We start from the raw sequence: 144,179 nt of genomic DNA, 5'->3' as shown, positions 1-144,179 counted from the left end.
TCTGTCTCTGTGAATCGCAAATCCTCTTTACAGATACACACACACACACACACACACACACACACACACACACTCAAAAAACACACAGGGAAACAAGGTTTGCTCTCAGGGAAAATAAGACATCCAGCTGGATGATCTCTCTCTCTCTCTGTCTTTTTTTCTTCTTTTTTCTTTTTAATTAAAATTGTATTAAAAAAAACATTAGATATATAATTATATTTTAAATGTAAAAAACATTATTAAAACATTAGTCATTACAGCTGAGTCTAAAATAAATAAATAAATAAACATAATAGGATGTCATATCATATCATATCAAATAAAAATCATTTTACAAAACTATGCACAGCCTATATGTATGTATATATATATATATATATATATATATATATATATATATATATATATAATATATATATATATATATATATATATATATATATATATATATATATATATATATATATATATATATATATATATATATATACACACAGTACTGTATATATAATTAGATATATATTTCGGATGGATGGATGGATGGATGGATGGATGGATGGATGGATGGATGGATGGATGGATGGATGGACGGACGGACGGATGGACAGATGGATGGATGGATGGATGGATGGATGGATGGATGGATGGATGGATGAATTATTTCAGGATGATTTCACATGTGGGACCAACATGAGGCAGACAGACTAGGATTTGTGTAAATCAATATCATTCCCTCAATGGTAATCAATTTTTGCCTGTAGCTCAGCCTCAGAAAGAGGAAAACTAGCACGGATGTCTCACTCCGAACAAGTCTCCAAGGCAACCGGCATCACCATTTCTTTCCAGTCTGTAACACCTGACCACGACCCCTAGACATACAGCAATGACAAACAAACGGCCGATTCCAAACAGGCAATCACAAACAGATCAGCTGACGCTGGTTTTTCAGCCCCTGACTGAGCCTCCTTCACAGACCTCGGGCACAGTTTGCCCCGCATCCGTGCCCTTCACAAACCCTGCGCTGCTGCATCCCCCGCCGCTCGGCCAAACAGCCACCGGCTCTGACAGATGAGCATTTCACTGCCTGGCAGTGCCAATATGTGCCAGATAACCCACCCTTTTCTTCTGCAAATGTCAGGAACATGCACTAATTTCTAATGCTTTGCTGCCATTTCTCAAAAATCATGGAAAATGATTGGCCTTTTCCGCATGAAAGAGTTCAGTATACTATTTAGATGCACCCTAAAGTACTAGCTAAAGGGAAAAATAGTTCCTTTAATATTTTGTTCATAACACTGTATTTTTTTTTTTTTGTCACACTTTAGATTAGGGTCCAATTCTCACTGTTAACTAAGTATTAACTACAACGTTTGCCTCAAACTTATAATTACTGCTTACTAATTGTCAGGTAGTTGTCAAGAATTGGGAAGGATCAATGGATGTAGAACATGGTCATGCAGAATAAGGCATTAATATGTGCTTTATAAGTACTAATAAACAGCCAATATCCTAGTAATATGAAATGATAATAACTAGTTCATAGTGAGAATTGGACCCTAAATTAAAGTGTTACCTATTTTCTCATTTCAAAGCTTTTACACACTTATTTTCCTGGTAAATTTGTAATAAAACCACTAGTTAAACACCTTGTCATACTTTAAAATAGAGATTTTAATACTGTATGCCTGGATTTTACATTGTGCAAGTGGAAAGTCTTTTAGTGTGAGGTAGAAAATGCTCATGAAAAACTAAATGTAAATTAAATCGAAGTAAAAATGTTTTGGTGCTTTCGCTAACATTATGCAGCTTAGAAGATAGAAGATTAGATTATACTTTATTTCAATGGTCCACTTATGAAATTCTTCTAACTATAAGTAACTTTGCAACTACATGTCAACTAACTTTCATTAGTATTAGTAGACTGTTAAGGGTTCAGGTTAGTAGAATAAGTTGACATAGTTGCAAAGTTCCTTATAGTCAGTAGAATGTCTGTTGGCAGACCATCACAATAAATAGTCTATAGATAGTCTACCAATAATCTAATGAGAGTTAGTTGATATGCAGTTTCAAAGTTACTTACAGTTAGTAGAGTGTCTAAAGTGGACCATTGAAACAAAATTGTTACCGAAAATCACTAGCTGCAAATAGGGTTGCAAAGGGGCGGAAAATTTCTGGTAAATTTCCGGAAAGTTTCCGGTAAATTTCCATGGGAAGTTAAGCTGGGGAATTTTGGAAATATTCATTACCACGGCAACCGCTTGCGCATCCACTCTGAAAGTAACTGTACACATAAGAGACGGATAGATACATTATTTAAGGTTATTTCTATTCGTTAGAATATTGATATATGAACTTGTTGTCAAGTAAGCCCCGTTGTGAGCTTGTGTGTCTCTCTAAACTTTCAGTGTGCTGCACTGCTCTAGTTGACTTCTGCACCTTCCCCCCCAAAAATATCACGTTAATTTTGAAAACGTAATTCCTTTTGTGGATCCTCTTGGTCATTCTTCGTGTTTCTTTGACAAATATCAGTGTCTCAGTCTCACGCACGCTGCACGCTGAGTTAACCACGCCTACTTATTTACATGTCGCGGTATACACGGAATAAAAAAATCTGCTATGGTTGACATTTTCTTCCGCGGTTGAAACGATATATAGCTATCGTCATACTGCCCAGCCCTACTTATGTGGTAAATAAAGTTATGCTAGCTTATTTAGCATCTAACTTATCAGCTTGCTATCTACTAGATCAGGGTTCACCAATCTCGATCCTGGAGGGCCACTGTCCTGCAGAGTTTAGCTCCAACCAGCTCCAACACACCTGTTTGAAAGTTTCTAGTATGCCTAGTAAGACCTTGATTAGCTGGTTCAGGTGTGTTTAATTGGGGTTGGAGCTAAACTCTGCAGGACAGCGGCCCTCCAGGACCGAGATAAATTCCTGTTAATTCCCTTAAATTCCCATTAATTCCCATGGAAAGTTTCCATCTTTGAAAATTCCCAGAATTTTGCAACCCTAGCTGCAAAGTACAACATGATTCACAATGTTCACTTGCAACAGAGTCAGTCTGTGAGAATGTAAGAATGCTAATTATGGTTTACACCTTGCGCTACGATCCATTCACACACAAAAAGAAAAAAAAAAAAAAAATTGAAAGAATGATGTGGTTTCAGACATTGTTGGTGTTCATCACGCGTGTCGCTCAAGCAAATGAAACCTTCTTCTCCAGGGATAACATTATCCTGGCACACGCTCACTACATGATGATTTCTGTCAAACTTAATTGTCTTAAACACACGTGCTTTGAGCTTTCCAACCAAATTAAGCTCCCTCAGCTAATCTAATGTTTTGTGTGGAAAAACATTTCCTTTTAACTTGCAATATCACATTAGTACTTTGAAGAGGACCTGTTTTAAGCGGGTTTTTGACTGGCCTCTCCTACAGTTGTGCTAATGAGGTGTAAATGTGTGTTTAGTTGTGCCAAGGTCAGACAAACAGCCACCAGACCAGGAGACATCAGCCACAGCCAAGCTAATGAGGCAAACCGCCACGCCGTACGCAAAGACAGGGCGAGAGCAAGACCTGGATCATCCCAGAAAGGTTTCCGAGGCTTCTGCGCAGAGAGAAGCCCTTTGTCTTGTTATTGGCAGTGGGGTTGAGGGTCTGGAGCTCACAGGGGCATTTTGTCTCATTAAACGAGAGCAGGTTTATATACAGTGCATTAGCGCCCGCCCCCTTTTTCAGCGCCGCTGGTTCCGGAAGTATTTTCTCCATTCATTTTTCCCATAGGGATTTTTTAAAAGTCTTTGTTAAAGCGTTATAAGCCATGAACCAAAACAATCAGTACGAGGTGAATCACAGCACTACAAACTCATAAACGTTTTTGAAAATCGGAAAAAAAGACAAAAGTACAGGACTGTGTGCTGAAAGGCTCGAAAGAACTACAATCCCATGAAGCATTGCGAACAGCATAATCAATAAAATTATAGAGAAAGATAAAACTTAAATTTACAAATGATGATTTTATATAATATATACAAACATTTAAGTATTTTGAGAGCACAGAGAGATTGACTCGATTACACCATTCGCAGTGCTTCATGGGAGTGGGCGGAGCTAAAGAGCTATTTCGACTCTCTGATTGGTGTGATTTTCTGTACAGCATCATGGGTAATGTATTTTTTCACCTGGAAATCCGTTGTTAAACACGATTATTTTGAAAATAAGATGAAATAATGCGGATTGATGGGTCCAGCACAAGGAAATACTATGAATTAACAACCTTGTCGCTTAACGTTATCGTTTAAAATCAATTTCCCTATGGATTTTTTTACTTCCGGAACCCGACTTGTTGCACTCTATTGACGTTTATCGCAGATTATAAATGTCAATGAGATTCCTATGGTCGGCATAATATGAATAGGAAGCATTATTGTTTGATTTGCCTTGTCTGGATGAAAGGAAGGCCATATTGCTCCTTATGCTCTCACAAGCTGTCAAATACAGGGAGATTAAGTGATATTGAACAATACTTGCTAAATATTCTTTAAAATAGAGATAACAAATTTATTAAAAAAACAATTATAAATTAGGTTGACAATAACCATATGTAACAATAACAAAAACAAAAAAGTCCATACTTCACATCACATAGATTGCAAATGCTTCTCAGTCAAGTCAGTTTTGATTTTATCCTCCCTTTTACACACATGCTTGCACACGCAAAGGGCAGCAGTGTTTTCCATCTTTATCTCAACAATGATTTCCGAGCAGCGTCCTCAAATTAAATTTGATAGGATGAATATTTAACAGACACATGCCAGAGGGGACAGACAGACCAACACTGGCATGAGGGTTATCCACATCATGGAATGTGATTTGATAACAGAACATTTGAGCTAAGTTGTGTTCATGTTGGGAATCAAATTTAAATATATTTTGTTGGCAAGCAGCTTTCCACCAAAGTGACCCACAATAAATATTACAATAATTGTGTAAAGTTGAAGGAACGCTGTCAAATAATGTGGGGGCGCAGACAGAGACATGGCACTTGGGGTTTAGAAATGAGAAGTGATGTCCGCAGCTGTCAATCAAAGGGGCGTATGGTACAATACCGCATGAAATTAAAGGCCAGTACAGTCATCTTTATCTGTAGTCAAAGTTTCAACCTCCTTCCAAAAACTCTGCTTATTTTCCTGTCCACCACTGACAGCAAATCGTTACTAAAAGCATATAATGGCAAACTTTGCCTCTCTTAAATGCCAGTACAGTGCCATGTGCATTAATAATAGGAATGAGCTTCAAAGGTGCTGCCACACTGCTCTTGGTCGACAACTAATAAATATTGAAAAGGTTGCATGAGCTACAGAATGCTTAATTGTGGTCGTGTGAGAGAGAAAGCAGTGTGGATCCAGAGCACGTCATTGACAACAAACTGCATTGATGATCATTTGTCATTTACAGCTTATTTGATCATTTGACATCTACCCATCCTCATTGTCCTAATTTTCCTATGAGTTATTTCAAAATTGCTATTTTTCATAGAACAAATATGCATGATCAATGCAGTTTGCAATCACGCATCAATTGCAACATGCAACCAATCAATGCATCAATGCATTGCAACACGATCAACATGTGAGCAATGCACTGCAATTGCAATAAATGTATTTAATAAAAAATTCAATAAAATAAAACAAAATTGAAATAATGAAATTAATTGAAATAATTAAATAAATGAAATTAAATAATGAAATGAAATGAAATAAACATGATATTAATGTTTATAATTACTTAAGCAATATTATAATATATACTTTTTTTTTAAAGGTTGTTGTTTTCATGTAGCCTAAATGAGATTATCACTGGCTGTGAATTCATTCATTATATGTATATATATACTTTTATTTTTATCATACACACACACACACACACACACACACACACACACACACACACACACACAATTCATAACAATATATATATTGTTATGAATTGTAGGCATTGCATTTTATTACATTGCATTGATCATCCATATTTGTTGTATGGAAAATAGCAGCTTTGAAATAACTTCATGTTTATATATAGAAAGCCCTTGGTGCTAATGCAGCAACACTGCTATTATTTCTGGATCCTAAAAAATGACTTCTGAATCTCAGCACATATTCAGCAATTTGGCTCATAAATCAAATTCACCTGCTATATTCTGATGAGCTTCTAATAAGTCCACAAGGGGCCTAGTCACTTCCTTAAATTAATCTTTTAATGGACTTTCCACCTTCTAAATTGGCCGTCTTCCTGTTGGCAAGCGCACAGCGATTGCAGGGGTCATTTTTTCACGTCCTCCAGACAGATAAAATCAGCTGCAGGAGAAATGAGACAGCTCTTCCTGTTGCTCGTTTCCACACACACACACACACACACACACACACACACACACACACACACACACACACACACACACACACACACACACACACACACGCACACACACACACAGATGTGTTTGAAAAATTAGGCTGCTTTTCCAGGAAAGGAAAATGGAAGTCTTAATTTACAACCACCCGCTGTATCGGCGCTATGGAGAAATGCAACTCGCCACACACACAAGTCCCCCAAGGAGCTCTGCTGATTGGCACGCCGAATGAATTCAGTGACCTACAATAATGTGAAATTCATTTGCACAGGCAGAGCAGTTCCACATACTTCAGCTTTTCTCTCCCAGATCAAGATCTATTGAACCACTGGTCCATCTAATATACAAATCACATTTGACACACGGGCCACTGTGCCGAACAGCACCGATGATATAACAATCCAAACTGACATGAAAGAGAATATTCTCTCCCGTTTTCACAACCACCAAAAGCTATCATGCTGGATTGTATTTATATATGTAGATACATTATAATAATACTGGATCCTTTCAAATTCCACAAAAATAGACATATTGCTTCAAATTAAAACAAAATTAATCTATGCAAAGCTAAAACACTAAACAGATTTATGATGATGGGAACAATGTAACCGCTTAGTTTAGATAAACATTACAAATGACTTGCTACAAGTTTGTTTTGCGCAGGATCAGGTGCTCATCTATTGATTTCTAGCACAGATGGGGTCAACGGCGGAGCTCTTGAGCTAATGGATAAGCAGAGATGAAGGGAAATGCTCACCCTCAAATTGAACATGTAAACAGTGTGCAGGGCTCTCAGGAGTGGCCTTGACTTGACTTGTTGTTGTGCTTTCCTCTACTCCATCTTAAATCTCTCTCACTCCCGATAATGCACTTAAAGACAACATTTTCAAGGCCGCACCCACTCTCTCTCTCTCTTTAAAACTCATATTCGCCATCAAACTGAAACTTTGTACGATTGGATATCCTACAACTTTTGCTCTTCTATGTTCTATAAATGTTTTCACTTCCCTCCATAAAAAAGTTTGCCATCTGTTTTCACATTTCTTCAGGGTGATTGTATTTTTTAAGCGAGCACACATGAATGCCAACAATTATTTGTTATTCAGAGTTATATTAATATTACTTGATTAAAAAAAAGGCACATTTCTAGCAAATTGCTAAATAAGGACTACAACTACCACATGGTTGTAAGTTCCAGGAACAACAAGAACGAGATGGGCTACATCCGAATCAAATGCTCTCTTTTGAAGTTTGAAGTACTTTCTATGTAGTATGAAGTGTGTAGTATGAATGTAATCCAGACGCACTTCATTCGCCAAAAATCCTATCTCGTGGCCTAATGGGATAGTAAAGTGTCCATCATATGCTCACTTCAGAATCTTACCAGAAGAAGGCCAAAGATAAAAACTTATTTTGTCACATACTGTTTTTCACCTACTATATAGTAGGAAAGTATGCGATTTCGGATGCGGCCATGTTGGGAGATACGAGGGTCCGTGGCTCTATCATTGAAAAAAGCGTAACGGCTAACTTGGATGACATGTGTCTTGTTGCCATTTAATTTCGTTCAGAGCTGTGCGACAGTAAATCAATGGCTGAATCCGAAATCACCCCCTAAACCCTCAATCACTATTCCCTACGTTAGTCCACTAATACAGCTCACTTGAAGGACTGAGTGAAAACAAGTGAGTGAATTCAGACAGCCGTTGAGTGAACATTGGCCGTACATTCGTTATTGCGGTGCAATGTGGGATAGAACGACTGCACTCGATAATGTCCACTATGGTTTCGGACACCGCTACAAATTGCTGTGCCCTCAAATAACGCCCTATTTGAGGATATGGGGGCGATTTTGGATTCAGCCACTGCTTGCGGATACCATAGAAATTAATGAGAAGTACATTAAACTGAGTCATACCTGTCGCGGAAGACCCTCCTGATGACAAAACAGTAACAGAATCACACACCTTTTGTGCACTAATTGTGATAAGAGGTGAATCTTGGAACGCTCTCTCCATAGAAAGTAACAGATGCGGCCGCTGTCTGTATGAGCAATGTGTAACAGGCCCCTGTGTGGGGTAAATTCTCACTTCTCTCACCCTCTCGTTCACCACGGTCTTTCATCAAGCCCCTGTGCACTTGGAAGCAAATCGGCAGTGTGAGTGCATCATTCAGCTTGCACAGTTTAAGCATGGGGAGAGGTCAGCGAAAACCTGGGATTTGTGCAGTGAAAGGTTTATCTACGGGTCGGCAGGACATTTTGACACCACCGCAGGGAGATTATCATCTCCACCAGAACCCGAGCAGACGGTGAAATGACTCAGCCACTCTCGCCAGATCTGACCTTCTGGGAAGTTTTTTGCATTCACAATCCGTCCCACCCCATCCCGCACTCTCTCAGCGCATCTGCTCCCCTCCGCGTGCAACGCTCACAGGCGTCCCGATGCGAGCGAGAAAATTACGGCTATGTCATTTCTCCCACGCTGTCTTTCTTGCTACCCCCCTGTCGCATTAATTAGTGATGTAACAGTCTCTAAAAACACCAGCTTGCATGACAACATCCTGCATTCCCCCATTTTTCGAGGTCGTAAATAAAGCAAAGAATATTGGAGCATGTTTTACTAAAAAAGACTATTTTAGTTTTTCTACTTCAAAATTTCATTAAATGAACATTTAAATACATTTAACATATTATTGATCTGCCTAAATTAAGGTGGACGATGACGCAATTTTCTTCTAGAAACAAACTTTGTTGTATTATTTTCATGTTATCACCGTGAAGCTGCTTTGATACAATCTGTATTGTAAAAAGCGCTATAAAAATAAAGGTGACTTGACTTGCAGTTTCTTTGCAATGATATGTGAAATTTTGTGAAAATTTTAACAAGTAAATACACAATTTTTTTAGTGTAGTGCACAAGTCTTATATAATGCTTTTATATAGGACTTAAATTATAATTTAATAATAATTTTGATAGTCCACTTTGGCCATTCTAGTAACTGCAACTACACGTCAATTAACTCACATTTGAGTATTAGACTGTTAGGTGTAAAGGTTCGGGTTAGTAGAATAAGTTGACATGTAGTTGCAACGTTACTTATATTCAGTAGAATGTCTGTTGAGGAGCATCAAAATAAAGAGTTAGCAGATATTAATGGATAACTCTCGCCAAAATTGAACCTAGGCTCTTTTTGTTAATCTACCCGAGTCACCCGCCACTTTTACGATTGACCGCTTTTTTCGTTTTAGGTCAAAATGCCTTTTGAATGGGAGTGCATGGGGCACTTCTATGATAGCATCAAAATCGCTATTTTTAAAACACTAAAGGCCTGTTCACACCGGGACGAATTTCGCACGCGATATTCACCGACGTTTAACGCCTCGTGACTAAACAAAGGGCGCCAATGTGAGTGCACACCGACGCGAAAAACGCCACGCATAAAAGCGCCATTTTTTTTTTAAACGCCTCGGGTTCGTTTTTTCCAAAGCTTTCCATCTTTACTCTCCTCATGTTACGTTGCATTCGGAGATCGACTACTTTTGACTGACAAAAATCCAGCCACCGGAAATACTAATTCAATTCAATACTAATTCAATTTTGATGCTATCATAGAAGTGCCCCAAGCACTCCCATTCAAAAGGCATTTTGACCTAAAACGAAAATACGGTCAATCATAAAAGTGGCGTTCCTATTCCAATTATGCTTTTACACGAAAGTTTGACCCGGGTAGATTAACAAAAAGAGCCTAGGTAAAATTTTGACAAGAGTTACCCTATAAGGAGACAGTCTACTAATACTATAATGCCTGCTAGTTGACTTATAGTTGCAAAGCTACTTATAGTTAATAGCATGTCTAAAGTGGACCATCTAAATAAAGTATTATCTGGATTTGGACATGAATGTGAGTAAACGATGACAATGGTTTTATTTCTGGGCAAACGATTGCTTTAAAAGTCTGCAAGAACAGACATTTTACTTCCGTAATGTATTATTTCCATGTGAAACTATATAAATTGCCGAAAACCTAAGCTTATCTGAAACTACTTATCAAAAACTAACACTACCCTTTTTGCTGCCTTGCAAGCACTAACATTTCTTCTAGAAATGCAAATCTAGTTTTTTGACTGTCATTTTAATGTCCATTTTTAGCATCATAGTCAAAACGTACCATTTAATAGCACTGCAGCACAAATAGCGCCATAAAAGCAGCTGCTAATAATGAAACGCTTGTGTCGAAAAGGTGCTTGGTTGTATGTGAGTTATGCGTTTTTATAGCGTTACCTGTCAGCCAGCCATAACAGCAGCGCTCAGGGTGGAATTTAATTAGCCAGAAACGACAGCAAGGCAGAGAGACACTGAAGCCTCGCGCTAGCAACAGATTTTGATCTTTTATTTCTGCATCTGAAACCATAAAGCATCTTGGAGCTCTGACAGAAATGTCAAAACCTGGCACGATACGATATGCAAATAATGTGTGCATACGTCTCACCTATCTCATAACGTTTCTGTCTTATCTATTGTTGATCATCATTTACATGAAATATGTTTGGCGATGGCCTAAACAGACGATTTTTTCTCCTACTGTCATGCAAACAGAAAAATTCTCCTCACTGTCAGTTATTAAGCCTTTTTGTTGAGACATTCCCTCAGTGGAACTTAGCATAATTAGATGATCATGAATTCCCAGATCCAATCAGCACAAGTGTTTCCTGTTTCTTCAGCAATAATAACACGAGAGCTCACTAACAAGCTAAGTGCTAGCAGCCTGCTTGCTTCATTTTTATTACAGATTAAAGTTGGAATCGCTCAGGCTAAATCGCTGCATTGGTGGAGTGTGGATGTAACTGTGGCACAATCACGGCCTGAGTGATTATTTGTTTGCCCGCAAATTGGTCTCAATCACAGCATTGCTCCTTGCTAAAGGTTGAGTACACGTGCAACAATGATTTTCAAACGCGTTTTTATTCGGTGACCTTAATCATCCCCATTTTACAGAGTCGATTAAGTCATTTCACCCTTTAAAAAGCTAATAGATAGTGCCGTTGCTGATAGGTGCTGGTTAATGGTGCATTAACTCACTTCTCCCCCATAATTCTAAAGAAACAGGCAATTTATCTCTTTAAAAAAACATCTCTATATGACTTGTTCTGAATTCCTCTTCAGGGAACAGTTTTCTATATGCTTAAAATGTTGATATACCCTAATATATGCATTTAATATGTATATGTATTATATATAACATATATATTATATTATATATTACATAATCAGAGTAACTTTTTCAAATAAGTAACGCAAGTTTCTTAGTTTTCTTCTTTATAGTCGCCTGTCCCCGTGTTGAGAGAAATCGTGAGTAAGTGCAAAGAGGGTTTGTGCTGGGGCAAGCTGTTTGTAAATCTGGCCCTTAGTTTTCCCCAAAATGAATAAAAAAAAGTGACATTCAAACTCGGAATATAACTCTGCAATAATTAAATATGTTCAATTATGCAAATATGCTTTATGTATTTAATCTCACTTTATTAACCAATTGCTGTTGATCCAATTCAACCATTATACGCAAAAATGAACATCACATTTGTGTTTCTTTCTCTCTTTTTTATTGCTGAAGTAAGTATTGAACTTTCTTCTCCAGCGACCTATTCTTCCAGAATGGCAGCACAGCTGAAAGGTGCGCCCTCTACTGTACAGGAGTGCATTGGTATGAATTGGCATATTCATCTCACTTTTGCTGTAAAAGGACCTTTACATTTGTCAAAATAGAACTTATTTTTTGTTATTAACAAACAAGCAAGCCCAGTCCAGATGAGAAAAAGTAATGTAAAAGTAATATAACACGTTACTTTCCATAAAAAGTAAAGTAACACAATTAGTGTTATTTAGGGAGCAATGTAATATTGCGATGCATAAAATGGCAAATATTAATATACACAGTACGACAGCAATTATTCAGCATATCATTACATTTGAAATATATTTATTTAATTGTAAAATTCAATTTTGTTTTGTATACATTTTTAAATGAATGACAGCCATTATATATGGGGTAGCAATTCTCTTTGAGATCCTTTGCTTTCGAACGCACTTGAATCCTTTGCATTCCAGACAGGCAGAAAGAAGCGACTTCCACACCAAGAGACCTCGACCTCAACTGCATCCAATAATCGTGCAACTCCCACTGAGAGAACTGCTGAGACCATTTGTGGTGAGAAACATGCTTCCACACACAAACACGTGATATATAAAGTGCATTCATACACACACAACCTGCTTGGCAGAGTCTCAGTGCTTACACACTTAAGACTAGCACACACAAGAATGAGCCACTGGTAGGTCAAAAAGATATGGCAGCAGCCACAACATCATTTCTAACAGTGTGTGCATGTGCGTGCTTCGACTACAAACACTGGCGTTTTCCCTTCTACTGTAACTGTAATGATTGCTAATCCATTTAAGCCTTTTATCTTCGCAGCTCTTGTTGGAGTATATATGGAAGGACACGGCAAACAGTGAGCTAAAGCCCTATGAGAAGCGTGTTTAATTCAGAAAACTGTAGTGGTCAACCACTCATCCCTTGCGAAATACACAGATACACTTACTCTGTGTTAAAAATACACCGTGATATCAAGAAAGCCTTACATCTCTTGTGAGGTTTTTAATTGTGTAAAATAAGTACTTACCTGCTAAGGTGTGACAAGTTTCTTTCTTGTACTATATCAATGCAAAACGCCATGTGAATGACAAAAAGCCAAACAGAATGTGTTTGATGTTTATTAAACTAATTGTGGAGTGGGATTGTTAGACCAATACGCCTGTAAATGTGGAACTACTTTATTACATAATATAACTGTGGAAGGAGGGGGATTCGCCCCTCTCTTTTCGTGCTGTAAAGACTCAAGTCACTTTGCCTCGCTCGTAGCCCCCTCTTTGAGTCTGATCAATACAAGGCCACCGGCATCCATCAACAAATAACTATGCAAATAAAAATCAATGGCCCACCAACAGGAAATCTCTAGCTCTCCAATTAAAGCACAAGCTGGAACAAGGGCGATGCTGGAACGGTTGCTCTCAACTACATTAATACAGTGACAAGTCCTTTCTAGATAAGGGGCTACATTAAAGCACTTCTCTCCATGTAGGAAACAGAAACATAATGCTTATTAGAGGTCATGAATTCTTTATGAATTTGTAAATAACACCAACCGATTTCCTCCAAGAGTTACTGCCTGAGAACCACAATGATTCATGTTCGTCGATGTTTGACGCTAGACTGAAAAAAAAGGGTAAATGTGCAGTTGTTGAATCGTCACTAAAGTTTAGATGCCACTATATGACCATATGAACCACATTTAAAATACAATAAAATAAACACAAAATATTAACATATGCGATGGCAATTAATTAGCATGTCATTACATTTTAAATGTATTCATTTAATTGTAAAAAACATTTTTTTTTGTCATTTGTTTTATAAGAAATGTAATATTGTTATTGAAAAATAAATAAATAAATACATAAATAAATAAACAAACAAACAGTACTAGAGGTCACTTATTATGAGACGTTCTCTTTAAGATGTGTAATAAAATAAAATTAAATATTAACATATGCGATAGCAAGTAATTAGCATATCATTATATTTTAAATGTATTAATTTAATTGTAAAAAATATTTTTTGCAATTTTTTATAAGAAATGGATGGATGGATGGATGGATGGACGGACGGACGGACGGACGGATGGACGGACGGACGGACGGATGGATGGATGGATGGATGGACAAAACAAGCAAAACTAAACTAAACAAGGCTAAACTTTTTCTACTGGGTCTGAGGCGACATTGATTAATTGCTAATCTATCGTCAATAGACCTTCAGTTCTGGCCTGTTCTAGAAATCTTGGGTGTATATGTGGGGGGTAATACTAGATTCATGCAAAACATAAAAATGACTTTCTAAGCATTACTGGATTTCATTTGTTGCCTTAAGAACTACATAACAAGTGCCCACCAAGACCCCACCATCACGCCGCTCTGCCAAGGGTCCATTTCCACGTCAAAAGTATTCCAAACACTCGCACACACACTAAAAGCTTTCTCCACAGCAGGTTGCCAGCAGACATTCCGTGCGGTTTGATTAGTGAAGGCGCTGATGTGTTGTGGAGAGTCTGAGAGGGTGTGTGTGTGTGTGTGTGTGTGTGTGTGTGTGTTCCAGCTGCACAGGCGAGATGTGGATGTAATTGCTGTAAGTGTTGGGCAGCTGGTGTGGAGGAGGCGTCTGCGATCTGCTCTCCGACATCTCTCTCTCTCTCTCTCTCGCTTTCTTTTCCCTTCCTCGGTCTGCACTCTTTAACATTGCATCTCTAGCAAACAAACAGCTATTTTGGAGACACACAACCCTTGACAGCACACTTGCCAACTCACAAATGCATGTGCATTTTACTCTCCTCCATCCTGTTTTTTTTACTATCGAACCTCCTGAGATGTTGGCGGCTATGCTAATGAAACCCTGGAACACCTGCAAACTTGCTTGGCGTCGTAACAAACTGTTGTATGCCACAGATATAAGTCATAAGCTCACTTTGTCAGACATTTAAAGGAGGGCGCTCAGTTAGCCTCACACCTCAGAGGGTTCCTCGCAGGGCAGGAGGAGCCGAAGCCTTTCTCCTCTCTTCATTAATCATCATTAACACTGGGCGGCCCTGACTCTGCCTGCCACGCTACCACTTTTAGCATCTGGCCCAGAGATGGAGAAAGACACAAAGGGGTTAGTGAACAAAAAGATGAAGATGAAGAGAGAGTTGTGAGAAACAACTACAAGCCACAGATCATATAAACTCTTATAAACTCATTAAAGTCCACATGGTCACAGGCCATTTTATTTCCATAACTAAGCAATATCTGAGTGCTATCCTAAACGCCAGCATTCAGTTACTGCATTAACTAGCAAAATGTTGTTCCTGTAGCTCAAAGTGTAAAGCATGGCATTAGCAAACGACAAGGTCATGCTTTCGATTGAGTACATGAACTGATAAAACGTATACAGTGAATTCAGTGTGAATTGCTTTGGATGAAATGCGTAAATGTTGCCTAAAACCGAGGTTTTCAAAGCAGGGGCTCGCAAGGGAGTGCTAGGGGGTCCATGAAAAAGCTTGGAGAAAAAAAGAAATGTAACAAATCTAAAAAGAAATAAAAAATATCACAAAATGTAAATACATACATATATTTAAATAAAATATAAAAAATACAATTTATTTAAATAAAATACTTAAATGTTATTTAAATATTTTAAATAAATAAATACATATTTTAATTATTTTAATTAATAAATATAATTAAAATACACATTTTAAAAATGATTTACATAAATACATTTAATTAAAATATATAATGTATTTTAAAAAAAAAATAACAGCACAATGCTGGCAGAAAAAAATATAATATACAACATATAATACACAAACTTTATACACACATAATTTTCCACAATATGAATGGGGCCTTTACACATGAAAATATACAGCTAAAAATATCCAGGATGGGAGTCACACTATTTGAGGGTCTATTTGAAGAGTGAAATTTGAGGAATGAAAGCCCCGGGACTAAAACTCAGCTATTTAGCAATTTAGCCTAAATTTAGTCAGCTCAGCTATTTAGTCGTCTGTGCAGTCTAGGTGACATCAGCTGAAATGGAAAGTCGCTTCAGATACGGAGCGAGTCATTCCATTTTGATTACAGAATATGAAGACAAACATGTAATAAGTGTAGTTAGATGTTTTAAGAAAGTCAGGTTGTTTTGATTTCACATTGACTTTAATGCACAACCAGAGCAGTAGTGTAATTACTGCATTATAATGCATTTTGTCAGCGTTTCGGTTCTCAGGAGACTCTGTCCGTCAGCTGACTGGGCCCCGGGGACCCCCATCTGCAATGGAGCCATCATGTGAAAATAGGCCTCACATCTGTTCAGGCCAAACGGGGGCAAGTTTAAAGCAAGACAACCCACTTTTCACTCCTGTACACAAGCCCTTCCAACAACAACCCCCATGGAGAGCACAGAGAGAAAATAGAAACGCAGGTGCTGGCGAAAAAAAACTCTCAGAGAGGAAAACTCAAATTTTTAATGCCCATGCTTGAACAGAAGGGGTAAAGGGAGGGGCGGTACGTTGGCGAGAAATAAGTCATTTCATTATTTAATGGCATTGCACCGTTAAAAAGAACTCACTAAAATGATTGGTCAGCAGCATTTACAGTCCCACCTGTTCATCAACAAGCACGCAGAGGGTTTTAAAAAACAGCAGAGACATTGAATTATTTATCAAATGTCACAGGACCTCATTAAATCCTCAAAAGCTCACTGCTCACTCCATAATGCTGAGCCCTTTGACTCCTCTCAGAGATTAAATGTAGGAGAGCAGGACGGGTTCAAACCCACTGACTCACTCGCCGACCCCGATTAATCCTGCTCGGGATTTGCATTCAAGTCTGTAAATATAAATCAAGCGGTGTTTACATGCGCACATGACACTGCTTTTATTACGCCTAATCGCACCGAGTTCACTATAGGCTTTTGATAAAAGTTGGAATATGTAGAACAGGCAACTTCAGTCATTCTTGTGTAGCCCTAAAAATATATATTTGGACAATTAATCTACATTTATCAAACCAAGTCGCATCTGCAAACCAATGCTGCAAAATTGACAACCGCAAAAAAAAACAGCAAAATAAAATAAACAAATTGGTTTAAAAATAGAATAGAATAGAATAGAATAGAATAGAATAGAATAGAATAGAATAGAATAGAATAGAAAAATAAAAATAGGATAGAATAAATATAATAAAATACAGTAAATAAAATGAATAAAATCACAAAATATAATAGAATAAATAATAAAAAATCATATAAAATGAAATAAAAATAAATTATTAATAAATATATAAAAGATAAAAAGATAATTTATAAAAAAAAATAATAATAATAATAAAAAAACATGTTAAAACATAGCGTATATCTACTGTTTTATGTCATTTAAAACAAACTTGTGAAAAGTTTGGCTTGAAAAAGTATGCTTGTACTGTCTTTATTTAAAATAAATGCTTCATGGTTTGACATTGGTTATAGAATTACATTTGCACATTTTTAAGTGCAGCTTAAGTGTCCAAATACTGTTGGGGCCGTTTTATAGCAAGACATATTACATTAGCATAATTCTCTCACTGTCCAATAACCTCGAAGGTTCATTTTTAGTCGGTAATTACCAGCATTGCTCACAGGGGACAAAAGGGCACGTCTTTATATCCAGTAGTTTTATGTAATTTGCACTGTGGCTCGCCAATTCCCAGAATGCTCCACAAAGATGTGTTTCCGATATATTCCATGGCCAGTTTACTCAAGCTGCCCGAAGGCTCTTTTTTATTTTTTACCCACAACCCCCCCCCCCCCCACACACACACACACACACACACACACACACACACACACACACACACAGCATCTTTACAGTGCTCTTATTGTTTTACTGACAAATTCTAAAGCACACTATTAAAAATGAAACTGTTTAAAAATTATTTTATGAAGTAAATACTGTAAAGGCCTGGATGAGATATCCCTGTTAGCCGAGGAGAGCAGATGTTCCAAAACGCGGATAATTTCATTTGCTATCACTCAGCTGAGAGTGACCCAGGACCTCAGGACAGACTCCAAGCAAATTGCAACTAAATCCATTTTAGCCCAATTTTATACCATTTTGCCTCATGATATCAGTCATGTTTGTTGAATGTTCTGTAGTCCTGTGAGGCAAATCAGCGCTCAAACTCCACAAAACTGCCGACTGGAGTAACACTGAGCTTTTATCCGGATGTGGTGAGTGCCGGAATCAAGGCCAGCGGCCCCATGGCCTCGCAAGTTTACAAAGCTCAACACCCGTCTAATGAGAGAGCAGTCATCCCTTTGTGTCCCTACGGTTTTCAAAGCTTCTCATCCATCCTAGGCCTTCGTTTCCTTTCCTTTTTTTTCTAGGCCCTGAGACAGCGAAAGATTTAGAGGTGCGTGGAAATGAGATGGAAGCTCTTTCCCTTGTGTTCGTCCCCTTTTCAAAAATATGGGCTTTAAAGCAGTGGAGCGTATGAAACATGATCTATAATGGTGCTTGGGATCCTAAAAGCCAACAAAGGACTTCAACAATATCTGCTCTCAGATCGACAGAGGCTCAACCTTGTGGCGTTAACGGTCAGGTACGCGCACATTTGTCAAGATTTCATCATTAAATGCACGCTTAATCCCTCATGGCCGGCTGCAAGACTATTGACCAGAGCCACGTTAAAACGCGCTTCAGCGAGACCAACAAACAGAATAACAATGTGACTTCAAATGGATGCAATCACCTGTTTCTGAGAAATAAACTCGTTCAGCATGTCAAATAATCAACCAGGCAATAAAAAGAACAGCCTTGGGTATTTTGCAGCTCTACCTGTCACCTATACTAAATCGATTAGAGAAATGAAGTGATTTTTTACCTCGCGAGGCCTGAGGGGTGAGGAGGGGTCACACACTGGTCATCGCATGGTTAAATCACCAAGAAGCCATTCATAACCATTCAGAAAAAAACAACCACCGAGCAACATCCCTGCAAAATAACAGAAATGACATCCAACAACAACAAACACCTAGAAAACCTCTCACATGTCCTTCAGAAAGTGTAAAAAAAAAAAAAATTCTATAGTTCAAATTTATTAATTTAATAATTTATATACAATTAATCTGAAGTATAATATTTAATATACAATTTTCTAACACATTTAAGGTACAATTTATGTAAAAAAAATATATTTTATTAATTATTTATTGAGTTGAATTAAACACAGAAACTAGAATTTTTAAAGTTCATTGTAAATTCACAGTCAAATTCCATATGTATGTATTTATACAGGTATAAAGGAAGGAAGGAAGGAAGGAAGGAAGGAAGGAAGGAAGGAAGGAAGGAAGGAAGGAAGGAAGGAAGGAAGGAAGGAAGGAAGGAAGGAAGGAAGGAAGGAAGGAAGGAAGGAAGGAAGGAAGGAAGGAAGGAAGGAAGGAAGGAAGGAAGGAAGGAAGGAAGGAAGGAAGGAAGGAAGGAAAGGAAGGAAGGAAGGAAGGAAGGAAGGAAGGAAGGAAGGAAGGAAGGAAGGAAGGAAGGAAGGAAGGAAGGAAAGGAAGGAAGGAAGGAAGGAAGGAAGGAAGGAAGGAAGGAAGGAAGGAAGGAAGGAAGGAAGGAAGGAAGGAAGGAAGGAACTAACAAGATTAAAATGTAAAATAAAACAATATTTTCTATAGTTGAAATTAATTTAATAATTTATATAAATTGTTTTAAAAAAATTTAACATATTTAATCAACAATTTATTTAAGATGAATTATTTTTATTAAATTAATATATATATATATATATATATATATATATATATATATATATATATATATATATATATATATATATATATATATATATATATATATATATATATATATATATATATATATATATATATATTGGTTTAATTAAATACACAGAAAATAGAATATTTTTATTTCACTGTAAATTCTTCTCAAAATCCTACAGAGTCAAATTTCATGTATGCTAATATAAATAAATACATTTATAAATAAATAAATACATACATTTGATTCAAATTAAATCATTTTAATTTACAATTATTTCAATAAATTTGATTAAATTAAATATTTAAAATAAATATTCCAAGCAAATCTATATATCAGCTGATCTGAAAGTCTAAACTGAAGCTCACGTTCTGTGTTTTCTAAGGTATGGAATGACACGTGATTCACTGAACTGAGCGGCACGCTTGCAGCAGCGCATCATATCCGTCACAGGAAGAAATGTATGATGACATGCAAGTTTGTACCTGTCAGTTCTCATTGTCTCAGTCCAGCACCAGAACAAGAAGCAAACCCGGGCTGCTGCAATGACAGAATCAGGCTTTAAAGTAATGTTATGTCCTATATTAATCAGAACAGATTAACACATTTTAACATATGGATATTGTATGAAATGAAAACATGAGTAATGTAACTTTATATATAATTAATTGAACTTTCTAAATGTTCAAGTTCAAAATGAATGCACTGTGCTCAGTACATGCAAATAAAGCTGCCAAATCTGTCTAATTCAACATGCAGCAAATGACAGACGCTATAAAATGCCTTGCTTTAGAACGAAAGAGTGTGGATGGTGATTTTTTTTGTTATTAGTACTATATAAAGTGGTCCACGCTGGCAGGGTGCTGAGACGTTATAAGTAACCTTTCATAACCCTTGGCAGGACCAAAGGTTCCTAATGGTGTTTCCTGGCTCCCAGCGATCAGCGTACATACAAACCTGTCATCATAACACACACTCTTAGTTAGGCTTGTGTGTTGAAAAAGAGAGAGGATTAGGGGGGAAAGCAAAGTGCACTGATCCGTCTCTGAGCAGGTTTAAGGCTCATAAAAGGCATGGCACTAATGAAGACGGGCAGATTTCTGCACGACAGACGTACTGCGCTGTGCATTAGATGACTAATCTGGGACTTGGCAGGAATAGGTGTTACTTATGTACGTTGCACAGCAACAATCTGCCACATCAGCGCCGATGTGCTGACAGAGCTTCCATTCCCAGTGCTCACTATTGCTCATACTTAAGATATAAGTAGCGGTTTCTAGTTTGCGTTATTTCACGGGACGCGGCTGTATATTTCAGCAGTGATACGGGTAATTGAGGAGTCTCAGCTCTCTACCTTCCCTCAGCCCTTCTAATCTCCACAAAGCCCTTCTCTTTATTAAGGGATTAAACCGTTGACAGTCTATGCATATATCTTCATTTGGCCCTGTCTCCGATCAAGGGTCCACTGCTGAACTGTAATAAAGCACTGTCTCCAAGCGAGCGCCCGATGGCCAGACCGAGGGCGTTTCAACGCATTGCAGAACTGATAGGCGGCACGGCATGTTTTGCAGAGCCTAAACTCTGAAGCAAGACTTCTTTCCGAAGCGTGTGACACTAATTCGGCTCTGTCCACTTCGGGAAAGAGAGAGATAAACCCACTCTCTTCGTCGGATCCACGTCACACTTGCTGAGCCGATAAACGTCTTTGTCGCCCAAAGAGTATTTACATCAGTTTGTACTTTTACGCTTAGTGAGCGATGTTAAATTGTTTATCCGCCGACGAGTACATTAAAATATGGATTTCTCAGTTTTGCTGCCAAACTTGAGCACGCTTTCATCGTGTCCTCAATATGTCAAGGCAGTAACCTGACTGCTGCCGCCACATGAGAATCAGTGTCTCTTAAATGAAAGAACTTGCAGAGAAATAAATCCATTCGCATGTTGTCACGTATAGTATGAGCGTTTGATGTTCCAGATGCATGTGTATATTTTTGCTATTTTTACATGCCATGCCAGGTAATCAAATAAAATTATATTCTTGCATAATAAACACAACACTCAAGGCTTCACAGACTGATGAAGCCAATGTGTTGCTGTGAGTAGCATACATGCTAGTGGAGTGCATTAGTGCCCGTTCAAGTATTGTTTCCATACAGTTCATCATTGGTATAATGGGGGTAAAAACAAACACAATTCTTAGCACATAATCAGAATGCTGAAAATTGCTTGTTTGGTTTGCTCGTTTCATGTAAACATCTTTATTAACTCAATACTTTGATTATTGGAAATAATCACATTATTGGTGCCCATGTAAACGTATTCATTGGCTGCGTCCCAAAACTTAGGCATCTGACTTGCTGCCTTGCTGCCTTATCAGGCAATGACTTTGCAGGCAGCGTTTGCACACGAAGGAACCTCACGAAACTGATTTCAGACAGACTTCTGAGGAAGCGTAATGGTTTGATGATCTACAGCAAAACAGAGAGAGCTTTGGTGATAACTAAGCAAATATTTAATTACTACAAAAGTCAATTCTCACTAGAAATGACATCAGACGTGGAAAAGGTTGGTCAAAAACGTACATTTACAGCTCAACTGTCACAGAATAGAAAGCACAGGATTGTGGGATATCAAAGGCAGCGGAGGATACATCTATGAAGCCTTCAAAAATCGATCAGATGAAGGTCTCTCAGGAGACAGGAAGTGAAGCTAACATTGGATTCAGACTTGCCTTGATGCTTTCCTAACTTGGATTGCATCCTCCGAAGGCAGCATTTTTAAGCTTTCGGATGCAGTCATTGTGTTCATGATCACTTGAAGCCTTTTATCAGAATTCGAGCTAAACTCCTCAGGACAGTGGTCCTTCCAGGACTGGGTTTGGCCATCCCTTGATCAAACAGTAACACATTGGGCCCTATCTTGCACCCAGCGCAATTGACTTTGTACACCGACACATGTATCATTCCTATTTTGCACCCGACGCACAGTGGACTTTTCCCTCGACAGACGCACGTCGGTAAATTAGGGAATGAACTTGCGCTCCCGGGGGCAGTTCAGCAAAAAGAGGAGGCGTGTTCCGGCACAAACGTTCCCTGGTGCTATTTTGCAGTTCCAGAAAACAATTCCGCCACAGACCAGGAAAAACCTAGTCTAAAGTCAGATGCTATTTTAAGGGTGCATGCTTGGCCACAATGTAGTGTGTGCACAACGCACACACACTTTGCTTCTCTCATCTACACAGATGCAGCAGAAATCATTGTGGTGTCCATGAAGATGTGAAAAAAAGGCATAAATCTAGCTTACACATTTACAAAAAATGTTATACATCTGTTTAACCGAAGCTAATTTGGGTGGGTTTTTCCCATCCCCATACAATGTCACTTCTCTGTCTTTTACGTCCCTGACGAGAACGTCGGCCTCCTCGGCTGTGAACCGCTCCTGGCGCGCGCCTGGCAAATCCGCCGTTATAATAGCAATCCGTCATGGAACAAGCGCGCCTGCTCTTAAAGGGAATGTGAGATGTCGCTCTGATTGGTTTATTTCACGTTACGCCCAAACCACACCTATGAATAATGAAGCTACTTCAGACCAACCCATTTTAGATTAGAGATCCGCCCACAAAGTTACTTGCGTTTCGAGAGTTTATTTAAAATAGGGCCCAATAGCTCAAGTAACCTCATATCACCCAGTTTGACCTCTGCAAAAGTTGGCGTGTTGTGAGGTCACTGCCATTATTAGCAAAGACTTAGTTCACATGCTAAGACAGGCTTTCCTGCACTAACTTCTGCCTCCTCCGTTAAACACGGATACGGATTACTCGTTGAGAAGCCACTGGTGGGACGATTTAATTAACAAAGACGTGAGATGGAGACTTAGCAAGAATGACTTTCAGGGCTCCCTCTCATTGAAGTGCAGCTTTGCAGATCTGAACAGTCCACTTCTCCTGACGATCCCTCTCCAATAATTATGGTCTGTTCTCCTGGTAATTGGCCACAGTGTCATTTTGCCGCGCGGAAAAGAAGGGCCTCTCGGTACAAGACAACCTCGGCCTTTTCTCCCCCACGACTTCAGGGTAATTTTTTAAGCAAGGCAGCACGTCGCCTCATGAATAAAAAATCCAGAGATGGCTGCAATAAAATCACGCCGACAACATATTAATAACACATTTACATTCATCTGTGACTCGTCTCCCACTGTGATGCAAGCCTGGCAATTAGAAGTCAAATGCTTTTGAAGTACGCCACTGAGGAACTCCTCTGAGTCTCTGCACTGCTATTAAAGGCTAACATCAACATTTAAGATTTTACCAAGCACCTGTGGTGTGCCGTGTAGTTTAAAGGGATAGGTCACCCAAAATTGAACACTTAAAATGGGTAGTTAGGGTCATGGATTTGGGTTTTTTCAGATAAAATGAAAAACATTAGTCGGTGAAATGCCATCAAAGAAAGCATAATGAGTCTTTTTAGTGCTTCTAATTTGAAACGCACTTTGATGTCTCTAAGCGAATAATGGGATACACCAAATATGCATTAAAATGCATAGCACACTGAAACCTTTCAGTATTGAGTGAATTAAGAATATTTGTAAACAATTAGGAAGCCATCACCGACGGAAATTTCCACTGAGCTTGTTGCATTGCATTTTAGGATTGCCTTTTCATACAGGACATAATTTTGTATTCAAATTTGACCAAAATCTTGTTGCTGCCTACCTTTTCGTAACAGCCTTCATTTCCAAATACAGTTATAATGCTTTAAATGCTGCCTATTGGGTTGAAACAGGGCCATTGTTTAATGGCTTTCTCAATAATGTACAATAATAAAACTACTTATATTCTAATCATGGTTCTGGATCACAACATAAATGTACCATAAAAATGCCATGAAATTAAAACCAGTCCAAATTAAAGCCAAATGTGGGTGACTAAATGACACAAGTTAGATGTTCATTTACCACACTGAAAGAATGAAAAATCCATAGAAAAATGGATAATGCCCTGCAGAAAATTACCAGTACCTTTTTTCGTTAAATTTAATATTTAAATATTAAATGTATTTAATATTTTCTTCAACCTCCATTCGTCTAACAAAAAGCTAACACAGACACACACACATTCACACCTACGGGCAATTTAGTGTTTCCAGTTCTCCTATGTTTCATGTCTTTTGTGTTGTGGTGGAAACTGGAGTAACATTCAAACTCCACACAGAAAGGCCACCTGACTCAGCCGGGACTCAGACCTTTTTACTGTGAGGTAACACTGCTACCCACTGAGCCACTGTGCCACACAAAATGCAATGCGTAATTTAAAATAAGGGTAAAACTAAATAAGGAAAATTCATTCGTTGTACATTTAGCCCTATTTTTACATGCAAAAGACGTAATATCTGTCACTTCCCAACTCTAAATCCCATAATAACACATTTACACTCTCAGACCATCTTGCTAATCCTGATATGAGGCTGAGGAGAGACCAATCACCTTCAACTAATTATGAGTCTGTAATACACTGCTGTGCTCTCCAACACTGAATTTGACTGTTAAATAAGAGCAAGGCTGAATTCAGTGGTTTTATAGCTTCATGAATAGTAATTTAGACCATTAAATATTTTAGCACCAATGTCATTAATAATAAACACTCAGCTCAGATGCAAATAAATAGATAAAATGACTAGAGATTTACCCAATACTCATTTATTTATAAATTAACTTGACCATATCGTACCCCACTCTGTACATGCATTAACCCTTAAACGCATACCTTGCGTGACGTCATTCACTAACCTCTAACTCATTAATTTTTTAAAATTAGAAATCAACCTTCTTAGTGATCCTCAATCTATTCATTATAAATAATATATAATAATATATATAATATATAAGTGTAGGGTCACTAGCGACCCAAAGTACGCAATAGTGTAAGTATATTTTTTTCTGCTCAACAATAGTTAAATCTCTGATGACTTGATAAGTGCAATTCACCTTTATTCCTAATGTCTGATAAACAGAGATGACGTGATGTTTTACTCATAATTACCGCAGACATAAAACAAAATAAAATATACAAGTATCATCAGCAAAGCTCCAAATGGCTCAGCGATTTACAGCAGAGCAAATACTGTACGCAATCAAATAGTGTCACTGTCACTTGATGGTGGATCTGGTGAAGAAGCTGTTAGTGATCAAAATATTGATTTTGAAAACGTTGAAAATGAAAGCTTTGAGAATATGGTTGAGGTTGCGAATATGATCCATATGCTGAATGTACTGGGAAATGAGCTCTGATGAGGACAGTGATGATGGTATAAAACATCTGCTCAAACTGAACCCTTCCAAGCTCCGAAAGGTAACAAATTATGCTTTATTTTTTTCTTCTGTAATTGCTATTATAGGGAAGGTTACTATTGCAGCAGTTAGAGATCCATCCGTGTTAGATATAGATCCAGGTGTCCTTAAGAGCTAATGACTATACACATAAAGCAAATAAAAAATTATTGCTAAGACATATGACATATTTATGGTTCTAAGATGGAAATACTGTAAGCAAGAATACAACATAAAAAATTAGGGCTGTGAAACGATTAATCGCGATTAATTGCATCCAAAATAAAAGTTTGTGTGTGCTGTGCATAATTATTTTGTATATATAAATACACACATGCATATATATATTTAAGAAATATTTGCTTAAATATACTGTATACATTTTTCTTAAATATATACATGCATGTGTGTGTATTTATATATACAAAATAATTATGCACATTACACACACATATATTATGTGAACACAAACTTTTATTTTGGATGCGATTAATCACGATTAATCATTTCACAGCCCTATAAAAACTATGTCCCCACATTTATTTTTCACACAGGCACCTGACTGGACCAAAATGGTCCTTCATTACCACAACCCCCACACAACGGCACACATTCAGGTCAATGTTCAAACACTCGTATTCTACCTGACCTAACAGATGCAGAGCTCACAACTTGGACCAATTTCCCCAGCTCACTCTCCAGAGCTTTAGTACATTATTCTTAGCCCAGAGAGCAGGGCACAGTAGGGGGTGAATACATCTGGAGACATACGTGCCTCTCACCAGTAGCACACACTTCTGCAGCCTTGAGATTGGAGGCTCAAGGTCTTCAAAGCAGCAGCTTATGGTTCTCCATATTGGGAGCAGGTTTGTTTGGTTGTGCTTCACAAGAGCGTGATTGTGAAGAATGCAAAGTACAAGTGACAAATGAAGAGAGAATTAGACAAAGGAAGGAAAAGATCTACTATTCCTCTTCTAAGAAAGACTTGTTTCCCTTCCAACGAACTCTGTTGTATTTGCATTTGAAGGTTTTGCGTCTTACCCCAATCTCTTTTCAGTGCTGCAGTTATTGCAGAACACACTTTTATGCAACACTTTTCACACATACTAGAAATGTGGCATTTGAAGAACAATGAAAAAAAAGGAGAACAGGAAAACGCAATAACACTGGCAAAAATGAATGAATCCAAAAATCGAAATCAAACCGTGGGGAAAAAGGCGGAACAAATTAATAACCGGTGCTCTCATTCATTATGAAATGCATCCATCAGATGGTGGAATTACACAATGCTGAGAACAAAATTTGCAAGCTGACTAGAGACCACACTTTTTATAGGGATACAAAATTGATGAATGGAACTAAATACTAAAAAAAATTGTTATTGTATTATATTATAATGTAATAGTCCACAAAAGCAAGGTGGACTACTGCACTGTTTAAACTGTTTTAAGAAAAATATTTTGGTTGCTTTGATGCACTTTTAGGCAGTGATTGCTGGTGGCAAAAATATAATAATATAATATAATAGGGCTGTAAAATCAAATAATCACGATTAATCACATCTAGCATAAAAGTTTGTGTTTATTATATTATGTGTGTGTGTGTGTGTGTGTGTGTGTGTGTGTGTGTGTGTACACACATATATGCAGATCAGATTATATAATAATTAAAGAAAAAAATATATTTTGTTGCACTATTAGCTTGTGGCAAATATAAAATAACAAGCCACCAGCTAGTACAACTTAATAGCACAACAATGCAACTTAAAATTTAATGGCCGAGAACAAGCATTTTAAACTCCTCAGCTTCATCCCTTGAACTGTTTGTAATTCTAAAAGCGAATGCCAATTATGTGAGGAAATTACATCCCTGCAGTGTAGGCGACCAGCCTATTTGAAATTGAAATGTCAGATGAGATTGTTTAGCACAGGGCTTGATGACATAGTCAAGTCCTCTCATCTGAGAGAAGTCCCTGGTGCCGTGACCCGGCAGCGCGAGGGGACGCTACGGTCAGAGGTTTAGCGGAAAAGCTCAACTTGATGCGAGATAATTAGTGGGATTGCACAGAAATGTCCATGCCAAATGAACTGATGAAATCTCACTGGATTGAACCATTTAAGAACACGTATGTTGCAGGAGAACCATTTTAGCTTGACTGAAAGAGAAAAAAGCCAGTAAAGCAACCCTACCAATGCAGAAAATAAGAGTTTAAAAGGAGTTAGGTGATAAATAGCAGCACTGTTTATTGGCTGCTTGTCAGAGACGCTTGTTTTCACCTCTGCCAAATGAATGCAATTGTGTGTTATTGTAAGCCAGAGAGAGTGAGCAAGAGAGAAACAAGAGAATCAGCAGTATTAGTATTCTGCTGTGGTGCTGGCTGCACTTTGTCAGGAACGGCGCTCTAATGGAGGATAAACGTCCTGTTTTCATGACCTGTTCTCCCTGCGCTCCTCGCTCCCCTGCAGGGAGAGACTGCCATCTTTGGGCAGGAGCACAGAGCCATATTTCTGTTTTTATCACCCTATTTTTCTCTCTATCGCTGCCACACACACACACAGAGACCCTCTCAGTCTGCATGTAGCGGTTGAGTACAACACCTTAGATACGCCGAAGACATTAATCTCCACTCGTACACTCGACAGACTACTAAAATGAATCCATACCACACCTGAATCACCTCTCTATCAGTACACAGTCCCTTTAAACACGCTGCACTCACCCCTATTCTTTATCAGGCGGGTGTATACATACAATCTAAAGAGACACCTTTGAAGACGTAGCGTTTTCTCACTTCAGATGGCGAGGAAGGGGAGAACATTTTATTGCAGCTCGGTGAGGCTGTTTGTATTAGCTTTTGTCACAGTGAAATGGCTTTGTCACAGTGAAATGGCTATTGCCGTGAGGAAGGAGATTTCTTTTCACACTATCACACTATTTTTTATCACAGGAGCGTGAAGAGAGTAATATCTTTACCGTTGTCTCTATGGGTTCTGTATGATTAGTGTATCCTGAACAAATTCAGGCAGAAGCAAGAGCCTTGATCCACTAAACACTGCAAAAATGAAGACACAATAACCTATTTATCAAAACATCACTGTATAACATCCCATAACTGATACCATTCTGCTATTTGTTTCTTTATTGTGCGACTTCTTGTAGCCTTTTTGGAAAGGAGATGTCACTCAAGCTGTTTGAACCTAATGGACTGGAACCGCATTTCGAGATTTTAAAAGATTTTTATGTTTGGGGACATATCCAGAAAGAAACCTAAAATGATCTTCACTTTTGAGTTTTCAGAGAAACAACCACCAAGGGAAGCTTCAATACAAACCTGTAAAATGATGCTAGAATGGCATCAAAGCACGTCTGATTCCAATGTTCATGTAACATCTCGTCTGCCAAGATACATCCGTTTGGACTGAATCCTGCGTTTGGAGATTAGTTGAAAAATGGGGAAACAAATGTAGAAATTTTAATATTTTAATATTTTAATATTAATAATTTGTTCTATATCATCAGATGACATTATGGTGCTTTGGAAGCCTTTCTAAAAAACAGTTTCTTTTTGAAAGGTACCTTAAGAAAACACAAAAGCAAAAAGGTGTCTGCCTTCTATTTTGGACACGAAGTAGCAATCAGAGAGTCGGTCCAGCCACTCGACCAATTAAACGCTTTTTGCCAATTTCATTGGCAATTAAGCACTGATAACAGGGACGGTTTGGCTAATTGTACAGCAGGACTGGCTCCAAAATTCCGAAAGCTTTTACCTGAGACAAAGCAAAGTAGACTTTGTTTAGCTTCTTTGATGTACCAGCCAGTCTTCGGCTTTTGAAAGTATTGTGAACTAGCAGACGTTTGTGATGAGTTCAAAGGCGTTTTAACGTGATGGCTTGACAGGCTTTTGTGGTCTTTTGTCAAATGCAGAACAATGAGTTTTGACAATACTTTTAATGAGGAATCAATTTGTTAAGAGGAGTTAAGTCGATGCAAGACTTCAAATAAAAGTCATTATTAAAGAGTTTATTAAGGCATTGTATTTAAATATGCAAATGCTTTTCCACTCCAAGAAGATTTTTCTTCACCCCCAGGTGGAATGATTGGAGGAATGGAGGACTGTTAATTGACAAGTAAATCCTTTCATCTTGTTTGGGATAATCTTTTCTGCCTTACTGGAGCGCGATTTGGTGCATTTCCAAATGCCCAAATGCAGTGTGAAAATTGTACGTATTTGCTTGTGTGATTTGAAACCTCGCACCCCCGTGATGCGCCTGCCCCCCTGCGGCAAACTGTGCATGAAGAGCCGTAAGACTGTCACTTCCCATCACTTCCTCCTCTAGCATTCAAGCATCCTGTCTTAGACATCACTCCTGTCTATTACAAACTGCCTGGGGCGTGTGGAAACACACACAAGCAAGCTTTCAAAATATTTCCCTCTCAGAATTGGCACTTTTTCACATCCATATATGATATTGGATATCCATGCACGCTCTGACTTATGAAGCCGAAGTTTCAATATTGCCATATTCATAACTGCAGCCTAGATTTTGAATCTTTGCAAACAAGCTAACCAGGTCGCATTCATTCATATTTGATATGAAACATTTCTACTGTTGTGTTGGCAATTTACAAACAAAGCAAACAAAATTCAAGACAAGAAACTCAAAACTGATACCATTTACTGAATAAATGTTTTATCGTGCATAATTCATCACTGCACAATATTTTATAGTATAAAATGCTTGTTTTTTTTTTTTTCAAAATGCATGTAACCAGGGCCACATTAGTGGGAAAAAGCAGGGCATGAACTGCATTTTTTTTTAAATATTGTAAAGCTATTAATAAGCTATTTTCTAACGAGTTTTTGACCCTCTCTTTGAAAAACTTAGTAGGCGTGCCACATTCAAGACGTCAAATCGATTAATCGCATGTAACATAAAAGTTTTTGTTTACATATATATATATATATATATATATATATATGAAAACTTTCGATGTTGAAAAATGGCAACTGGTAAAAAAAATTGGAGTAAAAATACTTGGAGTTACCACAAGTGGGCAACGCTAAATAACCGGTGTAAACAGGGTCTAAAACGTTTTGAGCTTTTACACTTTTGACCACTTCTAGAGGTAGTCGAAAACACATTAGACCGGATTGCTTTTGTAGTGTAAACGCCAATGTGGTCGAATGTGTTCAAACAGCCACAAAAGACCATCTACTCTCGGCATACTGACCTACAGTAATGTGTAACATTATGGGAAGCGCTCTAAATTGTGTGAGCTTATTTTGTCCATTAGATCGAAAGATCTGAAAAAGCCCATATATCAACACATTCTCATACCTAAGACGTCACTTTTTGTCACTTTCAACCATGCTTCAATATCTGACGCTCAAAGCACCCTTTAGCGTCCATATGTGACGCTTCGGTTATGGGTAGGTTTAGGCGTCATGTAACTGACGCTTTCGAAAGCGTCAATATCCGACGCACAAAGCACCCTTAGCGTCAATATGAGACGCTTCGGTTGGGTAGGTTTAGGTCTGTGGTAGGGTTATGCGTCTCATATGGACGCTAAAGGGTGCTTTGAGCGTCAGATATTGAAGCATGGTTGAAAGTGACGTCTTGGGTATGAGAACGGGCTGCATATACACTCACCTAAAGGATTATTAGGAACACCATACACTAATACTGTGTTTGACCCCCTTTCACCTTCAGAACTGCCTTAATTCTACGTGGCATTGATTCAACAAGGTGCTGAAAGCATTCTTTAGAAATGTTGGCCCATATTGATAGGATAGCATTGTGCAGTTGATGGAGATTTGTGGGATGCACATCCAGGGCACGAAGCTCCCGTTCCACCACATCCCAAAGATGCTCTGTTGGGTTGAGATCTGGTGACTGTGGGGGCCATTTTAGTACAGTGAACTCATTGTCATGTTCAAGAAACCAATTTGAAATGATTCGAGCTTTGTGACATGGTGCATTATCCTGCTGGAAGTAGCCATCAGAGTATGGGTACATGGTGGTTATAAAGGGATGGACATGGTCAGAGACAATGATCAGGTAGGCCGTGGCATTTAAACCCAATTGGCACTAAGGGGCCTAAAGTGTGCCAAGAAAACATTCCCCACACCATTACAACACCACCACCAGCCTGCACAGTGGTAACAGGGCATGATGGATCCATGTTCTCATTCTGTTTACGCCAAATTCTGACTCTACCATCTGAATGTCTCAACAGAAATCGAGACTCATCAGACCAGGCAACATTTTTCCAGTCTTCAACTGTCCAATTTTGGTGAGCCCGTGCAAATTGTAGCCTCTTTTTCCTATTTGTAGTGGAGATGAGTGGTACCCGGTGGGGTCTTCTGCTGTTGTAGCCCATCCGCCTTAAGGTTGTGCGTGTTGTGGCTTCACAAATGCCCCACCGGGTACCACTCATCAGACCAGGCAACATTTTTCCAGTCTTCAACTGTCCAATTTTGGTGAGCCCGTGCAAATTGTAGCCTCTTTTTCCTATTTGTAGTGGAGATGAGTGGTACCCGGTGGGGTCTTCTGCTGTTGTAGCCCATCCGCCTTAAGGTTGTGCGTGTTGTGGCTTCACAAATGCTTTGCTGCATACCTCGGTTGTTACGAGTGGTTATTTCAGTCAAAGGTGCTCTTCTATCAGCTTGAATCAGTCAGCCCATTCTCCTCTGACCTCTAGCATTAACAAGGCATTTTCGCCCACAGGACTGCCACATACTGGATGTTTTTCCCTTTTCACACCATTCTTTGTAAACCCTAGAAATGGTTGTGCGTGAAAATCCCAGTAACTGAGCAGATTGTGAAATACTCAGACCGGCCCGTCTGGCACCAACAACCATGCCACGCTCAAAATTGCTTAAATCACCTTTCTTTCCCATTCTGACATTCAGTTTGGAGTTCAGGAGATTGTCTTGACCAGGACCACACCCCTAAATGCATTGAAGCAACTGCCATGTGATTGGTTGATTAGATAATTGCATTAATGAGAAATTGAACAGGTGTTCCTAATAATCCTTTAGGTGAGTGTATTTACCCTCCCCTCAAAGAAATCAGGGCAGAAGTGGTTGAAAGTGGACAAAAGAGATGGATTAAAACACTAGGTGTAAACGGGTATGTGTCTGCCTCGTCTACTTGTGATCGGATCGACCAAAACGCATCTTAATACCAGGTGTAAACAGGGCCTTACATGCCAAAGCATAATTCTTAGAGTAAGGAGTTTGTTCAAATCACTTATACGTTTCACAATACAATGAAACACAGATTAATCAAACCCCTCGCCCCACAACACTTCCCACTGAAAACTTTGTTTCACTTAGAAATAGGTCTCATTTTTAGGAAAATGTGCAGAAATTGTCTACAAAAGCTGCTGTCCTGCGTTAAGGGTATTCTGGAACTGTCAAAATATCACAGAGGACAACAGAAGACAAATTGCCTCTGTATCTGTCTCTCTTTCTCTCTCTCAAACACAGCCCAGCACCAACAAACTTTACTTTTTCTGTTCGTTTAGGAGTGTTCAAAGCTCTTTTATGAGATGCGAGAGACAGCACTCCCAAGAGGAACATGGAAGCGGCGTGACCCTTCTCTCCTGCGACAAGGATACTCTAGTGAAGAGCGATTGGCAAACAGCCCACTTCATCCAATGCAAAAATACCCAACTTCTCCCAACATTAAAAATGTTTATCTTAGTGCAGAGAACACAGTGTCAAGTCAAGTTCTCCTCCACTGGGAAACATGCAAAAAAGGCCGAATAAATCTGAATTTGGAAGTGTAAAACTGGCATTTATTTTTTTCTTGGTAGGGTGAAAAACACAAACGAAGCCAAGAGCTTATAAGCTTTTTGATTTGGTCATTTTCTTCCTGAAAAGCACCAGCCCCTCACTGTGTTGCTCAAAAATAATACCACAGCAGATATGATACCACAGTTCAGCCTTGCCCACCATGAGGTCCACTTTCATATCACTTCTCCACCAAAACAAAGACAGGATGCAGAGAGAGAGAGGGAGCAAATCTGTCTTTCTTTTCTCCTGCTCTTGTTTTGTGGATGGATTCTAGTGCTCTCATAAGTCCAGGCTGAGCCGGTGAAAGGATCGATGGCCGCAGACAGATAGATGGGCAGGCCTATTTTTGGCTTCCTCTCTGGCACCCTCTGGGCCACTTCTGCCTGAGAACATTGACTGATGTCCTGTGAAGCCGGGCAGTGGGCATTACAAGATAGACGCCAGCGCACGCGAGACAAACAGGGTAAAAAAAGGTGCAAATGCAGGGAAGAGCCAGTAAGCTTCTAAATGATGACAGAAAGAAGTCAACATAAGAACCAAAACAGAAAAATGAAACCGAGAAATATTATAGACTTTGACTGTATAATGAATAAAGTATGTTTAAATGGAATAAGATGTGTTATTAGATACGACACAAAGCAGATAACTGGTGTAAAATCACTGTCATGTCTCTGGTGGATTATTTGGTTTTGGTATTATCAATAATGAGATCCAATGTTCAATATTAATTTAAATTCAACATATTTAATCCAAATGTAAATACATTAACTGTAGCCTGCCAAGCAAATATTTCTTTAATAATATAGTAGTATAAGAATAGAATAGAATAGAATAGAATAGAATAGAATAGAATAGAATAGAATAGAATAGAATAGAATAGAATAGAATAGAATAGAATAGAATAACACAATATAATTGTGACTGGTCATAAGCAACTCACTGTGCATGATCCCACAATACAAATAAAACAAACATACATGCATGAAATATTATATTTTTAATAATATATAATTATTGTTTATAATGATTTTTTTAAATAAAATACTTAATTTAATATTCACTTGATGAATGTCACAGGAGTGCACTTTATCTGCTATTTTATAAACGTGGCTCACACAGTCAAAAATTTGATTGCAAAAAAATAATACAAATAATAAATATTGCCACTGGAAGCAGTTGTGCTGCTATTCTGATCTTTTTGACATATATGTCTCCTTGACTTACATGCTTGCCTTTCACACCTCTTAAAGGGTTAGTTCACCCATATAAATGACTCTTGCACGTCTGTGTTGTACGTCACCCCGTAGGCTCACTATTGGGCGACGCTGGTCGTATGTGTGATACGTGGTGACGTGCAACACAGATGCGCTACGCTTAAACACTACGTGAAAAGACTCGAGGCCCAGAGAGAAGGAAATGAAAAGTGGAATAAAGTCGTTATTTTTGTTTGTTTTTGCGCACAAAAAGTATTCTCGTCGCTTTATAAACTTAAGATTGAGCCACTGGAGTCACTGGGACTATACTTAACGATGTCTTTAATACATTTTCTGGGCCAGCAAGTTATAGTGTCTTAGAAGCCTATGGAGGAGTGAGACAGCTCTCAGATTTAATCAAAAATATCTTAATTTGTGTTCCGAAGATGAACGAAGGTCTTACGGGGTTGGAACAACATGAGGGTGAGTAATTACTGACAGAATTTTCATTTTTGGGTGAACTAACCCTTTAAAGTCAGATTAACAGAGGAACTCGTAGTACTCGTAGGAGTGTCATGATGAGCTTGCAGATCCATTTCAACACAGAAATAAACAACAGCTGTTAGTGAAAGTGAAGGTGTGATCGTTTGCAGATCTCAGCCGCTGAAGTCTCACACTAACTATACGCTGGGTTGGAAAACGTAGGAGTGGAGATATATTCACAGTGCGATAACAGTTAAACTGTTGCCTGACCTCCGATTCAAACTGAATCTTATTTTTAATCCGTACCTTTTCATACCGCACAGCGATTGGTTCCTGCTAGTGCAAACTAATTGGACGTGACAGATCTTAGTCTCGCAGTTAATTGGACAAGTGACTTTTGTTGAAGAAAGAAATCTTGAGTTTTGAGATCTTCTGCAGTAAAACTCTTCAAGCCCCATTAGAAGAGGCTGTTTGTATAAAGTCTTAAGTGAGACTAAACAGAGAATCTAATACCACCCACACAGCCTCTTCTCATTCAGTAACAGGAAGGTCATTGAAATAAAAGTTACCGTTCATCATTATGGCATCTTGTGTCTTGTTGAATTAAATCTACCTTGAGAATGCTACTAAGATGAGGGCGAAATCCGTCAAGAGTGCCAGCATTTGGACCCAGGGCGTCTCTTTCTCCTTGTCACAACCAATTAAAATAAACATTCTGCCTTTAACAAGGGTCACGAATTGTCTCTAGACGAATCTTTTGTTACTCACAAACAAGATCCTCAAAACAAGTCGCCCAACAAGCCATAAGCGTGCTTCAATCATTGGGGCGTATCAGCCTTGCTAATGGAAATGTAATAAATATACACTGCTCGGCAAAAAAAAAAAATGGATTTGGATTTAAATCCAAGCTTAAGAGTCTATTATTGGATCATTATTGCAGTGATTATTATGTTTCTAGCACAAACTTAAACCTAAGCCATGTTACCTTACATTAGCAGTGTTTTCTTTGGTAACTACACTGTAAATACACATACTGTAAAATAAAGTGTAACCCCAAAACACAATGACAATAAAACAAAACTCTTCAGAACATTACCGCTACAATAAGTGATTATTCCAGTTTGTGGCCAAGGTAACATTTCAAAATTTTGTTTTGTAACAGGAATGTTTTTAATAGTTTTAGTTAACAGTAATAACCCTAACCAGGACTAAACAGGAAAGAGGTGTATGACGTCTCTGTTGGAGGGAAAACTTAACTTGAGAAAACCGATTGCAACATTTAAGATCTGAATACACCAAATGTCCTATTATGCTTGTTTTTACTCCCTCCTATCATTACTATAATAACTATAGCTGAAGTCGTAAAACCCATTTGAGGCAGAAAAATGAAGTGCAATTGCTCCTTTGTGATGTAAATGGCATATCAAAAGATTCACTCTTTCATTCAAGAGGATCATTTGCTCAGTCGCTCTACAGCTGCGGAAAGACAGCGCCTGACATTCACACGGCTCTTCCTGAGGACAGTTACAGGAAGTTTAAACATATTCAGAGAGTTCCTGATAATAATAATATCACCCAGCGGGAATCAGATGTTTGTATGACAAAGAACTTCAGCTGAAATTGTGATGATCCAATCAAGAGATCGCTCGCACACTGTGCATTCAACATACACTGCAAAACAACTGAGATTGTCACACTGACTTGTGTGTGTCAACATGGCACATTTACATGTAATGATCATTAAATGCAGTCATTTGTAAGAGTCACTGCATAAGACTTGGGGTTTTTTTTGGCCAAGAAACTGAAAGACTGCAATAAAACACCTTTAAAAAAATATAATAATAAAAAAAATATATATATACTGTATATACATGTATATACACACACACACACACACACACACACACACACACACACATGTATGATAGATAGATAGATAGATAGATAGATAGATAGATAGATAGATAGATAGATAGATAGATAGATAGATAGATAGATAGATAGATAGATAGATAGATAGATAGATAGATAGATAGATAGATAGATAGATAGATAGATAGATAGATAGATAGATAGATAGATAGATAGATAGATAGATAGATAGATAGATAGATAGATAGATAGAAGTTTTACTCCTCAAGAAATAAGGAATACTTTTGAAAAACTATTTAAAATGAAGGAGCACTAACACGAGATGAAGACTAAGCCATGTTCAATAGCATGTGATGTCTGGTAAACACTGTCGGTCTCACACTGACAACTCATAGTGTCTGCTGTGGTGTTTTCAACATCAGCTTCATACAGACCAGGGCATCAGTGCAGGAGGGCATTTCTGGGAGCCAGCCGCTGGTTTAGCACCTGCATTCATCAACCGTTCCCTGTGAGTCACACACACATCCATTCCACTGCTGTTATACATGCGTGCAAGGAGCCTTGGGACTTGTGTGTGATTTCATTCTGCAGGAGACAGTATTCAGTCTCTTACCTTCTCTAAGCACGTCTTCACAGCCTCAGACAGACCGAAGCCTTCAAGGTGAAAACTGTAGAGCGTCTGTTCACACACACTTTTATAGATGTGTGAAGACAGTACATACTTAAACATTCATCATACGCAAAGAAAACAGGTAAACAAATCCCCACACAACGTGAAGCTTTTTACAAGCATTCGTCTAACCAAGATGTGCTGAGAGAATTACAAGTCCAGATGAAATCAGCAAACTTTTTTTGTAACATTATCCTTAGACGGAGAAAAGTCTGTGGATTGCTTTTAAATAAGCAATCCACAATAATCATGATACAATTCACTTTTTGTGTACATACAAGGTTTTACATTGTACTTATAGAATTACAGAAATGAATCACGTTTAAATATAATTAAACTGTTGACCCTGTTGATCTTAACCCACCCTTAAGCCTAACCAGACCAAACCTGCCTGTTACCGTACCTGTATCCCACCTCAATAGCAGAACACTGAAACTGAAACTTTTTGAAACTGTTTTCAATACAACATAAATACAATAAGTACATTGTGCATATTTTTTCATTTTTATGCAAGTACAATATAAAGGGTGAACAAAAGCATATAAGCAAAGGGGTGGAGAAACAAAAAAGTCTTATTCCTTTAATTCTTCATAAATTGACTCTGAGAAAGATGTAGAATTTACTTTGAAACAATTTTCACTCAAAGATTGAATGTAAATTTCACAAGAAAATCAAGTAATACATTGAATTAAACTTAAAATTTTGAAATAGAAAGACTTGGTATTTTAAAATGGTATTTTCTTGTAAAACTTAGTAACAGTAATCTGCGTTTTATTTACAATAATTTATTTACAATAATATAGCTCACCTTTAAAGGGGACCTATAATGCCCTTTTTTCACAATCTTGATTTAAATTTTGGGGTCTAGCTTGATTTGTCCAAAAAAAAAAAATCAACATTATTTTTCACATATTTTACATTATTGCAGCACCTCTCTTCCCAGACTGTCAGTAACACTTTGTTCAGTTCCTGTGTCTATGAAGCCCATCCTTCTGAAAAGCTCATTGTGCTCTGATTGGTCACTGGATGAGTGTGTTGTGATTGGTCAACAGTTTTGAGTGTGTTTGGGAAATGTCACGCCCCTTACCACCATAACCATGAGTTTCAACACATTATTAACTCAACTAGGCCTCGTCCCTTTTCTCCGTGTATGCCATGGGCGGGAATGATTTAAATGTGTAATATTGTGACGTTTGTGTTGCCAGAAAAGACTACAATCGAGGCGTTTCAGGAAGTTCAGACACAGTGCGCACTGATATAGAGAATAACAGTCTTTGGAGTGACTTTGTGCTTTGTAACTTTGCAGACATTTTTCATACTCAAACAGCAACATCACACACTAAAGAAAGTTGGAAATGTATAAAAGCATAATAGACCCCTTCAACGCAACACAACACTCCCCGCCGTATCTCACCCTTCTCTCATCTGCTTGCTGTAGGACATACGCATTATGGGATCTGATACAGTCCGGACAATTGCACACGTCATCTTTCATTTGCCTGCTAAGAAACATGCCATAATCATCAGTACCAATTGTGCAGTGGGAGTTTTTTGACGTTGTTTATTGTGGTGCGACAGCTCCACTTGAGTGCATTATATTGCTTTCTGCAGACGCAGAGTGAGGCCGACAGCGCATGTGACAGACTACATTACAACTTGCAGTCTGTCTGTAACAAAAGCCACAAACACTGCATCTCCATTACTCTAACAGTGCTATCGTAAAGCCGATACCTGCAGTGCGACTCCATAAAAGCCCATTAAATGTGAGAAAGTGACAGATAATGCAATGAGATCATGACAATGACTTCATTCCACCCCACATGCATGCATGCAACACTGAACGCACATTATGTGATTTAATATAACTGTACTGATCTTACAGCCACGAAACCCTTTTAAAGGACAAAAATGAAGCGTCATTTGCTAATTAGGAAGATACTGAGAGACAACGCGGATGTTTAGGATGGAAATCTCTGAGCACAGTCGATGGACTGCGGGTCTAATTAACATTTGTAAGCACTGATTTTATTGGAAACCCCTCTGCCTGGGATCCTGACCTCGGGAAATCGGTGAACGACACGTCACCTCATCTGTTAAGACAGAAAGGCCGGGCTCCACAGCGTGGAGTTAATCACCTCAATGTGGCGGCAAGCTGAGAGAGTGAATTCAGATCAATTCCTCTCAGATTGGAGGAAGAGACTGTGCTCCAGGTTTTTCCCCCTCCTCCGATAGACCTGATTTTCCTTTTGCTTTCATTCCCAGTTTGAACTAGCCTGGAAATCCAGACCTAAATCTGAAAGATTAATGGTCTGGCGTCGACTAATGAAAACACTACGACCAATCACAACAATAAACCCCATACGCTTAGCTACCAGCGGAGCTAACTGGTAGATTAGACTCTTGCCGTATCCGGTCGGCAATACAGCAAAAACGCCCTTCTTGCAAAGGAACGATTCGAGCGCCGTCTTCTGTTCCTCTTTTAGATAAAAAGCCAAATCTAACTCGTTCATTGTAGCGGCCAAAGCCGTTTCAAACAACTGGTGTTCATCCATAGCCATCTTGCAATGTTTACTAATGACTTCGACGTCACAGCGCTGTCGTCTTCTGTTCATCTCGCCTCTGGCCCGCCTATATCAGATAACCCGATGTGATTGGTGCAGCTCGGATACAAGGGCATACTTAATGAGCATCATTACTCGACGCCAGAGTAAACTCGCTGAGCAAATTCAACTTGTGCACTCGCGAGAACACCTGAGAAACTTTACTTTGTGTAATATAACACAAAGACAATCAGAGCCAGGCAGCATCCTGATTTTAACTTTATATATATTGCCTTTTATCCCCCCGTCACATATTTTAGTAGTCATCGGTCTCATCCAAAGCTTGAACACCTAAAATGAATCCTGTGAAAAACATTTTGAAATTTGACATTGCTTTACCATGGAAATGGAACTTTAAACCTTTTAGAGGGCTCAATTTTTGTGATATCTTCAAACTCAGAGCACAGCTTGGTTGGCTTTGATTGTCTAGCAATTTTAGAGTCCCAAATTATTTTGTTAAATACTCATTTTGGGTTACACTTTATTTTACAGTACGTGCACTTACAGTGTATAAACGGTGTAGTTACTAAAGAAAGTACCGTTAATAAAAGGTAACTACATGGGTTAAGGTTCGGTAAAGGGATTCGGGGTTATTAAGTTCAGGGTTAATACCTAGTTATAACCAGGTTATTGTTATTGCTATAATAAATACATAGTATGTACATGTGGAACAGGACTGTAAAATGAAGTGCTACCACATTTTGTATAATTTTGTATAATTTTTTATAAACATTTTTAAAAAAGTGCTTTTACAATAATCTTGAGTGTCTTCTTTAAAAAGTGACCTTTGCATTCCAAAGCATTCATGACCTTCAATCAATTATTTTTATGCCTATGCTTTAACAGGTTAAACTCATGTAAAAATATTTACAATTCATTTCTAATTGATATACTTCACATATCAGAATATTATTTCACGGCAACTTTTGATGGTCATGAATAGCAAATAGAAAAGTTCTCAGATGTGGTTGTAAACATGATACTTATCTATAATGTCTAAAACCGTTTAATTCAGAGTGTTTCTTCAATGACAGTGACATAATATTCCTGCTCTGAAAATCCGTTCACATAAAATTAACAAATGCATGAAAATCATGGAGGAGTGTCAGTCAGCCAAGATGAGCTGATTTATCTAATCTACAACTATTCAAGTGTAATTGCAGGGTATAGATACAGAAACCGGTGATGACCATGAAGCAGCGTTAATCTCACGTGCATCTGTACGTATGCGCATACTCCGTGAAAAGTGGTTAAAATGCCAAATGAATGTCAATGAATTTGTAATTTTGTCATGGTTCGTTTTTACTTCTTTTGATATAATCCATTGTGATATACCATAATACGCAGAAATGCTGAATATACTGCACAAATGTTTACTGAAGGAATAATTTCACCAGATTACATTCACAGGCTTGAACAATGGTTTGAATAAGAAATGAATACATACTACATTGGGTATAATTATAAATCAATATTAACTCTAAGAGTTCAATTCAATCAATCAATGCATTGAATTTTCATGGTCAGTTCAATGCATTTTATACTCCAATCAAAACTATTCTGCAACCACTGAACTACAATAGTTTAAGTCACACAATTCAGAAATAAATGCCCTGAGCAATATTTAAACAGAGTCTTCCTGCTGTGGTGCAGATATCCACTGGTCGGGGTCATTAGGACCATCTGTAGAGCCACATCTACCTTTAAGTGCTTTTAAATTCAGACAAGCTGTTTGTGCCGTGAACGTTTTTCCTGAGAAACATCAAGGTAATGTTGTTTACCAAGAAAAGTGCTGACGCGCTTCAGTCAAAGAAATCACTGAATGTTCCCCCACTGCAGCGTCTGAGTCCTCTTCTTCAAGCCGGTCCTGATGAAAGCCAACAGAGCGGCGAGAATGATCTCCAGCATTCAGCAACCCTCTCTCGGTGCCGAAACGGGCCTCGGGCAATGCCAGAAGAGCTCTCTGGTCAGCTTTAAAGTACAGCATGAAAACACCCAAAGTATCAGATATTAAAAGGTATTTTCATGCGTCAAAGGAGCTCGCAAACAGTGAAAAAACACGAATCCAGGAGTGAATGGCTAGAAAGTGGTGAGACATTGTGTACGTACTGAGTGAGTGAGTCATTTGATGACAGACTGAACAACAGGGTCACTCTTATTCAACAAGAGGAGAAAGAGGGCACAAGAATGATCCCAATTTTATGATCGCATAAAAATGGCTGCTGACTACATGCAGTTAAACCGATGCAAGAGCATTATTGAAACATAACTAATTTAGTCTCTAATTTTAGCTTGATAAAAGTCAAGCTGAGCAGCCTCAGGAGGGAAAAGATGATAGATTCACTTTGTTTTGTGTGTGTGTGTGTGTGTGTGTGTGTGTGTGTGTGTGTGTGTGTGTGTGCGCTTTGATGCACTTTCTGTTGTAGGTCAGAACGATGCGCACCCATTCAACAGTCTTCTTCCATTCACAGAGCTGAAATTATAGTCAATAGACATAGATTGTCATAAATTGCCAATTATTGGCGCTGATATTGCTATTAACCAAGTCTGTAAAGCTTTGTTTGATTCCTTATAAGAAATAAAAATTAGACATCACAAACACAAAAAACTGAAATAAAATATTCAACACACTTTGTAGATTGGTTAACATGTATAGTATTGGCGTTTTAAAAGGTTGGCTAAACCAATTATTTTTTCTATTACAGTTGTTTCTAGGTTTAAATCTAACTGCAACCAAAAATTAAAGTAAAGGTCACTGAATGATTAAAGAAGGCATGAAACGGAAGTCGCGATAGTCTTTGCTTCCCTTTTGTGATGTAGATTCCGAGTGACGGCTTCTCAAATGAGAAATAAATAGGGCGGGTCTTGATTTTGCCCATCAGGAATTGATTAGATTGTTGTGTTTTGCTATTGGTCGATCTCATGTGAGTGACAGGTTGTCCCGCCCTGTCATCAGAGAAGAGAAGAGATTTCACTGCAAGAGACCAAGATATTTTAATTAAAGATTACAAGGGCACATAAATTAAAAAAATAATGATGTGCACGGATACATTTTTTATACGCAATATTCCATACCAAAAAAATAAAATCTTTTTGGTGAAAAATAAAAAATAAAAAGTTAGATGAACTAACATCACTACCAATAGAAAGAACCATTGCAGCAGTTCCTAGTAAAAAATGATCCATTTTAACGCAGCATGGTGTAAATATTTCAAAGAGCACAGTTGGTGGTGGTCAGCGGGAAGAGTCTCGGCAGCTGGTGCCTGGCAGGGATCCGCCACGGAAGCTTCTTCCTCATATAAAGACAGATGGAGAGGGTGAGTGACCCGGCACGCAACTTCTAGTTAGATATTCATTATTACTAGACCTGTGGTTATGAACTACTAGCTACACTAACTGCACGTACTGAATGACAAAGCCAAAAAATACACGCTTCACCTTTAAAGTCACCATTGAATATTTTAATTTAATTAAAAAAATATATATTTAATGTGCCCACATAATCTTTAATCAAAATAACTTCCCTATTTCTTGCAGCAACATCTCTTCTCTTCTCTGATGATGCGTTTACTGGCGAGAGGGCGGAGCAACCTGTCACTCACATGAGATCGACCAATAGCAAACCACAACCATCTAATCAATTCGTGATGGGCAAAATCTAATCCCACTCTACATTTCTTCTTGCTTGAGAAGCCGTTTCTCTCAGAAATACAGACTATCACAACTTCTGTTTCCTGACAGCTATTAAAAATGGCTTCATTTGCTCTCCATTTAAATTGCAATTCTGTCTAGGATGAACTAAGAATCAAGTATTCTTTCTTACAGGCTCATCTGAGATCGGACGCCCATACATTAATAATGAAAATATGCCTCAGGGTGCTAAATTTATACTCAACACTAACAAAAAAAGAAGGAAAAACTGCCATTTATTTTGTTCCACTGTTCCAAAACAAGACAAAAAAGTTTGAGAAAAGGGAAACCGAAAAGAAAAAAAACCTCCCATTATCATAGATGAAAGCCGAAGCAAAAATTGCTGCATCCTCATTAATTCACAGTGTCTGATATTTGAGTAATTTACTGAGAAACATAATTAAGTTTAAAACAAAAAAGGGGGTTTTAAGGGTTTTCTCTACAGTGGTGCACACTAATGAAAGCTCTTCACAGCGAGATCGTCTCATTTGCTCTTTCGTGCCCTAGGAGGGCTGCCAATGGCAAATTGATATCAACACAAATGACATCAAGTTACAAGGCGGCATTGTCCTCGGCAGTCAGACAAACGACAGGGAGGACGGATGGAGTCGCCTCGTGTGAATACGGGATCGATCTCACGGTCACAGCAGGGGAGAAAGAGAGGGATAGAGGCAGAGCAGAACGGATTGATTCAGGCTGATGTGTGCTTAATTAAGAAGAGGAATCTTCCACAGACGGGCTTGCGGGTCCTCGCCGACTGCCTGTGTAATTATAAGTCAGCTTCAGTGCTTCCACACCTCCTGCATTCAAGTGGGGGGAAAACAGAGGCAGTATTGACTCAATACAGACAAGACTATCCTCTAATTAGTGAGAGAATTCAAGAAAAGAACAATAAGGCTCAGGTACAGCCGCAGTCACAGCTGGTGGCGGGAATTTACAAGGATAAAAATCTCACGAGGATGAAGACGGAAAAAAGGCCGTTGACGTGCCGTGATTCTGGCCACACAACATGGGCCAGAAAGCAGAAAATCAATATGAGTGGTGTAGGTGGCTCCCTGAGGTGCTCACAAACACAGATAGGCCTACTCCATACCGTGGTAATACCCACAGAGAAATGAATGAACTCACTGTCTCTGTCAGCAGATACAACCAGAGTCACAATTATACAACGACCTTCAGGCAGGAAGACACTTCAATTTGAGCTAAACATGTTTGTATTATACAGTGACTGTGCTGGGTGAAAATTATAACAAAAATATGACCAGGTACACCAACAACATATTAGGCAGATGCTCATAATGTTTTGGCTCATCTGTGTACACTGTATATAATGCATAAATGGACATATACATTATCTTGTATAAGTTGAAATATGGCCCATACAGATATTTTCTCACAAACATTTCCTCAAATTTACTTTACCTAATATATTTTAGGAATCCTAATCACACAAATGTGTCATTTATGTATTTTCTCACTTTTAACTCATTAACTGTAGCTTTAATCCATGTACACTAAGTAGTCTACTCTAGCTTTAGTCTGCTGTCTATCGCCTACAAACAAATCCTGTCCGATAAAGTGTCATATTTGTTTTTGAGAAAGCAAATCAATTCCTTACAATATAGTTTGGTGTTAGCATGTGTTGCTAGGCTAACAATACAATGCAGAAACAAAAATATTTAACACACTTCACATACTGCAAAACAATTTCAAAATATGTACCATTTTCAAACTAAAGGTAATCGTGACAGCATCTAGAATGAACATGTGCAAAATTCACTTTTGGACCAAATGATTGTCAGCAGACAGTAATGTGTTATTCATTTTTGTTTGGAAATGCATACCGTGAAATCTCTGCTACATTTATGCTATAGCAGAAAGGAGATGCGACACTTTCAGTCGCCGTGGTAAGAGTATGATTGCAGATAACAGACCCTCTGCACTAACAGTCGGGAAGGAAAAAAAGACTGAGCTAAAGATCCTGCTGTTGAAATAACAATCAAATGCCAGCATGACCGTGGAGGACACGCTGTTAAGAGTCGGAGTCGCTGACAAGTGCATGCATGCCGTCGAGGTTGCATATGAGCCGCCTAAGGCGAATTGCTTCAACCTTTAGCGTTCTCTACCCACAACCACCCACCACTGGCAGTGAAGTACAGATCAACACTTAGGAAGGCAAGAATGTCGACTGTTAAATAAGAGTCCACAACGAAGTGGTGATCTTTGAGGGAAGAGTTGGCATCAAAAGAATTGCCATTTTAATGCAGCTTGAGGTCAAACTGAGGAGGGTCATGCAAATGTCTGCACATGCAAAACTGAAGGAAGCATCTTTAAATTATTGGCATACATAATGGACCATGACTCAAGTGCCTCAATTTTACCCTTGTTATATTGTAATTCCTCAATCGATTGCACAATAGTGTCCTCACTGTGAGTGTCCACATTACTGTGGCGTTTCCACTCAGCCTGATGATGGGCAGTTCACTCAAGTGTTTCAATGTCATGGCCTGGTCAGCAGATTTCTCTCTGTCCCTGTCCCTGTCAAACTAGTAGGATGGCAGCTGTTAGAATCACATAGAGGGCATTGGAGATGGTCTAAATCGTAGTAGGCTGCCTATATACTGTAGACAGCATCCAAGCTGAAAGAGAATTTCTCTCGACTTGTCAGCCATCTTGGATAAATACAATGCATTCTGGGATTGTTTTTTTTCCTGGAGAGATACATGCTGCTTTAGATTTTGGCTAAAATGTTGCTGCTTACCATTTGGAACAAACCTTTTGTCTGTAACGTACCTTTGACGCCTGAAACAGCTCATTAGTTTCTGGAACTGAGCCCAATACAGTACCTACAATATAACATAATGTTCGATGGTCAAAAGATAATGCAAGACTTTCAATTGGATTGGTGGTGCTTTAGGATGTTTACACATTTTGTTTTGTATACCATGCAGTTTACCGTTTAAAAAAAAATCATTTTAGATCACTGATGATCTGTGGTGTGGACAGCAGTCGAACCATCCCAGTTCAAACACACAGTTCAAATCAAAGGTTCTCACATTGAGGACGGCGTGTGAGATACGGTTACCTACATCAATCCTTCGTTTGATGTTCTGTGGAAAAATCCCCATACCACATCTGCAAGAGTCCTCTACGAGGTCATAACACAGAAAACAACAAACCAACAGAGAGAAAGAGAAGGTGTGTAAAGCCAATGGGCAAATCCCTATCAGTCGAACAGCAGTGATACAGGAAATCAAGGGATGAAACAGGAAATCTATTATCCATAAACTGTTTGAAATCTGTCTCTGTCGATGAACCTTAGTCCCAGATGGAAACTGTGTTCTTTAGAGTTTCCTGAAGCAGAAAAACACCTTGAGCTTGTGCTAAGAAAAGCTCAGCCAAGGTAAGGCAGCATTAAGTCCCGCCTTTCTCCTTCCCCAGCCTTTGACCTTGCCAATAAATTTACAATTCCCTGGGTGTTTCGCATCTAAATGAGGCACACTTTGGTGGAACAGTTTGCAAAAGTCTTGAAGGGAACATAAAAGAATGGAACAGCAAAGACTTTTTCCCTGGTCCGGAAGACTTCCCAATTACAATTGCGGTTTTACCTTTCATATAAACTGTGAATTTCCTTGGAAAAATCCTTGGTTCTTCAGGTCTCAGACTGGGAACAAACTTACCATGACAGCAAGGAGTCTTCAAACATCCCACCACAGCAAGATTGCATTACGTGTGCAAATACAGTTCTTACTGAACGAAGAAAAAACACATGAATAATGCAACCGACTCACTGCACCTGGAGGAATAACAATGAGCTTCCTACTTTTCTGCCGTTATGATCCTTATTAGAGGTCCAATTGGCTGTCATAGAGCTTAATCTGTAAAATACACATTCTTTACATACATATATAAGCTCCATTTACATTTCAAGACTACTGAAGAATATACACAACTTGGTTTGTTGGCATATCCAGCCTGTTAACCTGCACTGAATAAAGGGAAATTGGTTCCATACAGACATGAGTTAACCTTTCGAGAAAGGAACGCAATGAGCTGTTGAATCAAAATGTTGCTGGAAATGTTTATTAGACAGGAAGTCATTAGAACGTGAATGTGTTAGGTGCTTTCTCAACCTCATTTTCCCTACGCTCACAAAATACATAAATATTTGACATTTATCATCTTAATTTGCTGTTCAAACATTCAAAGCTGTAAATTTGTTATAGCTACACTTCTTCTGTTAAAAACATGTTATGTACAATAGACAAGATATTGCATTTGGCATAATTACAACAATTTTGTTATTTAATTTACAGTTTTCTCAATAACTGATTTTTGTGAATGCCATCATCATCATCTGGCTTTCACAACAAATCCGAGTCTCATAAAATGTGACCGTAAAAAGGAGAAAATAAAAATCATACTCAAGTTAATTTAAGAATTAATAAGAAAGAGGACATTGTACTGCGTTAGACGATCACATTTTCCACTAAAACAAAACAATAGCTGGTCTCTCCACTTCCATATTCGTTGGGATTTCATTTGCAGGGCCATACAGAATTGTAAACTTGGCAACATTTGGACAACAAATGAAATTAGCATGCAAAATGCACAAACACTTCTGCAGGTTTTACACTGCCGTGCAACTGTGCTGGAATCTACAGAAGCGTTTATGCATGTGTAATAATCATTCAAAAAGGTTTTAGATGGTCACTGTACCTCCATTTCGTACAGGTAAATGAAACTGGAGGTCAGGGAAGGTGCAGTCCAGAGGTGTCAATCCAGATTCGACTGGAACGCATCAATTCAGATTAAAAGTGGCAGCCCTTATTGCCTGATGGCAGCTTGAGTCTCTGTAATGCCCTAGGTAGATCAAGTACGTTTTATATGAAGCTTTTTTTTTTTACCAGGATATAACACTTTGTCTCACTGTCTTTCAGACAGCCAGCAGCCGTACGGTAACGCAGTGCCGTAAAGTGGTCCGGTGCACCGTTGAGTCCTTACAGTGAAGTCTATTACAATGGATGTCTAACGCTCCATTTGCATCCTAATAAAGCATCTTCGAGTTCAAGACATCCATTTTCCTTACAGCCCACCTGTTCCTTTGGCACAACACTTGGCAAAACTCCACAAAAGTATATCTCCATTTACACTGCGTGGGCATGTGCACTTGTTAGGAATTATTCGGACCACCTACATAGGTTCTAATCATTCAGACCCCAAACTCCAAAGTAACCAAACGAAACTATCAATGCTTTAGGGCTCCGAAAAGCCCATATAGACTCGCCCACAACTGCGCTCCAATTATACAAATGGGACGGAGGTACTACTCTTGATTACACTCACATTAATTTCACATTAGTCAATGCAAAGGTGACAGTTCATATGGTGAAAGTTTTCAGATTTGTCTAACCCATGAGAGCTCTTTGCGTGTGGATTTTCAGAGACTATGGTAATTTGGTCTTAGAAAAGCAGCGACCTTTCTAAAGGCCTATTCACACCAAGTGCAAACTTTTTAAACAAAGCAGTATTTTTTCTTCTTCGGACTGCAAAGAAAACCGACCTGTCAATGATACAAGCATTTTTTGTTTCCAGAGACACCGCTACACCCGCACAGTTTAGCACATTTAGTCAACCGGTGTAATGCTACTGGACATAGGACTAATGTCATCTTTGTACATCTTTGTAAAATGACATACTAGCTCATTAACCCTTTGTACTACAGACATAAACACAGTTTCCTTTGAAAGTCTACTAATAAAATATGTGCATATATAATAAATGTGCATAAATATAAAATCAGACAGTGATTTGTGCAAAAGTGGTGTTTAAATCGCCTCATGCAATATATGTCAATCTATATAATTTCCCCCACACATTATGGACTTAATTTCCAAAGCTTCAGATTCACGAGGCTGTACTTTCTTTTCAAACCACTTTAGTAATGTTCTAATATCTTATTATTTTACCACATATTTTCTCTCTCATTTGGTGTGAATAGGCCTTATACTCAAAGGAAAATGTAACCTTGAACATTTTGTGCTAGCATTAAAATAGAGGACTTCTAGCACCTTTGTCTAAAAGTTCAGAGTACTATAAATTGTGCATTTGTCACTGATAAAAAGACTCTTAAGGCAAAACATGTTTTGTATCAACCACTATAAATACACATTAGCATTGATAAATCTATGAAAAATCTGAGAAAATACCATAGTACTAAGTTCTGTTTAGAGTTAATTTAGGGGCTCGGGTAATTTGACAAGCGAACTTATAATTTCGAACCTAAAAAGTGCATAAAATGCAGTCATACCCCTGCAAACCCTCTTTCACTCAATATATATTTATATATTAAAAATATTCCACAGTCTATTTATTTATTTAACTGGGAGATTAGGGAATAATCGTAAACCCATAGAGGTTAAGTGTAAAAGTGCAAATGGTGGGGCTGGTGTGAGGGGCACAGCGTTAGAGCTGCGAGACTTTCCTAGGAATGGGACGGGGTCTGGGAAACTGGTCGGATCGGCGTGGTTCAGTATTTTGTCTTCGAATCTGGTGTGGTTTGGGCGGAATGGGTGGCGCATCAATGCTTGGAGGAATCGACAAGCTCGGTGGAAGCGGGACTTGCCTGCGGGGGTTGTTCCGCTCATGTATGCTGTAAGGAGGCGGGGTCTTGTTCTCCCGTCGAATGAGCTCGTCTGAGCCGCTGGAGGCGGAGTTTGGGAGGGCGTGGTCGGTGGGTGTGTTCTCAGTTCCTGAGGCCTCAGATACGCTACAGCGACTGAGAGATGAGATGCCGCTGCTGTAGCTTCCAGAAAGCACCGGAGAATTTGACACCAACCCTGTAGTTTGGCACTCTGTGGGCGAAGGGGTGAACGGAGGCGCAGAGGTCTACAAATACAAAATACATACAGATCAAAAGAGAAAAGATGAAGCTTTGGGCCACAATGCAGTTAGCACAAGATAAGTTACCTCTATCTACTAGCAGGAATAAAGAAATTCTTAATAACAAAGCCATCAGCAACAACAGAAGCAAAAGTCCTGCCTCAAAATCAAATCTGCACACTGGAAGGCCAAAGCACAATATTCTGCAATTTTGGCTCTATTATTTTGAGGCAATACTGTCTCTTTTCATTACGAAAATTATTTCTATGCAATTAAATCCACAGCTCAGGCTTTAGCCGTTTCTAGGACTTCATTTCACTGAATAAAGCATATTTGATCTGATTGCACCCTGGAGGGAACTTCAAACACAACATTTCCGCTAAGATTTTCATTTTGTGCAGTTGATAATGGTGGACCTCAGTAACAGTGAGGTTGCATTACATTTTTATTTTTACTGAAAAAGCTACATTTCTTTGGATGACAATTGGTAGCAGATAGTTGGTTATTGGACCAATATTAAAACTGAAAATGTTTTGGTATAATTTGATGTTGGATGTATATTGGTGAATATTGGAAATTTTAATCCCTATTTTTCTTTCAAAACCACACATTTTTATCCCTGTAAAATGCTAATCTTTAGCAAATCTCATTTTAATACTGTACATATTAATTAATGTTGTGATGCCTAAATTCACTCATTTTATTTTTTTATTTATTTAGACAAAATTTTATAGATTTTTTATATTGGCATTTTATCAGTTAGCAGCCATGATAAGTAATCAGCAGTTTTACAATAAATTAGTGATTCCACTGTTATCGGATTGCATATATCACCTGCTGTATAAAATTTAAACTTGATGCATGTTTCATAGATTTTATACTACTACTGGACCAGCATGATCATTTGTGCTGTTTAAAGCTGGTTTTGCCAGATGTAACTGACTGTGGAATCTATATTCATATGTGCCTGGTCATGCTTGTGTGCGATGTGTCACATGGTCTAGCTTCAGGCATGAGACTATTTCTGGGACACAACCGTACACAGGTGGTCAAGCAGGTTAGGCTTTTGCTTTCTGACCCGCTGACTGCACTTCCTTTAGGAAATTCACCAGCACTAGTGCTGAGATCTCCTCCCAACCGAAACTCGCTCTCCGCTTTGTTCTCCCGAGTAGCTTGACAGATTTCAGCATTTCCGATTTCCGGAAGGAGTAATGATTTGATTTCTATGCAGTCTTTAAATGAAAACAGAAAGAGTTTGGACTCTTTCTGTTTTATAAGATGATTGGAGCGCATGTGCTTTGCTGAATACTAGGTGACGAATCGATATGTGGCACGAGACGAGAATTCAAGGAAGTGGCAAGGAATGCAATTGTCAACAAGATGCGATGAATGAGGCAGCGTTGAGTAGGAGTTTCTGAGAAGCCATTAGAGCGCTGCTCGGCTTTAAGGGCCGTTACTTTGAATGAATGTGCTTTTATTTAAAACCTGAATACACTCACTGCAACGTAAAAGAGAAAAGGCATAAAGGTACATTGATGACTGCAGCTCCAACCTTTTTCAAGGTCTGTGACCCTTTTATTCCCTATTATACCCTTTGAAAGAAAAAATACTGTGGCTTCTGGTACTCTGCAATATGGACGCCTGAATTTTCAGTAAAGCTCAGTAATACATTAAAAGTGCATTACAGCTGGACTGACAGCATGAGGGTAACATGTTTAATATTTTCTTGAATGATGAAATGCACTATTGATAACATACAGGAAACTAAAGCTGGTCAATAAGGCATCATAAAACATGCATTATACATTCTTTAAAAACTAATCGTGTAAAATATGTAGATTGGATGAGAGATACAGTGGTGGTCAAAAGTGATGCCCGGAGGGGATATTTGTTTTTAACGACAAGTTCAATTAAACCATTAACATACAAGGCATTAAATATAATCTGAATATTATTTGGCAAATAAAGGCAAACTACAGCTACAGATTTTATTTTACGATGCAAAAATAAAATAAAATGCATAGAATAACAAAAAAAGCATACATTGACTACAACATAATCAGTTATTAAATGTGGCATGTTTCATTGCATTATCGCAAATAAAACATTTGCAAACTACGCAATATACTTACAAAATCTTTTTAATGTTTTATATTATTTGAATAAAGGGTGAAGATGTCAATTTACCTTGGCTGGACATCACTTTTGACCTCTACTGTACTTAACTTAGGGGAGTAAAGACTTAAAGACAGAGTTATCTCATAAACAGTAAAATGATTGTGCCACCATTGAGAAGAAAGAGTTTGAGATTGATTAGTGGATTCTGCACCGGATCACTGCCATGTACGTGAGCCAACGGAGCTGTTCAGGACTGGAGCGAACACTCACAAACAGTGTTTCTCTGTCTAATCATGGGCCCAGTTGGACTGACTAGAGCCTGACCCAGTTTAGACATCCTGGATTGAGTCCCGAGACACTACAGTAAACACTGTACATCAAAGGTCACTTCACAAAACACCCTAGACAACAAGAAAAGGTCATACCTTCTGAGGCGAGCGTGATGTCATCACAGGGGACTGTGATCGTGTAGTCTTGGCAGGAGATCCTATTAAAGGACACAAAAAGTCAATCTACTTCACTTGATACAGGAGCTTGGGACAGTAAACATGGTCATGGCTGTCTATTAATCAGGGAAACGCTTTGCCAAGGTCGGTCGGCTAATGCAAAACAGTTTAACCATTCGCTACCATTTCTTTTCCAGGACAAGACCCTCAATTACAGTCCACTGATGTACACACTTAAAAGGGTCCCTTTTCATAAATTTTTATTATGCAATATGTTCTCTGAGGTACACTTATAATGTTAGAGAAGTTTGGAGTGCCAAAAAGAGTCATTCAATTTAATTTAATTTAATTTAATTTAATTTAATTTATAGTTATAGTTCTGAAAGTTACTTCATACTAACAACAACAATAATAATTTATTAGGTTACATTAAAACAATTTAAATAAATTATAAAAGAATACAAATATAAAATAAATACACTACTTATATATAGTAAATAGTATACTATGTATAGTAAATATATATATATATATATATAGTAAATATTTATATATATATATATATATATATATATATATATATATATATGAAGAGTTCAGATGCAAAAGGAATGATCATTTTTATCAAGCTCGTATATTTAAGTTCAGTAATTTCACTTAAATGGCAATGAAAATTACCTATTAATTGTCATTTAAGTGAAATTACTGAACTTAAATATACGAGCTTGAAAAAAACTTCAGATGGCACTTAGAGGCTTATGCATCTGAACTCTTCATATATATATATATATATATATATATATATATATAGATACACGCAACAAAACAAGTAAATTATAAAATATAGTAAGCATACTAGTTATAATTATAGTTCTGAAAATGACTTGATAAAAGTGTTTTATATTAAAATGAATAAAATGTAGAAGAATAAAATAAATATATAACTAATAAAATAAAAAGATAGTAAGACAATGCAGAAAAGAGAATGCAGACCAACATCTAAAAGGTAATGAAGCAGCAATGGTGCAGATTGAGGTTTAAAGACACGTCATGCAGTTTAAAGAAAGAAATGCAGCGAGAAAGCTCATCAAGAATGATTATAAACAAAAGAGTGTGTGAGAAGGATCCCGCTGTTACTTTTCTCATTATCCAATGATGCGTCCGACCGGCAGCCCTCATGATACAGTGGGATGTAGAAAATAAGACGAGCAAGAAACCAGGAGACTTTAGAGCAGAAGAGTGGAAGATCTGAGAGTTAAAAGGCTCTGGAAACATCTGTGTCAGTCTTTAGGATCGCTTGAAGCAGATTTCTTTCTTTACCTGTGTATGTTGGTCTAGGAGGAACAGGGGGGCCCTTTCCATTAAAATCAGAGAGCGGCATGTCTAGACTCCAGCTACTAGGTGCAGGCTTCACCACTTTCACACACAAAACATGCATTTCAGGTATATTCAGTCAACTCAACTCAAAATACAATGCCCAGTAGCGTTGTATGACTGACAATAGGAAATAGCAAATCAGGGTTTGGTGGGTGTAAAAGTCCCACTACAACCTCCTGTCTCAACAACAGGAAATATCCCCACTGTGGAAAGAAAACTGTGTTTCTTCTATCTTTAACAGCTATTTTCAATGTCTTATACAGAACAAAATATCCAAATATTCAATATCCAAAACCTTTCAGACCCTTTTTCCCCTCTAAAATTAAACAAATTTAAAGGGATAGTTTACCCAAAAATAAAAATTCTGTCATCATTTACTCACCCTCAATTCGTTCCAAACATGTATGAGTTTCTTTCTTCTGTTGAACACAAAAGAAGATATTTTGAAGAATGTCAGCAATCAGACGGTTGACGGTAGCCATTGACTTCCATAGTATTATTTTTCCTATGGCTACCGTTTGATTTCCAACATTCTTTAAAATATCTTCTTTTGTGCACAACAGAAGAAAGAAACTCGGTTTGGAACAACATGAGATTGTGTAAATGATGACAAAATGTTCCTTTTTGGGTAACCTATCCCTTTAATATTGCAATAGCTCACTGGGCATTTTTTGGGATGATCAAATCCTCTCAAATGAAGCAGTAACATCAAAAACACCATATATATATATATATACATTTTGGAAATAAATCACAGGAAGGAAAAACTAAAAGTTGCCAATGTCTTTACAAGGCAATGTAACCGTAGATTTAAATAACTTGGGTGAACATATGATGAAACCTCCTCAACATCTCCCTGTCAATCAGAATAAGCATAAGTCTGTTTGTGAAGCTCTTTGGTGGTCCAGTCACAGCTGTCACAACAGACAAGGGCGGTGAGCTGTCGGTTAGCATCAGATCTAGCGCGCTGACCGCGAGACCCCCGTCATTTCAGACCACCTTCTTCACAGCGGGACGACAGACTGAAGATTCATACGCTCACATGCACATGCTCACCTTTGTCGGGGGTAGAGATGTTGGGGTCACTGCGAGGCAAGGAGGCATCGCCCGCTGGGTGTGGGACCGGCCTCTGTGAAAGACGTTCACATCACATCAGTGCGGTTGAGATTTCTCACTGGGAAATGTTCAGTGATTACTGTAGGTTTCTAAAGGTTTGCTATAGGCTATTGGTTTACAATGAAAATATTCGTTACATTTATAAATTATAAATTATAAACTAAAATATATTATAAATATATATTAAATTTATATATTAAATTTATAAATAAATAAATAAATAAATAAATATATATATATATATATATATATATATATATTAATACACTTTTTCTATCATTATTTGCCACTATATTCATAGCCGAAAAAAGACTCAAGCTGGATTTAAACTTGAGCATTTGGATAGTGTGATGACAAGAACGTAAATTTACAGAACAGTAAAAAAAAAAAAAATGCATTCTGGGAAAGTCTTCTTCCACCCTGGTGGCCGTGGTTAAATATGAATAAATATATAAACTAAACACAATCTTCTATAGGTGGCATTACAATAAATCAGAGATATGTTTATATTAGACATTAACGTTCATAATAGATACGATTGTGAAAGCTTCTTACCCAGTATATGCTTCATTCATGATGATTTTACATTAGTATGTAATTGATCTCCCTATTAAAATGTACTGATGTATGAGAAATGAGTCTTCTGCATAGATACTTTACCTCACTTCTCATTTCTTGACAAAGAATATTCCTGAGACACATTAACAGAGCCAGTTTCATCTAGTCGTTTTTCAAGATGTGGTAAACGCAAATCTTACAATGAAGAAGGCTATGAGAAGTAAACCCACCAATACACCTCAACCGAAGACTGTTTGGCACCTGATGAATAATAAAAACACTGATACTATAATCATCTTCATACCTGTGTGGGATCCAGGGGGTTCGGATATATGGCGCTGCAGGGTCTCTCTCTCGGTGAGAGGCAGTTCTCTCGGGAATGCTTTTGTTTATCTGACAACTGTGGAGAACCTGTGAAGGGTGAGGAGGTGTAAGCAAGGGTGTGATTTCTGTAACAAACCAATATGAATGCTCAAATATGTGCCCCCACACACACATAAAAAAAGACATAGATCTTGCACTCATTTCTTTGCTAACCAGCCAGCACATGAAATAAAGGCTCCTCCTCGTCTCTCCCTCCTGCTAGGGCGAGAATTGTTCTGTTGGGGTGACAGACGGCTATCTCGCGGGAAGAGATGGACTGCCAGGCCTGAACCTGCTCAGAACACTAACATCCTCCTCCAGCACAGGACAGAAGGCCACGGCTCCCTTATGAAAGCTATCATCAGTCTAGAGTTCTTCAAGCAGCATTTTATGCCTTCAGGAGCACCTCCTGTCTGCCACTGCTTTATGGGGGTCTCTATGCAAGGCAAGAGGGGCTGCCAAGGGGAGACTATAAGATTACATAAATGTCTCCATACATATTCCCATTTTTACGGCCTGTGTCCGCAAGTAAACACATGCTGGATGGAGGGAGATAAGTGGCCGAGGAAGAGCGGAGAAGAGAGAGGAACAGAGGGGAGAGTTCTGCAATATATCAGGACACCAGCTTTCTGTATCCCACAGTAAAACTGCATTAAATGGGCCATAAACATCACTTCTGTAGCATTTTATTTTTAACTCAGAAATCTGTTTATTATGGAGGTCTGTTTCTGAATCAGACTAAAAAATAATAAAAGGTAATTGTAAGAAAATAAGAGAGTCAAAGTTGCAATTACAGCAAATAAGAACAATCATAATTTACCAGGATTGAACATACCGGGAAATAAACATACCATAAATAAAATACCAGGAAATATTAAGACTTGAGAAATATAATTACAAAAAATTGCTAGAAATAAAGAATCAAACTCAAGAAATGAAGTTGCAGAAAACCAGAAAAATAGACGCAATTAAAAGAAATAGTCCAAATTGTGTTTTAAAGTCGCAAATCCAATGGCGCAATGACTCTGTTATGAGGAATGTACATGTACAAGTACATGTAGTTAATTATTATTACTCAATACTTCCATGTATAATGTAACGCTGTAACACAAACACCTTAAAATGAAGTGTAACCAAAATTCACAATTATAATGAGAAAGTCGAAAATGAAAAATATAGTTTAAATTTTGATATGAAGTTGCAAATATGAATCGCACTGTGAAATATGAAGACTCAATTATGAGAAATATACTTTCAATTATGAGTCCAAATTGTAATATAATGTTACAAAAGGGATAAATGTTGCATTGCGAAATATATAGTGTCAAATACTAGAAATAAAGTCACAATTATGATAAATAATGTTCAAATTGTGATAAAAAGCTTCACATTGTGAAATAGAATGTCTCAAATATGAGAAATAATCACAATTGCCTTTATTTTCTGGTGGAAAAAAATATTTTCTGGTTTTATATATCTATTTATAAAAAATAAAGAAAATGATTGGTCAGTGCACTGCAAGAACACAGTCCGTTGTAAATATTTAACACGTGTTATTGTGTTACTGTGCCGCATCAAACCTCAGCAGCTTTGCTGTATGAACACTGCAGTATATATACATCAAGCTTTTATTCCAAAAGAGCAAAGGTTTGGCATGGCTGTTCTGAGAGCGGACAGACTCTTCTCACCTCTGGCACTGGACGGAGCCGAGCTGGTCACGTTGGGAGAGGCAGAGTGATTGGAACTGAGACTTGAGGTAGACGGACTTGGCTGAAAAGAGAAGAAAATGTGAGAAACATGAGAAAGAGTTTTCTATACTTTGTTGATGGTCTATAACATTAACGGGTTGTAAAATAATAATTCGGTCTGGGATAAAAGAAAAAAGTTAAATGATCTGTCCATCCAGTCTATAATTCACCCACAAATCCGATTCTCACAGTGAGAGAAAAGACAGAGCGAGACAGGAAGGATTAAGTGGGGATGTGAGAGAGACAGATGAAAACAGAAAGAGGGCAATTAGGAAAGAAAAAGAGGCAAGGAAAAAGAACAAGGAGATTAGGAGGAAATATGAAAGACAGCAAAAGAATAGAGGTTCTGCCGGTGTGTGTGTGTGTGTGTGTGTGTGTGTGTGTGTGTGTGTGTGTGTGTGTGTGTGTGTGTGTGTGTGTGTGTGTGTGTGTTTGATAGACAGTGGCGGTCCTGTGCACTCACCTGCATGTTGAAGACTTCATCGGAGCTCTCTGATTGGCCCGTGATGTTGCTCACTTCATTGGACGCCTGCGATGACAGCGAGGATGAAGAGTAGCGGTTGACTGCTGGGTAGCTGAGGGGACTGAATCGCATACAATAAAAACACAATAAGAATGACTTCATAACAAGTAGTATCAATTTCTGGTGAAAATTAAGAGTAGAATTTACTAAGATTAGTAGAAAGACATTAATCATCAATCAGCCAATATTCTGACATTATCGACATTTGCTAGGAATCATGATTGAGTGGTCGATTAATAGTTTCAAAATCAACTTCTATAATTAACATTTTCTGCTTTCAAATATTTTGCATTAATTTTATGTAAACAAAGGTTTAATTGCAAAACAGTAGTCTGTCATCATTATAATAAAATGTTTTACGTAAATATTATAAATGGGAGTTTAAGAAGACAAAAAATCTAAATAAATTGTTTATTATTAAAAAAATTTAATTGGCTTTTTGACATAATAAAATCATCATTATACTACAAAATATAATAAAAAAAAGTATATCTAAAGAGAAATACTCTATCAGTATTTCATTCATTCATTATAACTACTAGTACTACTAATGAATAAATAAATAAATTAAGAGGAGTCGGTGGAACAAATACGAGCATATAATACTATCCACAGCAAGTCAGAAAAAAATATGCACAATATAGCACAATATTTTTTTCCATCTCTAATTATATTACATAAGGACATTATGGCTGCTATTAGCCATTCTGCACCCTAGATATCAGCACTAACCAATGAAAACCCCCTAGTGTTTGACCCGAAAAGGGTTACACTTTAGCAGACAGTCTAATACTCTAATGAGAGTTAATTGACATAGGTGTCTAAAGGGGGCCATCAAAATAAAGTGTAATCCTGAAAAGAGTTTCTCACCTGCGGCGTGACACCACACGAGCTCCTCCCTCGGGACTCATTATATTGGGCGCTGAGTTTCTTCCAGCTCGGGGGCTTCCGTTGGTGAAGTGAATCGGACTGGCTCGCACATAGGCCGGAAATTCCTTCAGGCAGTGGGAAAGAGAGAAAGATGAGCGCACAAGAAACGGCTTGGGAATCCGACTGTAGGAACTCTGATTTGTACCTGTATGCCGAGGCTGGATTTCATGAGATGAAACTGATCCACCAGTTTCTTGTGCAGGGGCCTCATGTCCTGAGGTACAAACTTCTCATGCACTGTCAACCCAAACTCCAGTATGTGAGCCTGATGGAGAAACGATGAGCCTTTAAAGACAATAGTACTCACAATGCATTTAACCTCCGTCATGTGACGCATTTCAGTAAAACAGAATATTTAGTGCTGAATAATGTAGGGAGGAGACTTGATTTGATCTATTATTGGCTAATATTTTCCCTGCCCATGCACTTGGGCTTTAAACATCAGCAGGACAGTAAAAGTCACTACATTTTGATTGAAACCTATAAAAATATTTGATGTTCTTTAAAATAACATACTGACGAATCAAGAGCAATAAGATGAAAGACATTCATTAAAGAAGCAAATAGCATCCATTATTCTTACAAGTTGTCTTTAAAACTGCTTGCTTCATAATTAAATGATCAGCAAAATATTTTTCCCCCTTCAGTCTTTAAAAGTTCACTTTCATGCTTGTAACTGGCTTATATCCATGGTTACTGTCTAGACATCAGCATCATGTGCTCGGCTCTGGAGAGTTTCTGGTTACTAAGCAGCACGAGCATGTAGGGAAGAAGTGAGACCTACAGAAACCGAGCTTGTGTAGAACGTAACGGCTAAATGCCAAACATGAGTGGAGAAATGATGACAATGAAACATCATAAATCTGTGTGAAATCTGGTGTAGATTAGATTTGGTTTCTTCAAACAAACCTGCTCAAACATGAGCTCCCGGAGACGACCAATTTTGTCTCCATCTTCGGGGTGAGTCATGATGTAGTCCTTCACAAAGAACGCCTATGAGAAACACAAAATTGCACTGTTTAACCATAATGCATTGTGCCTCACCAGCCTCCACATATTTTGTGGTGCGAGTTACATTTACCTTGACAACTTCAGCAAACAATATCATGCATAATTTCACCGATTAGTCAAATTATAACTTGATTAACTTTCTGTTTTCAGTTAAATGGGGGATGAAGAGCTGCAACCAAAAATAAAGTGCAAAAATATGAGCTTATGAAAACATGCATGTCTTCAGATCTTCTAAGGAAAAGGGGGAAGGAGAGAGAACAGACGGTGTATCTGTGTCCGATCTGTTCCAAGGACGATGTGCTGGTATCTCCAAAGAGACAGTGGGAGAGCAGAAGCTTTAGGAGGGAAACTCTCAGACTTCAAAGATTCCACCATGCAGATTTTCCCATTGCCCTGAACATGACATTTGCCCTTAAGGCCAGGCGAACGCTACCGGCAGATGCACAATTTAATTGCAGATGCACGCTATGCCTGCCGATCACTGAAGGAGTTCACGCTGGCAGTGATTTTTAGCGACAAAGAGACCAGCATATTTGAGTTATGGGATCTTTTGAGAAACGTCTGTGAGTTTTTAGGAAGGGAATGAAATGAAATAAAAAATAAAAAATAAATTTAAAAAAGGCTTACAAAAGCCAGGCCATACACATTATGATTTTTGATGTCGTACAAGCTTGCAGGCGATTTTTTTTTCTCTGGAGAAATCGCGTGGAAATCGTTGATGCTCGTATGGTCGCGGCTCGCATTGCGTAAGAGAAATTACGAGCACCTCCTGAACTCCTGATAATTTTTACTAATTTTTCACAAACGCTAGATCCATGACTATAATTACAGCCCATGTGGCTGCAACCACAACGTGCACACACACACACACACACACACACACACACACACACACAAATACACAAATACACAAATACACATCCGAAGCTAAAGCAGCAATATTGAAAGTGCCAGTCTCCATGTTTAGCGCGAAAGCTCATGCAATTGTAACCGGTCGTATTCTACCTGCTCTGAGCAGGATTCGAACCGGCATCTCCGGAGTGGGAGGCGGGCATGCTAACAAGGACACTAAAGACCGCAGCCTCAGTCGCTAACGCACCTCTTGAGGCCAGAGGAGTGAGGTTTACACGCACAGCACTTACTGGCCTACATTACACTCACCCCCCTAAACCTCGCTCCCATCCGGGTCACGGCACCAACTGTAACCACTCCTACTCGACCTGCGCCTAGAGGGATTCGAACCGTAGTCTCCAGCGCAGGATCCAGCCTTTAGCGTCAGTTGCTAGCGTGCCTCTTGAGACCAGAGGAGTGAGGTTTACACCAACAGCACTTACTGGCCTACGTTACACGATTGCCACCGGCTTGCTGTGCAGCACATCCGTGCCATTTACCAGCTGCTTTGATATGATGACCATGTTAACTGACTCACAACATGTGCAATGGCTCACGACCTCCTGAGTGTCTGAAATCGCACAGTGTATGCCGGCAACAACACAAAATTTAACACAAATTTCTCTCTGAACTTAACACCAACCAAACGCTACACGAAGATTTAATTGTGGCTGCCTGCAGATCGCCAGTAGACAAACACCTCAGGATCAATTACAGGTGTACTTGTGAATTGTTTTTGCGATAATTTAAGGAATGGAATATACATACCTCTGCCTTACTAAAACAAATCTTTCCTTGAGCTTCTAAAGAAGACGCAGATGTCAAGAAAGTTTTTAAAAAACGGTAGGGGATGAGCCAATTAAGAGCTAGATCTTGTAATTTTAGAGTGGAATTTCTTTGAGGGCTGACCTTAAAGTGCAGAAATGCAAGCAAATATTAATGCCAACAGCTGGAACGCTCAATAAACAACTAATTGGTAATTCTGTCATGTTTGCGATCCAAATATATTAACTGCTGCTCATCCCATGACCCTTCGCCTCAGGACACTCGGCGAGGGCGGTATCTGAACAGCCTACATGAAAAGAATTTAACGCAAATGTACTTTCTGGAACATGTACAAACAAAAAACCTTGCATGTACACAGTCGACTATCTTCTTTATAGCTGCTCTCCAAGTCTATCAAGGTAAAAGCTGCAGTGACACTAAAGCGAGGTTGCTATGCAACAAGCGTTCATACAATTTGGAAAGATCTGTTGTATTCGCACAGCATATGACTTCTTTGAGATTATATAGATTTTTTTTTTCCAGGGTTTCACAAGGGGAATGATTCTTTTTTTCAATGCTGCTGTTTCTGTAGTTATGGCTAAGATATTTCCTTTCGGACAAGCTAAACTCTTAAGGTATTCCAGAATTCCCTTCGGCCATCTGAAGGCTCTGTGTTCTCTGACAGAGGAAACCGAGAGACAACCTTGAGAGAGTGGGTATACATATTTTAAAACATGAGGTGATCTTGCATCGGTGGGGATATGGAACATATATAATATACAGTGAATTAGTGCCATATGACCAAAATTACAAGAAAACAAACCTCCTGATAGCGAGCGAGACCTCCATTGACAGCTGCGTCGATGACTCCGTTGAGACACATGGTCAAGGGGTTGATGTTCTGCATCTGCCGTGTTTGACACTGTGTAATCAACGTCCGTAACTGCAGGTTCTTGTTCTCGATGACCTCAATAGCGTTCTCTAGCGGACTCACCTCCACCTGTGGCCAAAAAAACCCCAGGGAAGTTCACCAACAAGCCAAGACACAATGGTTGAAAAAAAACTTTCATTAAATGTTTGGAGAACTTTGGAAGAGCAACAAATTTATTTTGTGCCGCTGAAACATACTCTACTCAAGCATGGGAGTGTAAAAGCTTCTAGTTAAAAAAATTATTGCGATTTTTATTGGTTTCCTTTTTTAAATTCAGTAATATGCAGAACCAATTTTTCCATTGGCCTATTTTCTCCCTATATATATATATATTTTATGAAGCTAATAGTTTCAGCAAGGATGCATTAAATTTACTCCACCAGTATACAATATATCAAAAGAAACAACAGAGCCTCTGCTTTAAACAAAAAATATATGTATATATTTTATTCTAGCTTCATGCATTCTTTTTTTATCAAAACTTAAATGTGGGTAAGTTTCATAAAACATTATCCATTTTTATAATGATGCAGATTATTATTATTATAGATTAGTAGAAGTAGAAGTAGTAGTGCCATGAGTCATTTTGTGATCTGATTAAATGTGTTAATTTTGCAATACATTAAGTTAAGGTTCTGCTTAGTGACCCACCAAATGGTGTCATTTATTGGTAGAACCATTAATGAATTAAGTTCAAAAGTGTGAATATTGATAAGAAATATCAGTCAAACAATTAATAGTCTATGTCTACTTTGAAGGTAACTCTATCAGCTCCCCAATGTATTGAGTTTTTCTACCAAGAATGCACAATAAGTACATACTACAAGACCACACACACACAATCCATTGGCTAAGCATTTAAGTATTTGCTAGAGTTTGTCTCTGACTTAAAGTGGTGAGTGTGAGAACCATACAAAAGGAAAAGTTTAATGGGAGATCTCCTTACCAGTTCCCTCCTCTCCACTTCAAACCAGCGGGAGATGCCTGGGAGACTCTGAACAAGCGTTAATGTCGTTCTTTCTACCCACAGGCTCTGAAATTCAAAAGCAAACGCTCATTGACACACATCAGAGTTCGAACCCGTCAGAGAAAGTCCAAGAGATCCCATAAGGCAAAGCGGCAACAACATATTCCAAGGAATGAGTGACTTTCCTCCTTCAGTATGTATAATACATATCATTTAATCTACACTTTAAACAGCTCATTCTCAGGAACATAGTCTGCTTATCAACCCAGACTGCTCCACATATTAAATTTCACATTCATAAATTCATTTCCCATCCAGCACAGCCTGAGAATTAACCTGAGCTGGCGCATGTATAACGGAGGAAGCTCTGTAAGAACTTCAGATGCTTGATTGTGATATTCAAAACCACCTCAGTCCAATATAATCGTATCATCTGGATAGCGTCTCAGCCGAAGTTTACCTCTAAATGAGATTTTCAGACATTATTACTAAGCGGTAAGTGGACCGGGGTGGTGAGTACCCCCGGTGTCTCTGAAAATATAATATCTGGCAGGCTAAACAGTTTATTTCAAACACGGTAACCACCGGAGGTCGGGGGAAATCTAACCCTGCGGTGGATCGAATCCACGGCGAGGCTGTGATTGTCTGGGCTGAATATATTGAGTGAGAGGGGAAGGGAAATGATATTTGGAAGGAGCGGGTCTCTCAGCTCCTAAAACTTTAATTAGCCTCTCTGGACCGAGGCTGTGAATAATGCAGCATGTAAGAGAACACCTGAGCTCTACACACACACACACACACACACACACACACACACAATGGCCGCCAGACGCTAGAAGTGAAGGAATGAATTCACAAGAGAGAACAAAAAGACGGAATAATCCACCTCAGAATGAAAAACTTTCACATTATTTACTCACCCTCATGACTTTTTTCTACCATCCACGCATTTTTAATGTAATGGTCATTTTTGCTCGTGCATTTACAATGAACGTAGACAGAAGCATTTATGCTTCAAATGGACGGCACCAAAAAAGTGGTTCATATGACGATTTGTGCACTAAATTACAAACACTAAAAAGTCAAAAAATAGCTTTGTGTAAGAATCAGATGGAAATTTAAGTTGTTATTCACTGAATCTATTTGCAAGCGGCCCAGATTTCCTTGGTACATTCATGAAAGTTCATATAGTGATGCAAAAAAAAAACAAAAAAAAAAACAGGTATTAATGAATGAACAAATCAAAATGATACAGTTCTTGAGTTCAACTCTCTGATTCATCAGTTTGCTGCAGTTCACTAGAGGTCAGTTTATCACACAAAGCTCTTATATGACTTCAGAACAATTGAAATATAGTCATATAAGCAACTTTAATGGTACCTTTATGGTGGTTTTGTTTCTTATTTCGAAGCTTTATTAAGCATTAATGGAAACTGCATGGGAAACAGCAACCAGCACATTCTTCAAAACGTCTCCTTTTGTGTTCCACAGCAGAAAGACAGCCATACAGATTTATAATGATATAAAGGTTAATAAATGATGAAATAACTCACCTTAAATTCGTTCTCTTTGTCTTTGGTGCCCTTGTGAAACGGCCGGTCGTAGCGAAACCTCCAGATGTGGTTGACCTTATAGAAGCTCTTGATGTTGTCGGGAACGCCGTCCCGCTGCAGGACGTCCTGGCTGTCTGGGATTGGTGTGACAGCATAGATTTGCAGATCTGCATGAACGTTGGTCAAGGAACAAGCAAAGTGTCGTTTGACCACAAACACATTTGAATAACATTACTATAATGATATGATATGGTATATAATGTTTGATTTGAGATGATATACTGTATAACTTAAATGAAAGAGACTTTGCTGTGGTATCACCTATTTCACACCCAGTCCAAATGCAGACAGTACAGTAGGAAATCATCCTCCACAAATGTTTAAATATCCAACATCTTGTGCCTTACAGAGATGAGGTCTCATCAGCACATAAATATGAATCAAACAGGCCAGACGTCAAAGAAGGCCAATGATTAATCACTGGCTTGGATAACAAAACGCTGTGCTCATGTAGTTTGACCGGCCCTGTCTGCTCTAATTGTGCTGAAGAGGACGTCACATATTCACTGAGCGGTGAATATGTGACGCAGGTACATGTCTCATCAACTGAGCAAACGCTCTCCTGTGACCCACCGTCTCTACGCCTGATGTGTGTTCTGGGGATCGATTTTCAGCCACGTGGACGTGTTTTTAAAGTGGGTAAGCTCTGGCTTTGTGCTTGTTCTGAAAAACCATGTTGTAGTGCTTTCACTCCGACACTGTTACGGCACTGTATTATAGAATATAGCATATTGAAAACCACTTTTGTGTATAGAAAAATGGTTACTACGCTGAATTGTATAACTTTTATACATTTTTAATAGTTATTGTTAGTGTGCTATTAAGAATTAATACTAACATCCTCATCATGAAATCTATTTTACTCAAGTTAGGGTGTCACATTTGCATCCAAATGCTAATTTAATTCACCCCAAATGGAATTTAAACCCTAAATTTTAAGCATAAACTGCCTAAATCATCAGGATTCTGCCAGATTTACTGAATGGAAACAGTCTGTGCACACTAAAGTGTAATACTTTGTGTTAGGGGATTGTTCAAATTCGTAACTCTAAGTATATGCAATAGTAATAATGATGACAAATGCATGCATACCGCTGATAGTAAAATGAGTAAATCAGTTAGTAAGGGCAAATGGATGTGACTAACGAGGAATTAGGACAATATATATACAATGCAAGAGAACAAATGTAAGCCTGCAGGTGTAAGACTCTTTGGCATGCTAGTGTGTGAGTGACTGGGAAAGACAAGAGATATTTGGAGGATACACTGGGCTTCAGCCTGGTAGATGGTCTGGTCAGGCTGGTTGGCGTGTTGCATTGCGATGGCATGAGGGAACTCATTGAGCATGCGCTGCTGGAACGCCTCCAGACGCTCGTAGTCATGACCACGGCACACAAACTCCTTATTCTGTACAACACACGTTCTGATTAATACTGACACCAAGTGGACTCCAGAGTTACTGACAGTGACGTCTAATATACTGCAGGGTGGCAGGATGACACATACCCGTAGAAAGAAGGGGAATTTCTTGCCGTAGAAGCCCACTCTGAAGAACTCTGGCTCCAGCCGCTGTTGGTCCATTATTTTATCGTAAAATGAAGCTTCCATCATCTGTGATTTGAAAGCATATTATTAGCAACAATTATGCTATGTAAATATCTGGATTTTCAGTTAAAATAGCCATATTGCACACATTTGTAGCGTTTAATCAACGAAAGTGGAAGTTTCTTGCACTAAAACATTTATTAAATTAATTGTGGATGATTTTCTCAGAAAATTTTAATTGAAAAAAGTTTGTTGTACCTTTAAGAGATATGCAAATAACCTAAAGTTGCCAACTGACATGTAAATGTGCGTTGTCTTATGTTAACGAGACTGCTTTCCATGATATGACCCCTTTAAGAACTGGCAAAATGCAAAGAACTGTCATATCACATAAAGAGAAGTAACTCACCCTCATTTTGCTGAGGTTTCTGTAATCGTAGTAGGATTCGTACTGGTCCGCTAACTCTCTGCACAGGATGATGCCATTCTCCCAACACTGAGGGGGTAGAGAGGTGTACTTTAATTCACATGCATATACCTATATGTACTTTTAAATATGATGATGCAATGTCTTTTGTATTAATTTATGCTTTTAACTGCGACATATATCGTTTCAAAACTGTCCATGTCATCTGTCAAATATCCATGTATTTTCTGAGGCATATCCTATCTTAAGTGGATTCGTTTCAGTCCCATTGCCATCTAAATCCACCAGTACAACAGATGGCTCCAGCCATGAGGAGAGCAGACAACAAACGCACTGATTTGTATTCTCATCAAGTGAGTAAGTGATTGAGGTACCACTTAGTCAAAAACTACTCGGTACACAATCACCCTTGATAATTTGATAGTGGGCTGAGAGGAGCCACGTGAGGAGAAACCAAAGGGGCCTGGAAACGTGAAACAAAAACAGGGGAAGACAGCAGAAAATTCAGACCTTTCCACGGTCGAAGTTCTGGATGATGGTGAGATGAAGGTACTCCTTCCTCTGCCACTCGCTCTGCATAGGGTAACTCAGAAACTCCCGCAGCGGTCTCTCGGACCATTCCAGCAGCTCGTCGTACAGCAGAAGTGTATACGAGGCCTCTGCACACACAGAAATACATCATGAAAATATATCCGATAACCGTAGCCTCAAACTACAGGGCTCCACAGTAACAGTGGGACCGGTGCCATCAAGTTCTACAGATGGAAGCGCTCAGGTGAGTGAGTTGTTAATTACAAAGGCAGTTTAATCATAAATTACTATTGTTTTGCATTAATAAGTGCAGTTACTAATAATATTAAGTTTATTTCTTAGAAAATAAATAGTAAAGCACTGAGCTTAAGTTGAGATGCAGATAAAAAAATATTTAACAACAACAATAACATTTTAATATTCTACTCTTATTAAATGTACCATTGTTGTTCTATAGTATCATACTGCACTTCGGTGATAATAAAAGGAGTGCTCTTTACTTACTTTCTGTGTAATTCTTTGCAATTTGAAGTTCTTGTTTTTCAGACACTTCAGTACAAAAAGTGTCAAACTTTGACAAAAATGTATTTCTTGATGATTTGTTTTATTATAGGGATTTAATAATATCTAAATACAAATTAAAAGCAAAAAAACTATTAATAAAGATTGGGAATGGCTAACAAGTCAATAAGTGCTCCTCTGCTGCCATCTACTGGTATAGTGTTAATTTATACATTTATTAATTAATAAATAATATTTTTTTTTCCAAATATCTGATTTCCATGGTTTATAATTGTCTATTATTGGTTCAAGCTGATAAACGATCCACGCAACACAGCTCAAACGGGTACCACATTTTCGTTACGCGTTCATTTCGTTTGTCATTTGATGTTTCTCATATGCATCACAAAAGGCAGCTCAGTTGGGCAAACCATTTGGTCGCAGTCTGGAGCCCTGAACTACATCTAGTTCATGTCATGCTCAAGTACCTGTGTAATTCTGCGCTTTCAGATGCAGGTCATACAGCTTGTGAATGTAGCGGATGTACATTTCCTCTTTATTCAGCTCCGTTTTGTAGAAGTTCTGCAGAAAAGAGACAAAGAGTGGTGGAGTGTGGATATGAAGTGCTTTTTTCAGCACTTATTTTAAGTGTCGTTCTGGTTGCTATGAACGAAGGAGACTTGGAGAAGAGAAATCACTTCAGCACTACGTCGTCCTCAATACAGCCCTCAGCATTGAAAAGACTTTAGTGTTTCCGCCATGAATTAAAGTGCTAAATCACTTCCCTTGTTAACACTCCAGCCTTGAACTAAGCACCAAACTGACACTATTCACAAAACAGACCACCAGCTCGTGTAAACCAGGAGGTACAGGGTGAATAATACTGACATGAAGTGACAAAGAACGGCATAAGAAAAAAAAAAAAAAAAAACCTACCAGGAGACTGACTGTGCAGCCAATTTTTTTCCCATCCACTTCTCCCAACTTCATACAGTCTCTGTAAATCAACAGAAAGATTGTAATTTGTATCCATCTGCCAAAAGTAGTGACTAGTGTAAAAATGCATCATGATCTGACAATGAAGAATTTAATCATTTTAAACGTGGGAATAACTTTAGGTTAGGTCGATTTTTTCCCCCACAAATATAGCATTAAGAAGTCAATATATTTCGAGCACTGATATGCATTTCCACAAATCAATGCGCAGCATTTTCGTTTTGTCTGGCTACAGTCTCCAACTGAGTGCATCTGCTCCATGTCACCTGTAGTCCAGCAGTCGCTCCATCAGCCGTGTGACCGTGGCTATGAGGGATATCCCGCTCTCTCTCCACGTCTCCCTTTCGATCTTCTTCAACAGACTGACAGAGAAAACAAACGAAGCAGACAACGAGTCATACAGCTGCCCACCATACGACCCATCATGCCCTGCACGCTCTCACAGACACACAGCTGTCCCGTAGAACAGTGATTACTGATCATCTTACCTAGGATATGGACCGAACAGAGGAATTCTAGTCCAGAGCAGCATAAACAAAACAAATTCATATTAATAGATTAATGTCAACAACAGCCACACTCAGACTCAGCTAGTACAGTTAGTTAGTATGGTTAGTAGAAAGCAGAAAAGTGAAAAAAGTGTTTGATTTTCGGTTTTTACACCAATTATCATGATATGCACAAAAGTGTCCCTTCACGAACAAAAAAACATGAGATACATCTTACATATTTTTATTCAAAGATGGAAGATTGCAGAGTTGCAACTTTAAACACACACAAAAAAAAAACCTATATGTCCATTTTACCACTAACATAATCTACAATGAAATCTGACCTTATACAATGTTTAAAATGTGCATAAATTTGAATTCAGATGAGGGGGAGCAAACACTTTTTCACGGCCGCACACAAACCCAAACACACAGCCAGGAAAACCACACATGAACACAATTACAGGTTGGCCCACTCACTATCACACAGATGAGTGAGATCTGACCTGCATAAATACTTACCGTCTCATTGCTTTGCTCTAATCTAACATTTTCTCAATAAACGTTCAGCCCACAAAGGACTGCACCTGCTTATCTGTTTATTTGTGTATCTCTCACTCACATGCTGTTGAAGAGCTCTCTGTACGTTTCATCTCCTTTTCCCTCTGACAAGAGGCTGTCCAGCTTGTCGATAAGTTTTGCCTCCACCTATTTCAAATAAAAATGATGTCAAATATATTTCACTTGCTCTGGAGTCAGATAACTGCATGTCCTATAAGTGACCAGAAGGGGGCGCTGGGCGACCTGTTTGAAGTTGCCGCTTCTGCGCTGCTCCCAGTCCATCATGTCGTGAAAGATCGGGATCATCACGTTCCTTAGGTCCGGCTGAGGCACCAGCGTCACCTCCAGGAACGGGCCGATCATTGCTGGGATGAAGTTTAGCTTGTGTTCTCCTGCAAGACAAGAAACGTTCGTCTCCCATTCGAGGAGGAGTAAAGCTTTCGGATAACTGGGAATGTCCTACCTAAATTCTGCCACATGCTGAAAATCTCACATCCCATCATGACACGCATGTCTCCGTACCTAAACATAAAACAAAGCGCAAAATGCTGTTTAAATAAGCCGTCCTATGTCAGTTTAGTGTTCGATATGTAACTGAGACATTTGTAGGCCGACTTCCTGAAGAACGTAAACACTGGAGCCACATCTGAAATCATGTACTGTCCGAGTATGTGCTGCATTTGATGAAGAACCAGTAATGAAATAGGCAAATAAAAATTGTAAATGAAACAAAAACTAAAAAATTCAAACCTATAATAGCCTTATAAATTCAGACATACTATTCATTTGACGTACGACTTTTGGCATACTACTGTATATAGTAGAGAAGTATCAAAATTCAGAAGAGTTGCAGACACTCACTTTTCCAGGATTTTCTTCCTCTTTGATGCAGAGAAGGTCTCAAGCTGAAGGCAGGGCTGGTTGATGAAGATAACAGACAGGCAGAAGTATGAATCCCACACCTACATGGAAACAGAGAGTTTAGAGGCTGCGCCACAGAGAAAATAAACAGATCGACTGTGATGTTTTACTGATGAATTCAAACTGAAGCGGACGGAGGACAAACCTTGTAGTCAAACTTATCAGTGAGGAAGTTTTTTCTTAAAGCATCTGACAGGTAGAGCACAGTGGTGATGATGACGCTGCAAATCAAACATGATCACACATCAGATCACATTTCAATACTCTAAAAAGGGCCGTAACCACTACAGGAATGGAGAGGGACAAGTCCACTCCAATAATTAGAAATGGCCAAATTGTCCCCCCAATATTTGAAGTTATTGCACTGTTCTGTTGCACTCCATTACGCAGCACTCTGTATATTGTTAGGATGACAAAAATCTTGAAAAGTTTAATTTTTTGTCTAGTCTGACTCAGCAGTCTAACAACGCTCGTCAATGGCAAAATGATTGAGATGGCCGTGAACTCCAGCGTGAAGCGTCAGTTTAACGTTGAAAGAGAGTGAGGTAAGATGGAGATAGCGAAACATTCTAACTTTTACGATAGAAATGTTACAACCACTGACGGTAACATCCAGTGATGCTAACTACTCTCAACTTTTTTTCAAATATTGATGTTTTTAATTGAAAATTTACGCGAAAAGTCCTAACTCGGCGTGAGACAAGAAACACTGACATATTAGGCATACAAATTAAAGTACATGGGTGCATATTTTAATGCAAAATGCTTATTTCCCAAGTAGAATTAGACCTAGAATTTCCTTCACTGTTCTGTCTTTATGCTTTCTAAAAATGTTGTCCCCCCCACCCCCCAATGTTCAAGACATGGTTTACGACCTTGACTCTAAAAACCACCATGTAAAATTGGACGAGGAAAGAAGCATCTAACTTGTTGGTGACGAGCCTCATGACCGCCCAGTCTTTGGGGAACATCTCTGGTCTTATCAGAATCCGAAACACAGTGAAGATATGCAGGAGAAAGTCCTGAGAGAGAGAAGAAGAGGATGTTTCACATGTTTCTTAGTGAGTATAAAGAACTGATGCCAATCAGACAAAGTTGATAACTGACTCACCCGCAGGTCGTCTTTACTGGTGAACCTCTGCAGGAGTTGCTGGTAGTGTCTGTCCTTCATATGCCTCAACAGAGCCAAAAGACACGAGACAAACTCCCCCTGAAAAAAAGACACATTCAACATATGCTATACGTAGAAAAAAAAAGAAAGAAAAAAAGACAGCAATAAATCAATAAATCCCTCCACTGGTGTGTTCATTTCATTGATTGTTCTGACATAAATGTGATTTTGAATAATTTCATTTGAACTTTACTTCGAAAAAGTCAGTTGAATTTGCACAAATAGTAGGTAAATTAGAATAACTTTGTTAATTTGAACACTAATTTGAACATTTTCATGTAAATGTTATCTGACAAAAACAATACAGTAAAAACAAAAATATTGACAAATATTATTACTACCGTATTTATAATAGCTGTGTTCTATTTGAAACCGTTTCACACAAATTGAGAAAAGAGATGATGCTTTAAAGTATATTATGAGAAAATTAAAGTGTTTTATGACCTTGGATGCATGTGGGAGACTCCAAAACAAATTAGGAGCATAATAGCATAATAGGAGCACTTTAATGCCACTTGTATATATAATACTTACATTCAAAATTTTCAACATATATTTTCTCCACAATCAGCACAAAAACATCCAAAAAGCAGATTTCATGTGGGTCCATTGCTCATATAAATTAATTTGCATAACACATAATTAAAACAAATACATCACAGAATATTTAATTCCCATATTGATTCGCCTCATGAAACCTTTAATAAATCTGAGTATGTCAGAAAATGTGTGAATAAAACGGAGTTGAAAAGAGGTACGGCAAGGTTTGCATCCACAAAAGCCTTGGGGCGCTGGGGAATACATCACATCTTGCAGGAATGCTGCCAGAATTCACATGCTGTTTGTGTGGAGAGACTTTGATGTGTAAAACGCTGTGACTGCTGGGCTGTAATTACCTCGCCCTCGGGGCCTGTTTCTGTCCTTTTCTGATGCTTTTTTGCACGTTTCACTTTTTAAAATTCACTCTTGCTTCTATTCTTCTTTTTATTTGTTTCTTCTTACCGTAACATCTTGAACTTGGGGTCGTAGTGTAGGTCCTGCTGGTTGGGGCCGGTTAGCAACTTCCAGGATGGTCCGCAGTAACACAGCCAAAACACTCTCCACGATCAGATCCACCTCTTCGGATGCGGTCGGCTCCTGCATACACAGGCACATCTGTAAGGGTACGGCCTTGCAAGAGGTCAACCGTGATTTTATGCACACTTTCTGACAGGGTGCTAATGGCAGAGAGGGTGAAGTAGTCATGAAAGGTTCAGCTGTCATTTCAGTTTATGCATGTGCAGGAGGAAACCAGTGTGGCTGATGCACATTGCTCTTTTTCTGCATGTGAGACCCGCCATTTGACTTCTTTAAGGTCAGACAGGATGTCTACATTTAGACCAGCATCAGCATTTTCATAAGACAAGTTTCCCGTGGTCTACTTCAAAGCAGAAGTCAACACAAATTAGGGATGTGCAAACCTTCTAGGTTGCCTGAATGACAAGTCGATCCTCAGGAAGCCTTGCATAATTAGGCATGTTTAGCATCACGTTCTGAGGAATCGTGAGATACTCAACACTTTCTTACAGGGTCCAATTCTCAGTTTGTTGGCAATCTCATCCACACAGTTGGTGGCACATTATCAGAGCACTGTCCGAGAGTTGTTATCTTACCGCGTCGTCCTTCTTGAGGAGAGACAGCATGCAGGTGAGTATGTGAGCACACATGACGAGGTCTCGCTGCTCCTGCAGGTGAGCCTGGAGCAAACGCAATACCACGGGGAGCAGAATACATCTAGACTCTGATACAAACACACAAGCATTAAACAAACAGCCTCAAAAATTAGGAATAGCAATCTTCATCATCATCCTCAAGTGAGCGTGTTTACCAGGGTTGATGTAGATCTGGCTCTCTACGGTTTTCGTGATGCAGTGCAGCTTGACGGCCTCTAGGGGACAGTCCGCCTGAGAGGCGGTGGGGAGGCTGCCTAATGTCTCCCGTACAAACGCGGCCACTTCCCTGACCGTAAAGAGCTTCAACAACTCCCCGTACACTGCCGGGAATTGCTGCAGAAACACCGCCTGTGAATTCAAGTGCACAAACAATCACCAACTGATCACATGGGAAAAATAAACGGAATATGGGAAAACAAAACTGCACATACTATATGAAAACTACCAGTGAGAAAAAAAGTAAACTAAAAGAAAAAGAAAAGTTTGAGAATAAATAAAAACTAACAGCAACAGTAACATGCAAAAAAATACAAATCAGTGGGGAAAAAAATCATTAATATAAAATTGCACATAAACAGAACTAAACTGCCACTATATTACACACTACACGAAAATGAAATGTACAGCAAAAAAAATACCTACATGCAAATAAAATGTGCAATACAATGATGAAAACCAGTGAAAAACATATTTTAATAAAATACAAAACATAATTTTGAGTGCAAGAATTAGACAGCAGCTATAATGCGACTACGACACAAATGGTTAACTATGATAAAAAATAATTAAAAAGTCGAATTAAATTACAATGTAAAATAAAACTGTAAATATCGGCCCTGTTTCAACCGCCTTGCATACATTGACTGTGACACGTCTATCTTCTCAGCCAGTAACCGTTTTTCCCACTAACCCACGGCCTATGAAGGAATCTCAAAAACAAGAAGAACATGGCCTGAAGACTGAAGAGAGAACAGGGCCGACCCTCAACACATAATCCTGCTGTGAGGGGCCAGTGTGGAGTTTATAGAGGGACGGGAGGGATTATGGGGGATTAGAACAGCTCTGGCCTGCATTCTCTCACTGCCTTTGTTCTGCTCTCCGTGAAGATTAAAACCTCCAAACGGCAGTCAGTCCAACACAGGGTAATGAATCGTGTGAGATGAATATATATCTATAGACATATTCTGCAGTATAATACCCTATTGAGCTGTATTAACTATTCATTTTTAGACAATCCAGAGTGTTAATTGGTACTAGTCTTTGATTTAGCCTATGGATCATCTCTCAACATCTCTCCACTGACCACCTAATGCACACTGATGGCTAGAACTAGTTAAAGTGTCACTTTTATGCTATTTTAAAGGTTTCTAATTTTGCTCCTTCAATAGGTTTACATGCATCCAAGGTCAAACACACTTTAATTTTAATCAACTTTTCTTAAATAGAAAGGTATTTGAAACTATTTGATAAAGGATTCAGTCTCTCTAAACTCCTCTGCTCTGATTGGTCAAATGGCCCAGTCTGTTGTGATTGCAGTGCGTGTCAGAAACAAAACCTTGCCAGGTTTGTTAAAGCAAGTCTGAGAAAGATTTATCACCAGATTTGTCAAACTTTGTAAGGTTAGTGATATCAAACTTTAAAAAATTACTAATATTTGTATACTACATTAGTATTAGTAATAAGTAATAAGTATACTGAAATATTTAAGGTAGCTACAAGCAAGTAAACTAGACATGCATGAGCAGAACTGTATTTTACACTTTGTTTTGTGTTGCATCTGTGAAATAATCAGCACTTAATACTTTTAAATCAGCAGAACTTCTGCTCACACATATTACCATCAAATTCTTGGCAAAAGTAACAGACGGTTGCAAATGACACTGCAGTATATGTTTGCTTTTTTTCCACACCGGTGTTATATCAAATAACAAAACAAACTTTGACTGGTTGCTTTACACATCTTTTAAATAATTATATTTCTGTGCAAGTGCACTGGTCTTGGTCAGGAAAAGCTGCCAAGTGGGCCAGACTTTATGCTGATAGTCAAAAGTCTGGCTATGAGAAATTACGAAATAAAGCTGACTGACATTTTGAAAGCTGGATTTGCAGCCAAAACGTGCAATACAAGTCCCATTCACTGATGCGGTGGAAAAAAGACCAGTTCTGTCTGTTTTTCCCACTTCCCTATTATCTAGTCTTCCCTAGAGTTTCTTATAATCTTGTTGCACCTTCATTATCTCACTTTTTTTCCATCTTACTTCATTCTTTTCATCCTTATCCTCTATATTCATTTAAAATGTTTCCTTCTCTCATTAAATCCCAAAGCAGTCCATTCTTTGGATGTATTGGTCTTTCCCTTTCAAAGGCTGTGCATGGGCTGCCGTCCACAGTCTGAGGCTCTTTGTAGAACACGGCAGAACATCAAAACAAACTCACACCAAGGCTCGAACAAAAGCCAGAGTGGCGGCCAATAGAACGCGCTCTCGCATTCAGCTCAGGGAAGTCGCAAATATTTGCGGGAGACTTCAAATGCTTTGCCTGAATTTAGGGGGGAGCATTCAAAACCACGTTTGGACGACATTCTCCATGAAATATGAATGATCCAACTTTAAAGGGTGAAATGTCTGTCAAAATCATGCTTGTCTCGCACTTCATAGCAAATATTCCCTCCCGGGTCAAAAAGACCTGACGGCCTGAAATTGTACTTTTTCTTTTTTCTTTTTTTTGTCCAGAAATCTCCTTTCATTTTGATAATATATTTTTATTTTATTTTAAAATGCAATTCTTTTTTTTTTGCTCTGCATTGAAAATGTGTTCATATCTAACCACTTTATATCTGTGTGCATGAGTGAATGACTGATTTTTATTTGAAAAAAAATGAAAATGAAAAAAAAAAAAAAACACTTTTAATGGAATTCCTAGGTGTGTCTTTGTGTGCGTGCATGTGTGTGTGTGTGTGTTTATGTGTTTTGCATTGGGCATGTTTTATAGTCTCAAAAAAAAATGTGTTGCAATTAATTTCAGGTCAAAATGACCTGAGGAAAAGGATGAGGGTTTAAAAGCATTTCTCTAGCAAATAAATTCTTAAGACAGCAAATTTCCCTTCTAAACACTTAATGATTTAAGAAGATGCTTCAGACGTGAGACTAAAATTACCGGCTCTAGAGATCAGAATAATGGCCAAAAAAAAAATGTTTAAGAATGATCTCAGATTTTTTTTATGCTAAACCAGACTTTTCCATTCTTGGACCCATCTAGACAAGTATATCTCAAGACCCACCAAAATACTTTTTAGTGAAGTATGGCGGGGAGGGTATTTTAGTAGATAATTATTTTTTCTAAAAATTAAATTATACAATTATTTTATTTAATTATTTGTATGTATCGGTGGAAGAAAAGAATGAGGAATGTTGCGTGCTAGACTCAAACCTGTGTCACCCATATGAGCACCACAGCATGTTACGAACCATGGCTCAACTATACAATTTAAATAATATTTCAATATAAGCAGATCGCATTCTCTCTCACCTGTGTCTGTGTGATGGGCCGCGAGCCCTTGCTCTCCTGCGAGAGGAAGAAGCGGATGGACATGAAAAGCTCACGCATACAGCAGCGGAACTCCTCCTCGCTCTGTCCGCCTGTGGCGAGGGCAAACAGCCGGCGCGACTGGATAATATACTTAAAAATATACTCCGTCGCCTAGGAAACCAAGAGAACAGCAGATCTGAGCACAGAACGCAACATAAAAGCAGTGTATTTAAGAATGCATGGGCTGTGTGAACTAATGTGATGTTGAAGTCGTGGCGGCCCGGAGCTAACCATTTCTGAGAAATTGAATATTCAGTACATTACGAATATAAATTGTATTTGTGGTTGCACAAAATCAGGAGATGGAGGACAATAATGACAGACTCTAAATAGCATTATGAAAAGCAGAGAGCAAGTAGAGAAGGATTTTGCAAGGGCTCTCACCTTTAGCACCTGTTGGATGTGTTCCTGACGGTCCGCTTCAATAATGCGGTCCACGTACCACTTCAACACCTTGATCAGATCCCTGGCAGAAACATAAAATTGTGTCAAACTAACCATCTACAGTACATAGATCTGTTTGTTTGGTATAATTGAAAGCATTTATGGAGAGATTCATAATGGGAACCAATCTGACCTTTTTCTGAATAGGATTTATTGCTCTATTGGCAAATTAACTACTGTACTAGGTCTATAACAACTGTTTTTTTTTTGCCATTTTTATGGATAAAAAAAAAAGAAAGTTGTGGCAGAAACTGAGTGCAAGCAGAAGTAGGGTGCAATGAGCAAATGTTGCAATCAGGATTCAAACTTGCGTTGTCTGTATGAGCACCGCAGCTCAGTGCCACCACTAAGCCATGGGTCTGATAAGCATCAATCTTTTTTTCAAAGCATTAGCATTCTAGACAAGCACTTGGCTTAAATTTGGATTTCAAATAATTAATAGTACGTATAGTAACACATAAAATGCTATTTTAAGTGATGCCATGATACTGCAGAAAAATAAAATAAACTTCTTAAATCACAGTGTATCGCAATAGCTCATGTACTGTAACGCATAATTTTTTTTTAAAAAGTACTAGAATAGAATCATATGGTGGGATCCCTGGTAATTTCCATTGCGATTTCCTAGCATTGCAGTGAGAAGTAGAAAGAAAGTGACGTCCACTGCAGTGGAGCAAATTAAGTACGAGAAGAAAGATCCTACGCTGATCTTTTATTGTTCTGCAAGTATGCGGTTACATGCTTTTTCAGAGACTAAAAATCACAACAAAAAGGAGAACTGAAAATCAGAACGGAAGAAATTTTAAACGAAAGAGCATGACGCAACACATTTGCACCAGTGGAGCAAGAAAAACTAGAAATAAAAAGATGCATCTAAAGACCCCATGAAACTGCAGCTTTGTGGTCTATGTCTATTAGCTTTGAAGCTAATCTATATAACAAAATGAACTTTTTGCACATTTTTTGCACTTTTTGCAAAACACAAACATTTTTAAAATGTACAGTCTCATTTTATTTTGTGATCTAATGGCTGTGTTTTACCCTGTCCAGTTTTTAAGTCAATTGGTTGCATAATATGCATATTGGACAACTGTGTAGGCTGTAATGTTGGCTGATCTCTAACCCAGATGAATGAACATGCAGTAAAGTTGAGTGTTTATCGAGTGAAGAATCAGCGCTGTACTGGCTGAGAGTCAGGTTTGAAGAGAGCTGTGGACAAAAGTCCTGTGTTCTGTGTGTGGAGAAAAACAAACTATACAATGACCCTAAAAAAGTTTTTGGGCACTTCAGCCACATTTATCAAATATCTTTGATAACCAAGTGGCATTTTTTTAAATGAAAAACAGCACAAGCACACTTCACAAGCATTTCACAAAAACATATGTGAGATTTTCACATTTTAAGTGTATTTACATAAATCTATCTTTCAATTTCACATCAAGGGCTCTTACTCAGCCACCGTGACCAGTGTGCATTACAAGTAAAATGCATTGAATAATCAGAAAACTTTTTTGATTCTGTTTAATTAACTCTTTCGCCGCCATTGATGGAATTTTACCGACTTTACATTTTTTACTGTTATATAGTAGGGGGCGCTACTACGCATCTTCTGAAAGCGTAGGAATATCCAGATCAAAAGGAGCAGAAACAAGCGATAAAAGCATTGCTTATGCACATTTTAGTCTTTGAATTTTGCCACTTGGTTTGATATTTTATGTTATGCAAGATATTTGATAAATGTGGCTGAAGTGCCTAAATACTTTTTTAGGGTCATTGTATAGTTTGTTTTTGTCCACACACAGAAAACAGGACTTTTGTTCACAGCTCTCTTGAAACCTGACTCTCAGCCAGTACAGCGCTGATTCTTCACTCAATAAACAGTCAATTTTACTGCTTTTTGATTTTCTCAGCTTTTTTTCTCAAATTTTGCTTTTTTATGAAACTTTCCCACATTCAAGTGTTGATAAAAAAAGCATGCATGAAGCTAGAATATAATTTTTTCTTTTCTTTTTATATATTGCATGGTCACAAAATATTCTGGTGGCCAAGAAAGGCTGGCAAATAGTGGTGGGAAAATAGTTAATTTGCTTAGACATTTTTTTTAAACTACCGTATTAAAATTCTCTCTCTTCTCCATAAAAAAACAAAATAAATGAAACACATTACATTCAACTTTCAATAAAAAGAGTAGTACAGTAGGTAATATAACCCATAATGTTAAGAGATCTTTTGTATGGCATACATAGCTTTAGGGGATCAGGAAATATTCCAAGTAGACAGAATGTAATAATACTTTTTAAAGAAAATTAAGGTGCGTGTTATATAGGCTTAATGAATTCACTGCTAAGTAACATAAGTAGTTACTTTTTTTAGGGAGTTACACAATATTGTAACATTACTTTTAAATGTAATTTTCCCCAACACTGATCCTGATAGTTTAATGCTTCAAATTTCTGGACAGAGTGAAATACTGAGTGTTTAATGTACCTGTATGACAGGGCTCCTGCAAAGTGGCCTTCAATGTAGGTGTCCATGACTGGTTTAAAATGCTGGAACTTGCTATCCTGGAGCAAGTTTATAATGTGCACCTAAAATACAAAAATGCATATGGACAATAAGCAAAATGTAATTTCATTGTCCTGTATTGTGCCAGAAATGAGGGTCTTTACCTACCAGAGAATCAAACACCTTAAGTGCATATTTCTGTGAGCTCTCGTCCAAAATGCCGAAAAGCGTGTCCAGTGTATCCTGTAAAAACTGATAAAAGATATTTGACTGTATTAGTAAAGTGCACCAATTAGGGCAAAGGTTACTGTGATTGACATGTTCATTAACCAACAGCATGGCTCTGAAGTGCAGCTGACCTTAACTATTTCTGAGCCATCGATCTCTTTGAGTTTAGAGAGGCTGTCACTGATTCTCTCAGGATGGGCTCTCCACTTCAGTAAATCCAGCATGTCACCTGCAGGAAAAAATATTATTGTTATGGCATGCCTTTTTTATTTTGTCAGAAAACAGACTTTGCCAAACCCTTCTTGCAACCAACCGCCCAAATATTCCCATGTTCTGTGATGCATCAGGTTGGGTATTGCTACATATCAGCTGTATATCAGCTAATATGCCATGAAATCCTCCAAACAGGGAATAATAAAGTATCCCGTATGGCGAGACACACACACACACACACACACACACACACACACACACACACACACACACACACACACACACACACACACACACACACACACACACACACACACAAGCACATTACCGTTCTGAGTGAGTTTGGTAGAACAAAGGAATGAAGTGATCCACAGGGATTCCTTAGTGCCTTTCACAGTTTGGTTGTTGCCAGGCAGATTTGATTTCGAGAAGGGCAGTTTGAGGTAGCGAGCACAGTCTTGCAGGTTAGCGTTCTCCTCACACTGTAAAACATGCATGAAAAAAGATACTACTTAGTTCACCCAAAAGAGCAGCTTGAACATTTTGCAAAGCATTTTCTTTTGTGTTCCACAAAATAGGGATTAAAAAAAAAATTACGACATTAGTTTTATTTTTGGGTGGACCATTTCTTTAACTAGCATCATGCAATCGCTCCACATTCAGTCAGCAGTTCTTTTGCCTCCAGCGGAAATGCAAAAAGCTGACTTATTCTTTTTTTATAATTTATCTTACTCAAAGAGCAACACGCAAGTGGTCATTAGAACTGAGAGCAAATGCACACGGGTCATGCTGTACATGACCTGTGACACTGCACAGCAGTGATCTCTAGTGTGCTGCATTGAGACTTTTGTGTAAACACTGACACAAACCACCCTATTTTAGCATGTGAAAATAGGCCATGAGTAGCTCTTAGTGTCATACTGGGCCCATATATATGGACTAAGCCTCTCAAATATTATTTCATATATACCAATAAAAGTTATTGCATGTGTTCTACATGGTTAGATTTAAATAGGGCATATAGAAAACGGGATTTTAATTGCTATTTTTAAATAAAAGACAACATAGACATTACTAAACTTTTCGGAAATTGTCACAACATTATCATTATTGTATTATCGTTATAATACATGTCTTTTATTCATTCAGAGGCTTCTTGAATGAATTAATGTTTATAACAACTACTAATGGAGTGTGAGGGGTGACAGTACAACATGACACAAATAGCAGATGCACTTTGCGTGTGCATGTGTGTTTGTGACCTCTTTTAAGCCTGTTAAATGCAGAAACACTTCCACAGTCTGCAATTACCAGAGCTGTGCCCCAAGCATGCTCTTAAATTGGGTGTGCCTCAGGGATGTGTTCTCCGACACGGTTATTTAACTCTTACACTTTTTAATAAGGAAGCACTTTTTAAATTCAAGGCTTTTTATTAGACTCAAAGGAACATGCAGAATGAAATGCATGTCAGCCAGGGCAATTTGTCATTTGACATACTGTCCCTCTTGAAATTGCATTTGTTGCAGAAAAGTCAACGAGACATTTTGACAGCTGTACCTTATGAACGATGAGCTCGTGGGTGCCGTCGGGCAGAGTCCTCCCGTCTTCCTGCATTAGAGGAACGAATGAGAATCCGAAGAGCTTCTTCTCCCCCTTGTCTTTCGCTGGAGAACACAAACACTGTACATTACATGTCTACTTATTCTTTTAAAACTTTAACACTCACTCACTCACTCACTCACTCACTCACTCACTCACTCACTCACTCACTCACTCACTCACTCACTCACTCACTCATCCAACCTCCCGCTCACTCACTCGCTCACTCACAACCTCACTCGCCCGCCCTCTCACCCGCTCCCTCACTCGCCCGCCCTCTCACCCGCTCCCTCACTCGCCCACTCACTCACTCGCCCACTCACTCACTCGCCCACTAGCTCGGCTACAGTATATTCTTAATAAGAACCAACTCTTGATTCTAAACCCTACACCAACACCAAAACCAGCATAAACCAGTCTGGACCAGAATGGGAAAGACGTACTGGTCTATCAGCTGGGAAGATCAATAGATTTCTTGCAGATGATTTGAGGTGTATTGGTGTACAGGAAGTCTATACATCTGCCGAATAAAGCACTGACTCAAGCACATATCGCTATGCTTAACTTGGATGTATTTGCATCAAAAAAGTCCCATATTTATCAAAAATACCCCTTGGTGATTATGCTTGCCAATTTTAAGGGCCCATTAGTGATCTGACTCACACAGTTCAGTGTAATTATCCTGCACTTTCATTATTCATTAGAAATTCTGCTAATTTAACTTCCTCCCTCAAGCTCTGCATCTACTAAGTGTGGGAAATACCGTCTCGCCTCAGTCTTACGTATTATGTGAATATTAAAAGCATCATAAACTGAGGAACAAAAAGAACAAATGTCTTTTCTCAGCAGTGTCGGACTTACTGGAACAGTGGCGGAACTCGAAGCGGACGTGAGAGCCGCGGAACATGTCGACAGGGATGGGAAGCTTGATTAGCTCTGCCCATCGCGGGCTGTTGTTGTGGTAAAGTACGAACGTGTGATACTCGTCTCCACCCGGCTCACCCGAACCCACGGCCACAAACCCCTGCAGAGAGAGAGTCAACAGACACGGAGTGAGGGAGGATAAGGAAAACCACAGACCTCTCACCTCTCACCTCTCCACCTCGATGGCTGTTTGTGTGAAAACAATCTATGTCAGACTTTGATTAGCTTTTCACTTTATATTACCTGGTACTAAAGATCATGTCTATTTATATGTATTCAAGTAGAACAAGTAACTTTTATCAGACTAAAAACCTTGAGAATCTGTCCATCGGCGTCCAGCGCGTAGGCGGTGACTTCCACGTTTCTCGCCACGCTCTTCCCTCCCTTCTCAAACTCGCCCTTCTCCAGTGTGATGTATAAATCATTTCGCATCTCACCTTTAGGAAAAGAAAAGAAAGAACAGTTTTATGTTTTCAGAAACGCAAAAAAACTGGGACACCAGAAATCCATCCAAAAAAATGAAGAAGCTTCTCAGTAATCTACAGAAACCTCGTATCTCCATATTTCAGCTTTTTCTCGTAAATCATTACTATTGGTCAGTCTTTACATCTGTACTTGGGATATGCAAATTATTAACCATTATTAACAAAAAAAACATGTGACTAAACCTCGTATCTCCATTGGATCCTCAAGCTGTCAGTTAAACCTCATAACTCCACCCGCCTCTATTGTGAATTAAGTGCCACACACAGTTTGGACCGTCTCTGCTTGTTTGCAATGCAAGGGTAAATAAAGAACTGGTTCTTTCAACAAGTACAGCATTTTCTTTACTCAAGAAACACTATATATATCTAATGATGTACAAAACACGTATTTCTGAAATTCTCTGTCCAAAAACTTTGTAACTCCGTTTGAGCTTGATTTTGGTCAAAGGTAAAGTGGCAGTTTTGGACACACAAGGATTCCGCCCGACAGCGATGACATATCATTTTTTATAAAAAGTTGAGAGAGTTTTTCTTAGAGTAACTCTGGGTTAAAGGCTTTGATTAGTGACTCTCAGGTTCACTTTAACTGGGTTCAAACCTGCAACTCTTCGCAATCTAGATCCCACATTAAGATTTGCGCCAAGAGTGCATTTTTCGGCATGGATTTTCAATGTTAAAATGAAACAATGTGTCCCAATGGATGCCTTCATACAGATCGAATGACTTTTTACCATGTACATTGATTTAATGTTGTTTGCTCAGCAGGAAAACCCCACAGACCAATAAGCTTTTTCTCATGTTTCTGGAACTCGAATTGATCCTGAAATGGAAATGCTCTTTGACATCAATTGAATAGAAATGCAAAAGCACTTCTCTCCTCAACAAGCAACATGATTTGAGGTATCATTCGTGTCGTAGCACAATTGGTGCAGGTCTAATATAACACCTTTTCCCCCGGTTTCACATGCAGGGCTAAAGATAGTCCAAGACTAAAATACACGTTTGAGCTGTTTTAACTGAAAGCAACTTGCACTGACATACCAATCTTAAAATATGTCACTGCCGTTGTTTTGTAGATGCTTGTAGATGTTGTTGTTTTTCTAAGGCACATTTATAAAAGCTACTGAAATTTCCTAATTGAACTATGGCCTAATCCTGGCTTAATGTGAAACCAGGTCTGGGTGTTTGTGGAAAAGCACCACAGACTAATGATAAAACATGGAAAGTGTCATCATTATTATGACACAGGAGCACAACTACACTCATATGAAGTTCATCCCTCCCAAACGTCCTCAGCAGGTGCATCCTGAGACTCGTGGATAAGACCGCTAATGAATGATTATCAAAAGCACCCATATTTCACACAGGAAATGCAACTACATATTTGCACCTTGTCATTTTTCATCGACCGTCTGTGCCTCGACAACCACATGTGCGTGCACATTTTAACTTTTGTAGAAATGCAAATGTTACGGCCAACAGTAGGTCACAACCACATTTCACGATGTACCAGTTATTATTCGCCCATGTAGAAGAAACAATACAAAAAGTACATTTCCTGAGACTCTGTTGATTACTTTGTGGACCTAAACTCTAGAAAAGGTGCATGATTTGTCCCCGGCAGCGTGGTTTGAAAATGCACTGTGAACTGTGGGACACATTTTAAAGCATTGCAGCTTTTGCAAATAAAGGGTACAAAGAGCTCCCGCCACCTAAACCACCAAGCGGAGGAAGTCTGGGTTCCTGTGTGTGTGTAATGCAATTAAGTGTGTGCAGTCCTATTTCAAGACGCAACTTCCAGTAGTCATGCCAACTAATGTCCATATGACAGTTGCTGTGGCAACAATCAGATATATAAAAACAATCACAGTTTCCTGGAAGATCTGAAACAGAACTGGTGAATGAGAATGACCTGGAATATGCACAACCACACACACACACACACACACACACACACACACACACACACACAGACAAGAACCCACGCGCGCTGAAAAAAGAGGGAATATCAGCCTACAGCAAAGGACTAATAATAAATCCGGCAACCATAAGGCACAGTTACTGCCAGTGATGGCACATTCATCCAGGAGACAGGCTGCTTGTGCAACCAAAACATCTGGATCAGTTGTGGAAAGACTTAGAGTGAAAATAGTCTCAGACACATACAGACTGCCTGAAGCATGCTGCACAAAACACAGCAAGAGAAGCTTGCTTCTCAAACTTGCAAGCTATAATCTGATTGGTTGGCTTTGTGCAATTTCTGAGAGTCAAGGTGTGTTGGTTTTTATAAGTCTGACAAGAAAAGTCACGTTTGTCAAAGTACTGCGCATGCCAAGAAGAGCAAATCAGCAAGGCAGGTTAACGCTTGCAGCAAATATTTGCGATTTGTCGCAACAGAGCCTTTCTAGAATATAATGACTGTAAGTAAATGAGTAATTGTTTTATTTTCACCTGGCATGATGACATCAGAGAAGCCCAGTTTTTTGGTTATGGACACTCCTCTGGAGAAAAGGACCATATATTCTCTCCGCAGCTGTTCAATGTCGCCGTGCAGCAACTGGAGCGCCACCGCCAGACCTGGATTCAACACACACATCAAATATTCATATTTATTCTTAAACAAAGAGAGCATAATATGAGATAATTACAGACGATTATTCTCAGCTTTTCTCAAATCACTTAAAGAATGGATCTTCACCCAGCAGACTGACACTGAGAAAACTTCACTCCTGCACATAATGAATATTCACAGGTATTCACTGAAGAGGACATGATGAATATTCATTAGAAAGCTCTGGATATAATATCCTCCCACATTCTACTCTCTCAGTTTGACAGGGTGTGATGGTAAATGTCAATTTTGTGTAATGTTTTTGTGAGATTTTGCAGGGTTTCGGGTTCACATTTAAGAGGTTTACATTTCGGTAAACAGAAGTTCTGCTTTTGAGACAATTGTATTGTTAAAGGTATGTGATGTACTGTAAAAACACACTATCAGTCCAGAATCTGCTTTCTGTCACACTTCTAACCACATGAAACAGAAATCGATACATATCGCCATCTCACAAGTAATTTCCAACCACCTGCAACCTATTTTCCTAATTTTCCAAAAGATTACTTGACTTCTCTGCACAGTTTAGTTTTGCTGAGCTTTGGAGAACTAGACGGCTTAGGATGGAAAACAATCTAATAGCCCATCAGTACACGACAATACAATGATTAAGCAAATATGTATCAGGCTCTGTGCTATTGCAGCTCTTAATGATGTTCTGAAGCAGTGCCGAGGTTGATCATGAACTGTCTGGCACATACTCAGTGGCAATGGCTTTATGCTGTATAATCGCTGTTTGATGGCACAGGGTCAGAGAAGTGCTGTTGGAGAATTATTCCATTACTGAGCTCGCACAAAGTCTCCATTAATCACACAGACAGATTCAGACCGTGAACATGGGAATTGAGCCAAACTAAACCTACCCAAATAGAAATGTTACATCAATAGCCAGCACACACTTTGCAGCGATTAGAAGACTATGATTAATAAAACTTTAGTCACAAAATAAGCAAGATTAATTTATCAAGGTTAAACATAAAACGAATGCAAATTTCAAAATAAAATAAAAATAAAAAATAAAATAAAAATAAATTAGGAGTTTGACAAGCACTAGGCACTATATATTTACTGATCTCTATTGTAACATTGCGCCTTAATTATACTCCAATTACAGTTTCATTCCATTATCATAATCACTCTTCTGCATAAATGATGTGGTAGAGATTAATCTAAAAAAAAAACAAAAAAAACAGCATGGCTGATGAGTGTGTATCATAGTAAGGATGTGATCTTGTCTCTCAGTGAATGAGCAATCGTTTAACAAACCTGCATTGAATAATTTCATATATTAGAAGAAATCATCTCTTCATTGATTCAGATAAAATTTAGCAAGATGGTACTTTTGTGAGCATTATTGTTCATTGTCTGGTGTGCTGAAGAACGTGTCGAATAAATGAAATAATTGATGTATTCCCTGGCTTTGCAGTGTGATTACTCAACATCTAACGGATGCGGAGGTGCTGCGTGCAATTACGAGCTCTTCACAGAAAATGCAGAAATCGCAAAAAAAAACTGCAAATCAACCATCTGGACACTTGTGCTTCTTTATGTGCAAATCTTTTTTCCCCCCTGCCGAAATGAAATGTATTACCATTTTTGGATAAGCCACCCTGAGGAGCTTTTCATGCGTCTTTAGATCTAAAATTATTAACTTCGAAGTCATCATGCAAATTAGGTTTCTGGGAGAGCCAAGCATCTTTATACCACCTCCAGATATGCTGGCAAACCACGTACACAAGCATTACGCTGAAAATGGGGTTATTTCATTTAATGGAAAATACACTTTTGAAGGTTTTATTTTCCCTAAAGTCAAGTCAAGTCACCTTCATTGATAATAGTAAATGAAAGTAACAGAGATTGTTTTGGCTTTACAGCAGCTCTAGAATAAAGTTATTGTCCAGCTAAAGTTAGTTTTGAACGATTCACTTCCGTTGCAAAGATCATTAGTTATTTGTTTATCAAAGTTTCATGCACCAAAAACGGTCTTCATTGGGGTTTCCATGACCATTTTCCAGCCTCTTTCTGACATTTAAAGGCTATTTGGTTACTGTCCCTTTAAGACTCTTATGTAAATGACCTCTGTTATAATTGGCTAACCTATTTTGTATGTACGTGAGTCCCCAACCTAGTCGCTGGACATTAAATTAGGTGTTGATATGTAAACATGGGCAGTCTTATGTTAATGCGGTTGTAGTTGTGATGTCATAACAATGTTGATTTCTGATCCGTTTATGCAGATTGTTTTCAATAAGTGACTTGACTCAATCTCAAGGTTGTGGCGGCTTCATTACCTGTGTTGGAGCCTGAAAGGTTGTATCTGGAGTTGACTTTTTTAATGATGTTGTCGTGAGTTTGACTCCAATCGCTCTCTGTGTTGCAACTGCAAAAAACAAAACAACAGAGGACAATCAGCATACTGGATTCAATCACACAGCCACACAGATATAAAGAACAGCAATCACATTATCAGCCCACAGGACTGGCCACGAGCCAGCTGATAATGTGTGAGTGTCAACCGTCAAAGATCTAGAGCCAAACACAAACATCTGTCTGTGTCTGCCCTCCAGTGCAAAGTAGGCCACACTATTGCATTTGTATTTCAGGCACCAATTCTTTAGATAAAAATCATTATACTTTATAGCATACAAATTTCTCCCAAAACACAGAAAACGTTTGCATGGGGAATGGAGAAATCAGCTTTTTGGGTCTCCGTTACCCCATAATATAATATAATATAATATAATATAATATAATATAATATAATATAATATAATATAATATAATATAATATAATATAATATAATATAATATAATATAATATAATATAATATAATATAATATAATACAAAATTCTGACTTCTTCAGCAATGTACATGGCTATTTATGTACAGCTTTATTTAATTTATTTAGGTGTTTCATGCCATTCTCTAAGACTATTTTCATGTCAAATTCTATTATTTTTAGGCCTGGAAATCAACATTTTAAAATTTCCTTATAACTACAGGGTATTCATTATTGTAGAAATTAATTGGTAGAGCATATTAAAATGATGGTGGCGAGGCAACCTCAACCAATCCAACCAATCAGGGAAAAGAGTTGGTCTGAATCCAGGAAGCCAGACTTGGCTGTTTTCACTGTCTTGCGGTGTTATATGGTGTGAGTGTGTGTGTGTAGGGTCACTTACGCATAGACCTTCAGCAGGTGGTCGTCTTTGGAGTCAGCAGTGAGGAGATCAGCGATGCTGACCACAGCACAGCCGAACGGACGCCTGTATTGCACATTACACGTGTTCTTCTTCTCTCCTGCACCCATCCTCCCTACACACACGAAACAATCAGCGCTCATCACATGCCTGCAGGGTCTTTGGAATCAGTAATTATTCTGTGGAGACAATATCGGCTTTTACCAATCCTAATGATGTGTACAACAATATACACGTCTTTTCTCAGGTCGCCGCTCCCCAGATCCTGAATAAAACAAAACAAATTTAATCAACACCGATTACTCCGCATGATTAGTCTGGGAGTGATTTAATCTCAACACTCACCACAAAAAGTGTGCATTGTCTCTCGGTCTTCTCGGGAAACTTGGGCAGACCATTTTTATTTAGTTTAACAAAGAACCTTTCACTGCAAAACAAAGAGAGAGCGAGAGAAACACTTTCAGTTTAAACACTGAGTACATTATGTACGAATGCAGTTTAAAAACACAAAGAATTAGATTCAAAGAAAAAGAACACAAAGAATTAGATCTTTAAGGACAAAATACAGTGTGTAATATTTTTTTGAACCGATTCAAAAATTAAAAAAGACATTCACTTTGCCTAATCAAATATTTACCGAGCATATCTCATACATAAAACGGTTCATCATAACAGATGTTGAACTGTCAATGAAACCAAGACAAAACAAAAAATGTAATAAATATTTCAAGACATTACCATGCAATACCATGCTTTTGTCCCATAGAAATGTTTACCTATGCACTACAATAAGACCATGTATACCATGGTAATACTATGTTCTTTGCAAATACAATGGCATTATCATGATCTTGGATGTGTACAAATAAAATAAAATGTAATGTTTTTTTGGAAAAGTACCATGGGTTTTAAAAATAAAAAAACAAAACAGGTACAAAACATGTTTAAATGAACAAAAAGAAACAACACCACCACACACAATTTTACTGGACACATGTCATGCTAATACTATAGTTTTTACCATGTACCATGGTATATACATCTGATACAACCACGGTGTCACAATACTTTTTTGTAAAAATAACATAAAAATTGTGTGGTTCCCGAGGTGACAACATCGTGCGCTTGATCAAGATGCTTTATTTTAAGTAACTCCAGTTCTGTTGTGTTTTTGAATGTATGTATCCAGCAAATTAAATAAATGTAGTTTAAACCATGAGGGAATCTGCCAGCTGTCAATACAAGGCAATAATGGGACAGACACGTGTCCGTAACCGACCGACCTCATAATCCAGTTACATGACTTTCACAGCTTCATGATAAAAAGAAGAGCGGCCCTATAATGTATCCCAACAGGAACAATAGCTGGCAATAGAGATCGAACAAAACTTACGCATACAATCCGCTCAGGAAAATACACGCACACACACACACACTTGTATAAAACCGGCCCTTCACACAAACACCATGTTAATTAACTCAGCATTGTTGCGATCACAGCGTCCCATCACCAGAGGCAGGAGCACAAAGGCTGTTTCGGCCTTTGACACACAGCTGCAGGGCTGCGATCGCTTTCTGAAGAGGCGTCTGTGGACACTGGGATATTCCTATCTGCAGACATCACGCCAGCATTTCAATGACACACAGACGGGCGGCTTTCTTTCACTCTCGCCTGGAACATCACAGAGAATTTGATATTTCCTCCCTTGATGCCAGGGATTTTAACACAAGTTCAAATGGGACACCGATACGACCCCCACGCCTCCCTCCGGACACGACTGGATAAATCGACATGGATGGAAACGTGATCCCTGTGTGTCTGGCTGGGTAAATTAACCACGCCACAAAACGGTCCCATGGGAACGAAGTGGGAGCCGTTACCCAGAAGGCTGTCAATCAGCACTTTGTACATATCCTGTGGCAGAAATGAGGAGAAACACAGATAGACTCTTTCTCTCCCACATGCTTCTCACACACACACACACACATAAAAGCTTTTGGCTGCAGCGTTCAAACTGTCTAAAGAAAACTGAACACAAACAGCAACCTCATCTTTTTGTAACTGTGCTCGCTGTCCGTGCAACAATCGACAAAATGGGCATAACTGGTAACATGAGCTGCCTAACACCAGGACTGATACTGAATCACTCGACTCAAAGAAATGCTAATGCTAGACAAGTTAAACTGCATGAAAAATTAATAAAGGAAAAAAAAAAGAATTCCACGTTGACCATGTAAATATCCGACTGTCATAATAATGTAATAATTACTTTAAATTATAAAAATAATAATAATAATAATTAGTAGTATCATTATTCTGTATGCATATACTGTATTATTATTATTATTTAAATAAAAGAATACATTTGCATGTGTAATGAAACCATATAGTTAGTTTGCAAGGATTATGCATCCAACATCATAGTACACCCAAAAATAGAATTAAAAAAATTAAACAGTTTGTGATTTTTGACATTTGACAGTGATAATTTTAAAGAAAAATGCCAAAGGATGTAAAAAAAAAACATTTTTTTAAACTATTATGTTACATTTATTAACCAAAAAGTATTATTTTAGCAAAATGCTAAATTTCAGACACATGTAAATAAAATATAATTATAAGTACGCAACAACATGGTATATCTTCAAATATATTCCTATAGTTTTATTACATACTCAGAAGTGTGTACTTTCTCCATCAACAGCACGTTACATTGTAAATTGGGATACAGCCCCAGTGATCCCCTATTCACTGCAGTTGTGTGAATCTGGGCAGCACTGTGATTAAATCCACAGGACCCGTCATCGCTGGACATTGAACAGATTTGAAGCTGCAGGAACAAGGCTAGTCTGAAAAAAAGTGAGGGCCACCCTTCCATATGGAAACAAAAAAAAACTAATTAATTAACTGGAAATCAGCCATCTAACCAGGTAGGGAAATCGTTGATGGATCAGGGCCACATTAATATTCTCCTTCATGACTATAGACTGATGGAAAAACTCCAATCAATGAACAGAGGGAAAACACGGAGACAATGTGTGTGAGCAAATGCGACAGAGCAGCTGCTGAAACGGTTAGAGACTGTAATTAACCATTAGATGATATAAACAGGTACACACACACACACACACACATACACCATCTGAAGGCTCACACAGCCTCAACTGCAGGTGTGTTTCCCTAATGAAAACTGTTTATTTGTTTTTCATCTGTCTGGCAGTGGCCGGGACAAACACAGGAGGAAGCACATGAGGTAATGAGGTTATGATTGAAGAGCACATCCTGGTTCAGGACACAAACAGGACACTTTTACACAAAAGGAAGACTTTTCTTTACAACAACGCTCCAAAAACTGCTTCAAATAAATAACTAATAAATCTATTTAACAAAGAATCTTGAAGAAGAAATATAATGGTTTCCAAAAGAATATTAAGCAGCACAACTGTTTTCAACATTGGTAATAATAAGAAATGTTTCTTGAGCAACAAATCAGCATATTAGAAAACATTAAACAATCTTACAAACCCCAAACTTTTTAACGGTAGTGTATGAGCTGACAAATCACACAACCTTATAAATGAATAGTTAGATGCTCACCTGAGCGGTTTGTTCTCTCGACTGTCATAGATAAAGAAGAAGACCTCCAGTTCTTCACCCAGGTTTGAGCTCATCAGACTCTTCAAATGGACAAACATGTGATGTGTGCTGACAGGAGTCGGAGTTTCTTTCTTCCGGTGCCGATGCTCCATCTATCCATTCCAACACATAGAGATTATTACATGTGTGATGCAACCATTTTTCAATAGAGCAAGAGAAAAAAAGCATTCACAATGCATGTAAATGCCAAATAAAGCTCTAACTTTGCGTTATGTCTTTTTAATACCCAGAAAAGCAGGGAAAGCTGTGCATAACATAAGCATAAATGCATTGAATATTCCATTGGATTCCAGTAGCTCCATGTTCACAGCACGGCTCCTTCACAGCCGGCCAAATTGAATTTGCTTCAGTTATTATGCTCCTTTCTTTGCACACAGAGGCCACAGAGAGCAATGTCAAATGTGCACACACACACAAACACACGTGCACGCACATCACTGCACACATGCTAATTTAAAGTGGACATTCACACCGTTGTTGTGTAACAAACACACTTCTCACTTGGGATTGAGCAGTCGTTGAACCGCACTCTGTGTGAGGACACCGAGGTGTGAACAGGTGTGATGTGAAATATGAAAAGACCAACGGGACAGTGCATATGCTCTCTCTGTGATGCTGTGTGTATGCATGAGGGCGCCATAGATAGACACTAATAAACACACTTTAATTTAAAAACTTATAATACTAATGATGTAACCTTTAAGTATTCCTCACTTAATTAGCATTGGAAGTTTTAAAAGCAATTATTCAAGTAAATTAGCAGTCATTTCCAATTTATGTCTCACAAACCATGTTGAAAACAGAATTTATTTTACTTTATTTTAAGGTGACGTGGTTACATTGTACCTACTCAAACAAGTACAATGTTGTTGTTGTTTTACAGTTGTAGCCACATTAGTAGTTTTTAAATGCATGAACATAAAAGTAATCATGCATTTTAAGGGAACGTATTTAGCAAGATGCTAACACGTAAAATAGTTGTATTTTTACAATCCATGGTATGTAAAAATGTTAAATACTTCAACTGCATCCACAAATTGGGTTTCAACTGATTGTAAGGTGATGTGTGATTTAAAACAGACACATTTAAGTACATTTAAGTCACCATGAAATTGGAAAAGAGACAATTTTTATGAAATACTACAGTATTTATAATAAATGATTTATCTGTGCACATCATTATTTTTAATTAATATAACCTCATAATTTTTAATCTGAACAACTTCCCCTCACTCTCGTAGCCTCTTGTCTCTACTGACATGTATACTGATGCAAGGGCGGGGCAACCTGTCAGTCAAATGAGATCGACCAATAGCAAAACACAACCATCCAAACAATACCCGATGGACAAAAGCCAGTCCAGCCCTACATTTTTTTTATTCGAGAAGCCATTTCACTCGGATATACGTCACAATAGGGAAGCAAAGAATATCACAGCTTCCCTTTCATGCCAACTTTAATAAATGAAGAAAGAGAACCAAAGAGAGCAGCAATTCCTCCTTTACAAGAAATTACATTAACTGAAGCTTTTATAATGGGAATGAATAGGCTAAAAAGATAAAGCACTGGAATTTCAATAAAGACTTTATTCCCCGTTTGGCAGGTCGGGTCAGATTACGGAAGGTTCTAGACTTCTTAAACCGCTTACTTTTACATCAAGAACTCCAAACAAAGAGCACCTGTGTCCTAATCAAGCGTGTGTGGGGTAATAATTATCATGAACAATCAACAAAACTATACCAAAGAGTAAGGACAAACTCAATGACAATGTGGCATTAAAAAGTGAAAGCAACTAAGATTGTCCAGTTTATTGTGTATTCATTGTTCTTGGCTAAGTTTTCCCACTCCCAATCTCCCAGTTTCTTTCACAAACACACACATTTGTGGTAATGTCTAAATCCTCAAGACTAATTAAAGTGTGTGTGGTGAGACTGGGTGACCTGATTCACTCCCACACTATTCATCACAGCACATTGGGTATGTGTCAAAGGTAATGAGCTCCGTCTAAACACACACAAAACGCCATCCTGTTGAGCCTGCTATTCAATCACAGGCTCACAGCTAAACTAGACCATCATAGCACAATATAACCCAAATAAATCAATAACTGTTGCCAAGAACTCATTTACCCCCGCCCAACCCATTTTAGCTTCGATAGTCATTAATCATAAACACCAGTTCTAATTTTAAATAAAACCTGAAAGATCTTTTAATAAAGCTGTTGCAACTTTTTGAGATTCGTGTTCAATTAAAAAAATGTTGGGCCGTCAGCAATTTGCATGTTGCAAACATCCACCTCGTGTTTCATCTCACACGCAGCTGAAGGCAAAAGTGAGTGTGCCCGCCACATAAACCACAGACAGGGTGCGGTAATGGAGTCCGTCTGGCAGCGGAGGGTTATTACATTACATTACATTACACAGTATGGGGACATTTCAGGTCAGATTTAGCCTAAGTAATGCTCCAATGTGCTTCGCATAGCTCAATTATATCACAGCAGAGACTCCCCGCTGTCAACAACCCCTCCGGCTGGCAACCAGACTTCCACATCCATGACGACTGTAATTGTCTGCGGCGTATCTTGTCAGCGTGTCTCAGAATTACTGTCATTTTCCCCATAGGGCCTGTTACTCAAGCTGATGGTAGAGCGTGAGGCTTTCATCTTACGTGCCTCTTACGTTTAATGGAACGGGATTAAGTGGCTAAATCGGGAAACTTTCAGAGACGATAAACTCTTGAGTCAGGAACGTGGTCGTCTGGTAACGCAGCAAAACAGACGTACCAGTCGATAGAGCTCAGTGACGCTGATTTCATCCGGGTCCACCATGCTGAACTCTCTCCTGGGTACCAGGTCCAAACCCAGCTGCCTGTGAAAGGACGGAAACCTTACAGCATTACCAGACTGCGTATAACATATTTCTATGTTAAAGCCTGTTCACAGCAAGGACGATAACTATAACAATAACGATAAAGGCCCTGTTTACAGCTGCTATTAAGATGCATTTTGGTCGATCAGACACATTCCCGTTTACTCCTTTGTCCACTTTCAACCACTTTTGTCCTGATTTCTTCGAGGGGAGGTTTTATGGGCGGGTAAATGTGTGGACTTTTTCAGATCTTTCGATTTAATGGACAAAATAAGCTCACGCAATTTACATATGAAAGTGCAAGGAGATGACGGAAAAACATATGGAGAGCAGCAGCTGAAAATTCAGGTAAAAATCAGGAATGGTGAGAGGATATTGTGCTTGGTAAGCTCTTCAAACCTTCAAACCTTCAAAGTCTTCAGCCAACAAAGTTTAAATCCCGTCTGGATAGAGTGCTTCCCATAATGTTTACACATAAGGTCAGTAGGCGGAGAGTAGACGGTCTTTTGTGGCCGTTCGAACGCATTCGACTACATGAACGTTTACACTATGAAAGCAATCCGGACAAATCCGTTTTTGACTACCTATGGAAGTGATAGAAAACGGACAAACTCAAAACGTTTTAGTCCCCTTTTAAACCTGTTTAGTGTCATCCACTTAAATATGATTGATCCAATCAACCAAAATGCATCTTAATTCCAGGTGTAAACAGGGTCAAAGATATAGTTAGATAAATCTTTCTAAATATAAAAGCATAGCAGAGTCCAGACCACAATTATAACGATAATGCCACAGAGAAACAATATCGTTGGAATCACTTTTAGAATGATTTTTTTCAACTGATGAACAATAAAAACACTGACAGCCAATCAGAATCCATTTTGTTTTAAAGAGCTTGAACATTTAAAAGGCAGACGACAAACCTGCAACACATGCTTATAATAAACAATGATATTGTGCATTGGTCACAGGAACACATTATATATAAACTACATCTTAAAATATAATACAGTAGAAAACTCTTATTTTAAATTGTAATAAAATGTCAAAATATTGCTGTAAAAAAAAATTTTTACAGCATGTTTACATTTTTTTATTGTATGCAGCCTTGGTGAGTATAAGAAACTTTAAACAAAATATTCAACACTTTTACAGACCCCAAACTTTTGAACAGTAGGGAAATTAATATTGATTTATAATTATTCATAAAAATATATGACTTTTTTTAAAAATTGTAGTAAATTAGAAATTTTGAGATTTTTGAGATTCAACCTGTGGCTTTATTACATCACACAGGTGATGCTGTACTCACTCATTGCCCCAGTCCAGACGTGCAGTGATGTGCTGTTTGACATCCCTCATGCGGTCGTGGGTCAGGTGACCCACCAAAACCTGCCGCCTGAGGTCCAAAATCTCATTCATCACGTGCCACAGTCTGTGAAACAGATCTCCTTCGTTTTTCTATTAGCGTAAACAAAAGGAAAGGAGAGAGCCACTGGAATGTTGAAGTTGCAGCTTTAATAATGGGCTATAATGCTGCAACACTGATATATATTGACCTGGTGTAGAAATAATTCAAATACAGTTTCCCCCGCATCAGCAGCTAAAATACATTTAATATATTCCGCCCATCAGCATCTGTGTACCCAGAGTTCACGTAGGCAGTGTGTGGCTGTGGGCGGACTGCTGTGTTTGCCCAAACAGTATTTACCACAAAAAGCTGCTTCCACATGGCGCCCCAGTCCCTCAGGGTGGACGTCATCTCCGTAATGACAGAGTCTTCGGTCGGCACCACCGTCTCAAACTGCCTGAGAGTCAAATGTGGGCGACACAGCACAACAGATATGAGATACACCTCATCTGGCTCTGCGCTCGTTATACTGTACGTTAATCAAAGGAAAAAGCAGATGTATAGTGGAGCGCTGGCGTCTTCCTTCTGTTCGCCGTCGCTGCATTCATTTAGCATTATGTTCAGGCAACCCAGTCTCAGATATCCGTACACCAATTTAAAAAAAAGTCATAAAATCTAGAAAACCAAACTTTGCTTATATTGCATGGATGCAGAATACAGAAGAAGGAAAAACAATAACATTGGCAGATATGTATGAATTACATGAGTTCTCATAGGTTTGATTGCCATTCACTCTGAATTTAACAAGCAAACATACAGGATTGCGCTCATTGCAGTAATAAAGCTAACATACTGTCAATCTAATATGTCACACTGAACGTTTTCTCATTGAAAAATACAAATCATGTCATGTGAAAACGGACGGTTTAGTGGTGCAACACAAACATCATTGGAATTACTTTTTCTGCAGACTGCAAACGGTTCAGGTGGACATGTGTGTAAATGTGCATCATGTTTGCACTTTATACAGAGATGCTGGATATCTGCGAGTACGCAAATGTTATTAATATCACTGAAACTCCAGTTTAAAGTTTCCATAGGGGGAGATTTACTACAGTAAATACAGAAACAGCAGATCAACCAAGCTGAATTATCTGCTATTTGGAGGGTCTGAATGTTTGCCATCCTTTCCTTCAACTCACCCCTTATTCTTGATGTGTGCATTCTTTAGATGGATGTAGTTGCTTGGGAAAATGCCCTAAAAAGAAAGAGATAAACAAATCAAAATATAGCGAATAAGTCTACTAATAATCAAGGGAACAAAAAGACAGAAATAAAGAGAGAGACTGGCTTTGATCCGTGCGTTTCGTCTGACAGTGTCGCTGTGATATTTCGGCAACTGAAAATAGCATCCGACACTGACAGACCTGATAAAAGACAAAGAGACAGTTGCTTACCTTGGCATTCGGGTTCTTGAGGATGAATCCTCTGTACCAACCTGAAACACAAAACATTTCTGTGACTTTCATCTTTAATATCGGCCTAATGTGTCTTGACTGAAGCCTTTTCAAAGGACGTTATCTAACAAAACACAGCAGGTAATGTTGGAAATGTTCTCTTAGAAAGAAAGGACAAATGTATGTGCAAATGCAGTGAAAACAACATTTAAAATTCTTATTTCCACTGAAAGTCAGATATAGATATTTAATATCAAACGTCCAATCATATTCTGTAGCACTGAATACCATTTGCCATACCAATACAAATTGTACCATTTGCTTTGCTGAAGATTTACCATGTACAATAGACACAACTCTAATGTATTATTATCACATACTGTAGGAACTTGGAGGCATATTTTATTTTATTTACTCCACTGAACTTAGTCTCATTTTAAGACCTGTAGATTGTTTGGTTTGTTCCAAAACAGCTTTTTAAAATTGTAACAATGTTGCAAAGAGATTTGTTAATACAAATCACGTGAAATTAAACTGTCCTCTCATTGGTCAGAGTGCACAGGACCGTTTTTTGTTTCCATTCAAAGTTGTCATCCGTCAGGATTAAATCAGAAGATTAAAGCCTATATTTTTTAGATGCTCCCTAAACACCGTTTTGTGTTTTGGACCGTTGTTATGAAAAATGTTAATCAGCCCAAATTTCAATTAGGCATTTAACTTTGTCTTTTAAATCTGGTTGCATCACACACAAAGGGAACAATTTTACAGCAAGTACTGACATACAAAGTACTGAAGTAATCAGTCATGACGTGCTCGCAGACAAATCAGGGCCAAATCGATAATATCAAACATGTTTGGCTCGCATAGATAATCTGGTCCGAACATCGTAACCACCCAAGGTACTGGACAATATTATTTGATTGACAGGTTGTTGGGAGGGAGTAAATCAGAGATAAATCGAGCTAAACTACTGTAGTCTGAGACTGGCTTCATAAAAAAGGTTCAATGCGGTTCTATATAGAACCCAGGGGTACTTGATTCAATTTTAAAGAATTCTTTAGGTGTTCAAAGAACCCTTCAGGCCCAAAGATTAATATAAGGAGAAATGTAAATGGTTGCATAATACGTTCATGTTTAGCGGGTTGTTCTGTGCTCAATTCATAAAATTTTATCTGAATTAAAAATGAATTAAAACAAAAAAATTAATCAGAATTAAAAGCATAAAATGATCCAATGATGGGAAGCCCTAAAAACAGTGTGTGACAGAACCTTTAAAGTCCCTGAACCAGAAGTTGTAACCGACTTTTCTCCAGTGTTCTGCCGTATTTCCAAGTGAAACAGAATATTGAATAGAGTGTGGGGTTTCAGTTTAGTGCACCTCCTCTCCATCCCTCGCACATAGAAAACTTGGCGGTTGGGGGGGGGGGGGGGTAAGGAAATTTAACCCAAGCCGTCAAACTGACTCATCAGAGAAGGAACACGATTCCAGAAGGGATGCAAATGGTCAGATTATGATTAAAGATTACCACGACAAACACATTTTTTTCTGTTTATTAATTTGCAGTAATGTGCACTAACAAAGTAAATAAGGTCCGTTTTGATTTCATGACGCCTTAAAGGTTACTTACTTTTAAGAGTGTATTGAGACTAAGCAATTATTTGACCAATAAGTTACTTTCAACATCAGCTTCACTTTGACTCACTGACGTCCTGTTCTACCACTGTCATCTAATCATCTCCAGCACTGATGAACCTTCTGCCCACTGCAAACCAGCACACAAACTAATGTGCTTCCTGGCAAAAAGCTGAGAAGCACAGTCTGAAGGTGTGAAAAAACAGGGGGCTTGCATCACCTCTGCACTTTCGGTAAAGAGTGTGATAGCTGCTAAATACAGAAACACGACCCCTCGTCTGATAATTAGCACCTATAATCAGTCAGGAACTAATGATTATGTAGTTTCATATCTACTGTTTAAGATTCTCCATCACAATGTTACTGGGTGTTTTCCAACCGAAACCGGCTTTCTTACTCAAAAAAACAGGAAACGAGTGCACCCAGAGAACAAAGGAGTGTGTCTTCAAAGGGTGGAAACAGGAAACGAAGGAGTCGAGTGTGGGTCACAAAAAAAGTCTGGTTTGAAATCATCCCGTTTCAGAGGTAGTACAGGTGTCTGTGTCAGCAGTTTATCAAATCAAGCCAACCCTGTTGAAAAGACCATCTTAGACAAGAATGACTTACCACGCTAGTTTATTTTGACTTCTCATAGCTGGTTTCTCACTAATTCTATTTTTTAACTTTGCATACACAAAACCTCTCATATAAATAGATTTCAATGTAGTTCATTGAAGGTCAGTGAACAGTATTTCCATAAATTGGTTTCATTGGAGTGTTATTTTAGGATACTACAGCATACTATTAGGATACAATTACTAATATTTTATTTCAGTTTAACCTTTAGTTCAGATTTACTCTATTTTAGATTAGTCAAAAATCTAAATAATTGTTAGTTTTAGCCCTACTTAGCTTATGAAGCCATTCAACCTTCATGGACTTCCTGGTAAAAATAGTTTGAAAAGGAAGTCCTGCTGGTTAAGATAATTAAGAAGCCTGGTGGGAACACACCATCATCCAAAACAGCATACTGGTGACCAACATTATCCTCAAGCAGTCCTGCAATGCAAAAACAGCCTATACCAGCTAAGCCTGTTTAAATCAGCTTCATGTTCCTGTTAAAACTATCACTGAATTACCAGAATAATGTTAGGTTTGGGCACTTTCATGTTGGGCAAGTTAGTTTACCTGTGACAATAACCACCTTGTGCGAGTAATAGAACAGCATGGTCCATCTTAACCATTTTGCAATTTAAGACGGTCCAAACTGGTGTAAACACTGGGGTTTATACTAATGCAATAAATGTAAAAGATGGTTTTGAGGACAGTGACTGGCATCAGCACTCATGTATTCACCTTCACATTTCTCCAGGATCTGCACCGTGTCACCGATCTCCAAAGGCAAGCCATGCTGCACCGTTCCTCGAAAACTGGCCAGCACTGCAACACAAAAAATTACAATCATATATAACGATAACTCATCAGTCTTTTCCACTGTCAGTATTGGGGGTAATGCATTACAAGTTACATTCATGTAATCAGATTACTTTTTTTGACAAGTAAAGCAACGCATTACTTTATATATTTACACATTACTAGATGAGTTACTTTTTTATGAACATTACTTGGGCTAGAAAAGTAACAAACATTACTTTTCAATAGTATTACTTTGCTTAAACATTTAAAACTACTGAATTAAAATGTCTTTAAACATGCACACTCATGCATACATCGGAACAGACAAAAATAACAAAACATTACTTTCAACTAACTTTTCAAGCAATGTATTGTAATTAGTTACTTTTTTAGGGAGAAACAGAATATTGCAATGCATTACTTTTACATTACTTTTTCATTTAGTTTAAAGGTGCAGTAAGCAATTTCTGAGAAACGCTGTGTAGAGTGGATAAGACCGAGCAGCACAACACACTTGTAGCCAATCAGCAGTAGGGGGAGTGTCCACTCATGATAGGGGAGGAGAGAGAGTGAGCCAATCAGCAGTAGGGGGAGTGTCCACTCATGATAGGGGAGGAGAGAGAGTGAGCCAATCAGCAGTAGGGGGAGTGTCCACTCATGATGGGGGAGGGGAGAGAGTGAGCCAATCAGCAGTAGGGGGAGTGTCCACTCATGATGGGGGAGGAGAAAGAGTGAGCCAATCAGCAGTAGGGGGAGTGTCCACTCATGATAGGGGAGGAGAGAGAGTAAGCCAATCAGCAGTAGGAGGAGTGTCCACTCATGATGGGGGAGGAGAAAGAGTGAGCCAATCAGCAGTAGGGGGAGTGTCCACTCATGATAGGGGAGGAGAGAGAATGAGCCAATCAGCAGTAGGGGGAGTGTCCACTCATGATGGGGGAGGGGAGAGAGTGAGCCAATCAGCAGTAGGGGGAGTGTCCACTCATGATGGGGGAGGAGAAAGAGTGAGCCAATCAGCAGTAGGGGGAGTGTGCACTCATGATAGGGGAGGAGAGAGAGTGAGCCCATCAGCAGTAGGAGGAGTGTCCACTTATGATGGGGGAGGAGAAAGAGTGAGCCAATCAGCAGTAGGGGGAGTGTCCACTCATGATAGGGGAGGAGAGAGAATGAGCCAATCAGCAGTAGGGGGAGTGTCCACTCATGATGGGGGAGGAGAGAGAGTGAGCCAATCAGCAGTAGGGGGAGTGTTTACTCATGATGGGGGAGGGGAGAGAGTGAGCCAATCAGCAGTAGGGGGAGTGTCCACTCATGATAGGGGAGGAGAGAGAGTGAGCCAATCAGCAGTAGGGGGAGTGTCCACTCATGATAGGAGAGAGAGTGAGCCAATCAGCAGTAGGGGGAGTGTCCACTCATGATAGGGGAGAAGAGAGAGTGGGCCAATCAGCAGTAGGGGGAGTGTCCACTCATGATGGGGGAGGAGAAAGAGTGAGCCAATCAGCAGTAGGGGGAGTGTCCACTCATGATGGGGGAGGAGAAAGAGTGAGCCAATCAGTAGTAGGGGGAGTGTCCACTCATGATGGGGGAGGAGAAAGAGTGATCAAGAGGGAGATTTGAAGAAAGACTGTAGAAAGAGAGATGACTGAGAGACTTTACAAAAGAGAAAAATCAGAGGAATATCAGGCAATATCTTTATGACTCATGTATATATTAGAAAAGGATGCAGAGGTTGTATTGTTTCTGCTCCATACGTGAGCAACATTGGTTTTTCTATGTTTCACACAACCAGAATCGCTGCAGGCGATTAACAACCAACTCTTGCTTGTACTCTTGTGTACTGTATGTTCATTTCATTTTCTTCTTTGTTGTTTGTCCTTCCTCTTTGCTTTATTTTTCATAAAGTATTATTTTGCTTCGCTTCAGGTATGATAAAGAGACATCCAATGCATTGCGTTTTCGTGCATTTTGGATGGCGGGGCAATGAAGGGAGGGGTGTGTTTGTTTGGGTTGATTTCAAATATGTGTTTATTAAAACTGCAATAAAAATATAAAAAAAAACTATATAGATATATATTTTTTAAAAACTAATAAAAAGGACAAAAAAGTATCTCAATTACACTTAAATAAAACTGGTGACATGACATTTCAAACCATGTCATAACATTTATACGATGAATTTAATAAAAAAAACTGCTCCATTCTGTTCCGTTCATACACATTTGATCAGCTATGAACCAAAGCTGAAGTTCAGCTAGACATTTGATTTATAGAATGTAAACGTCACAGATTGACCTTTTTGGCTGAATTCAAAGAGCGCTCAAACCCAAAAGCTGTCTTTTTTGCAGTGTTGTGGGGTTTGAAGTAATTTCAGATGCTCAAAGCCTAGCGTGACCTCAGCTTAAGCTCATAAGGGCAGGGTTGCCAGATTTGCTCTGAAGTTCAGCACCGTGGGAAGGTTTAATAAAAGTGACGTGTCTCTCTTAAGCGCTCAACAGAGAGACTCACCTGAGGAGACTCGCTTTGATGAGCATGTACGCTAAGAGCCTTTGAAGTAGTCAAGGCTCCCTGAGCCAATAAAAGTAAAGAAATAGAGCAGAAATTAAGAATATGGAGACTAAACGATGGTGAAAGACATACAAGAAGAAAAGAAGAAGTGACAGACTGGAAAATGATGAAAAAGAAACTGCAGAGAGAAAATAATATATATCTTGTAAGCAGCCACCATGACAGCTCTCAAATCTATTATAATGATGTCATTATTGCCCACTCCACTCACAGGGGATTATGGGATATGTGTGTTAAATCAGGTTATCTCACCTGCCTGAGATGAATCAGAGATGATTTGTGGAGTGGATTTCATAGTTTTATGGGACATAGGCCAATCTGGGATACTAACAAAGGGCTTCTGACCCAATTGAGAACCTCTGTGTGTGGGTTGTAAGACTTTAAAAAGATTAGTCATCCTAAGATGCACAGAGCAACCAGAAACACTCACAAATTCCCAATCAAATCATTATTGGCAGTCAGTTCTTTTTAGAGAATCAAAGTCAAATCAGTGTAGTCCAACTGATTCCAATAAGAATAACTCCTATGAGTTGATTCTTTTTGGTGAATCAAAAACATTCAGTTTGACCAGTGTATTCCAGCGATTCCCAAAAGAATGACTCTGATGTGTCGATTCTAGTGATTAAAAAACACAGCAATCGGTGCAGTCCCAAAAGAACTTGTTAGCGTATCTAAAACATTCAACATAATCATGTAAACTAATTGCCAAATGACTCTTATAGGTTGGTTGACTTAGTCAATCAAAAGCATAGAGTGCGACCAGTGTGTAACTGATTCCCATGTGTGTGTATGTGTGTGAATCAAAAAAAAGGAACGAAGGGGCCATAATTCCTTACAATTCCCATCCTTACACATAACATCCACCCATAATACCCTAGCAACCGCATCACAACATCTTGGCAACCACTGAAAAATGTTTTTTTGCACAGACAAGCAGCACTCATATTTTCTTCTAAAAATGTCCAATTGCATTTCACATTTTTGTAAATATGGTAAACTGAACCACTAAAATTGTAAAACATGGATCTAACTGAATATTTTTACTCAGAAATAACAAACTAGAACCGTCCTTGAGTTCAGTGCATCTCCTTGAAACACTCACCCAATCACAATCCAAATGTCCAAAATTTCAGCTCATCCAAAAAGCTTCACAACCCAAGTTGTCCCTGAGTTTTGAAGGCAGCTGTATATCCTATCTGTGTGATTTGACTTTAAAATTTGGAAGGCAAAATAACAAAGTAGGTCCGTTGAATTAATTATACAGGTTTTCGGCAGCAGCACATTAAATTATTCATCTTGGATGCGGAGTCCTTGACAGAGCTCAAATCCTTCCCCGGTAACCGTACGGCAGCTGTTAACTGAGCTGGAGCATCGCCAAAGAAGCTCAAACCTGTTCAGTGACCGAAAAATACTTTCGGTGCTTTTTAATTACCTGAAGAAAAAAAAAAAAAAAAAGAATGTGAGGAAGAGAGACACCCTTACCTCTCCAAAAAGGTAAACTACCAATTTTAAAAACTTAATGGCAAACATGCTTTCAAAAGTTCAAAGTATTTAGACACACTTAATGTCACTGACTCACTGCATAAAATGCAGATCATTTTCATTGGATGTATGAAAGCTTGTTGGTCCAAAACTAATAATTGTCACAGCCATAAATAAGAAAGCAAATTATTGCAGTTCTACTTATGGATATTTAGTTTCTTTGCAACCAAGTGCCTCAAATAAAATAGTATCTTTTTAAAGATGTGATGCCAAACTCTGGCAAATCCAGTGATTATTTCAACCTTAAATAACTCTTTACTTTAACCCAGTATGTTGATGACACAATGTATTAATTAAAAACATGAATAATATTTCACAACATTTATAAGTAAATCCATATTTATAGTAGAGTGGCAGATTTCCAGACACAGATTAACCCTGGAACTAAATTACAATCTCATCAGTAATTCTGCACTGAAAATCCTTTTTAGCACGATCCCTAATCTGTGTTTGGGACACTAGCCCATAGTGTCTTAAAAAAAAAGTTAATATATTTTATTTATAATACTTCATTTTACAGTTCACATTTTGTGTTGCACTGCATTCTGGGATTGTCTGATAAATAAAATGCTTAGATTTTGTCCTAAAATATATTTTGTTAGGTTGCATAATTTTGCACACTGTTGAAGGAGCCTTTGCGTGCATGTATGATGCCTAAACATTAGGACTGGGTTGAAAATATTGATTTTAATCAGATTCTCTTGTTGATGAACTGATATCTATTATTAAATCCCAAGAATCGTTCTTTTAGTCTAAGCACATGATCTAACTCTTGATTTCACATAATTTGTACCACCTCTCGCAATAAATCGCAATTAGCTTTGGGCTTTGATCTTCTTGATATGAAACAAAGTTTTGGCTTTCAAATTCTGTCAATTTATTATGAAATTCAAAAAATAAAAAAAATGAAATTCTAAATACCGGTCTGGTGCTCTTTAATGTAGTGTGACAGATTGCTGTAGCCACTTTATGAGCCAATCATCTCTTTCTCTTTACTACTAGTTATAGCACAAAATAAACATAAAATGAACATCAGAAGGTATGTTGAAAGATACAGTACAACTTACAGAAAGTATCATGTGACATGTAATGGCTCAATCAACGGAAAGATGTTAATAATACAGCTTGTGAACAATAGGCCACGTAACGTTATGTTTACCTCAAGAAACCTATTCAATGTCTATAGGTTGATGGTCAGCTAGAAAAATTAACAATCGACATGTACTGTACATGATATATCCAAATTAATACATTTTGAATTGATCTGAATCAAAATCAGAATTGAATCGTGAAATGTGTGTCGGTGCCTAGCCCTAATAAAAATCTTTTATAAGTTGGCAGCAAAGTCAAAGCAACTTTGATTTTAACTGATGGCATGTGCATTGTGGGAATGTGGCAGAGAAACAAACACACAGTCCAATCCTCAGCAGGGTGCCATGCTCTCGCATCCTATAATCCCGCTGGGCTGACACAGTTCTACGACAGCAAGCCTCATCCCTTTGGCTCAGACATCGAAATAGAGAACTCAACACAAGACACTGTTTGTGCGGATTAACTGCAGATCTGGTTTAGGTCTGCTACTTGGTTGCAGGTCTGCGGAGGGTGTGATGCTACAGTTGGGTAGTCTAAGCTCTTTACAGCACGACACAGAGCTCAGGATGATGGGTTTACCCTCGCCGCTCAAGTTCTGGCCAAGTGACATGTGTATCTGCCTCAGTGCTTCCAGGAAACAGAAACAGAGCTCAGAAGATTTACTGTGTGGAGTGTGGAAGAATCCGATGGTTTGGAGCCAGAACAGAACCAATTATAAAAGAGAACATGACTGAAACCTTTTTTAAAACAACTAAACATCACATGCTAATCAAAAGCAGGCAATTTTGTAATAGCATTACATATACAATAACAGTTTCAAAAAGTAGCCTAAACGTATTTTAAATGCTCAAAGTAGTCATTTTCAGCGGCAATGCCAATGCCCTAGACAGTATGGTGGCCAATATACTGCCGATATATTGAAAATATCAAATAATATATCAAATGTTGGCGCCAATGGCCTCGTGGGCAGTGCACCGGCATATAGCGCCGTTGCGTTTCAGGCGACCCGAGTTCGACCCCTCTCTCTCCCACCTCTCATAATGAAGGCAAAAATCTATTAAAAATTTATCTTTAAATAATATATCAAATAATAATAATAATGACAATAATTTGTATAAACCAAACTATACAAATATAATTAATTTAATTGTCTTTCATTGTAAACTACATAATTAAACTGAATACAAAATAAACAAATACATATTGTACGTATCAAATATTTTTTCTGCCAGAATGAAAATAAAAAACAGCTTGAAGTCAAAATCAATATACTCAAAATATACTCAATATAGTAAATATACTCAAATATATTAACATACATTAGCAATTATGAAATCAATTATAGAATATATTACTATTAGGATACTATATATAATAATAGCAACATAAAATATTTTAGAATATTTTATCATTTGTTTCTTTAATTATATATTCTATATAATTGTATCCAAAATATACAAATACATAGATTGACATTTAGCCCCTCCTATAAGAACACATTCAAACAGCAAAAATAGATATCATAATATCGGCCATTAGCCATTGTGCACCCAAAAAAAAGGATGCTATTCCAACAGTATCAACATGCAGTTCACTAAAAATTGGTTCAAAAGGATCCCCTAATGTGCATTTAACCTCACTTAAAGCAACCTTGCCCCATGCTGATTTGTGATCCACCCATGAACCTGACAGCTAATCAACCTCTAGATTCATTAATTATTCATCACCACATTAATATGCAAATGTACACTGGGTTCTGTGTTGTCCATGACTGTGTTGCCAAATGAGACTGAATTATTAACACAATATTTAGGTCTAAACATTGAGCATCCTGCAGCGTAGAGCGAATAAATTATGCAGAAACTGGGAATATTTTGTTTGTTGGGGATCAAGAAGTTGCAAAACAATTAGGCAAGAGATTGTACTAAAGCATTTATTACAAGTAAAACCGTTTTCATCCTGTGCAAAACAGGATTTAGGGCATGTAATCGCCTGTGATACTAACAAGCAATTAAATTCGATACACTCCAAGACTTGAGAGACCAAGGATGTGCAATTACAATCCAGAAAATTGAACACAACGCAAAATGCCTTTCAACCACAGTAAATGACTTATGATACGGATGTAAATAGCTCTTCCACATGCAAAATCAAAAACCTTTTCCCTTTCTTAGCAATGCAGAGAATCTCACCACAGCTATCTCAACGCTGTTAGCCTCAACCGCACTGTAATACACACTGAATGATGTAAGAATCTGAATCTATCGCCAGTCTGTCAGACCAGCAATTCATCTGTGCTTCATAACAGGAGCTCGGGGTTCTTTGGCACGGCTCTTGGTACGCTTGTGCCAAAGGAGCGGCCACTGTGGAAATCATTCATTACCGCAGCTGCTGAAGAGGAAGACGCTGTTGATGGTAATGTGAATGCAAGTGATGGATTCATGTGCTGACAGAGAGCAAGTCTGTTAATTAATGAGCTCATTTAGACATTCCTCAGCCTGGACAGTGACACCAGAACACACTTAACCCTTCAGTCTGAAGGCGCAAGGGTAATTGAAAACTACAAGAGGTGGAAATTAAAATGTCAATATCTGAAACAGAGTTACAAGAAGGTTAGCAGATGGGGTAGAGTAGTTTGAATAAGGGAAAGGTAAGGTGGATGGATGGATGGATGGATGGATGGATGGATGGATGGATGGATGGATGGATGGATATTATAAAATAAAAAAGTAATAAAAATAAATAAAATATGGATGGATGGAAATTATAAAAAATAAAATAAAAATGTAATAAAAATAAATTAAATAAAAATGAAAATAAAAATTAAATAAAATGTAATATAAAATAAAGATGATGAAATGATGTATAATGATGTAATAATGAAATAAAGAGTAAATAAAGAGTAAAATAAAACAAATAAGTACAAAAATATATAAAAATAAAATATAGATTAAATAAAATGTAATAAAATAAAGGGTCAAATAAAATAAATCTAAAATATATAATTAAAATAAAATAAAAAATAAAATAAATGTAATTAAAACATTTAATTTAATTTAATTTAATTTAATATAATTAAAAAAATCTTGAGCTTTACAACACTAATAATCAGCAGAGCTTGTCTGCCTGTCAGTAGCTCATGAACTGCTTCACAGCATCAAGACAACAGATGCAGACAGAGCCACACACACACACACACACACACACACATTTTTGGTATTCGCAATAATCCGAGTCACAGCCCTCCTGAGACTCCACACTCCTCAGCCCTCCTCCAGACATTAGGTTTTTGGGCACCTTTGTAAGCCGTGCCTTCACTCAAAAGACACCACACGCTCCCTTAGCATTGTGCTTGTGTCATTGACGGGCCTTAAAGAATAGATTTGCTCTGGTGGTTTATCAGAAATAAATGAAGCCATTTGGTGTGGGCCATTGGCTGAGAATTGCCTGTTATCCGTGTTTCAGATATCTAAAGGTCAGAGAAATATCATTTGGTGTCTCACAAAGAGAATTATCATAGAGTCTCCTCTTTCTTCAAACACAGACGGATGAGGAGAAAAAGTCAAGCGTGAGATGAGCAGTGTGTTCACCTCTCCAAGCAGAGATACCACCGAGTGCATCATGTTATTTTTCTGCCCTGAATGAAAGTGAAATACTTATTGAGAAGGAAAAAAATGGCAGTCAATCATACAGTATCAATATAAATAAAAAATATATAATAATCAATTTAATTAAAACACTGAAGCTTTAAATTCCCTTTCAGCTTTTCACATTTTTCATTCTTGATTCAGGAGAGACGCCCACCTTGAAGAAGCTGTAAAACGTGTGTTTTTCAGTCTAATAGCGCTATAAGTGAAGGAGACGAAGCGAGTAGTGTCTCCGCAGGCCTGAGTAAATCATATATGACTGATTAAATGCGAATATAGGTCAGACTTGTTAAGCTGCCCACTTCTCCTCATTCTGTGCCATAATCGGCTCTCTGATTCTTTCGTCCCGTGTGCGTGTTTGTGTGTGTGCGTGTGCGTGTGTGTGTGCGTGTGTGTGTGTGTGTGTGTGTGTGTGTGTGTGTGTGTGTGTGTGTGTGTGTGTGTGTGTGTGTGTGTGTGTGTGTTTGTGGAGGGATTGCGATGCGATCCGCTGCCGTAATGTTAGATAAAAGCTTTTAAATACTTAGAGCTGGAAAAGCACTGCTGGATACTTCATCCTGATTTCACAGTGGAGTTTCTTTGATTCATATCTAAACTCACTATGGCCAATGTAGAATCCTCTGTCATTGTTATGTGTGCTTTTCTCGTGATGTTTAGTCACTGTGCTCTGACAAAGAGCTCAAATAACCAATCCCTCCTCACGCTGTTTTTCTTCGTATAGTTCCTTCAATTGAGGAGCAAATGGTTTCGGTTCTCTATTCTTCTATTTTCCTCAACACCCTCCTGATACTTGTCCTCCTTCTTATAAGAGATCTAGCCATACGAAACCAATACAGATTAAACCAATTTTGGAGCCATATCACCATCTCTCCAGCAGCAGAAATAGAGGACCAGACAAGCAACATGCTTAACACAACAGCTGGAGAAACATACACACTGTATCTTCATCTTCACAGTTAAGGGATTGTGAGAGATGCTAAATTAAGTACAGTCAAACATAAGCATGTCCATTTCCGAAACATATATTTCCTGAACAGTCAATAACAAATAATCAATACTTCCTTTCATCAATAGTCTGATTAATTAAAGGGCCATACTGCATGCAGTAAACAGATTATTAAAAAAATAATTATAGAAAAGTATTATTATTATTGTTGGTACTTTTATATACTTTTTCAGTACTTTTTTCTATAGCAGATTTCAAAAGGTATATTTATCAATAAAAAATAATATAAATAATTGTATATAGTATAATATAAAAAAAAAAAAGCATTTTTTTTCAAGACCGCCAAAATAATGTAAGTTCAACTTCTAACTGTGGCAGCCCATACATGCTCAAGAAGCAGAAATCTAACTCAGGGTTTCAGCGTCACACACTTTCATCCCGTTGAAAGCCTCGCCACTGGACCAGGACACTGCAGAGGCCACAAACTCCATTGCATACAGTCAGTAGTACTGACAGTCACATGACTTTTCTAGTGTTTACAGGCTTTCCGCACCAGACAACAGGCTTGTTTACCAAGGGAAGGCTAAAAAGTAAAGGTCTAAGGCTTTCATGTGGCCTTCGGTATTGGTCAAACCAGTCTTTCTGCCATAATAAATGTTTTACTATGACCAGAAACATTTCCACCACTGTGGTGACCTTGTTTAACACGCGTTCATCTATGAACCAGAGCGACAGCCACACCCAAACGGAGATGTGAAAGAGAATACAGACCGCATCAGTCGTCTCTCATTAAACCCCCCTCCCCACACTGCCTTGAGCTGTTAACACAAACACTAACCAGAGGAAGGAATCCATTTATAATCATTGTCATTCACAGTCATTATCAACACCATTTTTATCATCACATCTGCTCAGCTCTATTATTACAAACATCAGTGACTTGTTTCAACCCAGAGGGCTGAAGAACAAATGAATGCCCATCAGGAGAAATGACATACACATTTTAAGGTTAAAATATTAAGCAAAATGAATTAGCTAGGTGACAAAACAAGAGCTGTATGATGATATTGCAAAAAAATCATATACAGAAAGAACCTGGATTGTATTTACACCATTCAATGTGGTCAGAATCTGTCCCTAAACCAGCTTTGAAGGTGGTGTCAGTCATCTGATAAAATATATTTAAAAAATAATAATAATAATTATATATATATATATATATATATATATATATATATATATATATATATATATATATATATATATATAAGAGCTCATTTATATATATATATATATATATATATAAATGAAATGTAAAAAAAATGAAATATCAAATATATAATAAAATAAAATATATATTAAAAAAGATTAAAAAATAAAACAAAAACAAAATAAAATATAATAGAATCTGAGAATTTGATTTGTATCAAGTGTCTAAAGATGTCTGTGGCAGCCCATAAAGAATTAGGAAGCAGAAATCTAATATAAGGGTTTTAGTAACACACCCTTCAGTTGGGACCCTCGCCTCAGGACCGGGACACCTCAGAGGCCACAAGCTCCCTTTCATATGGTCAATATTGATGGTCACATGACTTTTCTCGTGCTAACTGCCTTTCTTTCTAGCTTTTTTTCCTAAGGGAAGTCTAAAAGTAATGCATCTTTTGTGTACTTCTATCTGCATTTTAATGTGCTATGAAATAATGATCTGATCAACAAAATATATAAACAGAAAGTGTAGGGTGATTGGCACAAAAAATGAAAGAAAAGCGATCAATCTCAATCTAATTATGATACTGTGATGTAACGTACTGTATGACCCTCAAAATCAGAATTGATTGAGCCAATCAAACTGCTCACACAAATGATTGACAAGCTATATATCCAATCAGCTGTAGAGTGATGTCACTGAAAGGAAAACAGAAAGAGAAAAAAACCCTCTGATGAATGATGCAGATTCACTTCACAAACACACACCTGAATCCAGACAAACACACACCACTCGCTTCATAAAGCAGCGCAAAACCAAAGGCAAAAGACCGAGTAGAGTGAGACAGCACTGAACAGCATGTCTCTCTCTCTCTAAGCCCCAGATGGTGGACCACAGCACTGAGACTTCACAGCGGAGGCCTTAAGACCCGCTGGAGCGTGAATCATCAGCGCAATAAGCCTCCAAAATGAACAAATCTGTGATTATTTAAAAAAAAAACACACACAATGGTCCATGCTGTTGGACAACAAAACAAGAGACTCTTTAACAAGCCAACATGGTGCCCCAGTGAGCTCAAATCAAATTCACTAGCACTAGTCGGACTCGAGGCTGCTGGTGTGGAACACGGCTGTAACAGGTGAACTCATCAGTCATGTGAAGCGCTCGGCCGTCCATATGTCCAGCAACAGACCGCACAGCCAGTGTGGTGTTGTGAGGCTGGCGGGCGGCATGTGTTTGGACTGCAACACTGCCAATTACTCTAAGGACAGCTGCCCCAGTTACGGGTCAGAGCAAACTATACACTTTCAACGTCAACATGACTGAAAAACAAAGAGCGACATACTTGCATGCAGATAGACAACAAGTTAAGTAATATATGAAGACTTCAGATGCAAAAGCCTCTAAGTGCCATCTAAAATTTTCTTCTAAAATGAGCATTTTTATCAAGCTTGTATATTTAGGTTCAGTAATTTCGCTTTAATTACAATTAATAGGTCATTTTCATTGCCATTAAAATGAAATAACTGAACATAAACATACAAGCTTGATAAAAAGAAAATATCAGATGGCATTTAGAGGCTTTTGCATCTGAAGTCTTCATATCTAGATTTGTATATTCACTAAAGAAAATAAGTTGTGAAGTAACTCCTAAAGAAGTCAAATACTACTACTTAAGTTAAAACCCCCAATGCAGAAGGATCTAGAATTGTAATTCAATTTCTATTGTGACAAGGATAACGGCAGTCAGTGACACACAAACTCCTGGAAAGGAGGAAGAATGAGTGTTTTGTGGTTGGCTGGCAGCTGTAATTTGTGTTATCTGTATATTTTAACTCCAGGCCTTTCCAGAGTGATGATCAGACAGCCGCGTGCTGCTGTTTACCCATCCATGAGCAACAGCGAGAGAGAAAAAACATGAAGCATCATCAGTCACGCATCAGCTAGTCTTATTATCACAATGTGATCCGCCCGCTACATTCAGCATTTGTTTGTTTAGCATTACACGCTCGTTCTGTCAGGAAGAAGTGCAAGTGTCCGGAGCACAGGCAAAAACAGCCGGCTCAAAATGTTTCTGCAGATCGATACGGATCAGAGGACTCCGCTCTGTCTAAACAAGGCACACAAATACAAACAGAGAGACGTACCGGCGTGCAAATAAATAAAAAAACAATATACTTACATTTACTGAACACAACAGATGGTAAAGAATGACATTAATGTCATATCATTAGCACAAATGGTGTAGAAATGGACCGATAATGTGTTTTACATAGCATGTGCCCCAAGCTGAATTACGAATTCGGAAAGGCAAGAAAACCCTACGGAGCCCATAAAGGGACATGGTTAGGCTTTCTGTGGTGGTCGTTTAAAGTATAGTACATCAGATTTCACTTATCATGTGAAGAGAGAGTAGGGAGAGATGACTGACAGGAGGATGGCAGAGGATTTTGGTCATTGACAAATATCTTATCTTGTAAAATGTGTGGTCTATTCGCATCAGCATCTGCCTATGCGGATGTCACAGTTCAAATTGTTCCTGGTTCGGTTTGTATCATGGTTTAAGGGTCACAGTTTGGTATGTGCTATGTTCAGGAGAACCATTTATTATTCGCATGCTGTTAGAGACACGGCTTTCTGTGTGTATGCTTCCAATGTGTGCGCCCGTGCGATTTCTCTTTCGCATCTTCTTGTGCCTGAATGTTTAAATTGGCAAGACTTAACAAAAACACAAACGTGCAAATTAAAAACTTTTGTGATGATGCAGAACGGCCCCGATCGAGACAGTGACAGTCCCGTCAACGGTCCCCGGGCCATTGGGCAGTGCCTGTCCGAATTAACATTGAGTGCCTGTTTAAACACAGAATGCAGTGTGTGATGTTTCGGTCTCACCTGCGCTCGCACACTGTCTCTTCACCCGGGTGATGACGGCGTAAATGACGGGTCATGTTATAGGATACGGCACTCGCATCGAACAAAGTATTCAAAACGTTTTTGACAAACACTGTTGTAACGTATCGGGAAGCCAGAATGTTCCCAGACAGGATATTTATATGACGCAAGCAAGCAGTGTCTCTATCAGAATACATCAGCGAAACTCGGTCTGCCTGTTTAGGCGTTGTTGTTGTTTTTCAACAAACCATAGATGAATCAGCAGATGTGAGATTAACAGTGATGCAAGTGCATGCCATACAGTGGGGGAACCGTTACACTCCTTCTATACACAGTGCGCGTGATTTCGAATTCGAAACCACGCATATTGATATGCCGCAAATTATATACAATATAATTACCTGTATAATTACCTTAACTGTATAATTGCAAGAGAATGCAAAAGCATTTAAAAAAAATTTCCTCCCATCTCTTCGCCATGTCCCTTTAGGGACTCCTTAGAACCCGTTATCTCCTTTCCGAAATCAGAATTCGGCTTCGGACACATCCATGTCTAAATGACACAACTTAGTCTGAAAAGCACCAAATAAAATTATTCACAGATTAAAAATACTTTTACTGTTTGGATTATTAACTACTTTTTAAATGGTTACCATAACAATTAGACAACCCAAAATTGTTGTTGTTGTTTTGTTGACATTTTTTATTTTATAAAAAATAGCTTGTTATTATTATTATACAAAAATAAAAACATGTATTATGCATATTTATCAAGGCAAAAAAAGGAGTAAAAATAGTGTGAAATAAACATGTAAAACCACCACTATCACTCTTGATAGGCAGCTGCTTTTGGTATATCTGGGCTAAATATGTAACACTGGGTTTAAGTTTCCTACAAATTCCGAGAGGAACACCACAGTCATCCACCATGGCATTCCGAGGCGGATTTGCGTCCAAAACATCTTATTCTTTTCCAAGTTTAGCTGTAAAGAGGAGCGGTGCTAAAAGCACGTCTAATGGACTTCACACGCGCTCATTTTTTTTCCTTTTGTGGAGAAATTGTCATCCCACATCGAGTCCTAAGCCACTGGCACGCCAGGAGCGGCCGGGACATCTGCTTTAGCTTAAGAGAATCAATAACTGACCCCTTCCAGACTCCTATACTGCATAATTTTCATGCGCTCTCTGGGGTGCAGGAATAACATAACGGGCAAATACAGACATTTCCTGCCTGGTCACTCCAAACAAATCTATCTGATTCGGGATTATGCATACATGAAACCCACAGTGTTCGTTTATCAAACCTTTCCCGAAAGTGGCAGGAAACAATGAGTCTAAGGTGTAAGCAGATGAAAACAAGCTACTGAAATCTGCGCATGTTAAAGCTGACCTCTGAATGATGCACGTGGTTTCAAATTCCACTCAAGCTGAGAGGTTTGAATGCCTGGTTGTTTTGCCAAGCGCCATATGCCGTTTATGGATCATGTAGGATTACTGCACAAGGTTGAAGAACGACGCACAGCCTATGTATGCCGAAAAACTGATAACGCTCGTTTTCCCCCTGAATGACCAAATTTCCTGATTCTATCAGGGAATGAGAGACCTTAGCACACATTGGCAGTGCCTGCCTGCCTATTTTTATTTTCAAATAAATAACATCATATTATAAAGTGTGACAACTCGCCCCGGTGCTTTTCATAATGTACAATCACAAATTACAATTAAATAGAAACTAAGGCTGCTTTGCAAAATGTTGTGTGTGAAATCCAGTCATTCCAATAGGAATCCACACAATTGTGAGTATTGGCACGAGGGTGATAAAGCTTTATGTGAGTTCGCCAGGTTGACCAACAGAAAGCTGCTTGGTTTGAAAGTGAATTTCTGACCCTACCCTTAAACCGCGTTTCTGCGGGCCTAATTTCAACAGTGCATTCAAATGCAACTAGCTTGACTAATTTATTCATCCTAGCCTCTGTATGAACTGAATTGATCGAGAGGAGCAAATGAAGGCTGAAAAAAAAAGTGTCCCAGTTTCTGGCCCGAAGTGGGTCAACAGCAGCCATTTATACCCTATAAACACATCTGTAATTAAATAAAGCTGAGAGAAAACACTGTGGAGCCTGACAGGCAAGATGTGAAGGGTGTAAAATGGGGGGCTGTTTTACTCCTTCCCATCACAAATACAACAGCAAAGCCTCATCTGTGCAAGCATTTTCACTTTTGCCAGACCTGGTACATTATGGGAATTAAAGCTTTAGTAAGCTAATGTACTGTGAGTGCGCCCAAAACACCCAAAACAATGGAGTAAACACACTTGCATAACTAACAGCTGTGGTTGGGCCAGTCTCACAAAGCCAGACCTTTGCCCAGATAGACAGAAAGCCCAACTGTCCCAGAATTCCTCTTGGGCAATGAACTAGAATGCCAAATTAACCCATAGTCCAGTCAGGATGGCAGCTGAAACCAAACACTCCACATCCAGATGGGAAGCTGTGGTTGGTCTCTCCTCTGTAATCCAGTAGGATTGTCCCAGGTAATCCCTTGTAGGGGCCATCCCAAACACATATTTCCCTTTGAGGGTATGGGGTGGTCATGAAGCATATTGGTAATGTTCAAAATAAAACTTTGCGTTGAAGAAAAGTAGATTTTTGTTTGTATGCTGTCAATTTTAGTTTAATACAAAACTTTGAATATAGCTAAATAAAATATGATACAGCAATTTTGCAGCAGATATAATTGCAGCAAAATTAAGACATTGCTTCCACTTGAGGTGGTCTAAATTTAACAGTTGTTTCAAAGAAAACAAAATGCATTGTGGTTTTGCACCACTGTTATTTGGAGATGTCAAGCGTATGTGACATGCGGTGTGCCCCATTTACATTCAAGTATTTATAGCATCTTCGCTCATTATGCTAACCTACCTTTAGTGCTTACAGCCACAAAACTCTACCCGAGAGCCCAGACCGGCAGGGAACGAGAGACAAACAAGTTAGTGAGCTTCTTTCTTTCTTTCTTTAGACAGTTTCATTGTGGACTATCACCTGGAAAAAGTACCCCTTTGTCATCTTTATAGAAAGATTTTGAAGCAAGATTGTGTAGTTTAAGGATGGATAAAAGTGTATTCTGAAATGTAATATGCTATAATGTTTTAATAAAATGTTTGACTATTATAAAATTAATCCACTTCTACCCTAAAAACAGAAAGGCTTTTCACACTGTGCTTAACCCCGGATTAACGTCATTCTAACCCCGGGTAAAAGAACATATAACACTTGTAATTTAGAAGCGGGGTTAGCACCGGTCTTTCCCCCAGATTAACATTGCGGTGCCAAACTAGTACAGTGTGAAACAATGCTGTGTCAGAATGTCACAGCTAGATACAGCAACAGACAACCTATCGCACACTCATGTTTGCATGCTTTGGACAGTCATGGAAACACTGCATTGTATATAAACAGTAAATTTGGTGTTTGAGAGGGAAAACTGTCAAATGCTGACTGAAAACTTTCATTCTTACCTTTTTAGTTCGGAAAGTCCATTTAGTATAAACACTAGTACATTCGGCAATATGAGGACGCGCAATGCTAGAGCTTTTATTTAAACAGGTCGCGTATTGTGTTCATCCAATCAAAGACACTGACACCACACAAATATGCAGAACGTAGCCCAGGGTTTAGGAATGTACAGTGTGAAACGTCGGCTTATGAATACCCAGGATTAATTGTTAACCTCGGGTAAATTGTGAGCAGTGTGAAATGTGAAGCAAGATAACCCAGAGTTTAGACCCATGGTTAACCATTTCAAGGGTGAAAAGCCCATTGACTTTGTTTTGATTAATTCTGGTTCTTATCTCTTCTGTACGTGCAGCATAAAACCGTGACACAGCAGAAGACACGCCATTACGTTTGAGGATCCTGTCGTCATTATAAGAGATCCGTCTGCATTTATTCACTGTACATTGTCTCCCAGCGGGTAGGACGAACCCAATTCAGCCGCTTGCCCACACAAAGGAGATCCATTACAGTCGCCGTCGCTGAGTGGCACTTCATTTAAGACTTAATTCGCACCCTGAGGGAAGTCAAATAAGGACACCAGGTGGAGAAATACCAGGGGGCGAAGAGCTGCCCCAAATTTCTGGGTCTCCAGCTGATCCAGGCTGCTTTCCGTAACGGCCAAAAGGACGGGCCCAACACAGATTCTTATGCACGCCGCTGAGGCAATCTAGCAATGGAATGTGACAAATCGGTGTCATGCTAACATTTTTTGACAATATTTCTCTTCAGAATTACGAAGAAAGGCCTCGTTTGTGAAATTAAAGTGTTTAAAGGGCAAAAGAAAGTGTGTGAACATAAAAAAGGGCTTGAAGCAAAGGAGGAAATCCCTGAATGCTCGTAAACTGTGTCGGATGCCGCCATCTGAATGCTAAGCAGACCCCATTCAATCAATGATGAGAAGGAGAAAGGAGAACTTGCCTCTCTGGACGAACTAACTTCAAATAATGAGAGGGGAATTAAAGTGATTTATTGGATTACTTGAAATCCAACAGAATCTCTTTGCATATAGGGCTTCAACAGAGCTAATCATTTAAAAAGTGAATGAATCCCATAAGGAAACACGACTTAGAGAAACGACAAACTTTGCAGTCAGTGAAGGAGTACGTTTGATCAATCAATCAATCAATCTATCAATCATCATACCAGCCATACCACAGCAATAAGACACAAAAAATCATGTTACAATTTTACCATGGTAAACTGTGTTCATAGGGGCATTTTTTTAATAACCATTTTTAATGTGCTACATGTGGTTATTGGCTTTGCAGAATAGATGAACCACATCTGAAGCCAAACAAAAAAGTCAAAACCATCCGCTTTATTAAATGGCGTTAAACCCATGAATATAAGAGGTTTCATGTGATATCATGTTTAAGTTATTTATTCTCTCCCAAACCACTAAATAAATGAAAACTCAAAAACCTGAAGTGCATTTATTCATGCAAAACAGGGTTCTGTGGTATCTTCCACTCGGTAAGGTACATAAACCGAAGCAATTGCACAAGTGTCTAAGTCTCGAATCAATAAGGTCAATATGGGTCCACGCGGCAAGGAAGAGATGCATTAACAATCAGCAGGGTGTTAATTAGCCCTGCTGTCAACTTGTAAGAAGATGTGCATTAAGTATAGGTGGGAAAAAGGGGTTTGGGCTCACATAGCATCCCTGAGAGGGAGTATTACCCTCGTCCTGGCCTTACCAGGGGGTAAAGTAATCTAGATATATCAAGCCCGCGAAAGTATGGCAGCTAGTCTTAGCGAGATACGTTAAAGCAGAGAATTTGGTGCGGTTGCCTTGACAGCAGCAGTCAGGCGAGGACTCGAATGCTGTATCGCACCGCCTGACAGCTTAGATAACAGCTAATGGCCTCTCAGGTCCACTTTCAGTTCGTTTTCCCCACGGACAGAGCGGAGAAAATCTGTCGAGACATGAACATGTGTGCAAGTGTCTGGAACGAAAGATATATATATATATATTTATAAAAAAATCTTGTCCAATCGGTTTCAATTGGAACAGAAGGAAAGACTGACCGCCTATTAAAGGAATAGTTCACTCAAAAATAGAGATTTTGACTAGGAATATAGAGCACAAATCATATGGACCTTTTTTTTCATGCTTTTTTGGAGCTTGTCAGACATTGGCAAACTGTCATGAACTTGTGCTGTAGGTGGACAACATCACGGAATAAAAAATGCAAATTAAAATTTTTGGGTGAATTTTTAAGCAGTATTCCATTAACATCAGACAGTGTGTAAGTGCATATATTATTATACATCACCTACATACACACCCATGACAAAAACAAAACACGCATACGTATCATTTGGCATAAACCAAAATTACAACATAATGACACCCCAGCAGCTCTGTAGCCCATGTTTATGGCACATCGTCTCTCATAAGCGGTTTAACACCAAGGTCAGGGTGAGCAGAGATCACAGGACCATCTGAACGGAGGAAGAACAACCAGTGGGATACAGGAAACTCCAGGCGTCAGCAGTGAGGAAAGCGACTTAATGAGGAGCAACTCAGTGGGTATGAAGAAGAACACGGAAGAGCTGGCGAACGCTCGACATCCTGCATCTAAACATATGACTTGCTAAGACGCCGCCACTGCAGGTTTAAAGGCAGCTCTGGGTATACAACTGGATTTATCATCCACAAACACAGTCTCAAACTGAGTGCAGACAACAAAAGTCTTAAACAACAAAGAGAACACAGCAGGTTGAATTCTAGATGAACCGATAGTGTGAATTTGGGGAGGGACTCCCTGTTTGGCCAAACAGTGACAAATGGGGGAGAAAAAGAAGCAGAAAGATGGATAGGAAATGAACAGTTTACTTCAAACCATGAAAATTCTATAATAAAGGATATGAATAAAAAAAAAAGAATGATACAAGTGATTAAAAATGTTGTTTTTTTAAGTCTCCTCAAGTCATATGATTTCATTTTACTAATGATTATTTTTGATTATTATTATGATCTAGTCCTGTGAAAGCCATATCTAAAGCGCTGTCTGAGCCAGACACCAGCAGCTCTCGTTCCTGCCAAGAGCACAGATAACGAACGTCCTTCTTCTTTACATTCATCTCTCCCTCATGCATGATCCCTATTCACACAGAAGCCTTTAACCTGCATTAATGAGGCATTCAGCAGCACACTTAATTACATCCACGTTCCAGCCACCAATCGCATATTAATAATCTCCCTGTTTGCGTGCACCCTGAACAGGAGGTCAAAGGTCAGTGGGATTATGAGGTCGGGGGGATTGTGCCTGGTTTAGGATCAATAACGGGATTTGTGCAAAGAGCTGGGCTTCAGATTCAAAGGATGGGGGATTTTGTTTTTTCAGAAAGGATCTTGTCTTTGCGAGTGAGTCAGTTTCTTTTTGATTATTGCATATGTATCCATAACCGCAGTTCAGCTCATTAGCTTCCATTGTATAAAGTCTAATAGACCGTAGTCAGGTAGATGGCATATTTTCACTGGGTGGAAATAAAAACAAGGCTGATGGATGTTGCTTACAAGCTAAAGACTGCAGTCTCTAGGCTCACACTGCTTCTTAAAGGAGTCCTATAAGGATTTTTTACATTGTCAACCTTCATTAGAGCAATGTTGCTGTTTGAGCATCAAAAAGGTCTGCGAATTTACGAAGCAAAAAGTCACTCCAAAGGGAGTTATTCCCTGTATCAGTGCGCACTGTTTTTGAACTCGCTGAAATGCCTCCATTGTAGTCTTGAGTTTTCTTCCGGGAACGCACACATCAAAATATTCCTCATTTAAATAATTCCCACCCAAGGTATACATTAAAAAGGGGCGGGGCCCGGTTGAGTTGAGTCAGTAGTGTTGAAACTTGCGGTTATAGAAAGGCGCGTGACCTTTTCGAAGCACCTGACCAATCACAACACATGGATCCAGCCGACCAATCAGACCACACTGCGCTTTTCTGAAGGAGGGGCTTCATAGAGACAGGAACTAAACAGAGCGTTACTGACAGACTGGGAAGAGAGGAGCTGCAACAATGTAAAATATGTGAATAATAATGTGTTCTTTAAAGGACCGAGCCAAAAACAAACCCCACAAACAAAATCAAGACTTTGGAAAAGGGAATAATAGGTCCCCTTTAAACTTCATAGGAAAAGCTAAATGCCAGAACATTGGAAGGATACAAATTGGAATAAAAGTGTATGTTTTCCACTAGCTAATCCCTATTAGTGTTTATCCATGTGCTAGTATGTAGCATGAATGCATGTAATTCCAGACCCCGCATGCTCCCCCATCTGGAGCCTGAGTCATGATAGAAATGGGATATTGTGTCCTGGCCTCCCTGCGGGTCCTTCTGAATCACTGTGTCCGCACTTTTGGGGGCGTGGCCCCAAGGCAATTACATGTGATGAGGTGTTGAGCAGCCCCGCCCACTCAGATCCCTTGGCTCAGGTCATTACAGAATTTTTTCTATAATGAAGGAATGGCTCGCTGCACTTCCACAACAACCTGCAAATCCCACAGGGAATCACGCAGGGTGGCCACTAACCCTGGGTGCCACTTCCACACAGCACTAACCCCCATCGCCTGCTCCACTCTCACAGGGGGATTGCATACTATAGAAAACAATGGCTAGCCCCCGGCCGAACACATACACATCCATGAAAACACACGCCAGGACATCCCAGTCAAAGCTCTTCTGGGCTCACTGAGCATTCAAGGGCACTTTAGACAGCAACCCTCTGGTGGCTCTGTTCCAAATCATTCACTTTTCACTGGGTTCATCTCAAAAAAAGAAACATCTCACCAAAAATCAAATGATATTAAACACTACATAAAGAAAATGGGTCACACTTTAGATTAGGGTCCAACTATCACTATTAACTAACTATTAACAATGACTTTTGCCTTAATAAACTCGTAATTACTGCTTATTACTGGTTAGTAAGGTAGTTGTTAAGTTTAGGTATTGGGTTTAAGAGATGTGGAACATCATGCAGAATAAGTTATAAATATTATAAGTACTAATAAACAGTCAATATCCTAGTAATATGCATGATAATAAGCAACTGGTTCATAGTGAGATATGGACCCTAAACTAAAGTGTTACCAGAAAATTTTCCTTATTTTGGGGACCGTTAGGATTTTTTGCATTTCCACCCCCAAAATTCCTGTCATGAAAAAAGTTAGTATACTACAGAAATCAAAATTACCAGCCTGGACTTTTTTTCCAGCATTAATTCAATTCTGCACAACAAAATTATATAATATATATAGATATTTTAAATTTAAATAAAGTATTTGTTTTACAGACATCGCTCTGCACTATGAGAATTTGGAGAGGGGGAATGTAGATATTTGTTATTATTAATACATATATATAGTTTATATTGTATAATATTTACTCAAACTTCACAATTAAATGTAGTATATTTTTATTCTTGTTTCTTATATTTTATTTTCATACTTTTCATTATGAAATTTATAGAAATATGACCAGAGCATGAAAAACAATTCAAAGCATTTAAGTAAAAGAAAATTTAGACGTCCATCGTCATGCCTGACAGAAAACATATCTGCTTCAAAAATGGTGTGGATTAAAAAAATAATAATAATAATCTAATGAGGGGGCACAGGGTTTTTTTTTTAGCAATTCTAAAAATTGGTTAAACTAGGCAGGCTGATTCATAGAAAATATCCACAGAAGCTTAAATAGTTTTAAAAGTTAGTCATATTCCACCCTCAATCTATTTCAGGCTTGTAGTTAATCACATTTGTCTTGCGAAATGAAGACAGCAAAGGAAGAAATGCACAAAAAAAGATTCCGACAAAAATGTGGGTATTTCCACCCATTCAGCGTCTGCGTCTGTTTCCTCAAATGCCACGACTGTCAAAAACAACATTAGGGCAAAAAAGATCATCTCATAGTTCCTGTTAGCAGGTAAAAAACCTTGAAGGAGGGCCATTGAGACTCTTACATGACTTTGCCTTGATTTAATTAGCGGTAATTAATCCAATTGAGGGCTAATTGGCGTCTTATTGCAATGACTGTGGGGGTTCATTCATATTTCATCAGTGGCCAAGAGTCATTCTTCATTACTCTACATAAAAGCACCACTCGCCAGCCCCCTATTAAACACTAAAAGATGGATTTTGTTTCTGGAGAAAGATGAAAAGCAAAAGTGCGAAGCCACTGGATATCAAATCCAAAATCCCTGTTGGGATGAGAGTCCCACTTTAAAGCAACGGACGTAGCGAAATGGCAAAATCCTCAGAGAAATCCCTATAACAAGATACATGAAGAGAAAACATTTGGTTTCAAGCCAACAAGCATTATTTGCCCACAGATTTGGGTCTCATTGCTCAGCTTTGAATACATTTATCACACTGATGAATTCCTTCAACAGCTGTCAAATAACCAACAGGACACCGATAGCCTGGTGACATAAACTTGATAACCACCCTCCCTTAAGGCACAATCTGACATATCAGATTAAAATCAAATGAGCATTATCATCACTCTAGAGAATCAAATGGCATGAAATGACAGAGAGAGTCCAATCCTTTTATAGCTTCTCTGGAGTTACTTAATCAGTTAAAGAATCACTCGATCCATTAATGCAGACACTTGACTTGATTCTTAATGCATACCCATTTAAGCTTAGCTTACAAAGAGAAAGAAAATGATTTATGCTCCATCCTTTATCGTCAACAACAACATAAGTGCATTAAATATTATATTATGTCAAGGTTTCCCAGACTGGGGTTCACAATGGAACTGCAGGGGGTTTGTGAGTTTAATGAAACGCTAATTAAATCACTTTTTTTTTTTTTTTTGCTAAATAACAAATCAAAATAAAACATTAAAAAAATATATATTTTTTTTTTATTTGTTTACCTGCCTGTCATGTGACTATTAGAACCATGAACTTAATTTTATTATTTAATATTATTATTATTATTTTATTATTGACTTCATTTTATTATTAACCTAAGTTATTAACTTAAAATCTCATGGCGTACGTCAGGAAAATATATTAGGCCAAAGAGATTCAGCTGACAAAAAAAGTTGGGGAATCCCATGTAAATATGAAATTACATGAATTTGTACATTTTAATGTGTTTGAAAGACAAAAGCCTTCCAAAGACAGTGATACGTGGTTAAATGATTCACTGAGTGATCATTAAAATAATAATCAATGTGTTTGTCAGGAGCTGATTAGATGCAATATTGAGAAAACACTCAAAAGATTTCTGTAAATCCAGTGTGGGTCTCAGTTTTCAGTGGCTGGTCTGCAATTCCACAAACCTGAAGACCTTCTGAACGTATACAAGCAGAGGGCTTTTTAAGAAAGGACCATTTAAAATAAAAAAACAAGGGAGAATCAATTATTTATCTGCCATTGTGAGAATAAAATGTGGTCATGTAATCAAAAAGGTTACTGTAGTCTGATTAATTACTTAAAACGTAATTTAATCTAATTACAGGCCTAGGCTACTTCATTTTTGGAATCTGATTACGTAATCCAGATTACATGTCATCAGTTAGCACTGTATGCAATCTATACTTCCCTTTATATAGACTAACTATCTTCATGGTGCAAAACCTTACTTGACCTAATCTCACCAAATACCACCACAGTGATCATGCATTACTTTCAGCTGAGATATGCTAGATAAAACGCAGAAATCTCAGCAGTGTAATACTTCACGAAACTCAAATCATTCTGGCATGAATGTCATAGGATAACACATAATTCATTTCACATATGTTCTAATTTGAATGACAACACAGACCACACATTCACATTCTCACAGTTGTTGTATTGCACTCACAAGAGTTTGAATTGTTAAATAGAAGAGTAAATGGTGAACACGTTAAATCTAGCAGAGGAAATGCAATATACAGGACATACTGTATGATCAAATGCGTTCATTTCCATTCAACAACACACTGCGTTAAACAACATAAACTCAGTTACTCAAAGAAAGTAGCGAAACACTTGTTTCTTTACCAAACATGTAGGCTATAAATAAAGGCAGTCAACAAAGCACGCAGATTCAATATCAGAAACAAAAAAACAAACAGTGTGTGCGGTACACTGATTCAATAGTAGCAGACGCTCAGAGTCGCGTGAAGAATTAAACGGCAAACTTACCGACTCCGTATTTCTCGTGTTCTGTAGGAATCCACATATTCATTGTGTTTGTTTTGAAAAAAACGTATGAAACAGTGCAATGTACAGTATTGGTGTTAAATCACGCATTTCTCCAGTTTCGCATCATCCTCTCGCGCAGTCATTGTTCAGAGCGCTCGAGCGAACTGCGCTGCACGAGATGAGAACGCGGCGGCGCGCTTTTTCTATAAACCAGTGCGCGGCCACTGTGGCACTGGGTAGCATGATGGGAAATGTAGTTTCGTGACGTGCGCGGAACACAACAGTGGTGATTAGACCAGAGAGGTTTAATGATTTAAAGTCAAAGGATTTAGACACAATTAAATATTTCTTCTTTTTTTAAATATAAGTAAATATTTATTTGTGTTTTTATTTTATGAAAACCGTGTAATTTCACCGTAATCAGTGAATGAGGTTCCAGACAGTATTTAAGGTTTTTACCTTTTTTATTTTATGTTTTATGAAATATTTTATGTTATTTATTACTTTGTATATGTATATAGTACACATAGGCTACATTTGTATTATTAAATTTTTTTTTTATACAGCATTCATTTATTTCAAGTTGAAATGTGTATTTTCTGCCAAAAATAAATAGTAAAAATAATCAGCATTTTCAAACAGGTTTACCAAATTTTCCTACCACCCCTTACACACATTCAAAGACGTCAAGCACCTGGCATAATTCAAAAATCTCTTTACAGGCTCAGCAAAAATAATTGATAATTTTCATAATTCATTTTTATTTATTTTTTTGCCTGCACACATTATGCAAGACAATATGCAAAATAAAATGCATAATGTATTTTATATATCCATCCACAAGAGAGGTGTAATCTCACTTATAATACAGACACATATTCAGTCATAACCTTTCACTCACACCGAGTATTGTCTGTGTTATGAATGTGTGCATGACAGAGAAAGGGTTCTGGTAAATGAGCACTGAGTCTGATGTAGATTTTATCTGAATTCCCAATCTAATAATCTGCACTAATCCAATGTTGCAACCTACTTCTGTTTCCTGTTTGAGAAATCTAAGTGTACAGAGCATCTAGAAATGAGTCAAATGATCTTTTCAGAAAGGCGGGTACATACATCATTGAGAATGAAATTCAGTCTTGCTTGGAAAAAAGAATTGTACTTCGATAAACAGCTCAGCATGTGCAGCGTCTATCACCACATAACAGCTGTTATGGAAATATAGAAGGATAAAAGGTCATCGATGGTCGGTCAATGACAGTGGTTTTAATGCTGTATGTTCTTTGTCACTGTCAAGGTGGAAATCCAGCTCACTGTAAACAAAGAAACCAGTTCGATACAAACACAACCCCAGTCACATGTTTAATAACATACATAATTCTACATAGAAAGGGCAAGATTGAAAACATGAGAAGTGCTGGTTAAACCATTGATATGAGACACAAAAAAGGAAAAAAGAGAAGAAAATAGGATGAGAGTGAGGACAGAGGCTTTGTGTGAGGTGTTAGACCTTTCACATTTTTTTGATGCCACACACCCCCAAATACTATCATCCTTTAAAAGGCATGTATATTTCATGCACAAAGACTCAATTATTAATGAGTAAAATATTATTTGGAAAATATTTAGTTTCTATTACTTTATATCATTATGTCTTTTATACTCACTATTGTACTATTCTGTCAGGTGTATTATTTATAGGTGTATAATTTATTAAGTAATTTAAACTTATTTTCAATATAAAACATTATTCTCTAAACTTTTCACTTGCAATGGTTGAAGGATTCATCGACTCAATCATAAAGACAGCCACTTATTTTTCCCTGAATGAATCATTTCTTTGAAACAAATCGGTTGAGTGAATGATTCAATGACTCTCTCTTAAAGATGGGCTGCATTCAAAATCAAATACTTACCAACTATAGAATGCGAAAAACAATACAGCAAGAAAGTAGTATGTCTGAATACATAGTTTTTGAAAAACAGTAGGTGAAAAGTACCTGGATGATAGTCTGGCTATCACCATGCAGACCAAGCTCAATCTTTGAAGACTGAAAATTGGTCTGGGGAGTCTGCTATGTATTTTCTATGTATTTTCATGGCACCCGGATCGTTGGTCTGATTGATTGAAGGACTATCCAATTGCGTACAGAGTCATTTGAACTATGCTGTTGATCACGCCTCTTGTGCGAAAATAAAATACAAGGAAATACATAGCAGACTCCCCAGACCAATGTTCAATTCAATTGGATTGGATTAAACCAGCCAATAGCGCACCAGGTGGATAAGCCAGTTTGTGATTGGTTCCCGCAAATTTGTAAAGGAAGCAGCAGAGATAAATGTACAGGTTTCCAGCATGATCTTCAGGGAGAAATCAAATCGCCGGCAGATCAGGCTGGGTTTACCCAGTCGACCCGGATGACCTACTAGTGACTACTTCCGGCGAGATTCTGGAGAGCGCATTCGATCGACACTTTAATGTCCCATGAAGCCACGGGAGAGGATTTGTGAATGGCAGAAAGCAACGCAACTGTAACATATAACATAGGTCATATGACAGTGACAACATGGCAGATGAAGTGCACACGAATATTATTCATTCTTATATTCATACTATATAGAATATCCTTTTTTTTTTTAAATCGGCAATAAGTTTCAAACCAAATGTAGTACCTACTATACAGTATGGGATTTCGGAGGGTCACTTGCTTTCATTCCTGAATGAATCAGGGCTTCAGAACAAATAGGTTGATTAAATGATTAAAAAAACTCTAATGGCATAACATTGCAACCTACAGAGAGAAAAATGAATCCCAACCACTAATGCACAGACGGACACAAACGCAGAGACAAGCAACTTAGCCAATCAAATTCAAGGAGAGAAACTACATGTTGTATAAAATATAAATGTGCCCCACAGAACAAGTGACATGATAATTGTGTTGTTTCTGAATCCTCAAATACACGGTCAAAGTTGGACTTGGATACCTGGTGTGTATTGGCCGTGTGGACAATGATAAAGTATGTTTCCATTGGTCTGAAAGCTGAGACTGTGCGTCTTTGTCACAGCCAGAAGAGACCACCATGCAATCCAAGAAACAGAGTCCGACCAGCCGTGCATACTAAACACATGCAGGAGCTTTAAAGTCTGCTCCTGTCTGTGCAGGACTCGCTCTCTCCTATCTGCAAGATCTGCAATATTACAAGTGTCCTGCACCATAGCCGGATGGTTAAGGCACAATTTAAGATGCAATTGCCATAGATCGCTCAATAGTGCTTGACTGGATGATTACCTTGCTTAAGAAAAGCTGTAAACGATAAACATGGCACATTGCTGTGTCTTTTTGCCATCATTGATTTAATTGTATTGTAATGGGGAATGAAAGGTTGGTTTCTAATGTTTGCTTTGGAGGGATAAACCAGTAATATCCTCAATTCCATTATCTCAGTGGGTTAAGGGAACAAATAAATAATACAAAAAGGAATAAATATATAAACAAAGAAATCACCATTGGCATTATTCCTGTCACAGAATAAATATGATATAAACAAACAAACAAATATTTAAATATTCATAGTTATATTAATTATAATAGTTAAAGTCACCAGTAAATACTTAATTGCCATTATTTCAGTGTCAATCAATCAATAAGTCAACCAACCAATCAGTCAATCAATCAACAGACAAATCAATCAAACAATCAATCATGCAGATGAGAAAGACATAAGAGCTAACATTTCAATGCACATTTACGCATATTTATTTAGTGGCACTGAAATAATGGCACTCTGAACTCTGAAAAGAATACTGTGTTGAATACATACTTCCATTGGATTGAAAATGGTATGTGATGTGTGCAGCCCTTTGTTAAGCTGGAAGATCTCCAGATCTCCAGGATCTCCAGATTCTCAGAAGCACAGCACATGCGGGCATGAGGCCGTGTAAGGAGGATGAGAGGAGTAGCTATCTTTGTTCTTTCCTCCTTTCATGCATCCATGAAAACATGTGGTGAACATGCCAGAGACCCTCAGCACATCTGAAGCACACCATGTAAAAATCTTATCTTAGAGGAACAAAAACTTAGATTTTGTGTCTATAAAGGGTTTATTTTTCAACTTGTAGCATAGTTACATTACCATGTTTTTGGACTGACATTTTGTTAGTGACAGACACTAGAGACTGCAGTCTTCCCAAGCCGGACACGCCAGTTGAGTCCCGCTCAGAGCAGGACGAGAAGGACCAGAGGGGACAATGGTATCAATAGTTTTAGACATGTACCATTGTATCACCATGGCTCTTTCGACATTTACTATAGTACTACCATGTTTTTTTTTAGCATGTACTATGGTATTACCATTTTTTATGGTACTATGGCGATATACTAGTACTATACATGTTTTTCTTAGTAATTTCAGTACCATGGTATATTTCAAAGTACCATATTATTATCACAGTGCTTTTTTGATACAGTTACCATGTAATACCATATGTTTGGTCATGGTACAAAAATAATACAGGGTTGAGTCTCTAAATGAGGATCACAAAGTGAAAAACTGAAACTGAAACTTCTGTGTGCACCGTAGACAAAATAATCATTACTAGCTGGTATTTCACTTATTGGTGATTATGAACTACACTAATGAGTATAACAGCCACCTGCAGCCTCTGTAAAACCACAGCACATGCTCGCAAAAGAAAAAGAGCCCACACACACCGCTCATTTCTAATCATACCTGTATAACCAGCCTATCAGTGAATTATAAAGCATGAGCTTTGTCAGTGCAAACGAGTCACAGAGTCATTATAACTCATAAACAGCCCTATGCTTGCAGAAAATACAGACAGTTATCACACTCACTGGACTAGGGCCACAAACAGAGACATTGGATACTAATATTTGCTTTGGTGGAAGAGACCAGTAATGACCTCAATGCCATTACCTCAGAGGAATAAAGAAACAAACACATAATAAATACATGAAGGAATAAATAACTAAGCAAAGAACTAGTAATGACCTAATTGACATTATTTCCGTATGTAAATTTTAGATAAATGCACTATTCGTTGACAATATATCAATTCAATAAATAGATATGTTTAATAAAGGCACCAGTGGTTTTGCAGTGGAATAAATCTGTCAATCTTTCCCAGTGAGTGAGATTCTGCATGCTTTGAGTAATTGGTGAGAATAAGCTCGGCTGAGTAGGAGGAAGTAGGAGGTTTTCTCCAAAAATATTGACTGTCAAGCATGTCCAAACATGCACTTTATTTTTTGAGTGTTGAGGTGTGTGGTGACGGTTTCTCGGGTCACAAACAACTATGATAAAAATAGCATCATTGAGTAAGATGTTTACGGCAACATGCCTCATGACCTCACAAACCCGCTCTAACAAAGGTGCAGACAGCTTCGGGACTGTGCTCACATAACCCGCCAAAGAGACCGTAAATAATTGTGACTGGCTTAATTTGTTTTCCTCATGGTGTATGAAAACGTTGCTCTATCTGCTCTTCAGAGTGGAAAATTGCTTCCCTCCTCGATATAAATAGAAATTACACTATTTTCTTCATTTCTGTGGCACCTTGATGGTGGTGTGTCCTGTAGACAGACAGCAGATACAGACAGACATACAGCTCCGCATGACGCACGCATCTGACATCACAGCTCCAGTGACATAACCTTCAGGATCCTCGTGGCTCCCAGCAGCTGACGGGTCTATTTTTTGCCAGCGCCAGGCTTGACTGACTGCTGGATGTGCACCCGTCATCAGCTTTAATGTGAATTGTGTTTTGACATGATGTACGTAGCTGAGCACAGGCTGATCGGTCCTTTACATGCCATCTGCAAGCAATCACTTCATTACCGCATGGCACAAGCTGATTGGCCTCTGCTGATCCTGCAGCCAATGAGATTGCTTGCTCAGCATTTAAATATTCTGGTTCATTGCTTGCTGTAAGCAAGTCCTGCAATGATAATAGTTCCTCTGAAACGCTGACAATATATCCATACTTGCTCTGCAACAGCAGCACATCTCTGCCAAGACAAAATACATTAACATTGCTATATTCAATAACAGGTTAAAACTATTCTGAGAGTTAGGATATAGATGGATGGATGGATGGATGGATAGATAGATAGATTCACTTCAAGGTTAAGAACTCCTTTCACTTCCTTGTTTTTCTGTGTTTGGTTGGATTTGAAACTAGAGCACTTCAGAGATGTCACTTCCATGGTAAACTATACAAATGCACAACTTCTTTTTTTTAAAGAACAAACTGACATCTATGATGGTGTATTGTCACATACTGCTTATTATGAATGGCTGAAGGTCACTCGATTGTTCCTTTCCATACATAAACACACACACAGCTGCAAGGAGGAAAGGGACTCCATAAGCATTGTGCCTGTGTGAAAAGTAAATAGGCCGTTTAAGCTTTGAGGAGGAAGCCTCACAGACGCAGGACGCCTACAGCAGATCCACATCTATAGGTCCTGAAGCCGGGAGATTGGCACAGGTGCTCCGGCGGATCACACACTCAATGGGGTTCTTGTTCTATTTTCAGCTTGCTTTTCATACACATAAATAAAAAACAGCTGTATTTCGAAAGGACGTCCGGAATCCTGTGCATGTGGTGCGCAGGATTTGATGTGCATGGATACAAGAAAGTGTTTGATTATGGTAGAAGGGAAATACGTATAATATCCAATTCAATTTTATTCTATGATTTTATTAAAGTTATCACTGCCACACTGACCCACAGTTAATGATCCCTCCTTCTCAACACACAGGGATGGATCTTCAGCATGTTCTACAAAGAATTATTCTTCACAATACTATTCTCTGAATCATTTAAAAACATACGAACAACATATAATTCACATGAGCAGGAATGTTGTTCAAATTTAAAAGGTAAATTAATTGTTCCAAATTAAGTGAATGATTCAATGACTCAAAAATTAAAGAACACAGACAAGCGGTGTCAAACAAACAGTGAAAAGTCTGAATATCAGAAAGACTGAATATCAGCACTGAGCCAATTAAATTGAAGGACCACAACTGCTGTATAATATAACCATTCAAGAACCCTTTTAATCTCCAAAGAACTGTAAAGCTGCACAAGAACCATATAGCCTACTGCAAAAAGAGGATTCTTTGAAACTGCTCTTCAATTATGTAATTTCCATAGTAAACTACAATTTTTTTAAGAAGAAACAGACATATATGATGGGTTATTGTCACATACTTCGCATGACGGTTATTATTATTTCAATTAAATGAATGTACTACATTTTAGTTCGATAATTTTTAAAAAAAATGAACATTTTGTATTTTTAGGGGATTTTATGGTACTAAATTATGATTATGCAGTAGGCCTAGATATCCATTTTTCACTTTTTGAGCATAATTTCATGAAAATGAAATTTCCCACTTAAACATGTCATAGATGTTAAATGCTATGGAACACAGACTTAAGTTTGGTCTCTTTTCAATGAAGACACTTGGCAGATTATTATGGAAGAAAATCACAACCATAAATCTAATCAAACTGTGTTCCAAATTTGAGCTTGATATAAAAAAAAGAGCTTTCAGTAAAATTTAGTTTGGTCGCAGTACCAAACGTTTCCACTAGGTTAGGGAAATTGGTTTCCAATTCTGATTTCCTATTCTGTCATTTATGACTGGGAGGAGTACAAGAGTTTTTAGCGCCATTAACCTTTTCAAATCATGTCCATGTCCATGTTGTCCATGTTGTCCATGTATTTTTTTTTTTTTTTTCACATAGCAAGTGCCGAAACCTGTATCATGTTCGCTACCATTCCAATGAAGTTAGAAGCTCTGAAAAACAAAACATAAAATGTCTTGTACAAAAATGAGCACCAGAGGGCTACTTTGGTAACACAGATGTAATATTTGCCATGCCAATAAGGAAACAAAACAAAAATTCCAGAGAAAAGAGAGCGGAGAATACCATTAACTGGGTCAAACACCTCAGATCCCTAAGTAAAATAACTTACAGTTTTCCAAGTAAAAACACTCAGAAAATATTTTTTTTATTGTCTTTTTCACTTTACTATATTCATTATGTGTATATTACATTTGGTTTCCAAGATAATTCTGCATTACTCAATTCATTTATTTTCCCTGCGTGAGATTTACATAACTTTTATCAGCTATAATGAAGAGAGCGATAGACGGATTTTCTAACATTTATTGCTAATTCATATTTGAATGGATGGATGTCATCCTTGGTTATAGTTTTTTCCATATTAAATGTAAAATCAGGTTGCCAGGCAACACATTGGCCTTGAGAAAACTAACATTCACAAATGAACGTGCTCTTCTCCGTTATTACTGCTGTATAATAACTGAATCAATTAACAGTTATTGCGTCCCTGCTGATGTTTATTCCAGACGTCACGGCCTGAGAGAAGCAGAACAGAAACTATAACAAGAAGCATCACATCCGTCCAACAGCTCACAGATTCTTGTGAATTTTTTGGTTTCCAAAATGGATATCCCCGAATCCAAATGAAAATGCTATAAACATCGATCCCCGCCTACTCGCATTGATTTCTTAAACACTGACTCAGAGGTCAAGTAGAATCTTTTTATAGACGTTTTCTGGATGTAAAACAGCCACAACTAAGCATTTCTTTAGGGTTTTTGTAGTAAGACACAAACTCTGTTTCAAAACCTATAGTGAGCTGCCCACCCATAGGTAACACTAATGGGCTGGTCAAAAGAGCTAGGCAACATAATATGATGTCTTATAAGGGGTCATATTCACATAGGAACATTGTTGTGTTTAAAAACAGCAAGACTAAAGGCCCGTTCACACGAATGATAACTCTAAAGATAACCATTACGATATTATTGTCCACACCAGTGGACAACAACGTTCTGTTTATATAAGTACACACTGAGTATTTTCGTCTGCAGCTTTAAAGGCACACTATGCAAGATTTGTATCTTAATATAACAGCTTCGAAATCATTTTGACGGTAAACGAACTCGTAGTAGGGTGAATCATCCCGACAGCAAAGCGGGGGCAAATCTCGCGATTTGTCGCGAGAATCACGACTTGCTTTACGGCACGACGTCACATACGCCAACAACATATGAAGCAGCCTCTATGGAAGACACTAGCACGCATTTCAGACGTGAATCATGGCAGAGTCGACGAAGAAAGCGAAGAAAGCACGGTCGGAGGAATACAAGTACTCCACAGCGTCTCTAGGGGTCACTGTTTGAGAAAAACGGAAACTTCATAGTGTGCCTTCAAACGCATGAGCTCTTTATAGCAGGATGGATTCTGATCGGCTGTCAATGGGCCTCATTCACCAACTGCTCTTACGAAGAAATCTGTTCTTAAACTCCACTTACGCACTTTTTACGAAGATTCTGACATTCACTAATGTTTTCTAATCTTGGATTTGTTCTTGCCTAAGAACAAAATCTACACACACTCTTACGCACATTTTAATGATGACAGTTTGCTCCAAATAATTGGTTACTGCATTTTATTTAATTCCACAGTCGTTTACAATGATAGTATTTTACTGTAATGTATTTCTGATCATTTGTTGGAAAAAAAAATCATAGTATGCAAAGAAACACTAACATTGCAATTAAGCTGATTAAATCAAATATTATGCCTCGTTTGGCATTTACCTGTTGCAGTAGAATTTCTATTTCAGAATTACTGAAGTTCTTTTTTCGTTTGGTGATCGGTGGACCACCACCATCTGTGCGTCTTTTGGACATTTTCCAACTTTTCTTGCACACGGCCCTGAAGTGTCATGTCCTTATATGGGAATTTGCGGGGTGTTTTCTTATGCTAATTAGGAACAACTGGCACGCGCTTTCAATTACGAAGACTTGGGATTCATCAATCCTAAGAACACAGGTGCGAACAATTCTGTTGTTTAAGAACATGTCATGAATACAACATAGACATTTCTTAGGAAGTTTATTAAGTACAAAGTTAAGAAAATTCTAGGAAGATATTGGTGAATGAGGCCCAATGTTTTTATTGCTTATCAGCTGAAAAAAAAAAAATTGTTCTGTAAGCGATTCCAACGATATCGTTTCTATGTGCCGTTAATGTTATTTGTGGTGTGAACTGCTATGCTTTTATATTTAGTAGAGAGTCATGAATGAAAGAATGCAGCACCCTTCTCTAACAGAATATATTATTTAAGGCAGTCTTGGCGAGCGCTTTAAAAATGGATGCACATTGTGATGGGCTGCTCTGTGCTGTCAGTACAGGGGCATCAAGTCAATGAAGAAGACACAGACCTGCTCTGAATGAACGCAGAAGTCTTGTGGTCAACCTGGTCTACTTACAGGCGGTCTTGTCAGATGTAATAAAATGATGTGGTATTCAAAGAAATGGAAAGAAACGTACAGATTCGACAGGGCCAGACCACTTCATGTTGCTGAAAATGTCCATAATGTGTGTGGAATATTGTTTTTACAAGCACACGTGTTTTTAAGATCTGCGTAATTTTTATTTTCATCACGTTGTTTCGGGGAACATGATCGCATAGTGGCTGAGATTTGTGGTTATTCTGCAAGATCAATCAGTCTGCCTTTTCATTCTCTCACTCCAAAGATAAACCTCCCTTTTCTGTGGGTCAGCAGAAAGACATGACAAGGGCAGCGACGAGAAAAAAGAGAGAAGTGCATGAAATGCTGAACTGCACCAGATGACGGTAGTCACGCAATCCAGAGCAGTCAAAGCAAGGTAACCTTGGCCTTCAGCAAAGAGACAGGAGACGGCCGAGGCTGTACTCAGCCGACTGAATGAGCAAATTCATAATAGCATGGTGAAGTCACATGATACATGCACATCCTCCAGGCAAGGCATCTATTTCTTAGACTAGTCACTACTAATGTATACAAGTTTACCTACACCAAACCTAAGTGTTTCAGCACTGAAGAATCCCTTTAGTGGTCTTGCTATTTCTATCAATTTTAAGCTTTACTACATTGACATAATTTTTGTGAAAAATTCTGTGAAAAAACGGTGAAAAATTGGCAACCACCATTTACCCCTTCTTTCAGGAGTTTGAGGAGATCAGATCACATGATCTCGGTTAATCTGATTTAGTGTTGGCACTGAGATCAGCATATTGGCTTAGTCATACTCAAAGAGCTTTATCAAGGAAATGATAATGTATAATCTAATCCAAACCCCCAAAACTCAAAATATATCTGATAAAGTAAACCTCCTTCCTGGTTTGCTGATATAAAGTTTGACATTTGTGACCCTTGTGGCTGAATAAACTCTTCCGGAAGAAGTCTTAATGCATTTAGAGACCAAACTTGGCAATCCAAACGTACATCAAGGCATCAACAGAGAATGGGGAAAAACATGTGAGAGGAGGAGGAGGAAGTGGTTGAGGAAATGAAATTCATTCAATTGTCCATCCCAAACTTTTAAGTGTCTAAATCAATGCCAGGAAAAACAAGCATGAGGAGTGGGAACCTGGAAAATGATCGGGAAAATGCTGCCAAGACTCACCTTCTGCCAAGACAACATTTTGGCACTCTCATCAACAAAACAAAAAACAGACAATGAAAATGTTAATGCTATACCGCCTCGCATGCAGACAGCACAAAAAGCAGCTGGTCTTTATTTGTTTCATCACGGCCCCCAAGTGATGAAATATGAAGCATAAGAGAATAAAAATCTCACTGGCCTCTATTTTATTTCTTGAACGACAATAGCAGATTTGAAATCGAAATACCACAAACATTCAGCTTTTGCCAAAAGTCAGGGTACATTACTCCAGTGTATTCGACATGTAAAGACCTGCTTGATGTATTTTTATTTAGTGTAACCAGGTTGTCAGAACATTATGTTGGGGTTGATGTTTTTTGGTTTGATGTCCCCTAAAGGGACATGGTGAAGGGAAAAACTATGAGATATGACATGAGAAATATTTACTTGTCTACACTTTTGCGTTGTCTCACGAAAGTTTTGCGTTCCCCCGAGAAACTTTGCATTTGAGCACAAAATGTTTTGCGTTCCCCTGAGAAACTTTGCGTTCGCTCACAAAACTTTTGTGTTCTTTGAGAGCGAACGCAAAGTTTCTCAAACTTTGAATGGAAAGGTTTTCGAGTGAATGAAAAACATTTGCGAGATGACGCAAAAGCATTGAAATAAACTTTTTCATCCCATCTCAAATATTTTTTTTTCATCACTAGGGACTAATAATTAATAATTTTAACAGCAGATGAATGAACAGAAAACAAAACATTTACTGTGTAAAATAGTCATGTCAAATATGTCACGAACACACACGGGAATCAGGAAGATCCAATAGCAGTATGTTTATTTAAATGTAATCCAAAATCGTAGTCATCAGGCAGGGGTCAAAATCCAAATAAACAGTCCATAAACAAGAAACACAAACAAGAACAGGCAAGCAAGAGACTACAGAAGTGACGTGACATTCAACAAGGACTCCGTAACAAACACTGAAACAGACAGGGTATAAATACACACAGAACTAACAATCATGATGGGGAACAGCTGGGCACAATTAATAGTGATGAGTGCAGACAAGGAATTGTGGGGAATGCAGTTCAATATGTGGATGACACCGTGGGGAAGAGGACCTCTAGTGGAGACCAGGAATACACAAACCAGACACTGTGACATAACCCCCACTCTACGGAGCGGCTACCAGACGCTCCAAGACAAAAAAAACAAAACAAGAGTCCAGGCGGGAGGTGGACCGGTGGAGGATCAGGGGGAGGGATGGGGGGCCAGGTCCATGGAGGGAAACGGGAACAGGGAGTGACAGTTCATCTGGCGGCCAGGGCGACGACGACAGTTCATCTGGCGGCCAGGGCGACGACGACAGTTCATCTGGCGGCCAGGGCGAAGACGACAGTTCATCTGGCGGCCAGGGCGAAGACGACAGTTCATCTGGCGGCCAGGGCGAAGACGACAGTTCATCTGGCGGCCAGGGCGAAGACGACAGTTCATCTGGCGGCCAGGGCGAAGACGACCGTCCATCGGGCGGCCAGGACAGAGCAGACAGTCCATCGGGCGGCCAGGGCGGAGACTTTCCCTCGGGCGGCCAGGGCGGAGACTCTCCCTCGGGCGGCCAGGGCACAGGAACAGACCCCACCGGCTCAGGCACTGGAACAGACCCCACCGGCTCAGGCACTGGAACAGACCCCACCGGCTCAGGCACTGGAACAGACCCCACCGGCTCAGGCACTGGAACAGACCCCACCGGCTCAGGCACTGGAACAGACCCCACCGGCTCAGGCACTGGAACAGACCCCACCGGCTCAGGCACTGGAACAGACCCCACCGGCTCAGGCACTGGAACAGACACCACCGGCTCAGGCACTGGAACAGACACCACCGGCTCAGGCACTGGAACAGACACCACCGGCTCAGGCACTGGAACAGACACCACCGGCTCAGGAACAGATACAGACACCGGCTCAGGAACAGACACCACCGGCTCAGACACCACCGGCTCAGGAACAGATACAGACACCGGCTCAGGAACAGATACAGACACCGGCTCAGGAACAGATACAGACACCGGCTCAGGAACAGATACAGACACCGGCTCAGGAACAGATACAGACACCGGCTCAGGAACAGATACAGACACCGGCTCAGGAACAGATACAGACACCGGCTCAGGAACAGATACAGACACCGGCTCAGGAACAGACACCACCGGCTCAGACACCACCGGTTCAGACACCACCGGTTCAGACACCACCGGCTCAGGAACTGGAACTGGCACCACCGACTCAGGAACAGGAACTGGCACCACCGGAACTGGCACCACCGGAACTGGCACTACCGGAACTGGCACTGGAACTGGCACCACCGGAACTGGCACTGGAACTGGCACCACCGACTCAGGAACTGGAACTGGCACCACCGACTCAGGAACAGGAACTGGCACCACCGGAACTGGCACTACCGGAACTGGCACTACCGGAACTGGCACTACCGGAACTGGCACTACCGGAACTGGCACCACCGGAACTGGCACTGGAACTGGCACCACCGGCTCAGGGACTGGAACTGGCACCACCGGCTCAGGCACTGGAACTGGCACCACCGGCTCAGGCACTGGAACTGGCACCACTGGAACTGGCACCACCGGCTCAGGCACTGGAATTACTGGAACTGGCACCACCGGCTCGGGCACTGGAACTGGCACCCCCGGCTCGGGCACTGGAACTGGCACCCCCGGCTCGGGCACTGGAACTGGCACCACCGGCCTGGGCACTGGGACTGGCACCACCGGCTCAGGCACTGGAACTGGCACCACAGGCTCAGGTTCAGGAACAGACACAGACACAAACACAGACACAGACACAGACACAGACACAGACACAGACACAGACACAGGCTCAGGCTCAGGAACAGACACAGACACAGACACAGATACAGACACAAACACAGACACAGACACAGACACAGACACAGGCTCAGGAACAGACACAGACACAGACACAGGCTCAGGAACAGACACAGGCTCCGGCTCAGGAACAGACACTGGCTCCGGCTCAGGAACAGACACTGGCTCCGGCTCAGGAACAGACACTGGCTCCGGCTCAGGAACAGACACTGGCTCCGGCTCAGGAACAGACACTGGCTCCGGCTCAGGAACAGACACTGGCTCCGGCTCAGGAACAGACACTGGCTCCGGCTCAGGAACAGACACTGGCTCCGGCTCAGGAACAGACACTGGCTCCGGCTCAGGAACAGACACTGGCTCCGGCTCAGGAACAGACACTGGCTCCGGCTCAGGAACTGACACCACCGGCTCAGGAACAGACACTACCGGCTCAGGCTCAGGAACAGACACCACCGGCTCAGGAACAGACGCCACC

General features: G+C 38.7%; 1 protein-coding gene across 2 annotated transcripts; it reads right to left on the bottom strand.

Moving 5' to 3' along the window:
* Positions 1-48,531: 48,531 nt before the first annotated feature.
* Positions 48,532-129,432, bottom strand: dock4b (dedicator of cytokinesis 4b). 2 transcript variants are annotated; one of them, XM_081363718.1, is made up of 52 exons: positions 129,294-129,432; positions 103,653-103,736; positions 100,685-100,725; positions 100,430-100,485; positions 99,588-99,684; positions 99,189-99,337; positions 97,792-97,894; positions 94,950-95,101; positions 91,697-91,778; positions 91,556-91,616; positions 91,334-91,466; positions 90,441-90,529; positions 87,990-88,115; positions 85,366-85,490; positions 84,991-85,153; positions 84,088-84,194; positions 82,859-83,012; positions 82,449-82,546; positions 82,258-82,341; positions 82,072-82,172; positions 79,525-79,606; positions 79,081-79,251; positions 75,708-75,900; positions 75,493-75,620; positions 74,843-74,977; positions 73,781-73,879; positions 73,597-73,691; positions 72,815-72,890; positions 72,610-72,710; positions 72,212-72,270; positions 71,992-72,140; positions 71,810-71,895; positions 70,963-71,058; positions 70,637-70,697; positions 70,189-70,282; positions 69,179-69,327; positions 68,651-68,737; positions 68,203-68,307; positions 67,962-68,103; positions 66,637-66,803; positions 65,063-65,149; positions 64,009-64,185; positions 61,428-61,511; positions 60,664-60,783; positions 60,459-60,583; positions 59,529-59,649; positions 59,006-59,087; positions 57,259-57,365; positions 56,337-56,409; positions 55,224-55,319; positions 53,883-53,944; positions 48,532-51,345 (listed from the first exon to the last, which is right to left on the bottom strand). In XM_081363718.1, the coding sequence occupies exons 1-52, from the start codon at positions 129,334-129,336 to the stop codon at positions 50,923-50,925; spliced, it is 5,880 nt and encodes a 1,959-aa protein (XP_081219844.1). In that variant the 5' UTR covers positions 129,337-129,432; the 3' UTR covers positions 48,532-50,922. The 2 variants fall into 2 exon arrangements, with proteins under 2 accessions (XP_081219844.1, XP_081219845.1); XM_081363719.1 differs by having other exon boundaries at positions 97,792-97,876.
* Positions 129,433-144,179: the final 14,747 nt, after the last annotated feature.

This window comes from Scardinius erythrophthalmus (genome assembly GCF_964197995.2).
Source record: "Scardinius erythrophthalmus genome assembly, chromosome: 4".
In the NCBI taxonomy this organism is placed as follows: Eukaryota; Metazoa; Chordata; class Actinopteri; order Cypriniformes; family Leuciscidae; genus Scardinius; species Scardinius erythrophthalmus.
The sequence above is the reverse complement of the archived record's forward strand: the minus strand, read 5'-3'. Positions and strand labels throughout refer to the sequence as shown.

Bases quoted from the DNA above. Each gene is read 5' to 3' on its own strand.
- dock4b (XM_081363718.1), bottom strand. From the start codon at position 129,336: ATGAATATGTGGATTCCTACAGAACACGAGAAATACGGAGTCG. The intron at 72,711-72,814 runs GTTTGTCCTCCG...GTTTCCATGTAG, and splicing joins CTGATAAGTTTGACTACAAG to GTGTGGGATTCATACTTCTG. The intron at 53,945-55,223 runs GTAAAGAAAGAA...GTCCTTTAATAG, and splicing joins TCCTAGACCAACATACACAG to GATCTCCTGCCAAGACTACA.